The sequence below is a fragment of the Pinus tabuliformis genome, chromosome 1_2, assembly GCF_031772625.1.
Source record: "Pinus tabuliformis cultivar Carrire ecotype Pingquan chromosome 1_2, CPIR1, whole genome shotgun sequence".
In the NCBI taxonomy this organism is placed as follows: domain Eukaryota; kingdom Viridiplantae; phylum Streptophyta; class Pinopsida; order Pinales; family Pinaceae; genus Pinus; species Pinus tabuliformis.
Window position 1 is genome coordinate 510026253 of NC_142298.1, and position 144179 is coordinate 510170431.

Genomic DNA, 144179 nt, shown 5'->3' on the forward strand with positions numbered 1-144179 from the left:
AGCCTGTAAGTTCTGTCATCATGATGTTTCGAAAATGGCGCCCATGGTCAGTGATTATCGCTTGTAGGACACCAAACCTAGCAATAATGTGATTGAATACGAAAATCGCAATTGTCTTGTCGTCTGCCTCGAATGTAGGCATCGCCTCGGCCCACTTAGTAAAATAGTCAACTGCAAGGATGATATAGGCATGCCCACCGGCCAAGTGAGGGTTACATGTAATAAAATCGATACCCCATTTAGCAAAAGGACCAACGACAATTATAGGGTGGAGAGGAGCAGGTGGTGCGTGCATCTTGCAATCAAACACTTGACAGTTGTGGCATTTTCGGACCGCAATGATACAATCTTTAAACATGGACGGCCAGAAGTAGCCAGCACACAACACCTTCTGGGTTGTGGCATACCCAGACATATGACCGCCACACGCTCCAGAATGACAGTCATTCATAACCCTTTCTGCCTCTTCGTGAGTTAGGCAACGATGAAAAACCAAGTCCGCCCCACGACGATAAAGAGTATCTCCAATAATTTTGTACTGTTGGGACTGGAATCGAATTTTTCGACGTTCCGACTTTGAAAGTTCGGGCCGAAAGGATTGGGTTTGGAGATAGACAACTATATCCCCATACCACGGATCTAAAGTGCTGATGAGAAACAGAGATTCGTCTGCAATTGGTTCCTCTGCCACAGTTTCTGTGTCAGCACGCGGGAAATCACACATTAATTCTGCAAAAACTAAAGATTTCTTAGACTTAGACTTTTCAAATTCCAAGTCGAACTCCTGCAGGATAACTATCCATTTAGAGTACTTGCCCACTAGCAATTGTTTAGTCAAAATGTAAATCATAGGGTTGCAATCCAAAATGACTGTAGTTTTACTGAGAAGAATGTAGTGACGAAAACGCTGGACAGCTTGAACGGCTGCCAAGGCCAATTTCTCCACATGTGAATATTTGAGCTCAGTGGGATTTAACGTCCGACTAAGGTAATAGATCACATGTTCCGTTCCGAATTCGTCTTCCTGGACTAAGACCATTCCAATGGTGGAATGAGCGGCGGCGAGGTATAAAAAGTAATCCTGGTTGTAGTTGGGAGGATGCAGCAACGGTGCATGGGTCAACACGTGCTTCAGCGCATCAAAAGATTTCTGAGCTATCTCATCCCAAGAGAATTGAGCATTTTGTTTCAACAACTGGGTAAAACCCTTGGTAATCTTGGCGTAGTTAGGAATGAATCGGCGTAAAAAGTTTTCTTTCCCTTGCAAACTTTGGAGTTGGCGCAAACTCGAAGGAGGAGGCAATTTGATGATAGCTTCTACCTTCGAGGGATCAATGCGAATGCTGGCTTTTGAAACTACAAATCCCAACAAACGTCCCACTTCTATGCAGAAGACACATTTGTGTGGGTTCAACCGTATACGATAATGCCTACACCTCATAAAAATTTCTCGTAAATGGACAAGGTGATTAGCTCGATGTAAGGAGTGAGCGGGCAAATCATCGAGATACGGTTGCACAATGTGCTTGATGTCATGAAATGCATAAGACATCGCCCTTTGAAAAGTGGGTCCGGCATTCTTAAGCCCAAAAGGTAATTTGCAATAAGCAAATGTCCCCCATGGACAAATGAAAGCCGTTTTTCGTTGATCGGCAGGTAGAATATTGATTTGGTTGTAACCGGAAAAACCGTCCATAAAGGAAAATATTTCACTGCCGGCACAATCATCAATTATTTGATCGATATAGGGTGTTGGATAGTTGTCCTTGGGACAAGCACGATTGATATCCCTATAGTCGATACATATTCTTGTTGTTCCCTATTTTTTGTTAACCGGAACAATATTCGATACCCAATCCGTTAACGGGATCGGATAAATGAAACCTGCTTTCAACAGCTTCTCAACTTCTTCTTTTATCGCAACCGCTTTTCGTGGGTGAATCTGACGCAAACGTTTCCGGACAGGTTTAGCATCCGGGTAAGTCTTGATTTCATGGACAACAATGGTGGGATCAATTCCTGGCATTTCCTCGTAAGACCAGGCAAACACGTCGCAGAATTCTTGAAATAGGGCCTTGTATGTTTGAATTTCGTCATCTGAACACGAGGCACCTATATGAATGTGTTCAACAATTCCAGGCTTTACTGAAATGTCAATTGGAATAGTACGAGAAATGTTTCCCAAATTCAGCTCTGAATCAGGATGTTTCATTGGACTCTAAGCGTATTTGACATATTCAGCTGTAAAGATTGATGAGAAATCGTTTTCAAAACAATCATCCTCAGGTAAAAACGAAGATCTATGATGGAGATCTTCCCATGGTAAATCGTCTACGCACAGGACTTCACAAAGTTGTTCGTCAGATGACACAACTTCGGGAAACGTTATTAATTCCAAGGTTGACGCGAAAAGGAATTCCTCACGGACCACATTCATTTGGTCGATTTTGGTTGAACTTGGGTCGGTAAAAGACTGCACGGCTTCATAAGCAATTTCATATGGACTCAAAGGCATTGCATCACCAAATGAGTCTATCTCAGATTCAGAAGGAACGATCCAAGGATCGTCATAAATAACAGTGTCTGAAGTAATCATATGAATAGATGCAAATGAAGACACGGCGTTGATTGGAGGAAAAGGAAAAGTTCCCAGTAAACCGACATCTTTAACTAATCCTACGCCAACATCCTTATAAGGGATAGTCGTTTTACCGACATGCTGGATACTCTCTGAAGAGGCTAGGTCGGACGAAAAGTAAGCCAGCTAGTCTATGGTTACGATCTTGCCATTGTGTGGAAACTTTATTACTCTGAAGACCGATGAAACGACCGCTGTCATAGCGTAAGACCAACTTCGACCCAAAAGAAGGTTGTATTCTAGAGGGGCATCAACAACCTCCACATCTAGACTAACGGTTTTTCCTTCAACCCCTATAGGCAAATCCTATAGAATGCCAAACGGATGGAACCCACGGCCATCAAAGGCCTTAAGAATTGTCGGGGATTGATTTAGTGAAGGAGAACCAAGCGATCTCCAACACTGTATCGACATAATACACGTGGAAGCTCCCTCATCAATTACAGTCCGATGAATAGGCCTGTTTTTTACTATCACTGGGATATGGAAAGCCATCTGATGAGGAAAACGTGGTGTACTATTTTCTAGATCAAAGATTATTAGGTTCAGGTCCTGAACATCAACAGCTCCTATAGCCGACAAAAGTAATTTTCGTTGTGCTGGGCATGATTGCAGCACTTCTAAAGCCGACATTGCTGAGGGTGAAACAACTAAATCTTCAACAATATTGTAATTATGGGCCGCTCTCGCATGTGGATTGAAAGCAGACCTTCGAAGTACACCCTTAGCGGGCGGTTTTATTACTAAGTCAGGGTTAGGTTTCTCGATCTGTAGTGGATCGGAACCGGGAGCTGAGGTTGATGGATTTGAATGAGAAGATTCTGCTTCTTTCGATCCATCAACAGGACTTTTACTACCATAATCTTGCGATCGAGTCGCAATCCTTACATGAGACATCATCAATATGGGTTCTTCAGTGGCACCCGAGGAAGAACCTATCATCTTACTCTCCTGCTTTGGAAATGGATCTTTCAAAACAGCAGGAGTTGAGGAACCTTTGACGATTTTCACAACCTCGGCCTGATGGGGGCAATCTCTTGTAAAATGATCTTCTTCACAAATAAGACAAGGATATCAAGGTTTGCACTTTTCGTCATTGGTTTCCGACTTTTCTGTTTTCTCCTTTGGAGTCTTGTCTGCTTTACCCTTCTTCTTACCTTTCTTCTTCCCACCGTTTTTTGATTTAGCCGTAGATGACTCTACAGCGTGAATATCAGCGGAAATTTTAGGAGAAGACTCTCCTGTCGGGGAATCTGGTAAGGTTATAATGGGCAAAGAATTCTTTGAAGACGTCTTCTTGCTTTTAGTATTTACCGTACCAATCATGCCATCAGCAGCATGAGATCCCGAAGGAGCAGCAGCGATTTGATTTGACTTTGGAAGATCTGGGATCTTTTCGTGTAACGTACCTGACTGAGTGTAAACTAAGTCAAGGTACTGCGCTTGAGAAATTACTTGCTCCTCAGTAACTACTCCGGCCTTAGCTACGTCTTCAGTAATCTTCGGTAATAATGATTTAACAAACCATTCAGCTAAGATTTGGTCCGGGATAAAAACTTTCACTAACCGTCGTCGACGTCTCCATTCATGTATATGATCGAAAATATAAGTGGACGTCGACTGTTTTAATGAAGTTAGTAGCTCTGTGCCATTATCATATCTGACCGGTAACTGAAAATGAGTTAGGAACGAGGTAGATAACTGACTAAAATTGTAAAAAGAGGCCCGTGGTAACTCAATGTACCACTTGGCCGCGAGACCAATGAGCGTACGCTGGAAAAGACGTAAGCGGATCGAATCATCCGAGATGGAATTTGAAGCACACCAGAGGTGGTAAGTCATCACATGATTGGACGGATCCTCTCCAGACTTACCTTCGATCTTGGGTATATCACTAGGCAACTTATTTGGCATTGGCGGCCAGAACGGAAGATAATTTATTGGATCGTTCGTTAGGCGCGACAAGTCTGGTAAATCCAAAGTTGCGATAAATGGTAATTGCTGATTAGGATCCCTAAAACTCTGGGTCACAAGACCAGTCCCAGGAGAAGGATATCTAGGATAACTTGGAATAGGTATCGCATTCGGGATATTGTATCCTCCTGGAAAACCAGGATTAACCGGACCATACTGGGGTTGCTGAGGTTGTTGATAAGTATACCCAGGATACGGTTGATACTGGTAAACCGGCTGTTGGACAGTAGGCCCGTATTGGTACTGTCCCTGGTACGATTGATAAGCGAATTGTGGTTGACTAGTGACAACCGTACTTAAACCAGGTTGTCCTACAGGCATCTGAACCATAGTTTGAATCGTAGATCCAGACAATGGTAAAGATGTCTGAGGAGTAGTTGCAGAGATAGTAGAAACCGGAGCTGTCAATACTCCAGAAGCAAGTGTGGTGGAAGGAGCAGATGTTGCGGTAGTTGCAGCAGTCGTTTGAGATGGAGTACTAGGTGCAATTGGCGACTGAGTAACTATCGAGGGTACAGAAGTTTGAACATTAGACTGGACTGGTTGCTGGGATGGACCAGCAACCAAGGGTTGTCCAGCTTGAGATGACAACTGTACACTTGGCTGCAATACCTGTTGAACTTGCGATGGATCCCACACTATGTTCATTCCGGGGTATTGACCCATGACACGTTGAGGATATTGAGATCCATAACCGGATTGAGGGTAGGATTGATAACTGAAAGGCACAGTTCCCGTACCTTGAACATAAGATTGACCTTGAGGTGGTTGATAACCTTGACTCGAGTATTGACCTTGAGGTTGATAACCTTGAGGTAAATACTGATACTGGGGTTGACCTTAAGCTATGAATTGATACTGAGGTTAACCCTGGGGTACATATTGAGGCTGGGGTTGACCTTGAGGAACGTATTGTACTATGGGTACATACTGTCCTTGAGGTTGCCCCCCAGACGCAACTTGTGTACCTTGAGGTTGCCTCCCAGGCGGTAATTGGCCACCTTGAGGTTGAGAACCGGGAACTGAACCTGACATCATGTAAATGTCCCCTACACCCAACGGTTTGTTACCATTGTTTCCAGCTAATAACCCATGTTCAATGGGTTGAGGAGATGCTCCCGCAAAAGTACCAGAAAGTGACTGATACCCAGAGGGAACAGAAGGACCGCCGTACAAGAAAGATTCAGGAGATTGAGTGAACACGGACGACTGACCAGACATATTTACAGGAGTATAAATACCTCCAGGTGGAAAAGGAGTACGAGGTGGAGAAAAACTTATCCCTGAGTTGTCTAAATAATTGGTTAACGAAAGGTACCAAGTAGTACTTCTAGGAGGACTGTAAAAGATGGATTCACGCTCCCTTAGATCAATAGTAGGTTGATCTTCAAGGATAGATACGCCAAATTCTTCCTCTGGAGCAAGTTCTTCAATAGCTATCAAACCAGCAGGAAGATTTTCGGTGATGACTCTTTCTACCCTAGGTGAATCAGGTGCACTAGAAGTTGGAGTAACAGGTTCAGATATTTCAGGTTCTTCACCTATATCACTAGTAGATGAAAAACTACCAGCAAGCTCGGAAACTGCAACAGCTTCGGGATTATAACCTGTTTCTAGACCTTGGTAATCTGGATGGACTACCAACGACGATTCTCCTTCTTCAGGTGAACCTACTTTACTGCCACTAGGAGTTACAAGGACTTTCAAACCTTCGTAATGACCCGGAACCTCTTCAGGAGGTTCGCCCCGAAGTCTACGGGACTTCCTCAAAAAATCGGCCACGGTAACAATCTCAGGAGACTTGCCCCGAAGTCTACGGGACTGTCTCGGTAATTTAGCCACAGTTAAAAAATTTTAACTACTGCACACGCAAACAAAGTAAAATCTCAAAGCAAACCACCTAAAGTCTCTAAAGAACCAAACAAATTTGAATCACATGCCTAAAGAATCTAGGGCGTCAAACCATACACAAACAGTAGCCTTCCAGACTGAAAACACTAGTTGGAGATGAAACCCAACATCGCCGAATTCAGTACAGAAGTGGTGGGCGGAACAGTTACCCCGGCAACCTGCTTAATGAATAGACCGGCACAAGTTCCTCCACTTTAACCGTCTCGAGTGAAGTGAACCCCCCGGAAAATCCAAGTGAGTCTAGCCGACGTCTGCTCCAGGTATAGTGGGATCTTCCCTCCACCGTCACCTCGGTAGAATCCTAAAGATAATGGTCACTAAGGTTACCAACAACAACAAATATACCTGGGGGAACAGTCTACGACCCGATAGCACGCAAGGGCAGAGTAACAAGCTCAATCCCCTTGTCGGCTCCTTGACAATAATCCAAGGTTTACCGACAAGTGACCCCAGGCTCCTCGACAATAATCCGAGGTTTACCGTTTGTAGTACGTGCGTATCTGGCGTCTTTCCCAATGAAGGAGGATTGATCCCCTCACTGGTTCGGACACAGTCTCGTGCTTCTCCTTTAAGAGGAGCTTTCCCAGAGTACAAATGAAACAGTTGGATTTATCCTACCACAAGATGAGCTACTTGTTTGGTTTTGCTGTCTTGGAGAGTTAATTACTCTCCTACTCCAAGACACTATCCTGATCTATATTGGTGTTTCAGAGCCCTAGTAAATAAAAGTTACTAAGTTGATTTTACTTTAAGCGTTAATTTTATGGCTTTTCTTTAAGACAAAAGGTAGTGGAGATGAAACTGATGGTGTGTAGACTCGACCGAAATCCACTAAAAAGATGCACTTAGGATGATTTATACTAATTTTTTCCTTTTCAATGAATTCCCTAGCTAAGAGAGTTGGAGAATGCAAAATCGATATAAAGACAACTTTCTTAGCAATGAAAATCAAAGAAACAAACTCTTTATCTTTTCAAAACATACAACACATGACCACTAATCACTTCACGAAAATTCCTTTTTCTTTCAAAGACTCAAATGCTACCAAAGCAAACTTTCCTTCAAAAGATATTTTTTGTATTTTTCCCTAATTAATAAAGCATGTAAAACTTACTTTAACAAAAATCAAAGTTAAAAAAGCTATGGCAATCAAATCAACTCAAAAGCAAATCTAAGAGAAATGCACCTAAAACTAAATCTAACGAGGCAAAAGCCTACTAAAGATGATTCCTGGATGTTTTACTCAGTCAAAATGTAACTAAGGACTAGTTAATGCAGAACCAAAAACCAGTCAAAAACAAAAATCAAAATCTTTTGTTCTTTTTCTCAAGAATAAAATTCAAAGTTCAATCAACAAACTTTTTCGAGATTCGCAAAGAGAAGACACAAAGGTAGGTTTCTCACAAGGGTGGATTCTATGACAGGTCCGACTCCTAAGAGGACTGAACAAAACCAGGGAGATCCAAAGTTTGACAACCTCTAACGCCAAAGTCACTACAGGACCAGTTAAAAATCAAACCCTAAGGCAAAATCTCTATGAATTTCACTAAAACTCTCGACACTGACGAAACAAGCTTAAGTGAAGATTTATGGCAGAAAACCAGTGGATCTGGGCAGAAAAAAACAATTAAAAACAAAATCTAAAAGGCAAAAAGAAGAAAATTGAAATTTTCTTAATTTTGACAGGGTACGCAGGCGACCTGTTTGCACAGGTGCGGGTACGCTCTGTGCACAAAGCGACAGTGCGTATAGGTACGCATTGTGCTCAACGCAGAGGCTGCGTACTTCTAGCAAAACAAAGAAAAACTAAAATCTAATTTAACCCTAAGCTAGCCCACCCAAAAACACAGTCAGACAGCCAAAAACCAGAAAACAAAGGACTTTTCTCAGATCAAAATTTCATACAAAGGAAAAAACATTCACATCAATGAAATCCCCAGTGGAGTCGCCATTTTGTCATGTGGAAAGAGTCGATAGTGCGGACACAACCGACCTCCCTAGAAGCAAAGGCTTTCTAGTGACAAACAAGACAAATAAACACTACCTTTCTCTAAACATGCATCGAAAATACAAGTAATCAGGTGACTATAACATACCTTTAGTCCAACGCTTTGTAGTAGTCCAGCCTCGCCGATCCGGATGAGCTCCTCCTTCTCTTCGAAACCTGCATTCACTAACAAGCCAAAAGATTAAATATCACCTGATAAACTCATAAAACAATACATATCCATCATACAGACCAAGGAGTATATGAAACAAATCATGAATAACAATCTGTTGAGAAAAATGAGTTCATTTGTATTAAGAGGAAACAAAAGAAACCATTACAACCTGAGCCTTGGTGTTGTGCAGGTCCCTCCTAGGGTCCAACAAGAGTTTTCCTTTACTTTGATCAGCTCACCCACTCTCCAATAAGGCTAGGAAAGGATGGGAATATCTCCTCTCAAGCTTTACAAGGGAGTCCTAATTCCAGCAGCATCTACCCTTAGGAATGTTCAGCTTTCAACCTCCCCTCCCTCTGGCCCAATGCCTATATTTATAGTGCTCTAGAGGAAGTTATTCAGGTCCACCATCAATGGGATAAGTCCCTCTTTGGATGGGATAACTCCCCTCTTGATGGGATAAGTCCTCTTTGATAGGGATACATGAACCATCTGGAGGCGCTCCATACACGTCAAACAAGCTTCTAGAATGCTCTAGAAATGACCACAAGTAACTTTTTTGGAGTGAAACTTGCGCCTTTTGACCTTTACAGGAGTACGCACCCTCCCATTTACATACAGAGCGTACAAGTACGCAGGTATTGTGAACTTGGGGTGCGTACATGCAGGTAAGACAAAGAGAAACTGCGTACCCAGAGATATATAGATTTTTAATGACTTTCTCTCTTTCTTGGAGTTTGACATGGAGAGGAGAGGTATGAGGCTTGCCAAGGAGGATAGTATGACAGTTGATGGAGCCATACTAACTGCAAATAGTCATGGTGACAAATGTTAGTGTAACAAGTAGATCTTGATATGCTTAAAAATCAAAGTTCTCAGATGCAATAGAACCCAGGCCCATTACATAGATCTCATTATTATGAATTTAACACAATTCAAAAGGGTGAAAAAGGACACCATATGGAAAAGTTATGAGAAGTCAAAGTATTGGGAAAAACTCCAAAAAAAGTCAAAAATCAAAGTTTCCAGTCAACGGTTAACTCATGGTTCCGTTGGTCAATAACCAAGTTCAAGGTTCTGGCTGACACATGGCACATTCGGGTTTTTCCAAGTGTCTCATTCTGGTTGGTCAAATTTTTTAAGGTCTATTATTGGTTGGTTGAATTTTAATTTGACAAATAATGGAGTGCCATGTGAGCCAATGAATAGCTGCCACATGGCCTCCTCATGGCATATCAAAATTTGTTATGCGTCTACAGGGCCTCAAGGAGATTCAAACTGCAGACCTATTTATCAACACCAAGGTGATCCACCACCGTGCCAGTAAGTTACTTTTTATATAACTTGGAAAAGGTTGGATATAAAATTTGGTAATCACATATATGGAGGAGAGGGGATGTGTGCTAGCCTTAGCCCCTAGTCATAATACACCATGAAACCTTGGTGGAGGAGAAATAGCAGAGCGGGGTGGGTACCATCCCTAGCCCCTGGTCATAGTAATTATCACCAGACCACAATGGAAGGCATTACAGGGTGGCGCTAATGTAAAGGCCCTAAGTTTGCTCTTGTGGGATGTGATATGACCATAAGTGCAGAGGTTTTGGGACTACCCAATGGAGGTGCCAAGGAAGGGGGCCAACTCGAGGCCACATGGTCAATGATGTGACCACAACCCAATAGTTAACCGCTCAGCAGACGACGGGTGGAGTTTTAGCCCTAGTGCTTGGTGCTATGAGTGCCACATGACCACATGTAGAGCTTGATGGAGAGGGCTAGAAAATAGCTCCGGCCCCAGGTCATATGTGCATCCATATGCTCATGGAATAGGGCGGAATATAATGGGGGTTGAGACTTGGACCTAGCACTAAGTTCCTCGGCACACCATATGACCAAGAGATGGAGCTAGGTAGAGGGTGTAGGCAGTTAGCCCTGGCCCTTGGTTCTCGGCACACCATATGACAGTGCAATGGAAGAAAAGGTGCTTTTGGAAAAATATTTAAAGTTTCTGAGGTAATCGAACTAACGGCCTCTCGATGCATAATCCCAACTGCTACAATTGCACTATGTTTAACTATTGTGGTAAGGTTTATAAAAATAACGAGGTCCATCATGGTTGGTGGCTCCACCATAGTTATCTGTGATCACAACCTCCTGCCAATGATAAAATATGGATTGCGTTATGTGCTAGAGTTCAACGTTTATAACATTGGATAATATTTATGTGAGATTTGTCTCCGCCATAGTTATCATATTTTCCAACGAGATCCAATGAACTCCACCAGCACCTTAGATAACGATAAGGTTGATGGACAAGTTTTTAATGAAATTCGATAAAGTTTGTGGGTATCGTTATGATATGCGTCGAGGTATAGAGAGAGGCCTATAGGTCATGAAATTTAAACCATATAGATTGTATTTTGTTGATTGGAGGGTGGTGGGTTCATTGACCCTGCCACCAAATCTTGTTTTATCATAACAGCCCACAACAAAATAAGCTTTAACGTGGATCGAACCCTAACCGGGGTCTTTATAAGTAGAGCACTCAACCAATGAGTGAAAAAAAAGTTGAAAAACAAGTTGTGTTGTGTTGTAAGGTTTTGAAGCAAAATCTGTTTTTTTTACTTTCTGAAGTCATACAGAAGCCTTTTCGAGTATTCGAGAAGCCTAGATAGGAGTTTTAAAGCATTCGAGATGCAACGAAAGAGTCATTTTCTTCATTGGAGTATATTTTTGGGTAGTATTATCTGGAGGAATACAACCACAACACTTATGTTTTGAAGAAGTTATATTATTGATTTTTGATCTCGAATTTGAGTACAAGGACCTTTGCTACATAGTCCTCCTTGTTTTTGGCGCAATCACCTCTTTGTAAAATTGAGTCAATTTAAGCGTGAGAGTTCTTTATAGGAGAACCTTTCTTGCAGGGAAACAATGCAACTCCATCATCAGCTTGACTCTAAAATATGAAGCATTTTTATGTACTCACTATGCATGCGAGATCAATAAATTTTCTTAGACTTTGGAACAGGGCCCGAAGACATAGTCCAAGAGGGGTGAACTCCGTTAACAATTGGTTGTGTCTATTCTTTTATGTTATTTTTTAGTTTTGATTATTTTTTTTCATCTTTAAGTTCATTCAAATTTAATTATTCATATTTGAAATAGTTATGAACTAAAGACGTAAAGTTTTAAATCTTGCAAAGTGTCAGAGGATGATCAAAGCCCATTTTTAGATCAAAGGGATGATATAAACCATGTTTCCTGTCACTAGGATTTTTAGTACAAAAAATCATGCATCCTCTTTTGAACCTAGATACCTTCTCCTTATCTTGGGCCAATACACATACCTCTGCAATTTAGTCACGGTCTTCCCTACACTAACGTGCCCTGCAACCTTGGAGATAAGAACCTCTCCAACTAGTTGCAATCACTCATCTTTAGGAGCACATAGATTATCTAGCTTCTAGAGTAAGCAATCCTAGAGATGATAGTCAATGGTGTTGTCGCCATTGTGCACATGACTTTGACTCTGCAATTGCTTATACACCTCCTTGAAGTCCTTATCCTCTAAATATGCTTCCCTGTATGCATCATGGGTGAATGGTTCCATGTGCATAAGAGTCCCCAACATTGTAATCTTTGATGTGGGTGGCCTTGAAAGCATGTTGGCCAAATTTTTTGTGTTTTCCCTCTTATAATTTATCACAAAATGAATTTTTTGTAAAAACCCCATCCGCTTGTAATTCCTAGTCTGTTGTAGCTTACTCTCGGCCTGAAAGTACTATAACAATTGGTGATCTTTGTGGATTAGTGTTTCCTTTCCCATGAGATAGTGCTTCCACTTCTTCACTGCTTGCACCATGGCATAGAGCTCCTTCTCATAGGAAGGGTATTTTAGAACTACTCCATGAAACACATCAGAATGGTAGCATATAGGCCTTCCTCCCTGCATCAAGATAGATTCCCTAGCATACCCACTCACATATGTCTCCACTTCAAAGGGCCAGTGCAAGTTTAGTTATTCCAGAACTGGTGCTTTATTGATATTCTTCTTTAACTCATTGAAAGCTCTATGTTGACCTTCTCCCCACTAGAAACTCTTGCCACTTGTTGTTATGGTGTTGAGTGGTGCTGCTACTACAAAAAGTGAGGCTATAAATTTCCTCAATTAATGTGTTGCCCCAATGAAACTCCTGACCTCAGAAACATTAGTATGCACCAGAAATTTCATGATGGCCTCTATCTTCGAAGGATCTATCTTCAAATCTCCTCCAAAAATCACATACCCAAGAGACACCAAGGACTGTTGTGTAAACTCGCACTTCTTGAGATATCTAGCAGTTGGTGCATCTTCAATGTTTCCAGCACTTGCATAAAATTTGAAATATGCTCCTACCAATTAGAACTATATACCAATATATCATCCGAAAATAAAATAACAAATGAATCTATAAAAGGGAGCAATACATCATTCATTAATATCATAAATGTAGCTGGTGTATTACAAAGGCCAAATCGCATGACTAACCACTCATACAAACATTGCTTGGTTTTGAAGGTGGTATTCCAAGTCTCTTCTTATTTGACTCGAACCTGGTGATATCTAGACTTCAAGTCAAGCGTTGTGAAGTATTTTTCTTACTGCAACTAATCCAACAAATCATATATCTTGGGTAGGGGGTATTTGTTCTTGAGCATGATTTTATTCAATGCCCTATAATCTATACACATGCTTGTATTCCTGTAACAACTCCTCCAATTGTTGTTTTGTTTCTTAGTACACCCCTTCAGGGATGCCTTGCCTCTTATTGAATCCTCTTCAGACTAAATTTCTCTTAAAAGAAATCAAACATACTTCTTTTTGGAACTGATCAATTTCTTAGGTTGGTTGGCACTTACTAGTGAAATTTTTACTTTCCTTTGTGTGGTTTTATGATGAACGATTTTCCATCCTTGATTAGCCGATATTGGTTGGCTCTGGTCATTAATATTGTATCATGCATGTACATGTATGGACTCCCAAACATGACTCCACATACATCAAGGGGAAATGCATCTAAATCTACTTCATTAATAAAATTAGCACTGATAGCAAATCTAATTTTTCACTGTTTAGTTACCTTCAACTCTGTATCCTTATTTACCCATCCCAGTGGTTATAGGTTTGGATGATCATGAAATTCCATCCCCAATTTATTGACTAGATCTATTACAATGAGATTCACCAACAATCCTGAGTCAAACAAAGCATCAATATTTTTCTTCATGACTTGTATGTTTATACGGAAGATTTTGGTCATTTATTTTTCTTCCTATTCTTGAAGGCTACTCAGATTCACCTCCTTCTGCACTAATGTATAGATGATCTTCTCATCCATGTCTGAGTTTCTTTCAGCTTGGTTTCTCGAATCCATGGCCATGAGATTCTTCTCCTTATTATCTTTCTTCTTTTTGTTCGGGTTTAGCTCTGGATGCAACTTCCAACACTTCTCCTTTCTATGGCCATCAATGTTGCAGTGGTTGCTAGGATCAATGCATTGGTTTGTTTTGGTTGTCATATTTTTATATTTTCTCCCTTTTTTATTTTTATTTCCCTCCTTAGAAGCATCATGTTGCTCCTTTTTCTCTGATCCACTTGATTGATCATGTTGGCCTGAAGAGAGTGCAATCGCATGACTAACCACTTGATAGGTGTCAAAACCCTGAGGTTGGAGGGAGAACCACAATATTTTTATTTTTGAAGTCTAGTGTAGCTAAGACTGGAGTTTGGCACATTTCCTCTTTAAGATGTTCATTGGCCTTATTTTCTTCTAGAGTCCAAAAAAATGCATCCTTCTTCAGTAATGTTGTTAGAGGTGCTACTATTTTCCCATAATTCTTAACAAATTTGTGATAATACCCAACCAACCTAAGAAATACTCAAATATACCTTAACATTGTAGGTATTTTCCATTCCTTTCTGGCTTTAATTTTGTTAGGGTCTACCTTCGCACCCTCGTGGGAAGGTACCCCTTAACTTTTTTAGGATCTACCTTCCACTTCTTGTACCCCAAAGAAACTTTTGGAGGGTTTTTTATACAATTGTTTCTCCTCCAATAATTTGAGCACCCTATCAACTTGTTGAACATGATATTTCCAATACTTGTTGTAGATTAGTATATCATCAAAAAGTACTAACCATAATTTTGTAAAGGAGGGTTTGAAAGTGGAATTCATCAAACCTTGAAATGTGGAAGGTGGATTAGTAAGGCCAAAAGTCATGACCAAAAATTCATAATGGCCTTCATGAGTTTTGAACGTTGTTATTGGAATGTCTTCTATCTTCATTATAAGTTGATGATATCTTGAACAAAGATCTAATTTGGTGAAGTAAATTTCTCTATGTAGTTTATCCACAATTCATCAATAATGGGAATGAGAAATTTATCTTTTATAGTGAGCTTTTTGATCTCTCTATAATACGTACACATGTGTCATGATCCATCCTTCTTATGCACCAATACTACTAGAGAAGAAAAAGAACTTTGGCTAGGTTGAATTATACCTCCCTCTAAAATTTCTACAAGCATATGTTCAATTTCACTCTTCTAGGCATAGGGATATATGTAAGGTTTGATGTTTGGTGGAACACTTCCTGGAATCAAGTGAATAGAATGTTCATGATCATGAATAGGTGGGAGACCTTTGGGAGTCTCAAATACATTATAATTATTGTCGAGGACTATTTAGAGATCTTGAGAATTGGATGGATTAGATGTTTGAACATCTAGTGAGCATAATTTTGCAACTACCACTTGTTGTTCCTTAGTCAAAATATTTGTCATGCTATTATGCTTGATTATCTTCCTTAGTTTCCTTTTGATACCCCTTAATTAAATTTCATTTCCTTCCCATAAAAATTTCAAGAAAAGTTCTTTAAAATTAAAAGTTTCTGTACCCAAAGATTGTAACCATTGGACTCCTAATACAACATCAACATTGTCCATTGGAAGGGAAAGCATTATATTGTTCAATACATATTCCCCCATGGTTAAATTGATATTATGGCACTTCCCTAACCAATTTATAGCTCCATCTGTAACCATCACTTGACACTCTAGTGTTGGATATAAAAATAAATCCAAATCCTTGGCTATCTTACAATGAACAAAATTATGGGTCCTACCCAAATGAATTATCACTATTACCTTTTCCTTCTTGATATATCCTTCTATCTTGAGAGTTTGAGGACAACATCAACATTGTCCATTGGAAGGGAAAGCATTATATTGTTCAATACATATTCCCCCATGGTTAAATTGATATTATGGCACTTCCCTAACCAATTTATAGCTCCATCTGTAACCATCACTTGACACTCTAGTGTTGGATATAAAAATAAATCCAAATCCTTGGCTATCTTACAATGAACAAAATTATGGGTCCTACCCAAATGAATTATCACTATTACCTTTTCCTTCTTGATATATCCTTCTATCACTATAAATTCCTATCAATCCTTACGAGATATAGTCAAATTTATTTCTTCTTTTTTAACCCCTTGGGTTGGTTCCTGATGTATATCTTGTTCTTTCAATGTTTCTTCTTCCTTTTTTCCTCCTCTCCACAATGTATGTAAAATAATTTCTTCTCAACATACGTATGACCTTTAGTGTATTTTCTATCAAAACTGTAACAAATCCTTTTTTCTCTTTTTCCCTCTAGTTTTTTGGTGTCAACATTGTAGGTTGTGGGAGGTTTGAAGTGGAAGCACTCCCATCTTTATAGTTGTGAGTGGCAGACCTCCTCACAACCTACACTGTTGACTTAGGTTCCCAAAGGAAAACCTCATGTTAGATTTTATCCTTTAAAATCCCTATGAAGACATCAATCATATGCTCATTTGGAATATTAGTTACCTTGATATTCAATCTTTGGAAGTCGTAAATCTGCTCTGCAACTGAACCCTTTTTTTATAGATTCATCAATTGGCTAAATAAGATATTTCTCTTTGTGTAATCATAATGACCTATCAATTCATCCATATAAAGTTTCCAAGTGGCGCCTTATTTACAAGAACAAATCCATCAATACCATACAAATTGATTGGGTTATAAATATAAATATGCAATGCGTACCTTTTGTGTGTGTTGCACATCGTGTAGATCAAAGAACTACTCCATATATAGTATCCATGTTACCAGATTCTTAGAATCAAACTTCCTCATATTGATATTTGGAATATGGTGGCTCTTAAACCCAAAGTTGGAGTCTTTAAAATCATGATTCAAATTCCTTTTGTTCTCATCATGAGTTTCATGGAATACCTTATCACCACTAGCAAGCATATCTCGTAGCACTTTGTCAAACCTTCCTTTAAACTTTACATTTTTTCTTTTAAATCATCCTTTAAGCCTTCCATTTTTCTTTCAAACTATACTTCAAACCTTCCATGTCCCCTTTTAGTTTTGCTTCTAAACCATCCATATTAACATACATCACCACTTCCAATTCATTTTTGGTTACTCTTTGTGAGAGTGAAAATTGTTGCAATTGTTCCTGTAATTTTGATATATCATGTTGCATTTCTTCCTCTTCTTCATGCGTCATAGTAGAGTTTTTTATGGGATTAATGGGTGTATCATTTTTTTTGTGAATTATTTTGGAATTAAATAATGATATCTATGATTTTAGATTCCCTTTGAATCACTTCAAACTTATTTTTAAAACAAAATTTATGGAAATTTAAAATTAAACAACTGTTAAGAGTTTGATTTTGAGCTTGTCAATCTAGGTGACATTGAAATTGTTATATCTCTATGATTTCATCCTCCAGGGGTCTAAAATCATGGCCTAAGGTATTTCTTTGTATCTTGTTTCCAACTCCACAAGTCAGATCGACATTATATTCTTCAAGATAAAGTTAGGCCAACTATGCCACGATGACTTGATTATGGACTGGTTCAGTAGAGCAAACTTGTACGGGATGCCACATGTCATTGTTTTAACCTTCAACCCTAAAATTTGTACCATAAAATCTAAAGTCTATGCCATTTTATTTTATTTTTACAGAATTCAAAACCAATGCTCGAAGAGAAATTTATGGCGATCTTCCCTGTGACACTTGTTTAAGATTGAATTTTGGAGCATACAAAAGCCCTAACTTCCTTGGACCATATCTATGAAAATATAGCAAACCAAGTCCTAAGCATTTAACCAGATGTTCATTAAGATTTGGTCTCCATGTGGTAACAATTTCATAGTCTTAAGCTTCATAAATAAAAATTATAGTGAAAATTCCACGATGACCCATTTAAGGTAGCAAAACCCTAGGATCAAGAGCTCTAATACCAAATGTTAGAGATGAACATAATGCAGAAACATACAAAAAGATAGACTAATGACTTTATAATAAGCCACTTCAAGGGGGGAACCTCCTTTTATTTCACATAAATGACCATATCTTGGATGATTAAAATAAAATGACCTCCTTGATATATATAGGAGTCTAAAGGGTAAAAATATAATTAGGGCCTACATAAAAATAATAATGTAAGGGAACAAAAATACCAATGGTGGGCTTCTGTGGGGCACAACAATAAAAAAAAATGGGGCTAAACTAGTACTATAGGGAACTAACAATGAGATACATATTGGCTAGTTATTTGAACCAACTGATGGGAGAATCTCATTTGTTAGTTTATGCCCCATGGTGAGGAGATTTTTGAAACACGGAAACAATCCAGTTTGAATGATATATGTTTCTTTCCTCTCTATCTATTGTTCCAAGTATAGAGCCCATTGATGGTTTTCATATCCAACATATAATTATCCTCAATGAAGTCTCAAAATTCCTTCAACTCAGTTTGAAAGTGTTGTTGTCCCCCTTTTTTTCACCTTCGGATGTGATCATGTTGAAATCCCCTCCAATTATCTATCTTTGCTTGTCAATTATCAGAGGAAAAGCATGGAGGTGCCTGAGCATTTCTTTCTTCCTGGTTGGAAGTTGAGGGCCACAGATGTTAAAGAGAAAACTATGCAAATCAATACCCAAGATATGAAAGGAGACAAAGGGAACAATGGTCTCTAGAGAGAGACCTGCAATATTGATATTAGCTAGATCCTGGGCTATGGCAAGACCTACTGATGCTCCTTCAATGTTAACTTCTATGACTTTGGTTTTTTTCGAGAGATGAGACATTATCAATTCAAAATTTGAACTACTGCATTTGGATTCTTGAATTATCATGGTGATTGGAAGCTCTTCTTGATTCTTCCAAGGAATAATACATTGTTTAGAGGGGATATTTAGACCACTTATGTTACATTAAATTAACTTCATGAGAAAATTGATTTTATAGAGGCATAGATCTTCAATATTTTCTTACATTGTCCTGAGTCGACCAATTTCCTTCCTAACATGTTTATTCTTTGGAGAGCTTATTTATTACCCCTCTTATTGAAATTTTTGTGTGCTTTTTGCCCTCTTTAGTGGTTATGCTTTGGATTCGTAGCTACTGAGAGGATTTGTCCTTTTAGAGCAATGTTTCTAGAAGATTGATTTGCTTTTGAGGTATTGCTTATAGATCATTGTGAACATGCATCTTCCATGGCCATTAGATAGAGCCTTTCTATCTCCATGAAGTCATCCTCCTCTATTAATAACACATCCTCTATCTACTTTATCTCATATATCTCAAAGCTCTTACCTAGGAGTGATTCAACATTTTCTTTACTGGGTTCTTCAATGGATTGCTTTCCTTTGCTTTCTAAAGGTACTTTTGAAGTGATGCATTGCTATAGAGCCCTTGAACCTTATGGAAAGTTTGCTAAGACATCAATGTTGTTGCTCATAGCCTATCTCTTAGGTGATGTGTCGGTCATTTTGGTATGGTCCCTCTTTGTAGGATTTTTTGTGAAACCATCTCCATCCTTGTCCATCACCTCTCTTGTTTCCTTTTTGGGATCAATGAGATGATAGTCATGAAATAGGTTCCCATGAACATGGCATCTCCTACATTTGAAGGGCACGTGTTCATAGTCAATGGTTTTTATCTAATCTCTATCTTCTTATTTTAGGGCAATTTCTTCTAGGATGCTTCTAGGAGGGTGTCAAAAATGTTCATATATACACATATACATGCATAAGAGGTATACATACCATGGTTTGTTTGATCCGATAGGCAAACAAACTCTCCTAGCTTATTCCTAACCTCCTCAGTGTCTTGGGAGCCTAATATTCATGAGGAAACAAACCAGATCCCAAAAGAAATCTTCTTTGTCAAGGTTGAATTGTTCCACTTAGTGACATGTGTACAACGGAGTCGAGTTGAAGAAGTAAGGCCCCTCACCAGCACAATGTTTAAATCTTCTATTCAAGAGAAGATGACAATGAAGAACCCTTTTGATCCTAGTTTTACCTCATAATGAGCCTTTGGCTTCCATCTTGCAACAATCGAGTGGAGGAGGGATTTTTCGATTGGCCATATCCCTATAAACATGCAAATCAATGTGCGATCCTGCATGTGTTGGATTCATGCCTTCAACCTAGTTGGGGGGGATGTAAATCCATGAGAGTTTTGCGGGCTTAGCAATGTAGGTGCTTGTGCTCTTCTGAGATAGTATTGTATATGATGTATGTATGAGATCCTTTGTGGAGCTTAACTTGATGGTCTTTGCAGAAGTTGTCTCCCCACCTCCCTCAAAGCGGCCATAAGGCAATAAAGAAGAATAAGGTGGGATGGAAAAGAAAAAGACTAGGTTACTCATGCAATGAGCATAAAACCTAAGGATATCAATGTTTAGACATATTTTTATAGTTTAATTAATTTATATAATTTTTTCCTTATTATAATTTACTTAATTTACTTAATTTGTATGATTTTTTCAAATTTTGATAATGTGAAATATATAATGAACCATGGCATTTACTAATAGTAAACAAATAACTATGCCAACAGCTAAGTAATAAACATATTTATGAAATTATGTCATATGTTAAGAATATCTTTATTTATGGTATTTATAGACTTGAAAAGATTTTCAAACTTTTATATATATGACTTTAACTGTTTTGAAGGCTCCTTATCCATAATATTTCCAAAACATTTTGGAATTTGCACTTGAGTCAAGCTGACAGCTGCATGCAAAAAACTCTAAACGTGGAAAAGAAACGAAGACAAAGAGTATTCCTCAGCAGTCTCATAATGCATCATCTAAAATGGACAAAAAGAACGACAGATAAAGGGTATGCCTCATTACAGCAGCCTCATAATCCACCATGTAAAGGATTCACCGTTTTCGGAATTTATACCATGTAAAGGATTCACCGTTTTCGGAATTTATACCATGTAAAGGATTCACCGTTTTCGGAATTTATCAATGCTAATATGACAATTGCGTTTTACATTCAATATGAAGATTTCGAAGGAGAAAAGCTGAATTGATATCAGTCAGGCTATTCTCTGGTTCTCAATATGATCGAGCGCAGGGGATTTGAACTCTTGCCATTGCAGAGACGAGGCCTGCACTTGCAGGTTCCCCGGCTTGAACCAAATGAAAAATGTCAACGTTTTATTTTGTCAATCCTACTGTCTCTCCTTTACAAGCATATTTACATGATTACTGTAGCCATGCTTGTCATATGATGTACGATTGCACCATTAAAAATTAGATCTCGCGAACAGAGAGAATGTTTCAAGAATAATCAATGTCTTGGCAGTAGTTAAATGAAGAAGGTTTGTTATTACACCAAAATTTGTAGTCCGTGAATTTTCTAAATCAGTAATTAAATTTTTAGGGTGGAAATTATGGATTCTTCAGAGGCTTTAGAAATTATGGATTTCATATATGTGCAGTGATTCCTCTGGCACCCCTCAAACATAGTTCTGGGGAATTAGGGGTAATTACTATCCCAGGGTGGAAATTATGAATCCTCTGACACCACTCTCAAACATAGCTCAGGGAATTGAACCTGGGTCCAGGTGTAACCCACAATTATTAGTAAACTTTCCAAACCAGTAATTAGGATCCACACAATGTAAATTATGGATTTCATAGAAGTGGGGTGATTCCTCTAACACCCTGAAAAATAGCTTGGGGAATCAAACCTAGGTCTATGCACTGATACCATAAAGAGATTTGTGGTTAAACCAAAAACGCCAAGTAAACTTTCCAAACTAATAACTTGGAAATTATGCCAAGGTGGAGATTATCCATTCCATACAATTGCGGTGATTCATCTCACACTAAATAAACCCATCAATCCAGTTTCGAATTAATTATTCTTGTCTTCAGGGATACTCTCCAGCGATGGCCGCCATCCACCGTCACTGCTGATCCGCGCTGCAGTACAACAATTCTTAGCCAACAAAGCTTCCATGGCCTCCCGCTTAGACAAACCACTAGTCAGCAATTCCGCCAGATCTTGCTTTCTGATGACCACTTTAACCCTCACAACAACTTTTCCTGTATCGTCACAAGAAAGAGCTGGCTTTGATGAGCTCACATCTTTTTCTTCGCTGCTGCTTGCTGTGCTAATTCTATCTGTGCGCATTTGTTCATCACGGCCATTTTTGCTATGGTCCGAGTTAGGCGCAATACAGTTCCCCATTTTACTTAACCGGATATTGCTAATATGGACGACTCAGACTCCAGCGTAGCATCTGTTTGTCAATCAATTGTATTTCAGTTATTAGACAATGTATGTTACACCATACCATAGATATTATATAACAATTATGTGCAGCTTTGAGTTGAGGTGCATTTGAATGTTCAAATCGAGATTAGAGACCACTGGAATTGGTGACCGTAAGTAGCACGTCCAAGAAAAAGAAGGCAGTCCACTCGGGGAACCCCGACTGGTCATATGATGAATTATGTCAAACGGCAATACAATTGACATCTAAGAACTCTATTGGAGGTGATAAGCGTAAATAGTACGTTGAAAGAAATCCAGTCAGTCAAGATCGAACCGCGTAGATTGGAGTTAAAGAAAATGTCTAGATAGTCAGTTTAACTAAAACGCTTCCTCTTCGTTTGAATTTGGATGCGACCGATTTTTTTATTTTTACAATATGTCGTTGATTTTGTAATTTTGACGATGTGAGTGACTTTTGCAACTCGTAAATCCTTTTATTGGATGTGATACACTTTTAAGTTCAATTTTTGTTCCTAAAAAACCTTGCTAATGAGGTAAAATATCAAAGTCAACTGGATTGCAATTTCATACATTCACCTCGAAAGAATAAATTGGAAAATATAATTAAATAAATAAGGTTGAGATCAAATTAAATTATATATACCTGTAATTATAATCATAATTAAATAATATTGGAAAAACAAAGAAATTTAAGTGATATAAGATTTGATTTTTTTTTTATTTAAATGTTTTTTAATTTATCATATTATATTTTCAAATATATAAATGAACTTAATATCCATAAATATTTATATGAAATTAATATTTTATAACCTAAACAATTAAATATTTAAGATTTCCCACACTTTAAATTTCTAACAAATATTTGATTTTACACCTTTAAGTTTTTTAACAAATATTTTGGAAGAAAATACCCCTAAGTTTTGACTCTAGGTTCTACATGCCACCAAGAACTTCACTGGATGATCATCATTTTGTTGTCCTTATTTTCAATGATATTAACGTTATGTTTTTATTTTTTTTAAAGTGAATATATATATATATATATATATATTATTTTTTTCTTGTTGTTATTGAAATATAGATATGGAAAATAATGATGTTCTATATTAAGTGTTGACACCTAATCTTCATGATTGGGGAATTTGTAAATAAATAAATCAGGAATGTGAACAGTCATTGGGAGATGAACTGAACAATCACTCCTAATGTATATAACAATAACCTACCTATGGAATAATCAGACGAATCAGTTTTTCTGCCTTTGGAGAGTTACTGCCTGGCCTGACATGGTATCAGAGCCAGTTCTAAAAATAGTTGTAACTCCCTTCATCTCTGCCACTGCCTCTGTCCTGAGCGCTGCCACTGCCTCTGTCCTGAGCGCTGCCACTGCCTCTGTCCAGAGCGCTGCTCTGCCTCTGCCTCTGTCGCTCTCTGAACAGTCAGAGCCATGTCATAAACGTTTCAAAAAAAAAGGGCGCTATTCCTCCTTTGATTATTCTGTGTACATTCCGTTGGAGAAACGGTTTGCTGCGCTACGTGAATGAATCGATTGGGTTAATTTTCCAGACATTGGCTCTCTGGAAACTGCAGCTGTAGACCTGAGCATTTCCTTGGAATGCAAAGATCGATATTCTATCCTTCTTCGTTCTGCATGTTGATGGCGTCTCTCTGCCTCACCGGTGGTGAATCGTGATCTATGGAACGAGTTGTAGCTGCGTGAAGACTTGAAGCGGATGAGGGCGATGGTATCTTAATGTGCATAAACCGTGGAAACGACAGTCTTTCCATATATTGTGCATAAACCGTGGACTGTATATTGTGCATAAACCGTGGATTGTATTATTGTGCATAAACCTTGGACTATATATTGTGCATAAACCGTGGACTGTATTAATGTGCATAAACCGTGGAAACGACAGTCTTTCATATATTGTGGTTTGCTCACACTAATTATATTGTGGTTTGCTCACACTAATTATATTGTGGCTCTCAGCCTTACCCATTGGGAAGGCGCTTCTTCAACGTGGGTCTTCATCCACATCCAGGTAAGATCATACTCCGGTTGGGTGTTCTTTGGCTGAAAGTGGAAGACTTAGAGCGTAGGTTCTTTCGGAGGCTTTGCAGAATTGGAGAGAGAAGACGAGCGGCTGTCTTCAACCAAGCGACTTGTAGTTTTCACACGACAATCGTAGCCATGTCTGGGAGAAAGAAGGTTGTAGGGTGCACTTTGGGTGCTCCATTTTGAAAGTGCTAGTTTTGTTTTATGGTATCACGATTCAAAGTCAAAGATTAGTGTCTATGTTTTGTCCCAGAAATTTATAAGGTGAAACCGAGTTTGCATCATTGTAATAAGTATTCAGATAATCTTGTAAGTATTGAAGTTATTATATGAGTGAATGTATGGATGAACAGCTGGTATTATTCTGGATTCTTTTGAAGAAATAGTGCATAAAGTTGTAGCGTAAGGAAGAGATTTGAAATCCTTTGAGAATGCCTTTTTGAGTGCAATTTCACTTTTTTATCAGCAGAAGTAATTTTTTACAGAATGCATTCAATCATCTCTATGGTAAGAATAGTTCTCACTGGCAAGGAGAACTATCCTGAATGGTCCCGGATGATAAAACACACCCTCATCTTCGATGAGTTGTGGAAAGGAGTGTGTGTCAGAGAAGGAGACAATGACCCAGTGCAGCTTACATGAGACAAAGAGCTCGCCATTTGGGAAAACAAGAACAACAAAGCCTATGCATTAATCGTAGCATCTGTAAATGAAGAGGTGAGTCGCCATATTTCATCATATTCAACTGCCTTTGAAGCTTTACAAAAGCTGAAAGAACTCTATGACTCACATTCTGCACTTGAAGTTGTTCAGCTCATGATTAAACTCTTCACTCTTGAACTGAAAAATAATGATCCTCTTGCTTTTACATCTGAAGTAAACTCTATAATGCATGATATCAAATCCACTAAGGTTGAGCTGGATATCCCTCTTATTGCTTTTCTCAAGGCACTCTATCCTACCTACTCCAATTATCTTGAGTCTTTACAAGTAAATGGAAATCTTAAAGATATAACCTTTGACTCTCTTGTGAAAAAGTTTGCTGAAAGAGAGAAAGCCTTTGGAAAGAAGACAGTCCCTGAATCTTCTGAAGAGACTGTGTGCCTTGCTCATAAAGAAAAGAATCTTGCTCAAGACTCTACAAGAGGAAGAGGTGGACAAAGAGGAAGAGGAAGATACTTCATAGGCAGGGGGGGTAGACATTCTCAAGGAGAAAAGGCAGATTTGCATTTTATTCGCTGCAAACGAAATGGATCACATGATGCTTCTACATGCAAGCTACCATGGGACAAAATTGAGCAGAAAAGAAACCAGCAGAAAGGTAAAACTGATGATACAGACAAAGGTAAAGCACCTGAATCCGCTCACTATATTGAGGCACAATGTAACATTGGAGTAAATGAATATTTGTTTAATGCTTCACTTGCTTCTTCAAAAAATGATTGGTTGCTTGATTCAGGAGCAACATGTCATATGACTCATAGAAACGATTTTTTTGAAGATTCCACTGACAATGTTGATGGAGCAGTATACTTTGTAGATCAGTCAAAAATCAAGCCATCAGGGCTTGGCACAATGAGGCTTAAACTGTCTGGTCTTCCAGACTTTCTTCTGGATCATGTTCTATATCTCCCACAGCTCAAGAGAAACTTGCTGTCCTTGGTCCACATCCGCCAGCAAGGTCACTCCATTCATATGTTTGATGGCAAGCTTGAGGGAAGAAAAGCATCTGATCACTCACTTGTCATGAGGGGAAAACAGTCTTTTCATGATTCACATTCAAGAGCACATAGGAAGCTTGAACTCATTCATTCAGATTTATGTGGTCCTATGCCTGTTCCTTCTGCAAATGGAAATAAATATATCATGACATTTATTGATGATTACACTAGAATGTGTTGGGTTTATTTATTGAAGAACAAATCTGATGCCTTTCAAACATTCAAGAATTTTCATAAATGGATTGAAAATGATGCACAATCTCATATTGGGTCTATTCGCACTGATAATGGAAAAGAATATACATCAAATGAATTTGAAAACTATCTTCTCCAACATGGGATCAAACATCAAACAATTGTGCCTTATAATCCCCAACAGAATGGTGTAGCTGAAAGAATGAATAGAACAATCTTGAATATGGTACAATCCATGCTTTTCTTCAAAAATGTAAAGATAATGTTTTGGGCTAATGCTTTTCTATGTGATGCATATATAAAGAATAGATGTCCATCTAATGTTATAAGAAACAAGACTCCTTATGAATTGTGGTATGGACATGTTCCTTCGGTAAAACATCTCAGGATCTTTAGTTCCACCTGTTATGCTTTGATACCAAAGGTACATAGAAACAAACTTGGTGCTAGAAGTCATAAGTGTATCTTCCTGGGGTATTCAAACACCTCCAAAGCATACCGTCTCTATGATGAAGTAAATAAAAAGTTTGTTGTATCTAGAGATGTAATTTTTCTTGAATCATCCAAATCTGATAATGTTGTTGAGCGGCAACTTGATCGCTTGGATAGATTCGCAAAAACGAAATCATTTCAAGAGTTTGATAATCAGATTCCACATCTTGAAGGGGGGATTCCTATACTAGAACAACATGTGGAATCTTCTTCTGAAGAACAATCTCCTCTGCATGAAACTCCAACAACGGATGATGCTTTAAGTGATGTAATTGATAGAATTGGGAGAATCAATCTTGATTCAGTCCCAACTCAATCAACAGAGTAGCCTGGACCATCTCAGAAAGGTCCCCCAAAGTGGCTGACAAAGACACTTGAAAGTGTTCATCCTGATGATATTGGAAAAACAGGAACCAGAAATTCAAACCGACAAAATGGAGGTGATGTAGATGACTCTAAGTCACCTGTTGATATGGATGTTACTTATGATTGTGAATTGAATTTGTCTACAGATTTTGAACCAACTTCCTTCAAAGAAGCTGCTTCTCATGATGAATGGAAAGAAGAGATGAAAAAGGAGTATGATGCCCTCATAAAGAATGGCACTTGGAAGCTGGTTGATCCTCCATTTGGAACCAAACCAATTGGCTGCAAGTGGGTCTACAAGAACAAGTACAAAGCTGATGGCTCACTTGACAAGCACAAAGCTAGGCCTGTGGAAAAATGTTTTGCATAGAAGGAAGGGGTCGATTATGAGGAAAATTTTGCCCCCACAGCAAAATGGGCCACCATCTGGACACTCTTTTCACTAGCAGCTCAGAACGGTTGGAAAGTCCATCAAATGGATGTAAAAACTGCATTCTTGAATGGAGATCTAAAAGAGAACGTTTTTATGTCCCAGCCTGAAGGATTTGCTATGAAAGGACATGAACATAAAGTATGCAAACTTGTGAAGTCCTTGTATGGCCTCAAACAAGCACCGCGAGCCTGGTATGAAAAACTAACTGAGCATCTTCTGAAACTCAACTTCAATCATTTTGATCTTGATGATGCAACTTTATTTGTCAAGAAAGTTGAAAAAACAGTTGTGTATCTTGTGGTATATGTAGATGATCTTTTAATGACAGGGAATAATGAAAGCTACATTGCATCCATAAAGAAGGAATTGGGGAAAAATTTTGAAATGACTGATTTGGGCTATGTTCATTACTATCTTGGCATTGAAGTAACCCAACATCCAAAATCCATATTTCTTTCTCAAAAGAAATACATTGGAGATTTGTTAAACAGATTTGGCATGATAGAGTGCAATCCTCTTTCTAATCCAATGGAACAAAACTTAAAGCTCACATCTATTGAAGGAAAGGAATTTGAGGATGCAACAAAGTATAGACAGCTTGTAGGAAGTCTCATCTACCTCACTACTACCAAACTAGACATTTCATTTACTGTTGGAATCCTCTCCAGGTTCATGCAAAAGCCTTGTGAGGGACATTGGTCTGCTACAAAAAGAGTTCTAAGGTACTTGAAGGGAACTCAAGACCTTGGAATCAAGTATACACAGGTGGACGACTTCAGCTTGATTGGATACTCTGATTCAGACTTCGATGGAGACAAAGAAACTAGGGTATCTACTTCAGGATATGCTATGAGTCTTGGATCAGGAGCTGTCTCCTGGAGATCACGCAAACAATCAGTTCCAGCAGATTCCAAAACAGAAGCAGAATACGTGGCAGCAGCTGAAGCAACAAAAGAAATTGTGTGGCTCAGGAAAATTCTTGAAGATTTGCAGGTAAAACAAGTACAATCAACTCCACTCATGATTGATAACACCTCTGTAATAAAGTTGGCCAAGAATCCAAAGTTCCATGATCGAACAAAGCATATCAATACTAAATATCATCTGATTCGACATCATGTTGAGGCCAAAACAATCCATCTCTGTCATTGTTCCACAAATGAGCAAATTGCAGACATCTTCACCAAAGCACTTGGAAAGGAAAAGCTTGAACGATTCAGAATGATGCTTGGACTCACCAACATCCCTTCAGATTAAGGGGGGGAATGTTGACACCTAATCTTCATGATTGGGGAATTTGTAAATAAATAAATCAGGAATGTGAACATTCATCGGGAGATGAACTGAACAATCACTCCTAATGTATATAACAATAACCTACCTATGGAATAATCAGACGAATCAGTTTTTCTGCCTTTGGAGAGTTACTGCCTGGCCTGACATTAAGCCTCTGTGGTTCTTGTTATTGTTGAAGAAAAAAAAATCCTTACATATATTCGAAAAGGCTTGATCGAAAACTTGGGGTTTCATCCTCGTTTTGTTGATGAACACGTGCGCGTCTTAGATGAAATGAAATCAGATGTGAAATACTTGTTGCATGTGCACCAAAGAAAATATGGAAGAAAAACAAGAAGGGACTGGTTGGAAAGGGTGAAGGGTCGTGATCATTACGTTGTTAATTTGAATTGGTGTTGCTTTTGTCATCGATCTGGCTATGTTTTGGAAGAGGCTATTTAATAAATGCCTTGTGATGAAGTATTTAAAGTTCATATTCCTAGTAGAATTTTTTGATGTAAAGACAAAAAAAAAAAAAAAAAAAAATCTTAATTTAAATTCTCTTTTTTCATTTTCATTGTCACCAAAATTGAACCTTTGTCATTAGTGTTATTATATAAAAAGTTGTATATGAATGGTCTTCAAATTTTGTATGGTTTTGTTTTTCTTAGATTCCATTGTTTACAATTGAGATGTTTTTTTTTTTCTTTCATCTTGCGACGTTTTGTTCTCTAACAATACAAATTGTTCAATTATTCCATTTGTGTTCCTATGCTTTAATAACAATGCTTCAATTTAATTTTATTCTCTTTGGTTTGTAATTGGTTGGGTTTTTAATCTCAACCTCTTTAGTTTACTGATGCCTTGGGTTTATAAAAATATTCTTGAGGTTTATAGTATTAATGTTAGAGCTTAATGTTTATTTAGCAGTTTACAATATTTATCTTTCACTTTATATGCTTTGGGTTTAAAATGTTGATGTCATGGGTTTGTGACTATTGTTGAAAAACAACCATGGTGAGCCATTCTTGATCATGGTCATACATGTTGATAGTCAACCTTGGTTAACCATGCTGAATCAAGGTGGAAAATGGTTGAATGTGACTTTCTCATGAAGATTGTTCCAATATGGAAAATATTTGTGGACAAGCATCATTGATCACAATGGTTATTCATGGCCAGCTTGCTTTATAGTTGTGGTGTTGGATGGTCAACCATGGTCAATAACTATAGTCCAATGTCACTTTGTGACAAGGATTGTCTCAATCTGAAAATCAACCATGGTTAAAACAATAGTCAACCATGTTTGTATAAGGGTTTGTAATATTTATCTTTAGGTTTATATACCTTGGGTTTATAAGATTAATCACTTAGTTTTAATATTGTTCTCTTGGGTTTTTAATTCCTTGGGGTTTTATTATTGATCCCCTTGTTTTTTTTATTCCCTTCGGTTTATGGTATCAATCTCTTTGATTTTTTAATGTAAGAGTTCAACCATAGTTAAGCATGGTCCAACATCGCATTGTGACAAAAGTTGTATCAAAATGAAAATATGTTAGGTCCCTATAATACTATTGTTCCCCCTTATTCTTATTGTTGTGCCCTTACATTATTATTGTTATGTTGGCTATGATTATATTGTGGCCCCTTAGACTCCTATATATACTAAGGAGGTCTTGTTATTTGTATCATCTAAGAATTGTTTATTTATGTGATGTAAAGGAGGTTGCCCCTTGAAGAGGTTATTTCTCAAGTCATTGATCTATCTTTTCTTCTATTTTGTGAGCTAGTTGCATAACAAAATCATCCATGGACATACATGGATAGGCATGTTTATTAGACAGATTGTAATATTTATCTTGGGGTTTATATACATTGGATATATATTATTTGATTGGGTTTAATATTGTTCCCTTGGGTGAAATATTTTTCCCTTGGGTTAATAATCACTTAGGTTTTTGGTATTAATTTCTTGGGTTTATTATTTTCTCATATCTATAATACAATCACCATCGACCATGGTCAATAACGATCAACCAAGGTCAACGATCAATCGTGCTCAACCATGGTTAATTATGATCAACCATGGTCTAACGTCACATTGTGACAAAGGTTGTCTCAATATGAAAATCAAATACCATGGTCAACCATAGTCAACCATGTTTATTTCGGGGTTTTTAATATTTATATTAGGGTTTATATTATTCCCCTAGGTTTATAATTCCTTGAGTTTTTAGTATCGATCCCTTGGGTTTATAGTAACAACCATCGTCAACTATTATCAATCATGGTCAACCATGGTCAAATATGGTCAATCATGGTCATCCATGGTAAAGCATGGTAAACCATGCTTTATAAAATCAATGGTGAGCAACCATGGTAATTCATGATGAGTCATGGTCTAATGTTGCATTTTGACAAATATTGTCTCAATGTGAAAATCACCCATGGTCTACCATGGTCCAATGTCGCATTGTGACAAAGATTGTCATGATATGAAAACCAATCATGGTCAAGAATGCTAACCAATGCCCTATGTCACATTGTGAAAATGATTGTCTCAATGTGAAAATCAACCATGGTAAACCATGGTCAACCATGTTTATTTTAGGGTTTATAATATTTATATTAGGTTTTATATACAATGGGTTTATAATATTCATCCCTCGGGTTTAATATTATTCCCATGGGTTCATAATCCCTTGGGTTTTAGTATTATTCCGTTGAGTTTATAACATCAATCCCTTTGGTTGATTAACCTAAGGACCTTCAATTTATTAATCTAAGGATTGAACTATGGTCGAGCATGGTCTAACGTTGGATTGTGACAAATATTGTCTTAATATGAAAATTAACCATGCTCAACCATTGTCAACCATGCTTATTTAAGGGTTTATAATATTTATATTAGGGTTTATATACCTTCGGTTTATATTATTCCCTTGGGTTTTTATTATTTATACCTTGGTTTTATTATTCCCTTGGGTTTGTAATCTCAATCACGGTCAACCATGATCAATCATGGTAAACCATGGTCAACTATGGTCAAATATTTTGGACCATCGTCAACCATAGTTAGCCATATTTTATAAATTCAATCGTGTTCAACCATGGTCCAATGTCGCATTCTCACAAAGATTGTCTCAATAGGAAAATCAATCACAGTCAACCATGGTCGACCATGGTTCTCTGTCGCATTCTAACAAACATTGTCTTAATATGAAAATCTACAAAGGTCAACGATGGTCAACCATGTTTATTTTAGGGTTTATAATATGTATGTTAGGGTTTATATACCTTGGCTTTATAATATTAATCCCTTGGGTTTAGTATTATTCCCTTGGGTTCATAATTCATTGGGGTTTTAGTATTGATCCCTTGAGTTTATTATTCCCTTGGGTTTAGAATATCAATCCCTTGGGTTTATCAAACCAAGGGTTCATATTCCCAGGGTTTAATATTATTCACTTAGGTTTATAATATCAATTCCTTGGGTTTATTAATCTAAGGGTTCATATTCCTAGGGTTAAATATTGTTCCCTTGCGTTTATTATTATTGAATTTACCCTTTTTCCCATGGACGTTACTATCATTGTTGAAGGTTTGTCATCAACATTATCTATAGAAGTTAAGGACAAAGGCTGATGTGAGCCTGTAGACCACACTTCCAACACCTTGGGAATATTAGGACAATCTCTAAGAAGGTGATCACCCTTACGTAATATGCAAGGGAATTTAACTTTGAGGGGATGACTCAAAGGTTTCTCAACATCAGTTGCATGTGTAGCAATGGTTTCTCAGTTGGACCCTACTTATTTTTCTTTTTCTTCTTTGTACTCTTCTTCCCTTTCTTCTTCTTCTTAGCTTCCCAGTTACTAGAATCAATACTTTCACCAGACGAAGAGGAAGAAAGGGATGAAGAAACAAAAAGTGAAGAAGACAAAGGGTCAACTTTACGATCAACTTGAGTTTGATATCGTTCAGGTGGAGGAGAATTTGGTTGAGAAGCAGTTTGGACATTCAAAACCATAGTGGTTGAAAACAACCAGACTGGAAAACCAATGGTAAATCTTAGAAGGGACAACATTCCATATAAGGAGTACCAATATTTCCAAAAGAAGGAAAAGGACCAGGATTCCCGCCAGGGGTTTCCTTGATTGGTAGACTCTGGAACGGTTGCCATTAGTCTCAACCTAAGATCCACTGAGGAGTTATTCCACTGGGAGGATGATATTCTGTGGTCAGTCAATTGATTTTAGAAATTAAAGAAACAAAAAAAAAATAAAGAAGGGTAACTATGCAAAAGGGTTTACCAAGCAACTGTGAACTATAATATACACCTTGGTGAACCAAGGATTTAACATATGTGCAAGAAATATCCCTAAATGTTGTGTTTTAGGTATCACGATATATAAGGCAGCTGACTTGGTTACCTATGGTGAAAATAGAAACCTATAGGGGAATTCCAAAATATACTCGACAGTACATGGAAGTGCAGTCTAGAGTAGTGTCATCCAATATGTAACTGTTCGATGAAATCATTCCCATATACTTTTCATGCGTGGAGTGCCATCCAATATACCCAAAGGTATCCGGAGTATGATCTAATACACTTATGTACGTGGAACAAGATTTCACCCTCGGGATATACTGCTGAAAAACATCGACAACTCCTACGCTTAACGATATTGGTGCAACTCTCTAGCCTAGACCTCTAAGTGTGTCATTACATTTCAAATGCTCGTTAGGTTAATTGAGATGAAGTTTATAGTTTATCTTGAATTATGTTTTAGTTTCAAGGCTCAAAACGCCATGTCACCTGAACACACCTATAATGTAAATAATATGACAGAAATAACCTTTTCATTTTCCTTTTAATAATGAAAGGCCTAACTAAGTAGAGGAAAAATAAATCAACAATGCAACAAACAAGTGATGCAATAATCGATCTCCTCACTATTCCAATCAAAATCAAAGCCCTATATGTGATGCAAAGAGACTTTTCTTTTCTTTTATTTTAATGTTTCAAATGCAAAGAAACATATGGATGCAACTTGATGCTTGACGAAAAGAAACCACACAAATTTTAACTATAATGTAAGAATGTCTTTTCAAATTCAACAATCAATCTATGCAAAAAACCTGAATTTGACAAGAATAAAGAAAGAACAAAACAAAATATTATCCAAAAGGTGATGTCACTCAGAGGTTATTAACACTCATACACAATTTTGCAAAAATGAAAGAAAAAACATGTAATTTCATACTAGGGAACTCCAATTTCACATTTTTCTGTTCAACTCACTTAATTTTCGAAAATGAATAAAAATAAGATGCAAAGTTTAATAACTAATTGAAACAAGCTTTTCAAAATGATGACTAGAACACCAATTCATCTAAGCACTCAATGATCAAACAAAATCAATTTGCAAATGACCTAATGATAAGAACAAAGAAAAATCTAAACAAATCCTTACCAAAGGCACTAAAAAAATAAAGAAAACCAAATGGAAGCTTCAAAGAAACCACAAGACACTCAAAGACTCAAGGAAGAGCAGTTGGAATAATGCTAATCAGATAGAAAATCAAGACAAAAGAAAAATTGTGCATGAACAAGGGCCAACGCAAGTGAAAAGGAGGCACCAGTGCTATGCAACATAGGCACAAAGAAGGCTCGGCTGGGGTGCAATGCTCTGTCACAATACCATAGGGTGCATTGGTCTAGGGATGTAAAGTTCTAACACAAGGACTACAATTGAGACTGCATGATAGATCTTCCTAGTTCTATTCTTGACAGAGTAAGACAACAAAGGTCTGAAGAAGAGGTAATACAAACACATTGGAAGAAGAGACCACCCAGGGAATATACTACTCCCCATTATGGTTTCCAATTTGTTATGTGGAATCTATGACTAGGGACAAAAGGATCTTGCCTAGGTCTGGTGGACTGACCTAGAACAACATAAAGACAAAGGGACTAATGTTTTCATTAAAGTAAATAGACAACGGGATGAATCCTACCTGGAATATGATGTATGCTTCAACCCTCCTTTGGCTTGAATTCACCAATCGCTATAATTAGAACCTACAAAGTCAGATAACACAAGCCAATGATCCATGAAATCTATGCAACATCATCTAATCACTTTATTCAAAGATCAACATGGTATTGAAATATATGAAACCATAACTTCATATATAGGAAAACAAAGAAATACTTGCATTAATATAAATGGAGTGAGTTATGACCAAAAATGGGTGTTCATCGTGTAAAAAAGATACTCCAAGTTTACTTGTCCCTTCCTTGTCACAAAGTTCACCTCTAATCACCCTAATGGATGGAAAGATATCACTCATGTCAGCATCATAAGGGAAGAATCACTCTCCGAAATCCAAGCCCTTGCCTATAGATGGCAATAAATATATAGGTGAAGGAGGTAGTTCATGAATTCTTATCCTTTTACCAATTTGGGCTTGATATCCACTCTTGATGGGAGGATGACCCCAAGGGATAAGGGGTGAAAACTCCAAGGTAGGATAGGATAGGATTCAAGAATTTTATCTAAGGTAAATGGTTACAACATATCATAGAAGACTCTCAAAGAGGAAGATTCGGGATTCTTTCTCTTTTTCTCGAATTTCTAGAATCATCGCACCCCCAACACTGAGAAACCTGTTGGTGATCAGTGCAGGTACAGAGTAAGAAAACCTCATAGTCAATGCTATCTAGTAAGATGCTAGGGTGTGTTGGTCCTTAAAAAAACTAAAACAAGGTGTTTTTAGGTAGAAACGTGGGGATTAGAATGATTCATGCATAGGGCTTTGTGCAAGGATGATGAAAAGGAGGTCAAAGGATTTTGGTCGATTCAGTTGAAGCTTTATTGACCAGATGTGACAAAATGTCCTATAAAAAAGAAAATCAATGTGAAAACATGTATACCACAAAAATACAAAGAGGAATTAACTGCAACAAGTAATTCCTTAGTGGTGACTCCTCCTACTCCTATTCAAGATCAAAAAAGCAGACAACATGTGACACTTTCAACGAATAATAGGAAATTCTCGTGCAATCAAGCAAATACTACTCCAAGCACACTGCGAAGACCCATGACATCATCTACTTCAAGCATAACATCAAGTGACATGTCAAGTCAATCTTCTGCAATCATAAGAACACAAAATTTCAAAAACTTAAGTGAAATTTATGAGCAAAATGAAGTTGATAGTAGTGAAAGTTTGAATTATTCATTTGCATTATTTTGTCATGTAGATGTCCCGATCCATTTTTGTGGATGCATTCAAATAAGAAAAATGGGTAGTGCAAATGGATGAAGAAATAGAAGCAATAATGAATGATACATGGGAGTTAGTGGACCTTTCGCAAAGAAAAGAAGCCATTGGAGTGAAATGGATCTATATGACCAAGATCAATGCCAAAGGCAAGATTGAAAGGCATAAAGAAAGTCTAGTTTTCAAAAGATACAAGCAACATCATGGAAGATATTATGCAGAGACATTTGGGCAATTTGCAAGGATGGAGATAGTGCATACAATGTTCTCAATTGCCACACAACATAAATTGAAATTGCATCAAACGGACGTGAAATCAACGTTCTTGAATGGAGTGTTGAAAGAGGAAGTATATGTTACGCAACCAACTAGTTATGAGGTAAAATGCCAAGAAGAAAATGTGTAAGGTTGAACAAATCTCATTATGGGTTGAAGCAAGCACCGCATGCATGGTATAGCAGAACATACACTTACTTAATGGATAATGGCTTTGAAAAATGTGATGGTGAGCCTACTTTCTACATCAAAGAAATCGGTGGTAAGATTCTTATTTTTGTTTTATATGTAGATGATTTTATTTTTACATAGAGTGATGATCTCCTTGTTGTTGATTTCAAAGAAGTCATGAAAATTGAGTTTGAAATGACAAACTTGGGGTTGTAAAGGTATTTTTTGGGCATAGAAGTGAAGCAAACAAAAGATGGTATTTTTATTTCTAAAACAAAGTATGTAACAAACATTTTGGAGAGGTTTAATATGCAGAACAACAAGCCTGAACCAACTCCAATGGTCATGGAGTTAAATTGAGTAAAGAAGATTATGGTAACAATGTGAATCTAACACTATACAAAAGTATGGTTGGCAACTTGATGTGTTTGACAACAACGAGGCCTAATATAATCTATGTAGTAAGCTTGGTTTCAAGGTTCATGGAGACACTGAAGGAGACACATTAGCAGGAAGACAAAATGATTTTGAGGTATGTCAAAGGGACAAAGGAGTATGGTATTTTGTACACCACAACAAATGATTTTAGGTTGGTTGGTTGCACTAATAGTGACTGAGAAGGAAGTGTTGATGATAGAAAGAGCACGTCAGGATATATATTTTTATTTGTGCTTGGGAGCCATTTCTTGGAATTTTAAGAAGTAGTTAATAATGTCATTGTCAATAGTAGAAGTTGAATATGTCGCAACAATAGAAGTAGCATGTCAAGCAGTTTGGATGAGAAGAATGTTGGGGATTTATGGCATGAACAAGAGGGAAAAACAACTATTTACTATGACAACAATTATGCAATTGCACTATCAAAGAATTATGTTTTTCACAGGAGGAGCAAGCACGTTGACACTAAATGTAATTTTATTAGAGAATTGATTAACAATGGTGAAATTGTGTTGTAGCACCGCAAGTCACAAGAACAATTTGCAGACATCTTCACAAAGCCATTGGCACGTGAAAATTTTGTTTATCTGAGAGATTGTTTGGAAATTATCAATGGTGGTAGTTGTGATTAAGGGGGAGTGTTGTGAAAAATTAATCCCAACTACCGCAATTATGATACTGAAAGAAACCATCCTTTGGAGTACAACAACAAATCGAAAACCACTTTTTCTTGCACAGAGAAGATTTTTGTTTGTAGGCTTAAGGACATGGATTAAATGAAAATATAAGTCGGAGTACAAGCTTCGTATTCAACTACACATAAGATAATTAAGAACAAATATGCATTTAATGCAGGGTTGGTAAAATGTATGGTCCAGACTTTTATTTCACAACTGCTATATGTACTCCGCAACATGGAAAAATATTTTTTGTATAATCACCCATTTTATGTCCAAATACTTTGACTTTTTCATGTATTAATATATTAAAAAATGTATTTTTGAATATACAAGATGTAGAAGTATTTTGCTAAGTGGCAGATGAAAGTTTGAGAAGAAAAGAGAGAAAATTGTGGAACAATTTGTGGTGGGCACATAAAAAAATATTGGTTATAGGGCTTTATAGTAAGTTACTCTGCAACACGTGGTGAAGTGTAAATTTGAGTAATAATTCATAGTTTTACTTGCTGAAGGAGCGACAACCTTCATATTTTATGCAAACATATTTTTCTTTTATTTTTGAAGTCGTAACCTAAAGTATATCTTGTTGCCATATGTTTCTGGAAATTTCACGTCTGTTTTTTACTACACAACCACTCTATATTGGCTATGTGCTAACTATGGGTAAATTTTCTTGAGTTTTTAGCTTTGTTTGGTTGCAGAAGTCAATTGTATGAATTAATATCCATGATTTTTTTCCTAAATATACCCCTTGTCCTCATCTTTCACATGGTATAAGAGCGGGTGTAAAAGTTTATTAGTGTAAGTGCAAGCTTTTAGCAGGAGTTAAAAGGTTGTTTTGGAGGCAAATTTTTTGGGCATATTTACCAACAAGGTGAAAGCCTTTTTTACAGTTAGAAATGGAAACATAAATCACAAGCTTGACTAATCCTAAAATACTCAATTTAATGGAAAAAATTGTGATTATTAGCCTATTACAATGAAGGCTATGTTTTCTCCTCAAGACAATTTGGATTTGGTGGAGAATGGTGTCTAACAACTGGAAGACGCAACAATATACAATCCGTTGTCACAAGAAGAAAAGGATTTGTTGAGGAACAACATGAAGAAGGATTCAAAATCCCTCTTCTACGTTTTTCAAGAATGTCATGAAAGTATTTTCCCAAGGATTGTAGCAGCAACAAAATCTAAGAATGCATGAGATATCCTCTAGACAGCCTACCAAGGCAATGCAAAAGTGAAGAGAGCAAAACTACAAATGCTAAGAAGATATTTTGAGATATTTTGTATTAAAGAGTCTAAGAATGTAGGCTCATTTTTTACACAAGAAATTGGATTGGTTACTCAAATTAGGTTTCCTGGTGAGACACTTGAGGAAAGGTAAATAGTTGAGAAAATTTTGAGAAGTCTACTATCTAGATTTAATGCCATTGTTGTGGCCATAGAAGAGACAAAGGATCTCTCACAATTTTTAGTGGATGGCCCTCATGCATCACTGATTTGTCATGAAGATAGACCGAATAGAGCAACAAACTCCTCATTGGCACATGCATTCAAGACACAAGTCTCAATTGGTCAAGGTAGAGGGAGAGGAAGATCAAATGCTAGAATAAGAGGAAGAAGCCCACATAGAGGTGGAAGAGGCAACCCTTCAAGCTCAAGTGGAAGTGGAAAAAATCAAAATTCAATTCAAGGCCCAAGTCAAAATCAAGTACAAGGTCAGAGGTATGGTAACTCTCAAGTTCAATGTCATTATTGTAAGAAGTATGGACATTATGCTCATGAATGTAGAAAGAAGTAACATGATATAAGTAACAAACCAAATGCAAATTTTATAGAGGAAAATTAGATTCAAGATAACACACTTTTAGATTGTAATGTAGCACAAGAAAAACAAAATGATGTATGGTTTCTAGATTTAGGTTGCAACAATCACATGACAGGGAACATTGAAATGTTGTCCAATTTAGATGAAAGTGTGAAATCTGAAGTGACATTAGGGACTGATAACAAAGTCATTGCCATGGGTATAGGAAGAGTCAAAATTCTAAAAAAGAAGGGGGAGAAGTAGTACATTTTGGATTTTTATTTTGTCCCTCATTTGAAGCATAACCTCATAATGATTGGACAACTCATGCAAAAGGGCTACAATGTCTTTTTCAAAAATGGAGAGTGCACAATTTTAGATAAGTCTCTAAGGAAAAAGTTTATTGCAAAAGTTCATATGACTAGAAATATAATGATTCCCCTAAAGATAAAACCATATTTGAAGGAAGAAGGTGTGCAAACACAACTATCAATGAATTCACAAGACGATGAAAGAAAAGTTGTAATTGTCACATAAATAAACTTTCAAGCAGAGGTTAAAGATGAAAACTGGCTATAGAATTTGAGATTTGGTCGTATTAATTTTGGAGGTTTGAATTTGTTGCATAAGAAAGGCATGGAGAAGCGATTTCCACTCATAGAAAAACTAGACAAATTATATGAAGTGTGTATCTTGGGCAAACAAAATAAAGAAACATTTCTATCAGGAAAGTCAATAAGGACAAAAGGACCATTAGAGATTGTCCATTCAAATTTATGTGGACCAATGCAGACACCATCAATTGGTGGCAGCTATTATTTTTTGACTTTCATAGATGTCTACACAAGGACGACATGGGTCTACTTCCCAAAACAAAAAAGTGAAGTTCTTGAGCACTTCTTCCAATACAAAGCTCTTGTTGAGAAGCAAAGTGGACACTACATCAATGATTTTAGGACTCACAGAGGTGGAAAATACATCTCAAACGACTTCCTTCATTTTTGCAGGGAACATGGAATTCACAAGAAATTTACAACAAGGTATACACCTCTACAAAATTGTGTCATGGAAAGGAAAAATATGACCATTATGGATATGGCATGGAGTATGTTGAAGGAAAACATTTATCAAATGACTATTGGGCTAAAGTTTTTTCTTGTGCATCATATATCATATTAAATAGATGTCCAACCAAAAGTGTCAAGAATATGGCTCTTGAAGAGGCATGGAATGGAAGAAAACAGTGTCACTCATATGAGAGTGTTTGGATGTGTTTCTTATACCCATGTCTTGGATGAATTAAGGAATAGGAAGGGGGACAAATGCATATTTGTTGGATATAGTGATGAATTCAATGCATAAAATCTCTATAATCCACTCACGTAGAAGGTCATAATCAACATATATGTGCAGTTCATAGAAGAGGAAGCATGGGATGGTAGTTTGGAGAAGACAACTAATGTGAAAAGGTGTATACCACAGGAAGCCAAAGAGGAATTGACTGTAGCAAGTAATTCCTCAATGGTGACTCCTCCTACTCCTATTCAAGCTCAACAGAGCAATCAACATGTGACATCATCAACAAATAATAGGACAATGTCACAAAGTCAAGAACATACTACACTAAGCATACTACAAAGACCCACAGTGTCGTCTACTTCAAGCGTAACATCAAGTGACATGTCAAGTCCATCTTCTGCAAGCATAAGAAGAGAAAAAAGCATAAACTTAAGTGAATTTTATGACCAAAATGAATTTGATAGTAGTGCAGGTCTGAATTTTTTATTTTCATTATTTTTTCATGTAGATTACAAAATCCGTTTTGAGGATGCAATCAAAGAAGAAAAATGGGTAGTGGTAATGGATGAAGAAATAAAAGAAATAGAAAATAATGATACATGGGAGTTAGTGGACCTTCCGTAAGGAAAAGAAGCCATTGGAGTGAAATGGGTCTTTAAGACCAAGAGAAACACTGAGGGAAAGATTGAGAGGCATAAAGAAAGGCTAGTTGTCAAAGGATACAAGTAGCAGCATGGAAGAGATTATGCAAAGACATTTGCGCCAGTTGCAAGGATGGAGACAATGCATATAGTGTTGTCAATTACGACACAACATAAATGGAAAGTGTATCAAATGGAGGTCAAATCAATGTTCTTGAATGGAGAGTTGAAAGAGGAAGTATATGTTGCACAACCACCTAGTTATGAGGTAAAAGGCAAAAAAGACAAGGTGTACAGGTTGAAGAAAGCTCTTTATGGCCTGAAGCAAGCACTATGTGCATGGTATAGTAGAATAGATGCTTACTTGATGGAGAATGACTTTGACAAATGTGATGGTGAGCCTACTCTCTACATCAAATAAAATGGCGGTAAGCTTCTTATTGATGTTTTATATGTAGATGATTTTATTTTTACAGGGAGTGATGATCTCCTCATTGCTAATTTCAAGGAAGTCATGAAAAGTGAGTTTGAAATGATAGACTTGGGGTTTTTAAGGTATTTTTTGGGCATAGAAGCGAAGCAAACAGAAAATGGTATTTTATTTCTCAAGAAAAGTATGTAGCTGATATTTTGGAGAGGTTTAATATGTAGAACAACAAGCCTGCAACAACTCCAACTGTAATGGGGTTAAAATTGAGTAAAGAATATTGCGGCAGCAATGTGAATCCAACACTTTACAACAGTATGGTTGGAAACTTGATGTATTTGACAACAACTAGGCTTGATATAATGTATGCATTGAGCTTGGTGTCAAGGTTCATGGAAACACCCAAAGAGACACACTGGTAGGTAGCTAAAAGGATTTTAAGGTAGGTTAATGGGACAATGTATGGTATTTTCTACACCACAACAAATAATTTTAGGTTGGTTGGTTACACTAATAGTGACTGGGCAGAAAGTGTTGATGATAGAAGGAGCACCTCAGGATATGTTTTTCATTTTGGTTCAGGAGCCATTTCATGGGCTTCCAAGAAGCAGTCGATAGTGTCATTGTCGACAACATAATCTCAATATGTCGTAGCAACAATAATAACGTGTCAAGAAGTTTGGATGAGAAGAATATTGAGGGAATTGTGGCATGAACAAGAGGGAACAACAACTATTTACTGCAACAACAATTTTGCAATTGCACTATTAAAGAATTCTATTTTTCACAAGAGGGGTAAGAACATTGACACTAAATATCATTTTATGAGAGAATTGATTAACCATGGTGAAATTATGTTGCAGCATTGCAGGTCATATGAACAATTTGCAGACATCTTCACAAAGCCATTGGCACATGAAAAAATTGTTTATCTAAGAGATTGTTTGGGAATTGTAAATGGCAGTAGTTTAGATTAAGGGGGAGTGTTGGGAAAAATTAATCCCAAACACCGTAGTTATGATACTAACAACAACCATCCTTTGGAATAACACAACAAAATTAATTTACCATTTTTCCTTGCATGGAGAAGATTTTTTGTTTGCAGGCGAAAGGACATGGTTTAAATGAAATTTTGAGTGGGAGTACAAACTTCCCATTCCACAACACATCATATAATCAAGAACGAATGTGAATTTAATGCAAGGTTGGTAAAACTTATGTTTCAAACTTTTATTTCGCAACTATTATATGTACTCCGTAACATAGAAAATTATTTTCTGTACAACTGCCCTTCGTGTGTCTTAATACTTTGACTTTGTCATGTATTAATATATTAAAAAATGTATGTTTGAATATAGAAGATGTATAAGTCTTTTTATAAGTGGTGGATGTAAGTTTGAGAAGAAAAGAGAGAAAATCGTGGAGCAATTTTTGGTGAGTGTGTAAAACAATTAATTTATAGAGTTTACTGTGAGTTACTCCACAACACCTCGTGAAGTGTAAATCTCGTTAAGAACTCATAGTTTTACTTGGTGAAGGAGTTTTAGCCTCCATATTTTATGCCAATGTATTTTTCTTGTATTTTTTAAATCATAACCTAAAGTATATTTTTTTTCGATATGTTTGTGGAAATTTCACGTCTAGTTTTTACCATGTAACGACTTTATTTTTTCTCTTTTCTCATTGTGTGTAGATTTTCTTGAGTTTTTAGCTTTTTTTGTTGCGGAATTAAATTGTATGAATTAATCTCCGTGATTGTTGTCCTAAATAGACCCCTCTGCCTCATCTTTCATGACTTATTTTCTTCAAATGCCTCCTATTAACCCTTCTCCCATTGGGAACTCTTGTCACTCACAACTATGGCATGCAGTGTTGCACTTCCTATTGAAAATGAGGTTATAAATTTGCTCAGGTATTGTGCTTCCACAATAAATCTATTAAAATCAAAAGCATTTGTAGGAATATTCCACTTCATGATGCCCCCCATCCTTGTGAGATCTATATTGAGCTCCCCTCCACCAATCACATAGCCTAAATACACCAAAGATTGTTGTGAAAATTCACATTTCTTAAGGTTTGCCAACATTTTGTGCTTCTTAATAGTCTCTAGCACTTGCATCAGGTGTGAGATGTTATCCTCCCAAGGGGTATTGTAAACCAATATATCATCCAAATAAACAATAAAAAAGAATATAAATAAGGTAATAGTACATCATTCATTAATTTCATGAATGTAGTTGGTGCATTACATAGATGAAATGACATGACTAACGAGTAATACAAAACTTGTATGGTTTTGAAGGAAACCTTCGAGGGATCTTCTTTTCCAACTCCAACTTGGTGAGACCTTTATTTTAAATCCAATTTCTGGAAGTACTTTTCTCACTACAACTGACACCAATAGATCATCCATCCTTGGCATGGGCTTCTTGTTCTTCAGTGCAATTTTGTTTAATTCCCTATAATAAATGGGTATTCCCTAAGTCCCATCCTAGTTTGGCATAATTATGATGGGTGACCCAGATGGTGAGGTACTTAGAAAATAAAATCATGCTCCAATAGCTATTGTAACTGCTTCTTACCTCATTTGATTCTAGAATGGATCGTTTGCACAACCTGATGTTTGGCAATGGAGAGTTTGGCAATAGATGGATCTCATGCTCCACTTCCCACTTGAGTGGTATCCCTTTAGGCTCGTGGAACACTCCCTTGTATGCATATAGAAACTCTTCTATTTGTTGTCTTTGATGCCTAGTGAACCCCTCTACGAAAACCTTTGCTCTCATTTACTATTTTATAAGCTGATTTTATGATTCGAATTTAAATAGGAATGCAACAAATTACATAAATAACCATAAATACAAAGATGCAGCAGAAATAATACTTCATTTCGTTGATGTTAAATACTGAAATATGCTTACAAACATAAATGGAAATAAACCAGCTAGGGCGATGGTAGGTTATCTCTGAGAAGAGATGTGGCGGCTACATGCCTCTAAACTGTGTTATAATGAGGCTCGAAAGCCTATTTATTGTTGAGAAAGAATGGATAACCCTAGACATCCAAAAACCTAACCCTAGGAGATGAAGCGCCAAACTATGGGCCTTGCTTGGGTAAATTGGTACATCAACTTCCTAGGGTCGTAACTTTGGCATATGTCTCTGTTTGATGCGCACAATACCTTGTTAGAAAGATCTATCCGAGGACTACAATTTTTGAGTGAGAAACATCAATTTATGACCCATGATGCTCCTGATTTTCCCAAAAACATCGTTTAGGGCCTCAAAACGGCTCTAGAAGTTCAGGACCCGAAAAAACTGCCAAAAATAGTAAATTGTGCTACAATTAAGGAAACTAAAAACTGAAAGAGATAGTTGTGGGGGTCCAAGTGGGATAGGTGGGTGGCCACCAACATCCACCTGGATCATTCCTCCCCCCTTAGGAAGCAATGGTCTCCATTACGTTGAGTTCTTCCATGAGATGAGGAAACTTATACTGGACTTGGTCCCTAGTGAGTTGTTCTACAATCTCTTATGTGTCCAGTAATGGTGGGAAGCATGGTCGATGGCGGTCCGCATTGAACACTCCAAGCCAAGGAATGGGGGAATGCTGTGCTCCAAATCATTGTTTCCCACAGCCTTGGTAATGGTGTAAAGACCATATTAGAGTGATCTGAGTTTCCGATGGGCTCTTGTAATGTGTTCTTTCTACAGATGCAACTAGAATTTGTCGCCCACATGAAACTTGTGTGGCACCCAATGTTGATCATGTCGCAGCTTTTACTTGGAATTTTCCAGAATGGAGTGGTGATATATCGAGCCGTTGGGTAGAGGTGCTCCTGGAGTCAGATCGAATGAATGCTTGACTTGACTCTACAACAGCACCCCTATGGGTGAGGAGAAGATGTTCCTATATTCTTTCATGACCGTATCCATCTGTTGTTGTTGCTGCGTGGAGGAACACTTCGCAGGGGTCATGGATGTGGCGACAATCTTCCCCTTACTTTGGGAGCGAACCAGGCAGAAAATGAATTTCCTAGTTTGGGAGATGATCTTGCTGCATTTCTTAGCAAATATCAAAGAGGTGGCAGTAGGTGGGGCTATCTCTGGTATCCTCTATAATGAATTACCCAAAGAAATAATAATAGTGCGAGGCCTTCACTCATACACAGCATGTCACTTCCACAAGTATGGTTGGCCTAATAAGACATCACAAACATCAAGAGGTGCAACATCACACAATACCTCATCTGTGAAGGGCTTCATGCCGTAGGAAAGGCGACACTACTGGCAAACTCGAAGATCTCGCCCTTGGTGAAGCCACCCGATGGTGTACGGTTGTGGACGTCCTGTGGTCAGTAAGCCCAGCCGCTTCACGACCTATGTCGAAATGAGGTTCTTTTGGCTCCGATTATCGACAATGAACTATAGCAGGGAGCCCTTTACTCAAATCTGGGAGTGGAAGAGGTGCCCCTCCTCCACTGGATCTTTGGGTTCATCCTTCTGGATCTTCGTGGTGGCAATGGTGGCATTGGGCTCCACATCGATAATCTGCTTCCCTTTGTCATTCCCCTTATCAAGTTCTGATTCAAAGTCAAAACATGCATCTGATTCCGAAGACTTTAGCTCGGCCACTAATGACTGCTTGGCCTGACACTCACTTGTGTTTTGAGTGGAGCTCTTATGGAACTCACACCACTTTCCCGTGTCCTTCTTCGGCTTCGTAGTGTTGTTCTTTGCTTACATCTTTGGCGAGTTGTCCTAGGCCACCCTACCTTGGCTTTGTCCTTTGTTCAGCAATTTAGGGGTGCCTTTCCCTTGCTTCGGATTTGTATATCCAAAGTCTCGCTTCTTCTATTTAAACTTCTGCTCGATTTTGACAGTGTATCGATACGTTGTACTGAGTGAGGAGATGTCTAGGAACTCCATCTTGTCCTAGATGTACCTGTGTAAGCAGTCGCGGTATTTGAGTATCAAATGCAGCTCAGAATCCTTGATACCCAACTTTGTGCAAAGGGTATGAAAAATATTGGTAAACTCCGACATGTCTTGGTCCCTTCCCTGCCGTAGCGTGGTCCACTTTATGTATTTATCTTCATAGCTCTTGACAAAATAGTAATGCTCCTTGATGGCATTCTGAAATGAATTCCAGGTGGGTGCAACTGAAAATAGTGAGGACGTACTTTCATCCTTCTGCTCGCAGTAGGTTTCCCACCAGTCCTTGATGTGTGGGGCCGCTTTAAGAAGAGCGAAAGTAATCTTTTCCTGACCAGAAAAATCATGAATAGAAAAATACCATTCTAGCAGATTTAACCACTTATCTATAATGTCTGCATCTATCAGACCCTCAAATATGAGAATGTCAAAGTTAACTTGTACCTTAAAGGGTGTGGCACTTCCAGAGTAGCTACTGGAAGTAGATGTGTCGCCCCTGGGTAGCTATTGAAGGATCTGGTCAAAGTTATCTATCATCGCGCTCCTTTGTCGCTCGAGGGCCTCTTCAAGCAAGATTTTGATAGGATCTCTTGCCCCCTCGTCTTTCTTTTCATTCGCCATGGGAGGCTATCAGGATTTGCGAGGCTGGTCTTGCAAAGGTTCGACTAGTTCAAGCCCTAACTCCTTATATCTCGATCTCGTTGGGGACATGCAAAGAAAAACAAAGGAAGAGCAGGCCGCTCTAATACCACTGATCCGGATTTAAACAGGAATGCAACAAATTATAGAAATAACCATAAATACAGAGATGCAACAAAAATAATACTTCATTTCATTGATGTAAAATACTGAAATATGCTTACAAACATAAATGGAAATAAACCAGCTAGGGTGATGGTAGCTTATCTCTGAGAAGAGATGTGGCAGCTACATGCCTCTGAACTGTGTTACAATGAGGCTCGAAGGCCTATTTATTGTTGATAAAGAATGGAAAACCCTAAACATCCAAAAACCTAACCCTAAGAGATGAAGCGCCAAACTATGGGCCTCGTTTGGGTAAATTGGTACATCAACTTCCCGAAGTCATAACTTTGGCATATGATCTCCCTTTGACACGCACAATACATCATTAGAAAGATCTGTCCGAGGACTAAAACTTTTGAGTGAGAAAGATCGGCCAATGACCCATGTTGCTCCCGGTTTTCCCAAAAGAACGTTATTTAGCGCCTCAAAACGGCTCCGGAAGTTCAGGACTCGAAAAAACTGCCAAAAATAGTAAATTGTGCTACAATTAAGGAAACTAAAAAATTGAAATAGACAATTGTGGGGGTCCAAGTGGGATAGGTGGGTAGCCACCAACATCCACCTGGATCATTTTCTCTTCAGAATAATAAAACATACTTCTTTCTAAAACTGATCAATTTCTTAACTTTGTTTTCACTTATGAGTGAAATCTTTGACTTATCCTTGTGTGAATATATGATGAAGGATATTTTTCCTTGATAAGGAAGTGTTGGTTGGCTCTCTAAATAAATATTGCATCCTGCATGTACATATAGTGAATCCCAAACAAGAACTCCACATACATCAAGTTGAACTACATTTAATTCTACTTCATCAACAAAATCTTCATTCATAGAAATCATCATTGGCAATGAATTTAATTTTACAGTTTTGGGTTACCTTTATCTTTGCCTCCTTATTGAACCAACCCAATAGATATGGGTTACGATAGCCATGAACCTCTAGTCAAAATTTTTTGACCAGATCCACTGTTATCAAATTTTCCTATGATCTTTAGTAAGATAGAGCATTTATTTTTTTCTTCTTGAATTGTATCTTTTTATGTAAGAATTTGGCCATTTCCTTCTCTTCATTTTCATGAAGGATACCAAGATTCACCTCCTTTTACACTAATGTGAAAACAATATTCTCATCCACATCAAATCAACTCTCCACCAATGTCTTGAATATGAGGCTATGAGATTTTTCTTCTTTGTATCCTTTTTATTGCTCTTTGGGTTGAGCTTTGGATGCAATTTCTAACACTTTTCCTATGTGATCATCAATTTTGTAGTGTTTTCTAGGCAATTTTCACTAGTGTTCTATGGTTGTTGTCTTCTTATCCTCCCACCCTTTCCACTTCTTCTTCCCCTCCATGGAAGCTTCCTAGTGTTCCTTCTACTTTGAACCACTTCACTTCTGTTTCTTTTAGCCTATGTTTTCTAGGTATTTTGCTTGTACAAAGGCCTCATTCATCGTTCTAGATCACTTGCTTCCATAGATGGTTTTATAGACCCCCTAGATACTTTAGGAGAACATTTAGGTTTTTGGAAGAAATACCAAATATTATTTCCATATTTTTGAATTATGTGATATACTCCTATACACTCTACTCCTATCTCATATTGAAGTAATGTCACTCAATCCACAAGTCCTCTACATGTCCAATAAGTTAGAACTAGCCTATAAATTTTGTAGATGTTGGAAGAACACTCAGCGAGTATGCTATTTAAGATTTCAAACCATGTTACAAAAGCTTAAGGCTTTGAAAATCCCTCTTAAATTGGAGCATGTTGCACACATCTCAATAAAGACTCGATGTGGCTCGGGTAATAATAGAGGTAAGATATGTAGATAGTGTGAAGCGTACATTCAATAAATATATGGATGATGGAGGGCCTGTTTATGCCACGGGCTCTAAAATTATTGCTGAAGAGGCTATATAATTGAAATGCCAGATAGGAGTAATTATCTTGGCTCATCCATGGGGATTAAAGAACCATCTTTCAGTCGTCAGAACAGAAAGCCGAAAGCAGGTGGCCTTTATGGAATCAAATCATATAGAAGTGATAGAAAAGGAACTGGATTTCATGAATTAGCTGATGCCTACCAGTTAAGAAATTAGCTAAGGAGAAAGTGATGTTCAAGAAGAAGCAAGAAAGATCATTGAGCTACATCACGAGGTAGGAAGGGTCATCACGATATATTGGAGATTAGAGAAGCTAAGTGAGACTCAATCCCAGGATGGAGAAGCTAAGTGCGACTCAATAGCATGGCGGGCAAGCTAAGTGCAACTTAGTCGCACAAAAGGGTTGTTCTTAGTCCTTAATCGCACACAAAGGTTGTTCATAGCTCTATTAACGCAAATAATAAAGGAAAATAACGATCAATTACAGACTAGGGAAGCAAATAGAGACTCAATCGCTAAGAAGCATAGAGAATATCGACTAACCGCAAACAAGGAATCTATGATGTGACTGAATCCCAAATAGAGAAGTAGAGATGCGACCTAGCTCCCCTAATAGCGATTTCCATCCATTGCAATCACAACTTGCTTAGTCTCATCGTGATTGGCAATTTGGCCTTTACCTAATCACCATCTGCCTCAACGCATCACGATCCAGTCCACCAACGATTCGATTTCATTATAATGATTAAAGGGAAGCTGAACGTCCCTTTCTGCTCTACGCAATGAATGACCACGACGAGGACCATACTCTGCAGATCCTAGTCTGTATTTTATAAGAGCTATAAATGGGATTAAGTGAAACAAAACAAAAAAGGAAAATCCTTGCTTGCTTCTGCATTGCTTCTTTTTTTTTTTTTTTTTTTCTCTCTTAACTAAGCTTATACGTTATGTTGAGAGTACACGCAAAGGCTTACCAAGTATATCAACATCAAAAGCTAAGGAATATGCTGAGAAAATTGATGCTCTTGCAACAAGGATAGGTTCCTATTTTCTGATTAAAAGCATGAGAGCAAGTGTCAGATAACAATCAAATTGAAGATGTTCCTAAATGGGAAGGGAAACAAATTTCCGATGAAATAAAATAAGCTTTGCTTCCAGATCGTCAACTCCAATAATAAGAAAGAAACCCATACAGAATAATGAGGATCAAAGTAAATGTGAAGTGGGTGTGACTGCCAAGACTGAGTCACCAATAAAACTAGATGCACAATCTCAAAGGAACATTGAAAAGAATAGGAAACTGCAGGATTTAACAAATGAAATGTTTGCTTTGTGTCATCAACTTAAGGAGACTAGTGTCATGATGAATCAATCTTTTCATGACTCTAAAAGATTCTCGTTCTACAAAATGAGCAGTGGATCATAGTTTATCTAGTATAAATAATGTAAATGACCGAGCGCGGCAAATCTATTTACAAAGCTTGAAAACTAGTTGCCTCTCTTGGATTTTCATATTTTCCATGAGTTACATGTTTCTACTAGTTGTTTTGTTCATCCGCATCACCTGACAGGTTCAAGAAATGCATGTTTGTTTTTTTGTTCACAGCTTGTAGAGGGTGATATTTATATTATGACCCTAGTAACTCGTTTGAGTAGCCTCTTATAAATGTTCTAACATTCTGAAAAATATTTAGGTTATACATTAACATATGAAATTTTTTTAAAGGGTCACATCAAGAGGGCTTGCGATAGAACAGGGAGAGATATTGTTATGAAAGAATGTGAAGTTGGATTGTGAAGCTTGTGATTCCTTTGGGACAATGTACAAAGATGTGAGACCCTTGACAAAAAATACAACAGAGCGTTAGTTGCTGCTCCATTGAGAGTTATGGGGTTTACTTGTCAGATGGGTCAGAAAACAGTACGACTATGGGTCAGACGTAGCATTGGATAAGATAAAGGATTTCCATAGGCACCGGTTACAAGTCCTTGTTGAAGCAGGACCAGATTTGCTGGATTTTGAGACAATCACCAATGAACTTGAAGGAAAAGCTTGTGTTGAATTGTTGGAAGAAGAAATTGTCCAGGTTCTGTCTTGGTTATGATTTAGTGTCATTGATGGTATACATATATTCTCTGGCTGGACATTTAGAGAGTGGTTTGGTGCAGGGCCATCCTTAAGTCAATTGCAGATTCCCAGAATATTCGGGAATGCGACAGACATGGGAGCCGTCAAAAAATTGACCACGCCCATGTCAGTAGGATTCCCGAACGGGAATTTGCAATCGACTTAACCTCACCGTTGATACAGTGGAAAAAATTAAAAAAGTAGTTAGAATTGGCATAAATTGCTCTACTCCAAATTTTATTGAAGACCTTATATGATTGCTGAAAAGGAAACCGATAAAGCTATTGCAGTTTATCCCAATAGTGATGAAATTTGGGATGGCAAGGAAAAGCAATGGCTTCATTTGCGAAGAAAAATCTATAATTTTAATGAAGAGGAGTTGAGATGGCTGAAACCCATAGAAGGAACTGAACAAAGTGATATGGTTAGACACTTAATTCATTTCGCACAGGTGTCATTACCATTACATTTAAGAGTCGAAAGCTCGAGTTTATAAAAAGCCATATGCAGGTTGACTACCATCCTGATGATTTTCGCCAACCAGAAGATGGTGGAAGTAATGCGCTGCAAATGCCAAGATCAGAAAATCACATAAAAATCATGGAAATTGTGTTCTCATGTAAGTTGCCTTGTGTGAATCTCTCAATATGCCGTTTGAAGAAATTGTGTTTATAAATAAACTACAGTTTTCTTTAGCTACTGAAAAGGTTGACTCAAGCTTCCCAGTAGGAAATAGTCTTTCGAGGGAGGTCAAATATCGAAAAGTTTACCATTGTTAAAAGCTCTCACCAGGCATTGAATGCTTCTGTGAACATCAAAAAACTTGGTTTGATTCAGACCATTAACTTGTCAAGCTTGGATCCAACATGTGTTTGGTTGATTTATTTGGATGTGTCATACGTGAAGGAGGATGTGAGAGAATCCTAGGAGGAGCTTGTTTCGATCCGAATTGGTTTGAACAATGTGCGTCTTCGAGGATGTCAGAGAATCCCAGGAGGAGCTTGTTTCGATACGAATTGGTTTGAAGAATGTGTGTCTTCTTATTGATCCGATATAGGGTATAAAGCCTAGAGACCATGAACTACTTATATTTTGATGCAGATGATCTCTTCCAAAACATAATACCCCCCTTCCAGGCTACAGCATCAAATCTCATCACAATGGTTATATTATTTTACAAGCTATTTCTTTCCTCGTGTTTTTATAATTGTATTGTAAATATTAGTTTTTGATAATATGCAAATGGTAAAAGTCATTTGTAAATAAAAATCTATGAGAGAGTTGAAAGGTCATGGGGAAGGTGAAGAGTCATTTGGCTTATTTGTATAGATACATTCTCATGCCTTTAAAGAAAGGGGATTTTTGCACTTGAGTTTTTCTAGCACTTAAATAGTTGTTAGCATTTCGGTATATTTGACCACTCTTGTTCTTGGTAGATTTTAGGATGAGTTGTGGTGTCGCTAGGGGCCTTTCTTGGAGATGATATGAGCAGTTTACATTTCAGTATTGGATTTTGATGGACCTACATTACATGTACTTGAATTTGTAGCATTATGAATGAGAAGCTCTTCACTTGCGAAATACATTCCAGTGCAATTTCATGGTGGTTGTAATAGCTAGTAGATACTTCTATTGTATGTGCATGTGCATGTGTGTGTTCATTTGGGTTATATGTTGATGAATGAACTCACAACTTATTGGTCATGTGTTTTCTTGAATATTTACCCTCTCATTCTGTGCTACACTAGTAATCTAGTGTGAACTAATTTGCAATTAACTTCTAGTACTTTCTCATTCTTGTATGTCTTAGATGATTTTAGATAACTAATTCTTATTTTGATATACTCATTATTTTGTTGTTATATTCTTGTACCTTGTACTTCAAGCTACCAATTGTGGGATGATTTTGTCCTCATTCTATGGGTATTTCATGCATTTCTTCACATTCACATCTCTTCACTTGAAACCCAAGAGGAAATAATACATGCTTGTAGTTGGGCCCACATACCAGATGGGACTCCTATACCAAATGGTGTGAGATCTAATTTTTATTTTGCAGCAAGGAGATCCCCTACCTTTTGGCAGTGCATTTTTCTTAGTCAACACACGGGGTTATCAATTGGTTCAAATCTAGGAGGTTCAAGCTAGCAATGAATGGAAGGAATGGTTGTATCACAATTGTTCTAGGATTATTTCCCATATTGGCACCAACATTGGTACCCACATTAGTGTCACCATTAGTACAAAGTTTCCATTGTATTAGCACCACATTAATATGGCATATACATAGATAGTTTTTAAGAGTATTTGGAAGAAACATGTTGTATTGCCTCAACTCTCATTATTATAGTCATCACTCTTGCTTTTATTGTGATGATATTATTCTTTCAGTGACATGTCCTTAAAATATTGGAAATAAACTAAGGATTCTATAAGATCTTGTGGTCCAAGATGGATATTGCTATTAAAATTGACAAAACACAGTCATGATAATCAAATCCAAGAAGATCATTTATGATAATTCCGTTTATGAAAATATAACCTAAAGGAAGTGTCTTCATACAAATAACTCATAATTGATATCCATCAAAAGCTCAATTAGAATTATAGCATTCAGAAATGAAGAAATAAAGGGTCGAAAGATTATTATGGACATTTTTCCGTGATAAGAAGAGTTAACAACAAGGCTAGGATCATACTCGCATGGCATGATGTTCATTCTAACCACTACCACTATAACCTTTAGGTGAAACCACATGCATGCGAGCATATCACTCTTGAATAAATCTATGGTATTTCATCATTGGATCACATACTTTACATAATACTCATAACACAACCATCACTAATTTACCTGCCCCTATTATGGACTTGAAAACAATTTTAAATAAATATATCTTTGGAAATAGGATTAAAAATGAAATCCTCTTCGAGACTCTCATTATCCCTATTATATTATAATAATATGAAGTTTGGGTATGTACTATGTAAAGAGAGTCATGGAGAAAGATAGAACATAACCAGAAGAAATTTATAACCTATAATCTCAAAATTAAAGGAAATGCACCCTATCCTATCCTCCTTAATGTAACAAGTCTTTCTTTCTTTGAGAGTGTGCCTATGATCATATATTTGATGTATAAGAAGAGGTCAAACAACATTGAAGATAAGAATATTTCTTAAATTGTTTCAAAATCTAGCCAAAACCACCTTTGGATCAAGCAACGATGACAAAAGCTTAAGTTTTAAAAATTTTATGGTAAGAAATGCATACAAGGATTCAATATTAACAAAAAGATAAACAATGACAATCAAACATAATATTTAAATATTTACGTTACAAACCCTTAACTAGTAAAACAATCAAAATGTTTACAACCACATACTTTATTTTTATCATAAATCAATTCCATTGTTTACAATACAATATAAAGAATCCCACATCATTCAAAACCCTTAATGTATTAGCCCAAATTAAATTGCAACATTAATTTCTTAACCAAAATTAGAAACCACACTCTAAAAATCCATGCACAGTTGCCTAAAGTTAAACCGTGTGTCATAAAATATCAAAAAGATACATAGAAACCACAAAAAGAAATTGGTTCTCTAGAACTCCCATGTGAACCCACTATGCCCACCATATAAGAATCACACATGAGGCTAATTGTACAAATACAGTAACGCATACCCAAAAATAAAAATAAGATACTTGTAGTTATAATGAAGCCCTTTATTCATAAAAGTGATATCATATTCTATCCATAATGTAGCAATTTTTCGAGATGTATCTATATCATAAACAATGCACTCCCATTCTGGACCTACAAGGGGCAGAGGCCGAAAGTCAACATTGGTTGTGTTATCACTGACAAAATTTCAATGCCAAATGTCTTACATTTGTTTGATGGTAAAACACATAAATCATTTTTAGCAGTTTCGCAGCGCAACATCTTTTAGGTGATTTCGCAGCGCGCTGCGAAACCCCTGTAGCAGCCTGTTTCAGCTGAAGAAACTCTGTTTCTGCTTTTACTAGTCAATTTCTAAAAGCTTTCCTGAGCAGCTGAGAACTTAATTTTGCAAACTGAAAGAGGCTTTTATTCCTAACATGCTGCACTACAAAAACCTCTTTCAGTTTCTTCAAATTCGTTCTGAGGTGGGAGGAATTTATGGTTAAACTTGCGCTACGAAACTGCAGAAAGTCAAGCTTTGTCTACTGGTTTTAGTAGTGTTTTTCAAAATCAGTTTCTGGTCACATGAAAGGCTATCTTGGAATTATGAAGGAGGTTTCTCTTTATAACATGTCAAGCTACAATAACCTATCTCACTTTATTCGTATGTGTTTTCAGTTGGGAGATAAGAAGCTTTTATTGAGACCCTAATTTCAGAAAACATATTTTTCCCTGTTTGCCACGTGTTTTTCAAGGACAGTTTCTGGACCGCTGGAGAAATATTTTCAAAAACCAGGAGAGGTTTTTGTTCTGGACAACATGGGCTACAAAAACCTCCTTCAGTTTCATAAAATGTGTCATGGATGAAGAGATAAAGGCTCTGCAATTTTCAAGGATCTAACCCTAAAAACAGGGAAACATGTTCCCTAATTTCTAGGGTTTCTCATCAACAGTTGGGTGACCACGTGGGAGGCTTCATCAAATTCGACCTCATGGAGTGTTAGGTGTCAAAGAATGCTTTAAATGTTTAGATAAGTTTGTTGTAATCATAATAAGGAGTTACACTCCTAGTTGTATTAGGTCTCTAGGACTCCTAGTTAGTTGTCCTTTGCATTTAATAGTTAGTTTTGAGTGTCATTAGGTGTCAGGTCAGGTAGAATTCGAATTTTCCTCATCCTAGAAGAGGAATCTAAGTTGTGTAAAGAGCTCTATATATAGCAAAAGAGCTGATGTACAAAGGGTTGGAAAAGGTTAGAGAAAAAGACTACTTTTGTAAATGCTATGCAGGGATTGATATATACAGAAGCAGTTGGACTTTTCTGAAGCTGAGATTCTTAGTGTACTTCAGTGAGCTTCATCTTTTATCTTTGATATGCTTTACTTCCATAGTCTTAATGCTTATTACTCAGAATTCATGGAGGAACATGCTCTGACTTCCTTTAAGTGTTAAACTATGGTGAATTGAGTTTTTGAGTCCTATCTTTGGATGTTTTTCTTCAATGTTTTAATACTTATTACTCAGAATTCATGGTTACTCATGCTCTGACTTCCTTTAGGTATTAAACTCTGATATATCACTTTAAATTCTTTCCTTTTAAATACCTTGATGTATCATTACTCAGAATTCATGCCCACATGCTCTGACTCCTATGAACTTCAAGTTATTGAGACTTTCTTGAATGTGTCACTCTTTCATTGAAGTATATACAAGCCTCAGTTTTATAAGAAGAGCTATTTGTTATCCTTATCTCTGTCACTGACTCCATAGCCCAATGGTAGCAAGTCTCCATCTTCCAATCTACCAACATATAAAATCACAAACCATAGAGTTAGCCATCTATCCATATCTTTAATCAATATCATTAACCCTTTGAGAGAGCCCTCTCAGGCTAAGGAGGCTAAGCCTTAGCTAAAAGATTGGTTTGAAATAGTTACATGAAGTCTTCCTGGGTTGCAGCCTTCCAGAGCTTGATTTTGTGATAACATTTTGGTGCGTCTGCCGGGAGCCTGAAGTCTATTCATTCCCGAAATCAATGGTTGAACTTCTGAAGGTAGCAGGAGCTCAGACATCTTTGAGGCTGCAAAACTACCTTGGCGACTCCACACATCAAATAAGAAATTAGAAGGTGACTCCACTGCTAGAAGATCAGTAGCTTGATGAAGTTACAAGATGAGTTCCACTGCAAGAATGAATGCCAGGTATGCTCCTATGAATCGGTCTCATATCCCTGGTTTTCCAAATCCTATGCCAAAGGTTGATTGGTTAGAGGTTATTCCGATATTCAAAGATGAAAAGAAGGACAATGTTGCTCTTCATTTGGTTAGGTTTCATATGCATGTACGCAGTCTTAAGGTTCACTTTCCTGAGGATTGTCTCATGAGGATGTTTATGGCCACTTTAGAAGGAAAAGCATGGTCTTGGTATAAAAGTTTGGAAAATGGTTCATTATCTTCTCTTGCTGATTTCCATAATGTGTTCTATGACATGTATAAAGAGTGTCATCCTTCCTTATTGTTGCTCAAAGATTGTTGTAGACATTCTTTAAATCTCATTCAGTACTTGGAGGATTGTTATGATGATGATGAGTTTATAGATGAAGAAATTTTAGAGGCTCTTCATAACAATGCATTTCAGCACCAAGAAGAAAGTACAACATCTCATGAAATGCAGCATGAAGATCAGCAGGGGTTTACTTATGAAAACCATGTTCAATCCTCTGATATTGATGTAGAGATGCAGCAGACTTGTCAGTCTTCGGATCATTATCAAAATGAACATGATTACAAACACCAAGAAGAAATGTTGGAAGAAATTTTTTATGACCCTCAGGCAGAGGAAAAGATTGTTCATTTTTGTAATTTCTTACAGCAGCTTACACTAAAGAATGATGATAATAATGAGGAAAATTCCATTGTTTGTTGGAATGATTCAGAAAAGCAGTTGGATAGCTTGTCAAATAGCAAATTGGATAGCACATCAAAGGGGTTTTGTGTGGCTAAGGATCAGTTGTCTAAAGAGATAGAATGTTATGATGATTATCAAACTAACCATGTGTTTTTTGACCCTATAGCTGACTACATGGAAAAGATTTACTGTTCAGGCTTCCAATTATATGTTCATCTTGAAGAACAGTTGCACCTCATGCTTCCTTGGTTATTTCAGTATCCGGTTTATTTATGCTTCAAGCACAGTAAGGAGATCCAAGTTTCAGATCAGATTGATGATTGGCTTCATTGGAAGTTTCATGTTCCTTGAGCTACAATTGGAGAATGCAGCTGATAGGGTAGGTAGGTAAGAAAGTGCAAATAAGCTCAAGGTTGACTGAGCATTTTTTCAGTAGTGGTAGATTTCTTTTTCCCACAGTCATCATCAAGCTTAAGCCTGAGGTGAAGGCTCAAGAAGCTGAAAGAAGATGTTTGTCAAATAAATTTTACAAGGCACTGGAACTGCAGGTTCTTAGTGTACCACAAGGGCACACTATCCCAAGTGGAGCCACTGTTATCACTGACAAAATTTCAATGCCAAATGTCTTACATTTGTTTGATGGTAAAACACATAAATCATTTTTAGCAGTTTCGCAGCGCAACATCTTTTAGGTGATTTCGCAGCGCGCTGCGAAACCCCTGTAGCAGCCTGTTTCAGCTGAAGAAACTTTGTTTCTGCTTTTACTAGTCAATTTCTAAAAGCTTTCCTGAGCAGCTGAGAACTTAATTTTGCAAACTGAAAGAGACTTTTATTCCTAACATGCTGCACTACAAAAACCTCTTTCAGTTTCTTCAAATTCTTTCTGAGGTGGGAGGAATTTATGGTTAAACTTGCGCTACGAAACTGCAGAAAGTCAAGCTTTGTCTACTGGTTTTAGTAGTGTTTTTCAAAATCAGTTTCTGGTCACATGAAAGGCTATCTTGGAATTATGAAGGAGGTTTCTCTTCATAACATTTCAAGCTACAATAACCTATCTCACTTTATTCGTATGTGTTTTCAGTTGGGAGATAAGAAGCTTTTATTGAGACCCTAATTTCAGAAAACGGATTTTTCCCTGTTTGCCACGTGTTTTTCAAGGACAGTTTCTGGACAGCTGGAGAAATATTTTCAAAAACCAGGAGAGGTTTTTGTTTTGGACAACATGGGCTACAAAAACCTCCTTCAGTTTCGTAAAATGTGTCATGGATGAAGAGATAAAGGCTCTGCAATTTTCAAGGATCTAACCCTAAAAACAGGGAAACATGTTCCCTAATTTCTAGGGTTTCTCATCAACAGTTGGGTGACCACGTGGGAGGCTTCATCAAATTCGACCTCATGGAGTGTTAGGTGTCAAATAATGCTTTAAATTTTTAGATAAGTTTGTTGTAATCATAATAAGGAGTTACACTCCTAGTTGTATTAGGTCTCTAGGACTCCTAGTTAGTTGTCCTTTGCATTTAATAGTTAGTTTTGAGTGTCATTAGGTGTCAGGTCAAGTAGAATTCGAATTTTCCTCATCCTAGAAGAGGAATCTAAGTTGTGTAAAGAGCTCTATATATAGCAAAAGAGCTGATGTACAAAGGGTTGGAAAAGGTTAGAGAAAAAGACTACTTTTGTAAATGCTATGCAGGGATTGATATATACAGAAGCAGTTGGACTTTTCTGAAGCTGAGATTCTTAGTGTACTTCAGTGAGCTTCATCTTTTATCTTTGATATGCTTTACTTCCATAGTCTTAATGCTTATTACTCAGAATTCATGGAGGAACATGCTCTGACTTCCTTTAAGTGTTAAACTATGGTGAATTGAGTTTCTGAGTCCTATCTTTGGATGTTTTTCTTCAATGTTTTAATACTTATTACTCAGAATTCATGGTTACTCATGCTCTGACTTCCTTTAGGTATTAAACTCTGATATATCACTTTAAATTCTTTCCTTTTAAATACCTTGATGTATCATTACTCAGAATTCATGCCCACATGCTCTGACTCCTATGAACTTCAAGTTATTGAGACTTTCTTGAATGTGTCACTCTTTCATTGAAGTATATACAAGCCTCAGTTTTATAAGAAGAGCTATTTGTTATCCTTATCTCTGTCACTGACTCCATAGCCCAATGGTAGCAAGTCTCCATCTTCCAATCTACCAACATATAAAATCACAAACCATAGAGTTAGCCATCTATCCATATCTTTAATCAATATCATTAACCCTTTGAGAGAGCCCTCTCAGGCTAAGGAGGCTAAGCCTTAGCTAAAAGATTGGTTTGAAATAGTTACATGAAGTCTTCCTGGGTTGCAGCCTTCCAGAGCTTGATTTTGTGATAACAGGTTGAACTAAGCATGGAACCATACACCAAAGAGATTGTGGGATATTCCCCTATAAATGGAGCTTAGGAGGGGGGAAATAATAGTGTCGGGCTAAATCCAATGAAGTTGGAGGCCGTTGCACATTACCCACGTTACCTAAGTCTGAGTGGGTAAATAAAAGTTCACATTACCGAACCCTTTCCACCAAGGGATATGTGTGCCATAGGCGCGGAATTTTCATGTGGGTTTGCGTGAGGGAACATCTCAATCTTGGATAGATCACTGGGGATAAAGGAATATCATTTTTCAAAATAAGGATTAAATTAAAATTATTATTATGTTAAAATTTAAGGGGAATATGTGGGGTGATAAAGAATTATAAGGTGAAAGCAATTAAGATATTATAAGGAGGTAATCAACCCAAACATGAAAAATCAAAAGTATCTTTCTATCATAATGAGATTAAAGAAGAAAATAACATTACTAAAATAAGAATAAATTCTCACTCCATCCATAATGAATGTAGATGTTACTTAGTTTCCAAACTCCATGGAACATTGACATTAAGAGAATTGAACACAAAAAGAAATTTTTTAATTTCAAAATATTTATCAAACAATCAACCTCAACCTTTTAACTAAGAAATATTATGGTGATGTTGCAATGCTTAACCTAATGCTTTTTTGGTATAGAAATAAATTTCTAAAATATTCCAAATAATCTCTTACCTTCTTAATATTAAAACACAATGATGTGAACCTTAATCATGATAATTACACTTCTAATTGAAGATTTTTCTTTTCAAATATGAACATTAAAAAAATGAAATACTTTCAAAGAATCTAGCCTCTCTTTATAGAATAAAAAATAAATTTATACCATACATTTTTTTCTTTTATTATGATGATAAGGATGTTTATTTTGGAACAAGTCTTCCTTAATTTTATTTAATTATCCATAATTAATAGGTGTATGGCCGTGATTTAATTCTAGACAATGTCCACGAAATATTTTTAACAATAAGTACACATACAATATTCGGATTTATTTAAAAGGTAGTTATGCCCTATGTGCTTTTCAATTCAATTAAAAAAATCTTATTAAATTAAATTAAATATAAATTATATTGACTTTGAAATCATTTAGGTTTTTTTTTCAACATGGGTTATTGATAAGCTAGAGTATTGGCCCATGGTATTGTAACAAACTCTATTTATAATCTAAGAATGTCCACGGAAAAATGGGTGTAAATTTAGATGGTTAACAATTTTGTTACATATTTTTTAAATGTATATATATTTAGCTCATTTCATTTAATAATAATGAAAAAATTAATAAAGTTACAAATTTTTTTTATTTTTTATTTTGTAAGCTAGAATGGATTAGGTTACTAGTAATTTACAGAGTGCATAAGCATGTATGTTCTTCTATGGACATTGTCCAGATTGGTCATGTTCGAAAACATAAAAACCTCTCTAAACTAAAACTAGTAGAATGTCAATCCTAGGGAAGAATATGTACCCAATATTGGTAAACTAGATGGTCTCCTTGAGTGCCTTGAAGCAAAATTTCAACATTGAAAATAGAGTTAATGTGCAAAAGGGTCGGAGGAAACTAAGGAACTATTTATTGGTTCCTAAGGGCACTCCCATGCATGTTGGAAGTTAGCTAAAGGGGTCACCCTGAACTTCGGACATCCATCTTGGTATTTCCCATTTGATTCTCGTTCCTCCAAAGTACATGTCTACAGCCTGTCGTGATGTATTTTCCCTTGAAATGTTGGAAATTGTTGCCTTGATGCAAGTGGACCGCCCCTTCCCATCATTGTTCAATACCCTAATTTTTTTGTTGTTCTCTCCTCCTTTGTTCAAGCTCTAAGTTCTCAAGACTCAGAGGTTGAGCACCATGAACAAATGTGTTTGGGGGACTTGGAGAGGGAGAGCCCAAGTTGTCTAAATAATTAGAAGTTGTAGGAGGTAGGGGAGGAGGGGGGAATTGGATTCCCAATGCTCTATGTGAGACACACAAAGAAAACCTTTCCTAGACAAGGTGGAAGTCTGAATCAATGATATGATCCTCCACCACCCTTAAAGTGTCTTCCTAGTCTCTAAGATACCATTAAAGAATATTTTGTAGTGCCTGGTGACCATCACATGTATTTTCAATTTCTTCTACTTCCATCTCAGCAATCATCCATATGATATCAAGCAAAAGGTCCTCATCAAATAGATTAGTTCTTAGTCCATGCCATGGAGCTTGAGGCTGACAACCCCTTCCTCTATCTCCTCCCATGGATCAACCCCGCTCATGGACCATGGAAAGTAGATGCAAATTTCATTCATTGTCACTACTTAACTTCATGTATTTCTCAACACTAAAAATGGTTGATTGAAGGACGCCCAGTGGAATTAACCCCTGTATATATTTCCAATGTTGCATTGGTTGCAAATTATCTATCATCCAGACAACCCACCTTGAGCAAGGAATGTGGCAGGTGATCATGGTAGGTGGGATATGTCGCCATATTCCAACCATTATTACTCTGGAGTGACCTATCATGGATTCCTTAATTACCTCTGATCTTGGCCTCCACACTTAGATTTAAGGTCTTGAGATCTCTTTTTGTAATGTCTAGGAATCAAGAGGTCTGGGTCATAATTAGAGGGAATCAAGGTTCATGTTTTTGCATGGGGTCTGCTCCTCAACCCCTTTTCTAGCTAGTATGTTTGCCAGTTAATTTTCGTTGTGCCTCACATGGGAGAAAATTATAGCCTCTTGATAGGAAAGAAGTTGAGCTAGTTGGTTCATGGTTTGATCCAAATTCTAGCTAGAGGATCACTTTAAGGGAGGATCTCTAGAATAGATTTTCTTCATTGCATGACTATTAGCTAAGGGTTACCCTCAGTGATGAGGGGATGGTAGCCTCTATTCCTCTCTATAAGAATTCCTTGGATAATGGATTCTAGGTTACCTACGTTGTTACTCTTGTGCCTTATATAGCCTCTGTACACACTATTGATCTCACAGCTACAATTTCTAATGGATCCTCTTATTCTAGCCTCCCCTAAGTTACCCTTTGAAGGTTTATCAAAATTTAATTTATAGTGATCCTCAAGAGGAGGTACCCAAACATTAGTTCTTGCATCTTTTGGTCTAAGGAATATAATTATTGATGAGGGGGAAGGTTGGTTGAATTTTCACCAAGCTAGGATTTCTTTTTACTTAGCGATGGGGGCGAGGTGTGTTGGATGTCATTTTTTTCCCAACAAGATAGAAATAATGTCTCCTCTTTTTTATTGTTGAAGAGCAACTAAATACTCTTAAGGGATTTATATTTGTCATTAAATATGTATTGGTGGCTTTCCTTCAATATTTCCCAAACTAGTAGGTTTGGTATCAAACCCTAAATTCCATTCAGAACCTGGATTTGGAAGGTTATTTTTCCCATGTCTTGAGGGTTTGAACAACATCTCCTTAAACTCTATATGTTATTTTTAATCATATAGCAATTTTATCCCAAACCATGTTCACTGCCTCACTGGAGTCAAGCAAGTGGTTTATGGATTCTTGATTATTTTTGCACATCTTACACCATAAGTGACCTTCAAAGCTTATTTTTTTTAAGTTCTCCCATGTGACAATTCTATGCTTTGTTAGGAGCCAAATGAAAGTGGATAATTTTTACCACGAGCCAGGGGACCATCAATCCATCCAAAAGGAATTGGGCTTCTCTTATGATGATTGTTGTGTTAACTAGTAGGCCGCTTTGATTGTATTGTTACCACATTTTTGTATCCCCAAAAAAAAAATTCTAACAATTCTTTCTTCCTCATAATTCTTCTGTTGATTTCATTCCACAAATTTTGAGAGTTTTCATTGCTCCCACCCCTTGCCATAATATTGGGTTCTTCCATTGTCAAATGTGTGTGTTATCATCCTCTAGCCAGTAATGATACATTTGAATTCTTGCTAATCTCTAGGCATTGTCTTGGCTCAGTGGGAGCTAGTAACTATTAGATAGGCTATGCATTTTCTACCATGAATCCTCCCAGAATCTTGTAGACTTACCATCACATATTTCCCAAAAGTTGTGCACTTGATCTATGGATTTATTTTGGCTAGAAATGTTGCAAACGAGGGAGCCTTGAGGAGTTAAATATATACATATTGTAGGTTTAACTACTGGGGTTATTCGTGGAAAGAATATAACACAACCCAGCATTCTCCAGCTTGTTGTTTTCTTTCCACAGGGGGACAAAGGAGAGCTTAGTCATTAATCCAACCCTGCAATGCCCATTGTTTCTCTACACCAAGAGAACTTCTCAGCTCTCACAAACTTTGTCAATGTATCTCCAGTCTTCTTCAAAGTGTCCACCTTTACGAGCAACACCTTTTTGTCTTCTACCATATCGCTCACAAAGTGATATTGAACATAATTGTGATTTGTCTTTGAATGATAAGCAAGTTTCTTTGCCAAGAAAATTGCACTTTGGCTATCACAGTCTATCCTTATAGCTCATCGTACTAACCCCATACTTAAACACAATCTCTGCAACCAAACTACTTCCTTGCTTGCATGAGTGGCTGCCATGTATTCTGCCTTTATAGTTGATAATGCCACTACAAATTGTCTCTTACTCATCCAACTGACTGCACATCCAAATAGGTTAAACACATACCCAGTTGTAGATCTTCTCTGATCCAGATGTCCAGCCCAGTTTGCATCAAGAAAACCATGGATGTCCAAAACTCTGTCTAATCCTGGTCTTCTTGGTAGCACAAACCATAATCACTAGTGCCACTCAAATACCTGAAAACCCACTTCAATGTTGTCTAATTCTCCTTCCCTAGTTTTGACATAAACCTTCTCAATACTCCCACTGCATGTGCAATGTCTGGTCTAAAACAGACCATTTCATACATCAGACATTCGACTGTACTTGCATATCGAACATGGGACATGTCCTCTTCCTCTTCTTGTGTCTTGGGACACTATTTAGTAGATAACTTTACACCTATAGGAATAGGAACCTTCACTGGTTTACTATCCTACATATTAAACCTTTGCAATATTGTCTCGACATACTTCCTCTGGTTTAACCATGGCTTCCTCTTTGCCCAATCCTGCTTAATTTCTGTGCCCAAAATATAGTTTTCAGCACCAATATCTTTCATTTCGAATTTGGAGGACAATTGTGCCTTCAAATCTTGGATAATTTCTTTGTCATTTCCAACGAGCAACATATCATCCACATACAAGACCAAATAAATAACACGATCACCAATTAATTAAAAGTACACATAGTGATCTGCTTGCCTTCCGTTGAAGCCAAATCCCCATATAAATGTATCAAATTTCGGATACCACATCCTTGGTGACTATTTTAACCCATATAAAGACTTAATTTACCTTGCATACAAGTTCTTTCTTACACTTCACCACAAAGCCTTCAGGTTGCCTCATGTATATCTCTTCTTCCAAATCCCTGTGAGGAAATTTTTTCTTCACATCCATATATTCTACCTCAAAATCAAAAGAAGCAGCAACATATAAAAGTAATCTAATAGAAGCTACCTTGGCAACAGTAGAAAAAATATCACCAAAATCAATTCGAGGCACCTGGGAATAAACTTTTTCTACCAATCCAGCTTTGTATTTCTCCACCTTTCCTTTTGCATTCATCTTCTTCTTGAACACCCATTTGCTACCAATGGGTTTCCTTCTAGCCAGCAACTCCACTAGATCCCAAGCCTCATTTTTGTGAAAATATGCCATTTCATCAACCATGGCATCTTTCCAAAGTTTGACATCCTATGAATCTACTACTTCCTTCATAGTTCTGGGATCATCATCAGTAATAGATAAAGAAAAATTTGAACAAAAAGAAGATGGATTATACCTTTCTAGTTGCCTTCTTTCTTGATTTGACCTTCTCACAACCGAATTTTGTGGCTCTTCATCTTCTAATTCCTCTTACGTTGTAGAGTCTGATTCTTCCTCCTTTAGCTCAAACTCTATCTTCTCAGGTTCCTTTGGTAGGACTTCATTCTTTAATAACATCTTTCACCTATCTAAAAACCACATCTCGACTGTACACAATCTTCCTTTTTACTGGTTTTAAAATATTATAACCTTTTAAACCATCCTTATACCCAATAAAGATTCACTTTTCAGATTTACTATCCAACTTTGTTCTTTTTTCCTTTAGAACATGTACATATGCATCACATCCAAATACACTTAGATGTGAAAGAGAAGGTTTCTTATCAGTCCATACCTCTTGTGGAGTCTTATCCTCTAACCTTGATGAAGGTTATCTGTTGACCAGGTAACATGCAGTCTCCACTGCCTTTGCCCAGAATTCCTGTCCTAACCCAGCACCACTGAGCATGCTTCTTGCCCTTTCCATCAATGTCTTGTTCATTCTTTCTGCAACTCCATTTTTCTTAGGTGTGTATGGAGTAGTCTTTTATTGTGCTATACCACACTTCTTACAGAACTCTTCAAATTAATTCTTGCAAAACTCTCCACCGTTATCTATCTTCGACACCTTTATGTTCTTCTCTGTCTAGTTTTCCACCGGAGCCTTAAATTCTTTAAACCTGTCAAACACTATATTTCTTCTTGAGGAAATATATCTATGTATTCCTTGAGAAGTCATCTATAAATGATACACACTTCACAGACTTACCCAATGATGGAACTAACACTGGTCCAAACACATCACTGTGCATAAGCTCTAATATATGTTTCGCCCTATTACCACCAGAGGGGAAAATCACCTAATTCTACTACGCATATACACAATGTTCATAGAAATCAAAATCTAGACAGCTATTAGACATACCTTCTACCATACCTTTACCATGAAGTATTCGAAGGCCCTTCTCTCCAATATGTCCAAGCCTTTCATGCCATAGCGTGGTCTTTTCTCCAGAGACCACTGGATTTTCTTCTCCACATTCAAGAACCAAAGAATTGTTGCACCCATCAATAACAGTGTGACCTTGTAGCTTGTACAGAGTTCCAATCTGAACTCCCTGCATCAACACCAGGGCTCCCCGAACCATTTTGTAGATATATTTCTCGAACATTGTTTTTACACCTGCATCATCCAGCTTGCTTATAGAAATCAGATTTCAGGCTAATGCAGGAATATGTAGAACACCCAAAAGTGTTCTAATCCTTCCACCTTGCAACTTCAACTTGACTTTTCCGTGACCACTGATTCTAGCCTTACTGTCATACCTTAAGAACACATCACCACCATCATATTTCTCATACTCTCGGAACCACTCTCTATGGGGAGTGAAGTGAAAGGATCCACCTAAGTCAATCAACCATGCCTCATGATCTACATGTGTACTTCAGGAAGAAGCCAAGTATAGATCCCCACCTTCATCTGAGGTGGTTTTCGCCTCTACATAAGGAGCATCATCAGATCCCTTTCCTTTCTCAGTGGATTTATATTTACAGTCACTTTTGTAGTTCCCTTCCTTTCTGCATTTCCGGCAAACCTTTACAGGTTTTCCTGGAGATTTAGATCTTCCTATAGATTTAGATATCCCACTCGAGGACTTATTTTTGTTTCTGTTCTGGGATCATCCTCGTACAGACAAGGCATCACAATTCTGGCTCTCTATATTTTTCCATCCCATCTCCTCCGTCAATAAGGATGAGACTATATCATAAAACTACAAGGCAGTTGCATTGCTACCTATTGCAACAACTAGACTATCCCACGAATCTGGTAGAGAACACAACAAATTGATGCACTTATCTTCATCTGAAATTTTATATCAATAGATAATAACTGGCTTACCATATTATTAAATACGTTTAGATACTCTGTCACCGGGTCTCCATCTTTCATCCTCAGGTTATACAACTTTTCTTAGGAACAATTTATTCACTAGAGACTTAGATTGGTACAAAGTCCCTAAATTGTTCCACAAAGCCTTTGTCGTAGCTTCCCCTGATACATTCAGCAACACTGAATCTATGACACACAATTGTATTGTGCTTTTAGCCTTCCGATCCAACTTCTTCCAGTCTTCATCAGACATTTTCGTTGGTTTAGTACCCAGATCTACTTCGATTAATTGATCTTTATCCACCAACAGATCCTCCATCTTGAGTTTCCACAACTCAAAACTCTGACTATTAAATTTCTCGATCTTTATCTTTCCACTGCTCACCATCTTATTTCACAACAAGAATTGATCCCACAGATCTCCCACTGAACATGGTCTACCACAGGCCCGAGTAAAACCCCTCAGCAACAAAGGAATCCCCTTGAATCCAAAACAACTCTGATACCAAATGTAGGTTTACCTATTGGGGCTAGTCGTGGAAAGAATATAACACAACCCAACACATATGGGGTCCCACTTTTTCCACTATTTTACATATTTCATGCCCCATAAATTCATTCAGGGCTTCGATCTGTATTCAACCCATCGCTACCAGATTTTAGCACCCATCACTTTGTTGAAAGTTTCTAGATCTTGTAGACCAAGCCCTCCTACTTTTGACATGCAAAGGGTGTCCAATTTGACTGGCTACCATTTTTTATTAAGATTCTCGCCTCCCCATAATAAGGTTCTTTAGATATTTCTAATTCCTTTTAACACCCACTTGGGCATAACCAAAACCAGAAAGAGATATGTTGGCATAGACTAGATCATTTATTTGAGGAGAACAAGATGACTAACCATGTTTAGCAGGGGGGAGACATAACTTTCCAGTTTTTTATTCAATTTATTTATAAGTTCCCTCTTGGAGGAGTTTTTGATGGTAGCATCAATGAAAGGAGCAGTAGCACCTAAGCATTTAGGAGGAAGCGAGGCTATCATAAAGAAAAAAATTCCAATGATGTTTCTTTGGGTGATTTAGGGGATGTTAAAAAGGAATATTTTTTACTTTTCTAGATTGATAGTAGTGTGAGTGTCTTCCAAAAAGAGCCATAGGATTTCTTTGATAGTTATGGATTCCTTAACAGAGGGTTGGCTCAGAAGGAGACTATCATCAACAAATTATTGATGATTCAAAGGGGTGTCATCGTGAAGCACTAAGACTTTCAAGATTCCAAGTTGTGATGTTTCTTAAATGGTTCTTCCTAGCCCTTCCACCATACAGCTGAAGAGGAAGGGTGAGAGAGGGTGTCCTTGCCTAATGCATTGAGAGGTTTTGAAGGTATCAAAGAGCGAGCAATTGACTAAAATTAAGAAAAAGGCTACAGAGGCAAGAGATATTACCCATTTGGTCCATCCAATGTAAAGCCAAAGGCATAGAGAATGATATTTATGTAGGACCAATTGAATTCATTGAAATGTTTGGGAAGGTTTACTTTGAGCAACATGTCAGGCTTCTTCAATATTTTGAGAGAGTGTACGGTTTTGTGGGGCAAAATGATCCCATCAAGGAATTTCCATCCTTCCAAATAACTAGTTTTCTCAGGGGAGATGAGAATAGGCAGAATGGGATTGAGGTAATTGGAAATCACTTCGGTGATTAATTTATAAATGACAATATGGAGTGCAATGGATATATGCTTACCTGGTGAAGCAACATTTTCCTCCTTTGATTCCACCATTAGGAAGATAGCATTAAATGCAAGCTAAAGTCGTCGATTAACTCTTATGCATTAGAGAAATTTTGAGGTCTAAAATGGGCCTACTAAGGAATATTATAAAATAATAATAGAAAGAATAAAATAATATTAGATTATCTTATCAATTTTTGAAGGGAAAAAGGAAAAATCTACTTTATCAACTCGTATTTTCAACTTATCACCCTATGAATTTACTCAATTTTCGAGCAAGAGCACTCATTGGATGTGGAATTTAATTTTGCATCCAAGGGGTACCCATGTTTCATACTTTTCATGGACCCTAATACATGAAAACTATGAAATACATAAACAAATGTGATTACAGTCACATTTTTCATGTATTTCACATTTTTGTGTAGTAGGTGTAACAACCCAAAATTAAAAGTTAATGTAATAAATATAATAAAGGAAAAATAAGACCAAGGTCATGGGACATGTATTCCAAGCTGAATGTTGGGCAAAACATCCTAGTGGGTGTTAATTTCATTTATTATGGATAAGGAAATTGGTAAAGGTAATGGCAAAGGCATTGAAAGGGAAAAGAGGCATTAATTGGCATTTTATTTATGAAAATAGGAGAAAAGGAAGGTGAAAGGTCATCGGTTGCATGTGAGGGGGAAATTGAAGGAAAATAGAGGAAAATGAAGAAAACAAAGGCCTCATTAATAAAGAGGCTTCTGAGGATTAGTTCACAGGTTTGGTGAGTTCAACCTTTTGTCAGTTTAGTTTTGGACCTCTCCCTATTCTCTCTCTCATGCTCTTTCACACTTAGAGCATTCTTGGAGCACTCTAGAATTGGATAAAGGAAGGAAAAGGAAGGACAAGGAAGAAAAATGGAAGCAAAGATAAAGCAAGGGGGAGTTGTATCAAGCGACTACATCAGGATTACTTGCAGGTATCAAGTTGCATGTATGGTTTCCTTGCTAGTTTTCGCATGCATGGTACATGCATGTGCGTATTTGGTTCTTTTGATGTCACTGGAATGGGTTTTTCTGGGTGTGACAATGGTTTCAGTTTTTCCTTTCCATTTTCGTATAGCCATGATGTGATGGGGTTCTTTCATTTGGTTGAGCTTTGGATTTCCAGATGGTTTTGGAATCGGGTTAGGTGGTCTTCGAGAAAATTCCCAAGGGCCCAGTAATGGAGGGATACACGGTAGATCCTGAGGGTGGAGACAAGAAAATTCCTCAAGGTATTGGTGAAGAAATCTAGAGGCATCCAAGCTTTTTTAGGTCCTAGTGATCCCTTGACCAGTTTTGGTAGGATTGTAGTAAACCCTGGTAGTGTATGATTATTGTTTGCCCTAGGAATCCTTTGACCGCTAATGGCGGGATTGTGATAAAGCCTGATTGTATAGATGAGGGTTTTGGGCCTAGAAACCCCTTGAGCAGTAATGTCGGGATATGTGGTAAAGCACGAGGAAACCTTGGTTGTTTCATTGTGAGTCCCACATTCATGCTTGGAATATGGTACGGGGGTGATTGGCTAAAAGAAAGATTTGGTTCAGCCCAATATATGGTCAGGTGGTACGTAGAATTCCTTGACTTGGTTGGCTTTTGCATATTTTAATAAGAGCTCATTTTCCCTTTGTATTTCATGAGTATTTATAGTTGTTATTATGTAGCTTTAACATTTGTTCTATCATTGTTATTATTATAGTTATAAGCATGGTTTTATGACATAATTTAGTTATGGCTCTCATCATTTTTTAATTAGTAAATGAACGTTTAATGAATGCATGACCTAATAGATGATAATGAAACTATTGAGAGAAAGAATCATACCTTCCTAATGATTCTCATATAAGTATGAGACCCCTATGTTCATATTTGCATTTATAACTTGTAGATTAAATGTTTTCAATGTGTTTGACTGTCATGGTTGGGCTTGGTTAGGTCAACTGCTCGGCTAAGTTTTTTGTATCTATATTTATCTTAATGTATTTTATCATTCTTGAAAGTTCTATCAAGTTCTGGGTAGATGTCTAGATCCTAGCCTTGAAAAAGTGGCTTAGATCTCGGGGTCACGTGCACAGAAATGAGTGAATTAGATTACAATCGCTGGGAGGAAGGGTCATCCATGCAAGTAGAGGGTTCCAGTGGAATTTAGGAAGTGTTATTCCTACGTCTAGGATTCCAGTTCAATGAAAAAGTAGTCTAGCTCAGGGTTTGGGCACCTAGAGTGATTTTTTAGCCTCTAAGAGTCATGTAGTTCCTAAGGAAGGTCAATGAAGTTTTGGTTGGATTATTCCAATTCCTTAGCTATACCTAGGAGGTTGTGTCATAGCATAGTAACTCTTCGTCACATATTTACCCCGGTGGACTGGTGACCTTAGGTAAGTGTGGGAGAAGGGCGTTATAGAGTGGTATCAGAGCCAGGTTTCTGTTCTCTTTGGGTGATATATTATAGTAATTACATATTGGTATCAGAGCATGGTTGAAAACTTGGACTCGATGGGGAAAATGTGTTTTTCATGCATGCATGAAGGTTGTATATGTACTTATTGTGTATACATGGTGGTGGTCACTGTTACAGTTATTTTTTCATGAAAAAGTTGATGATGTTGTTGTTTGGATGTGTTTTTCATGAATGCATGTCAGTTGCATATGTATTTTTTATGCATGTCAAAGTCTATATCTTGTTATGCATGCATTTTTATGGGCATGGTTGTCATGCATGAGGTCATGGTATGCAATTGGTTATTTAATGCATCATTTCAATATATTGTTATGATTATGATTATACATGTATCATTCTAATCTGGTTGATATTGCATATGAGATATCATCCCCTAAACTATACAGAGGTATGTTAATTATGTTTATATTCAGTTATCTGACATGGTATACTTGCAAGAAGAAGAGGATCAAGGACGACTATCAAATTGGGGGATTATAGTTCATGAGTCTCTCCCTATAGATCAAATGAGTAATATGGTGATGAGTACTCCACTCACATCGTAGATACTTTGAGAATTTTGAAGGAAGAAATAAGAAGTTGCAAGAAGGATAATGACAAAATAATTTTTCACAAGAGAGACTTTCCAAGGCACAAGGGAAACAAGCAAAGGTAAATGCAGTTATCCTTCAGAGTTTGTTAGACTTGTAGAGACATGGACCACTTAGGATCAGTCATGGATAGGAGGAAAGGACTAATGGAGCATATTGTAGCAGATATCATGGTGGGCACAGGTCGAATAGAGATAACATGGTTAGATATGATAGTTTCTTGGATACACCTAATAGGAGAGGTGGTGGGCATGGGATTTATTCTAGTTCTAGTTCATACAGACATCATGGTCATCATTGCTATCATCCTTACAGGAGGAATAACATGGGATATTTTCCAGATGAATTCAATAAATCCAAGCCACCTACATTTGATGGAGAGTTGAATAAACTGGAATATGTGGAGGCATGGTTGCTTGGGATGAATAAGTTATTTGAGTTGCATGATTACACCAAGAACATGAAGTCCAGGATAGTTATTTCTAGTCTCAAAGGAAAGCATACATTTGGTGGGAAGATGTGAAGTGGTTCAAAGGTATCAGGACAAAGGAGTTGACTTGGCATGAGTTCAAAAGGCTTTTTTGGAAGAAGCACTTATTGGAGACGTACTATGACAATAAGGACAAGGAATTCTATGACATGAAGATGGGATCAATGATAAGTGAGGAGGACACAACTAAATTCCTAGAGTTATTGAGCTATGTACCGTAACTTAGGGATGAGAAATTAAAAGTTCATAAATTTGTCAATGGATTACCATTAAAATTGAAGGATCAGATTGAGTATGATGAGCATTGATCACTGGAAGACGTTATTGGAAAATTGAATCATTGTTATGAGAAATCAAGGTAAAAGGTGGAGCCTCAGTGAGTTTGGAAAGGGAGAGATAAGACTAAAGGTAAATGGTCACTGAAGTGAACAAGACCTCAAGATGAAATTGACAAAGAGAATGTTGTTCCTTACAAGAAGTTTAATGTAGTTGTAAAGGGACATGGGTTGCAACAGAATAAAGTTGAGGGTAAGGGATAGTTGAAGTGTTTGATATGTGACAAGGAGCATCTCAAGAAGGATTTCCTATAATATCATGGTGGTATGTCTTAGATCTACAATGCACAGGAGGCACAGACAGTTCGGGATGTTGGGTAGAGCATTCCTTGGATCTATGAAGCATTGGATTATAGGAAAGTGGATCACTAGGCATCTATTATCAAGATGGATGGTAAACTTTGTGATTAAGTTGTTTCTATTTTATTAAACCTTTACCTAATTATAGTTATGTTAACCCTCCCCTGGTGGATAAGTGAGGTTTGAGGAAATAATTTCATGCAGATTCTTGGTTAGTGCAGTTTCCTACTACTACTAAGAAGAGAGTTCATCTTTGGGGAAGAGCTTATGCCTTTGAGTTGAATGGTATGCCTACATTAGTGCATCTGTATGTACTTCCATTGGGATCATACAGTAAGCTTCTGGGTATGGATTGGTTATACCTTCACAGGACCAAAGTATATTGTTATGACAATTCTATTGAGCGCTTAGATGAAAATGGAGAACAAATAATTTGCAGTGCATATTTCTAGTGATAAAGGTAAGGATGTTTAGGATGCAAAAGTCTTTAAGAAGTATTTATTATTATAGTGGTTTCAGGATGTGTTCCCAACAAATATTTCAAAGTTATCGCCTCACAAGGAAGTGGACTTTTCTATTGAGTTGGTACTAGGGGTAGCACTAGCATCAAAGGCACTGTACATGATGAGCACTCCATAGTTACTAGAATTGAAGTTGCAGTTGAAGGAAATGTTATACAATGGATACATAAGGCCAAGTTTATTGTCATGTGGTACAGTGGTATTGTTTGTGAAGAAGGATGGTACTCTTAGATTGTGCATTGATTATAGGCCTCTGAACAAGGTGGTAGTTAAGAATAGGTACCCTTCGCCATGTATTAATGACTCGTTTGACCAATTGAAGGGAGAAACAGTGTTCTCAAATATTGATTTGAGAACAGGATACCATCATACATGCATAAAAGAAGAGGAAATCCACAAGACTACTTTTCATACTAGGGATGGGAATTATGAGTTTGTCGTAGTTCCTTTTGGTTTTACTCATGCTCCAACTACTTTCATGTGTTTGATGAATATTGTGTTTTGTTCTTATCTGGACAAGTTTGTGATTGTATTCATTGATGATATACTGATATATTCTAAGAATGAGGAAGACCATGTCAAGCACTTAGCAGCAGCATTAACACTTCTAAGAGAGCATTAGTTGTATTCCAAGCTTAGTAAATGTAGTTTATTTCAGACAAACTTACATTACTTGGGACATGTTTTTTCCAAGGTAGGCATAGTAGTCGATATGGAAAATATAAGAGCTATCATGGAATTCACATCTCCTAGGAATGTGGATGAGGTTGGATAATTCATGGGATTAACCTGTTATTACAGGAGATACATTAGGAACTTCTCACATATTTCCTATCCTATTACATCCTCGCAGAGGAAAGGAAAGAAATTTGAATGGACAGAGAAATATGCAAGAAGTTTTGAACAATTGAAGCAATTGTTGACAAATACTCTAGTTCTAAAGATTGCTAATCTAGATAAAGAGTTCATGGTGTGCACATATTCTTGTAAGAAAGGACTTGGTTGAGTCATGATGTAGGAGGGACAAGTGGTATTCTACGAGTTAAGGAAACTGAATGAGCACAAGTAGAACTATGTGACACATGATCTTGAGTTGGAAAAAATCATTCATGCACTAAAGATGTGGAGGAATTATGTTCCTGACAGGAGGTTCATTCTGATGAGTGATAACAATGGTACGAGATATTTGTTTGATCAATCAAATCTGAATTCCAGGAAAGCTATATGGTTGGATATGATCAGTGAGTTTGACTTCAAGATTGGGTACATTAAGGAAAATATAATAGTGGTTCAAATGCTCTTAGTAGGAGAGTACAGGTAAATCACATAACAACTATGAGCTCATATGGGACATATTTACGAGATCACATCTTGCAGGCAAGACAACAAGATGACAAGTACTAGTAGCTTAAGCATAGGTTACAGCAACAAGGTCAGATTTAGGGATAAGATCTATGTGTCGGATAATAATGAACTCAAGAAGATTATCTTGAGGGAATTTCATGTTAAGCCATATTTAGGTCATCTGGGATATCATAAGACATTGAAAATGGTAAATAAGTTATAATATTGGTTGAATATGAAGAAGGAAGTGGCAGAGTTGTGGCCAGATGTTTGGATTGTCAACACGTAAAAGGAGAGTACATGAATCTAGGTGGAATACTACAGTCAACTCTGATTCTAGTGTTAAAATTGGAGGTCATTTCAATGGATTTTATTACAGGTTTGCCGATGATATCTAGATAGCATGATTCCATCATGGATGTGGTTGACAAGTTGACTAAAGTAGCTCATTTTATTCCAGTTAAATCTACTTATTCAGCTAGTGAGGTAGCATAGGTATTCATCAGGGAGATAATGATATTGCATGGTATTCTAAGACAATTTTGTTTGATAGAGATGTCAAGTTCACTTCCAAGTTTTGGATGGATTTATTTTCAGGTTTGGGTATAGAGTTGGCCTTCAATGCATCTTATCATTGACAAACAAATGGACAGATAGAGAGGGTCAACATGATTTTGGAGGACATGTTGATAATGTATGTTATGCATCAACAATGAAAGTGGGAAGATTATCTTCCACTGGTTGAGTCTTCTTACAATAATGGGTATCAGGAGTCACCGAGGATGAGTCTATTTGAGACACTTTATGGGTGGATTCGTAATACTCCCATAAGCTGGAGTGATCCAATGATCAAGGTGTTTATTGGACCGAACATGTTGGCAGATATGGAACAGGAAATGCAGGTTATCAAGAAGAATCCAAAGGCATCATAGGATAGACAAAGAAGTTATGCATACTAGCACAGGGCATTTAAGGAGTTTTAGTTTGGGGAGAAGGTATACTTGTGCATCAAGCCCAATAAGAGCTCCTTGAGGACTAGCTTATGTTTGAAGTTGGAAACTCGGTATTACGAGCCTTTTGAGATCCTTGAGAGGATTGGACTAGTGGCCTACATACTTTCACTACCTTCGATAGTGAAAGTCCTTGATGTTTTCCATGTTTCATTTCTTAAGAGATATGTGAAATATGTTGATCATGTTATTGATTGGTTTGCATTGCAAGTGGAGCCAAAATGAGAATTCTAGCCAGAACCTTAGTGAATTTTGCAATGGAAGCAACTCATGTTTCAGAGCCCAACAATTGAGCAAGTTAAAGTGTAGTGGAAGCACTTTGGGCCCGATGAAGCTACATTGGAGATGGTTGATCAGCTGTAGCCTATGTATCCTTCATTATTTGTCACTGAAGGAAATTGAGTTTTTGGTATATGTACATATTTATGCATGGTTATTATTGTAAATACCACCACGAATTTTGTTATAAAGTTCCAATAAGTGGTATGGTTGTCATGTTGTTATGTTTTTCATGTTGGTTTTCTTTTCAACAAGATTGATATTGTAAATACAACATCAATCTAAGTTATAAATTTCCATGGCCAGTATGTTTTCGTCTTCAATGGTCTTGTTGTCCATAGGTGTCATAGAACACCGAGGACGATATTCCCCTAAGTGGGAGGGGTCTGTAACAACCTCAGGTTAAAATTTCATGTAATAAAGATAATAAAAGAAAAATAAGACCAAAGATCATGAGACACATATTCCAAGTTGAATGTTGGGAAAAACATCCTAGTGGGTGTTCATTTGGTTTATTATGGCTAAGGAAATTAGCAAAGGCAATGGAAAAGGCAAAGATGCATTAATTGGCATTTTATTTATGAACATAATGGAAAATAGGAGAAAAGGAAGGTGAAAAGTAAGAGGTTGCACATGAGGAGGAAATTGAAGGAAAATAGAGGAAAATGAAGAAAACATAGGCCTCATTAATAAAAAGGCTTCTAAGGATTTGTTCACATCTTTTGTTAGTTCAACCTTTTGTCAATTTAGTTTTGGAGCTCTCTCTCTATTCTCTCTATCATACTCTTTCACACTTAGAGAATTCTTGGAGAACTCTTATCATTGCAAAACGCAAGGCAAAGGAATGACAAGGAAGAAAAAGGGAAGCAAAGATCAAGCAAGGGAGAGTTGGATCAAGTGGCTACATAGGGATTACTTGTAGGTATCGAGTTGCATGTATGATTTCCTTAGTAGTTATGGCATGCATGGTACATTAATGTATGTATTTGGTTCTTTTGTTGTCATTGACATGGGTTTTTCCATGTGTGACAGTGATTTCAACTTTTCCTTTCCATTTTGGGATAGCCATGGTGTGATGGGTTTCTTTCATTTGGTCGAGCTTTTGATTTCCGAATAGTTTTGGAACCAGGTGATGTGGTCTTAGAAAATTTTCCAAGGGCCTAGGAATCCCTTAACTGGTAATGGCAGAAAACACGGTAAAGCCCGAGGGTGGATATAGGAAAATTCCTCAAATGTATTGGCGAGAAATTGGTAGGCATCCAAGCTTGTTTAGGCCTTAGTGATCCCTTGACCAGTTTTGGTGGGATTGTGGTAAAGCCTGGTAGTGTATGTTTATTGTTTTTCCTGGGAATCTCTTGACCGATCATGGCGGCATTGTAGTAAATCTTGGTTGTATAGATGATGGTTTCAGTCCTTTAAATCCCTTTACTAGTAATGGCGGGATATGTTGTAAATCTTGAGGAAGCCCGGGTTGTTTTGTTGTGAGTCACACATTCATGCTTGGAATATCACAAGGGGGTGATTGTTTGAGAGAAATATTTGGTTCAGTCGAATCTATGGTCAGGTGGTACATGGAAGTCCCTAACTTGGTTCGCTTTTGCATATGTTAATAAGAACTCTTTTTCCCTTTGTATTTCATGAGTATTGATACTTGTTATTATGTGGTTTTAAGGGTTGTTCTATCATTGTTATTATTCTGGTTATAAGCATGGTTTTATGATAGACTTTAGTTATGGTTCTCATCATGTTTTGATTCGTAAATGAATGGTTAATGATTGCATGACCTAATAGATGATAATGCATCTATTGAGAGAAGGCACTAGACTTTCCTTATGATTCTAAGATAATTATGAGACCCCTATGTTCAAATTTTCATTTATAGCTTGTAGATTTAAACATGTTTTCAATTTATTTGACGAAATGACTATCATGGTTGGGCATAGTTAGGTCAAGTGCTTGGCTAAGATTTATGTATCTATCTCTGTCTTGATGCATTTTATCATTTTGGAAAGTTCTAACAAGTTTTGGCAAGAGATCTAGATCCTAGCCTTGAAAAAGTGGCTCAGATATTGTGGTCGCATGCATAGAACTAAGTGAATTATACTACAATGGCTGGGAGGAAGGGTCATCTATGTGACTAGAGAGTTACAATCGAGTTTAGGCAGTGTTATGCCTATGTCTGGGAGTCCAGGTCAGTGAAAAATCATTCTTTTTTAGGGTTTGGGCACGTGGAGTGATTGTTTAGCCTCTGGGAGTGTTGTAGTTCCTTAGGAAGGGCAGTAAAGTTTTGGTTGGACAATTCCACTTCCTTAACTGTACCTAGGAGGTTGATCCATAACATAGTAACTCTTCGTCACATATTTACCTCGGTGGAAAGGTGAACATGGGTAAGTGTAGGAGGAAGGTGTTATAGTAGGGTCCATCAGAAGGATGCAACATGGGTACTCCTTGTATGAAAAATTAAGTTATGCATCCAACGAGGGCTCCCACTCAAAATTTGTGTAAAATCGTAGGGATGTAAGTTAAAAATACAAGTTGGAAAACTAGTTATTTTATTTTTTAATTTTGTCTTTTTACCTTTTTACCCCAAAAATGGCGAATCATCCACCATGGTTGACATCATCATATTGAATGATATTGGTTCTTATAAAGTTTATTTTTTTTGTACATTTTTGTTTTCAGGCCCATTTTGTACCTCAAAATTTCTCTAATGGTCTCAAATGATCTCCAAGATCTTAGTATGGAGAAAGTGCCAACACTGTTTGAAAAATGTGACAGTGAATCTATTGAGCCTACGGGATTTCTCATTTAGAATTTGATGTAAGGATTAATTTAGTTATGTTACACTGATTGGTATCATGAGAGCCTTTTTGTGAGCTTCCATGATCAGCTTGGGGATTTTGTGAATGATTTTTTGAATTTGATCTCTACGTTGAGGAAAAGGATTCAAGATTAGGTCAGAGTAATAGGACATGAGTACCTCTTCAATGTCCTCCTATTTCTCTTCCCATTCACCATTCTCAGATCTTAGAGATGTTATTTTTTTGTGATATCTATGCTAGGTGGTAGAGGGATGGAATAACAAAGTATTTTGTTCCCCTTCCTTTAACCAATTTATCTTGGACTTTGTTTCCAATATATCTCTTCTTGCTTGTATCTTTCCTCCAAACTTTGCATAAGGGATATTTCTTTTTATGTTGCTTCCTCTATTCTTCCATTGTTGATTATGCTCTGTTGAAGTGTCTCCATTTCCTTTTCTAAGGATTTTTTCTCATGGAACATATTTCCAAATTATTCTTTGTTCCATTTTTTGAGTAAGAGTTTTATTTGCTTGAGCGTTTTCTAGAAGACAATTTTTTTTTCCCTTGATGGGGCTCATGCTTTAATCCCTAGATTTCGCTAATGATTTTGGTATTGGAGAGCCAAAATTTCTCAAATATGAACAATTATTTTGAAGGCTTACCCATATTTCTCCATGAGTGTTATGGATCCAAATCAAAATGAAGTAGAAACGTTAGAAAAGATAGATCAACAACTTGACAATAAGCCACTTCAATGGGGAAAAATCCTTTGACATCATGTAAATGAACAATTATTGGATGATTCAAATGACAAGACCTCCTTGGTATATATAGAATTCTAAAGGATGAAAATATAATTAGGGCCTACATAACTATAATAATGTAACAACACAAAAATAATAATAGTGGGCTTCTATGTGGCACAACAATAACAATAGTGGGCTACTATGTGGCACAACAATAACAATATGGGGACTAAACTAGTATTATAGGGACCTGACATGCCTTCTCATTGAAAAAAGTGTTGTCCTCAATGCTTGAGTAGATTTGGACGCTTCAGTATAAAATAATCATCCTCCCATGTGGAATATTCAACGAGTAAGATTTTCAACTTAATTAGATGTTCTGGAATTGATCGATTTTGTAGTTGTTGGATTGTTTTTTTGTGATTGCTTCGGGATCTAATATGATTTTTCTTTCCTCCTCAAGTTATTGAAATATAGTTTGAACTGGGAGCTTGTAATGAATAGCCTTTTTTAATCATGAAACATGGAAATTTGGGTGTACTTGCAAAGATGCAAAAAAATCTAATTTGTATGTCATAGTACTAATCTTTTGCAACACCTTGTAAGGGCCATAGTACTTGGGTGATAATCTATTATTCTTCTTATTTTTCTTGAGGGACATTTGTTTGTATGGTTGTAGTCATAATGTTACCCAATCGCCCACATTAGAAATTCTTTCACTATCATGATGATATGCATTTTATTTCATTCAATTTTGCGCCAGAGTCATGTTATCCTTTAAGAGTTGGAGAACTTGTTGTTTATTTTGGATGTGATCTTCCACTGCATGAACCTTAGAATTTTACCTAAAAGATGTTGTGATGGATGTTGAATGATATCCATAAATCACTGTAAATGGGTTCATTTTTTCTATGGTATGGAAGGAAGTGTTATATCACCATTCTATCATATGTAATCAATTAAACCATTGTGTTTGTTTATCATATACAAAGAAATGAATATATCCTTCCATACATTTGTTACGTATATCAGTTTTCCCATCAAATTGAGGATGATAAGATGAACTATGAGATAATTGAGTACAAATACAAGGAAATAATTATGTCCAAAAATTTCTATGAAAATGGGATTTGTATCACTTACAGTAATCTTTGGGTTTCCATGTAGCTTTTGAACTACTTCCACAAATTTAGTAGTTATTGTACTAGATTTGAAAGGATGGCATAGTGAATATAAGTATGCATACTTTGTAAGTATATCAACTACTTGTTACACAACATTTTGTCATTGTCTTTGTTGTTGGTCACTTTAATTGCTTATTAATTCAAACAACTAAGTGCTACATAAATTGTCAACCCAGGGAAAATTGTTTATTTCAAAGGCAACTATGCACTATATGTGCTCAATCTCAAAAGCAATAGGAGTTGTAATAACAAATAAATTAGTCACACCTTGCTCTAAGCAAACTGAAGCTCCACTCTGAGTTACAGCAAAAACAATCTATTGCAGACAATCACCAAATAATGCTTAATTTCATTAAAAGAGTAATCTAATGGAAAATGAATCAATCTACAAAGGAAAGCACTAGTTATGCTGTAACATAGAACATGACCTTATTCCCAAGCAGGAATCTTCAGCACCTGTTTCTTATTACCATGCTTGCCAACTCACTCTGTAAACTCAATTTCCAATGGAACACTCATGAATTAACTGTAGATGAGCTAAATAATGTAGCAATCAATTGGAAAAAGAGTTCAGCAACAATGCATAAGCACATTCAGTAAATAGAAATTTTAATAAGGTATGGATAGGAAACACACTTAACGCACTGCAAAAATATAATGGGTGAATCTTGTGATGAAGGTGGGCCCTGTCCTTCTCACAAGATTCCCCAGGAAACAAGAACTAGAAAGAAATGCTCATAATAGTATTTTATTCATCCATCAAAATGTCATCTTACAAGAAGATTCCAGTTCTTTGCCTTCAGCTAAAAAAAAACCCTTTCACAGTCTGTTCGTTCCCTCTAATGTAGATGTCTCCTCTTTTTAAAGAGGAGACATCTATTACAATTGATTACATGGTAAGTCCTATCTTTAACCCAATATACCAAAATATGGAAATCAGTTTTCCTCTTAACAAAATGTTGTTACAATGGTTATGGTAATGCTGACTTTGGAATGTGGTAGTTACAGCCAATGTAGAAGCTCCTTCGATGATCTTCTTCTATTGTTGTAGAATCTAGAATGAAAATCATGACTGCTTCAGCAACGAGATTTGCTCCTTGTTATAACTATTACAACAACATGACCTGTAATAATAGCCCTACAGTCTCCGTGTTGTTTCAGCAACGTAAACTGCAATGATAACTGTTTCAACAACTATCTGTTTCAATCAATCAATTATGAAAGTAATGTAATTGTATGTAAAATAAATTAAACGTATAGTAATGAGAAGAAATATTGTATACCTTTGGAAAATTGGGTTAAAGCAATAACAAGGACTTTAAATATGGGTTGAAAACAGATGACATAATAGCAAAATATATGGTCAAAAAGCAACAATGTGAGGTCCTAACACCTGTACTCTCCGTTCCATGATCCTAGAGGACCTCTACAGTGAACCCTACATTGTTCCCATCATGAAGAAACTCCCATTGTGTCCCTCTTCATGAGAAGAACAATTCCCTTTTGCATCATTTCCCAAAAATCTTTTGTTCTTCCCAGTTTACAAGACTGGTGCTAATGACTCGTGTCCTCCTCACGCCGATATGCAGGGATTAAAACTGTACCTAGTGCCGACCGGGGTGACTGAGCCTTTTCCCAGTCGCGTCGATCCTCTTTTGGAATTTTTTTAAATTTGGAGCTGAAGCTTCTAGCTCTAGAAGCTTCATAACAAAATTTTGGTAAATGGTTAGGCCAGATGGAGCCGAGGAGATTAGATTGGGCTCCATTCCCATATTAGGATGGAACTACCTCAAGATATAAGACCTTCTCCCATGAGAAGAGGAACCATCTCCCCTCCATCCAAGATATATAAACCTCTCATCTTCCCAAGCACAGGCTAGTCCTAATTATGCTTTGGTTGAGGTTTTGATTTTGGATTAATTAGCAAGTTATCCATACTTTGTAGCTCTCTAGTTTGTGTTTAGGGGAGAATTGTGAGTTGGTTTGGTGTGAAGCATAAAGGGAAGAGCCTTGAGACTATCACTGTTGGGGCCATCCATGGAATGCTAGCAGAAGTGTGTGGGAATCCAGATTTGTCAGAGGAGAACAACAACGTCAAGACACTGGTTGTAATCTCTTCTTGATTTAATAAAGATGCAACTATCGATTGATTTCCTACATAGAATTTCATCTCACATGTTTATGGCTTAATGTTTCCTGACTTATTAAGTAGGTGGAATACAATTTGCATATTATCACGATTGTTGTTTGCTATTGTTTACTTGTTTCAGGTGCTCAAAGAAGGAAACAAAATATAGCTGCAGCGAGGAAGCAAGGTCATCACCAAACGAGATAAGTGTAATAAGAGGTAGGCCCTCTTAATTAGTTCTAACCTAAGGAAATATTCCATAGAATGTTTGTTTGTGGCTAGACCCGCTCTCGGGCTAGAGGAATTGTTTGTGTCCGCACTTAGAATGTTACCTGCACCACAAATTGGTGACTCCGCTGGGGAACCAATCCTAATTTTTGCTTGTTTGTGATTTCATGGTTTTATGTGAACTTTTCTAGTATCACCATTTCCCTTTATTTCTATCTGCTTTGCCTTGTTCACTTCTCTGGGTCTGAAATTTACAGTAGCAACTCTGGTCTCAGCCTTTGAAATTTTTTTATTCTTTCCTTGCATCCTCAGTAAACGTGCTTATTTCGCTAACAGTCACACCAATCAACGTGATATACTTAGAAACAGCCGCGTCAACCCCCTTCTGGTGCTTGTTGTTAGTTAGGTAGTTATGTTGATGCCTGTATGTGAAGATTAGGGTTCACCCTAGATCTCGACCAATGTGTCTTTCTTTCTTGATTTCTACCTGTTAGCTTGTTCTAACTGTGTTCTCCCTGACTAGAAAGATTCATTTAGCTTGGTTTGTGTGCTTGCTTCGTTTAGCCCACCCTCTGATGTGTTAAGTTTGGCCCTGTGTGAAGTTATTTCTTATTTTTATTTGAATCCCTCGATCAACGCTAGTTGTCAATTAGGCAATCGTGCCGGTCATGCGTATGGACGCTAGTTGTGTCTTAGCCCTAATACTCTCTTCTTCCACCCATAAGTGATTAGGATGCTTTCGTTGCTTCATTTTCAATTGAATGAGTGAAAGAGTCTCGTTTGTTCTCTTATTTCGAGTGTCTCTTTTCTCATTCCGCACATAGATTACATTGCTTGGTTTGTTGATTGAAGCATTTGTGTGTGTGGTTTGTTCGATTCAGGGAAGCAATTGCTTTTAGTTTCATTTATCATGCTTTGGGTTTTATCGATGCTTATTTGTTCAGAATTGTGAAAATTTTCATTAAAGTGCTTTATGTTAAAGATTCATCTTGCATTTTATGAAAAGAAGAACATCATTCTAGTTTACTTAAGCGATATTGCATTAGTAGCCTCATTGAGAAGCTAGAATTGCATCATCATTAGCATTGGAAATGAAATGAAGCTTCTTTTGTTGTTAAAGGAAGATTAAGTGCATTAGGAGATTTATTAGAGAAAGATTTCATTCTTTGATTGTTGCATTGATTTTGTGTTCCCTATCTCTCAATTAGTGTTAACTTTCATCGAACAAATATCTCTTTTCTCATATAGTTTCATGTAGGAGTTTTGTCATATGAAAGTATCAAGGCCTTGAAATTAACACCTAATTCAAGATCAACCATTAAAATTTATTGAATTAACCCAAGGAAGAATTGAAATTTAACACTCACATTTAGTGGTCTAGGCTAGAGACATGTTCCGGCATCTTTAAACCTAGCAATTGTTGTTTACTTCAGCACTAGACAACGCAAGTATGAACTTTTGCTCCCCGTATCATTGACTATATAAAGGGAGACCCCACTAGGCTGTAATCCTTTATCCATAGGAAGCTGAGTATACTGCCTTGTAAATGTGATACACCGAACACAACATTTGGGGAGATTTCCTACCGACACTTCTTGGTTCACCGGGAGGTATTTTGCAGTTCATGGTTACCTGGTAATCCTTTTGCCTAGAATACCTTGAGTAATCATTTTTGATCTTTACTGACTCTTTAAATTTTAAAAGATCATTAATCACTTGTCCTTTTGAGCTCGTTAATTCCGAAAGCAACTAGAGTCACCTTTCATCCTTTTCTCGACTCTTAAAATATGAAAAGACAAATTAATGTTTCAGTGTCTTAAAATTAATTACCCACAAAATATTCCTAGTTAAGGTTATCTTCCTTACTTATTCTTTAGGGTCGATTCCAATGGCAACATTCCCAGAGACTACTAGTCAAGGGTTCCCCTCAGATGGGAATCCCGGTCATTTTCCTTCTTTGGAAATGTTGGTGCTCCTTATATGGCAATGTTGTCCCTCCCTGGGTTAACCATTGGTTTACCTGTCTAGTTATTTTCGACCTCGATGGTCCCGAGTGTCCCAACTCCTACCCCGCCATCTCCTCCATTTGAATCACGTCATGATGACTCTAAGGTTGACCCCTTGCCTTCTTCACCCATTTCTTCACCCTCATCTTCTACTTCGCTTGGTGAAAGCTTGAAATCCAGTAACCAGGAGGCTAAGAATAAAAAGAAGAAGACGAAGAAGAAGAAGTCAAATATGCGAGAGGCCAACCATGCAGTTATTACTCCAAATGCACCCCCTGTCAACAAACCTTCTGATCCTTCATGGAAGGTAGAATTCCCTTGCAGGCTGTGTAAGGGTGACCATCTCCTTCGAGACTGTCCTGGCATTCCCAGATTCCTAGAGGTATGGTCTCAAAACCTGAACCGACCATCCCCGTTGACCTTTGGAGATCATGTTAATGTTACGCCTTTAGCTAATGATGGTAAGAAGAAGGGAATGATTAGATTCCCCTGTATGTTATGTGAAGGAGAGAATATTTTTCACCTTTGTCTTCTTATGGATAAAGCATCCAAAGTTTTGGAAAAACTTGCAGCTCCTCAACCCCAACTTCTTGTTGGTTATCGGAGGATTTCTTCTGAACCTCTCTTGGTTGGTCAAAAGATTGACTTAGGTTCATCTCTTTCCCATCCTACTCTTCTTGAGAGAGACTCTCTTGTGTCTATTCCTGACCAACCATTAGTCGAAAAGAGTGTCGACTTGGTTCCGCCACCAGTTGCTCACTCTGTTCCAAGAGAGAGTGGTGATCATACTGCTCATGTTCTTCTCATCTCGTCAGATTCTCATGAATCAAAGCGTGACCCTCCCATCCCGGTTGTTCAAGAGAGTCCTTCTCATATTCCTATACAGCATGGGGGCAATCATATGATACCCCCACTAAGTAGTTTTTTTGTCTCTTTCGATTCGGGTCCATTGACTACTTTCCGTCTCCCATCTTATGTGCCTTTCCAGATCACAATACAAGCCTATAATATGGTAGTACATGGCACTATATTAGATGAAGGCGCGTCTGTTAGCATCATGTCTTCTACTACTTGGAAAGATTTGGGCTCCCCATAGCTTATTCCTGTCACTCAGAATCTGTTGGCTTTCAATAGAGGAACCAGTCAACCCTTGGGGGTCCTTCAGAAGTTCCCTATTACCTTGGAATGGAAGACTGTCTATAAAAAGGTAATGGTAGTCCAAGGTCCTTTAGATTTCAATATTCTCCTTGGACGCGACTATGTTTATGTCATGGGAGCTCTTGTTTCTTCACTTTTCCGTGTGGTTTGTTTTCCATATGAAGGGATAATAGTGACCATTGATCAATTGTCGTTCATTGGTCACCAGGTGCCTCTTATGCGACCATCATACCGAATCGGCTCTTGTTTGCAAGAAGTACCTTCCCTACCACAGGTAAATTATGTGGCTACCCATTCCATATCTAGATCTACTAATGATCACACAGATGGTATAATACATTATGTACTGGGGGCTTTGGAACCTGATTTGTCTTTGGTACCAAATGACATGTATTCTGCCTAGAGCATGGTTCTTCCATCTAGTGAAGACCTCTTGGGAGCCATGTTCTCATATGGTCTGTGATTGGATTGACGAGAATAATTCTTTTCCTTATGTCAACCTCATTAAAAAATGAAACAACGTGTGAGGATAGTTTTTTCCTGTATCAACCTCGTTAAAAACAAATGAAACAAGAGATATGAGCATAGTTCATTGTCTTATCTCAAGCTCGTTAAAAAATGAAACAAGGGTCATGAGGATAATTCCTAGTCTTGTGTCAACCTCGTTAAAAAATGAAACAAAGGGTGTGAGAATAATTCTTTTTCTTGTGTCAAGCTCATTAAAATGAAACAAGGGTCTCGAGGATAGTTCATTTACTGTGTCAACCTCATTAAAAAATGAAGCAATTCCCTTTTCCAAATCGAGTCTTTGATTAAGATCTCGTAAAATCCCAGTCGAGTATTTCTAGGATCTCAAAAGTGAACCTTCATTCCATCCACCTAGTTGACTAAAATGAAGCTTGGGGGGCATGTACCTCAATTGAGTCGTTATGTTGGGGGCATGCAAAATTATAGGCAAGCATAGTTTTTCATTTTAAGCTTATGTAAACACGAAACCAAATCCAGGAAGAGTTCTCCATGGTTCAAGCTTGTGTAAGAATGAACCCATGCCCAATTTACATCTCATGATTGGTGCTTTTATCAGCTAAATGAGCCTTGGTTGTTTCATTCCATTGCCACCATCTCTTTGGCCAATCATATGCTTTCACTTGGTTGTTTTTCCTTTCTTGAGGGACTGCAATAATGAGTGGTTTTATTAGCCATCCTCTTGACCATTACATGTTTTGATCAGTTCCATCATTGTTGGACCCAGTTGCTACCCTTTATACCACTCATTCCTCCAGGACAAGTCATATTTACGATCTTTTCTGACTCATACAAAATGAAAATCTCACCGATTATTTTTCCCTTTTTGGCTCGTTAAAAGAAAATAAAAACAGGGGGTCCGCTTTGAAGCTCTTTTTAGACTCATTAAACATGAAAATATTGTTGAGCTCTTATCATTTTGAACTCGTTAAAGGCTGTGAAATTTCATTTACCCAGTATATGTTTACCCCTTTCCATGCTTGGATGAACTATTTACAAAAACGGTACTCCTTGACTGAAATGGTCAAGAGGTTCTCTCAAGTATCGTTTTCTACCTTTTCAGGCTCAAGAGACACAAATGTATGAAAAATAACCATGTGGAGTTTTCTTTTCCATGTCTTTTTCAAACTCTCTAAACATGAACAAGATACCAAGTTACACCTTTGTCAGACTCATTGAAATATTAAATGACATTAGATTCGTCACGATGACAAACATGAGCTTCTCCTTCCTAGGGCTCCTTAAACTTACTAGGTCGGATTCATCCGAAGGATGGACTTATAGTGCAAGCACATGCTATCCCCTTCAAGCTTGCGATTAAAAAATAATTGGGGCACCTGCCAGAAATGGTGGGGCAAAAATGGGAAATCCTATCAGTTGTGTCAATAGCTCAGTCTTAAACATGACACTTTCTGCTACGTGTCAGGTTGGGATATCATCACTTCATCTTTGACCTTCCTGGGTTGGGCCAATTATTTTTGCCTTCCATTTGATCTCTATCACGTCATCATGACCATAGATCCTATGGATCCAAAAACTACCAAACTCCGAGTCATGTCGCAAATATGTTCAAGTGTTGTCCTTCTGCAGTTACACTTACCCCTGATTCTATGTATCATCCAAAATCATTTGCATCCCTATGTCTCATGTCAATGATGTGGGATGCATCATGGACCTCCTTCAACATGGTCATTTCCTATCGACTTCAGCTCATTATCCAGGAAGTTGACCGAGAGACTCCCTTCCAGTGCCTTAGAGCTCGCATGCCTTAATGGCAAGTTATTCACACTCGATGATAAGTTCACATCATTGGCTTTCGATCGGGTGATTTCATGGGTGTTTGACTTCAGTTCCTTCATTCATATTTTGTGAATTGTGCTGCTAGTAGCTTGAGAACCATTGTCATTATTGGTGGTTTATCTCGTGCTTGTTAACAATTTACATCATTGACTAGTAATCAAGTGATTTTCTAGCATGTTTGACGTCAACACATCTATTCACATGTTAGAATTTGCACTTTAATCGAGTCATGTTGGAGTGCAAGACCCTGGGCTCAGATTACAAAAGTCCACATTGCAAGGTGATGTGACATGGTTGTGCTGATATACATGTATCTTTTAGATGGATGGTTGTAACCAAACCATGAGTTGTCATATGTGATCATTCTCGTTCTTGGATGGCTGCGACCATACCTTGGTTTCGATATGATCCTCTTTATCGGATGGCTGCACCCTTTCTTGGATCCATTTACATGATCATTCTCTGGATGACTATGTCCATACCACGATTCATGTATCATTTGACAGAGTTTTTAGTAATGTATATGTATTTGTACTTGCTTGCACTTTTTCCTATGATAAACTCTGGTTCCCTACACTAAGTTATAAAGCATTTCACCCCTCACTCTAGTTTGGCCTTCACACTTTATGGTGCATCTGTTACACAAAATTTTGTCAGTGTCCCTGTAATCCCCGTTCCATGATCCTGGAGGACCTCTACAGTGAACCCTACATATTTCCCATCATGAAGAAACTCCCATTGTGTCCCTCTTCATGAGCAAAAAAGTTCCCTTTAGCATCATCTCCCAAAAATCTTATGTTTTTCTTAGTTTATAAGACTGGCGCTAATGACCTGTGTCCTCCTTGTGCCGATATGTAGGGATTACAACTATCCCTAGCACCGACCGAAGCGACTTAGCCTTTTCCCAGTCGCATCAATCCTCTTTTGGAAATTTTTTTAAATTTGGAGCCGAAGCTTCTAGCTATAGAAGCTTCATAACGAAAGTCTGGTAAATGTTTAGGCTGGATGGAGCCAAGGAGGTCAGATTGGGCTCCTTTCCCCTATTAGGATGGAACTACCTCAAGAGATAAGACCTTCTCCCATGAGAAGAGGAACCATCTCCCCTCCATCCAAGCTATATAAACCTCTCATTTTCCCAAGAATAGGCTAGTCCTAATTATGCTTTGGTTGAGGTTCTGATTTTGGAGTAATAAACAAGTTATCCATACTTTGTAGCTCTCTAGTTTGTGTTTAAGGGATATTTGTGAGTTGGTTTAGTGTGAAGCATAAAGGGAAGATCCTTGAGACTATCATCATTTGGGCCATCCATGGAATTCTAGAAGAAGTGTGTGGGAACCTGGATTTCTCAGAGGAGAACAACAACGTCAAGATACTAGTTGTAATATCTTCTTGATTTAATAAAGATGCAACTATCGATTGATTTCCTACATAGAATTTCATCTCACATATTTATGTCTTAGTGTTTCTTGACTTGTTAAGTAGGTTGAATACAATTTCTATATTATCACGGTTGTTATTTGCTTTTGTTTACTTGTTTCAGGTGCTCGAAGAAGGAAACGAAAGATAGTTGGAGTGAGGAAGCAAGGTCATCACCAAATGGGATAAGCATAGTAAGAGGTAGGCCCTCTTAATTGGTTCTAACCTAAGGAAATCTTCCATAGAATGTTTCTTTGTGGCTAGACCCACTCTCGAGATAGAGGAATTGTTTGTGTCCACACTTAGAATTTTACCTGCACCACACTACCACCATGATGACAATATTTCCTTCAGGCGTTGGTACACCTATGATAAAATCCATTAAGACCTCCTACCAACGCTAACTTGGAATGGATAATGGTTGTAAAATATTTTGGGCCTTAATTGTCTCAATTTTATTTTGTTTGCAAACTAAACATTATACCACAAAATTTTGAATATACGATTTAAGTTCATCCCAAAGAAACTCCTTCGTGACCATGTGGTAAGTTTTTAAAAATCCTAAGTGCCCTCTTATAGGAGAGGTGTGGAATTACAAAAGAACCTTTTGTTTGAGTTGGGATTTATTACATAGGTATAAGCAATCCTTTTATCATAGTGAGTCATTTTTCTAGACAAATGTATCAAATGCACAAATATCTTGTTGTAACTTCTAAGCAAGTGTCCAAACTTCTTCATCATTCTTCCATTCATCCCTTGCTTTAGTTATCTAATCAGGTTGGATAATATAAAATTCATAGAGAAATGCCTCCACATCCTCATCCTTTCTTGAGAGTGCATTTGTGACAAAATTTTACTTCCTCTTTTTGTAGATGACTTCAATTCATAACCCAACATATTTGTGACCCATTTTTTCTACTCTTCTAAAGATAATGTTTGTTCTAAAAAGTATTTAAGACTATCATGATATGTTTTTATCTTGAAGTGTCTTCCCATTAGGTAAGCGTGCCATTACTTCAGGGCATGTAGTATTGCCAACCTTTCCTTCTCATAAATAGGTTTGTGTAAATTCTTTCCCTTCATTGGACACCTTTCAAAGAAATAGGTCTTTCTTCTTGCATTAAAATAACACCATTGTCGTTTCCTGAGGAATCACATTTCACAATAAAGGTTTTTTCTTATGTCTAGTGTAGCTAAGACTAGAGCTCGAAAAATTTCTTCTTTAATATGTTCAAAGGCCTTAGTTGCTTCCGAGGTCTAAAAAAACCGCATCTTTCTTTAGTAATGTTGTTAGAGGTTCCACTATTTTCCCATAGTTCTTAAAAAATTTGTGATAATACCTTGTCAACCTAGGAAATCCTCAAAGATGTCTTAATATTGTGGGGATTTTCCATTCTTTTATGGCATTAATTGTTTTAGGATCTACCTTAACACCCCCATGAGATACATTATGAAACAAATATTCCACTTCCTCTACCCCAATGAAACATTTGGAGGATTTTGCATACAATTGTTTCTCCTCCAATAGTTTGAACACCCTGTCAACAGGTTGAACATGAACTTTCCAAGATTTGTGGTATATTAGTATATCATCAAAAAATACTAACACAATTTTTCTAGGGAAGGGTTTGAAAGTGGAATTCATCAAACCTTGAAATGTGGAAGGTGCGTTAGTCAAACCAAAAGGCATGACCAAAAATTCATAATGTCCTTCATGAGTTCTGAATTTTCTTTCTTCAAAATGCTTTTGTCTTCATCTTAATTTGACGATATCTTGAATGAATATCCAACTTGATGAAGTAAATTGATCCATGTAGTTCATCCAACAACTCATTAATGACAGGAATGGGAAATTTATATTTAATAGAGAAATTTTTGAGCTCTGTATATTCCAGACACATACATCATTATCCATCCTTCTTGTGCACCAATATTACTAGAGAAAGAAATAACTTTCGCTACGTTGAATTTTACCTTCCTCTAGCATTTCCACAACCATACGTTAAATTTCACTCTTATGTGCATAGGGATGTATGTTAGGGCTTACGTTTGGAGGAAAACTTCTTGGAATAAAGTTAATAGCATGATAATGATCGCGAATAGGTGGGAGACCTTTGGGAGTCTCAAATACCTTAGAATTATTGTTGAGGAATCTTTGGAGATCTTGAGAAATGGATGGATTAGATGTTTGAACATCTAGTGAGAATAATTTTGTAATTACCCTCATTGTTCCTTCTTCAAAATATTTGTTAGGCCATTGGACTTGATTATCCTCCCAAATTTCCTTGTGATACTCCTTAATTCAATTTATTTTCCTTCCCAGAAAAATTTCCTGCAAAATTATTAAAAAATAAAATATATTTTACCCAAAGATTGTAACCATTGGACTCCTAATACAACATCAAAACCACTCATTGGATTGGAAATCATTGGACTATTCAATACATATTCCCCTATGGTTAGATTGATATTATGACACTTCCATGAGAAATTTATAGTTGCTCCATCTGCAACCATCACTTGACAATGGTGTTGGATATAAAAATCAATTCAAATCATTAATTTTCTTACAATGAACAAAATTATGGGTACTAACCAAATCAATTAGCATTATTACCTTTTTCTTCTTGATATATCACTCTATATCGAGAGTTTGTGGAGTAGTAATTCTTGCGAATGCTTACAAGATATAGGTGGATTTGTTTCTCCTTTTTCAACGCTTAGGGTTGGTTCCTCGTGTATATCTTCTTCTTTTGATGTATCTTGTTCCTTTTTTTCCTCCTCATCAAAATTTATGTAAACTTATTTATTCTCAATATACTTATGACCTTTATTCTATTTTCTATCACAATTGTAACAAAGCCTTTTTCTCTCTTTTCCTCTAGTTGTTGTGGTGTCAACCTTGTGAGAGGCTAGGAGTGGAAACTCTTCAATCATTATAGTTGTGAGTGGTAAACCTCCTTGTTGCCATAATTTTACTTTTAACTCTTCTTTCAACCCTAAATGCATTTTCTAATGACTTAAGTTCCCAATGTTGAACCTCATGTTGGATATTATCCTTTAAATTCCCTATGGAAACATCAATTAGATACACCTCTAAAATATAAATTACCTTGATATTAAATCTTTTGAATTCCTCAATGCACTCCACAACTAAACCATTTTGTTTTCGATTTATCAATTGGCTAAAGAAGGTATTTCTCTTCGTATCTTCATAATGTGCTATCAATTCCTCCATAAAATATTGTCCAAGTGACTAGTGCTTTATGAGAACAAAGCTATTGATACCAATAAAAATGATTGGGTTCTGAATAGAAAAATGCAATGTGTACATTTTGTGTCCATTGCACATCGTGTAGACCAAAGAACTGCTTTATATGTAGTATCCATGTTATCAAATCCTTTTCGTCAAACTTCATCATCTCGATCTTTGGAATGTGGTGGATCTTCAACCCAAAGTTGGAGTCTCTAAAATAATGATACACATTCCTTTTTTGCTTATCATGATTTTCATGGAATACCTTATCACCACTAAAAAAAAATTCTTGTACCAAGTTTGTCAAACCTTCCATTTCTGCTTTTAAACCTTCCATTTTTTCTTTTAAACCATCCTTCAAACCTTCCATGTCCCATTTTATTTTTTCTTTTAAACCATCCATATTTGAATTCATCATCACTTCCAATTCATTTTTGGTTTCTATTTGTGAGAGCGAAAATTGTTGCATTTGTTCCAATAATTTTGATATACCATGTTGCATTTTTCCTCTTCTTCATGCATCACAATAGATATCGTTTTGGGCTTAATGGGTGTATCACTTTTATTTGTGAGACACTTTGGAAGGAAATAATGATATTTATGCTTTTCTATGTCTTTTGAATCACTGCAAAGTGATTTTTCAAACAAAAGTTACACAAAATTAAAAATACACACCTTTTAAGAGCTTGATTTTGAACTTGATGATCTCACTAGCCTTGAAATTGTTTGATATTTGTGTTTTTTCCCTCCCAAGTTCTAAACGTTTTTCATGAGGAAACTATTTTTGTCTTATTTCCAATGCCATAAGTCATATTAAGATTGGATTCTTCAAGATAAAGTTATGCCAAATATCCCACGATGACTTTTTTATGGACTGGTTCAATAGAGGAAACTTGTACGGGATGTCACATGTCATTATTTGAATCTTCATCCATAACACTCATACCTAGAAAAATATAGATTTTTTAATTTCAATCACTTTTTACAGAATTCAAATCTAATGCTCGAAGAGAAATTTATGATGGTTTTCCCTAGGAAACCTATTTGAGATTGAATTTTGGAGCATACAAAATCCCTAACTTAGACCATATATCTAAAAATATAGTGAACCAAGGTCTAATATTTTAACCAGATGTTGATAAATATTTCTCATCCATGTGATAACAATTTCACAATCTGAAGCTTCAAAGGAAAAAAATGAAAGTGAAAATTACATGATCACCTGTTTGAAGTAGCAAAACCTAGGATCAAGAGATCCAATACCAAATGTTACAGATAAAAATAACACAAAACCTAAGAAAAGATAGATCAACAACTTGATAATATTCCACTTTGAGGGGAAAAACTTCACTTACATCACGTAAATGAAAAATTCTTGGATGATTAAAATGACAAGACATCCTTGGTATATATAGGAGTCTAAACGGTCAAAATATAATTAGGGCACATAAAAATAATAATGTAAGGGAACAACAATAACAATAGTGGGTTTCTATGGGGCACAACAATAACAATATGTGGAATAAAATAGTGTTATAGGGACTTAACAATGAGAAACATATTGGCTAGTGATCTGAACCAGGTTATGGGATAATCTCGGCTATTAGTTCATCCCTCTGGGTGAGGAGACTTTTTGAAAGAAGGAAATGGTCCATTCTGACTGATATATGTGTCTTTCCTCCCCATATATTGGTGGTTTTCATATCCACCATATCATTATCCTCAATGAAGTCCTGGAAGTCCTCTAACTCAATTTCCAATTGCTATTGTCCCCCTTTTTTCATCTAGGTATGTTATCATGTGGAAATCTCCACCAATTGTCCATTTTTTCTTTTAAATTCTCATAGGGAGAGGATGGAGGTGTTGGAGCATTTCTTGCCTCCAGGTTAGAAGTCAATGGTCATAGAGGTTAGACAAGAAACCACGTAGATCAGTACCCAATAGATGAAAGGAGATAGAGAGAACAATGGTCTCTAGAGAGATACCTACAATAGTGAACCTAGTTGGATCCCAGCTTATGTAAAGTCCTCTTTATTCTCCTTTGGTGTTAACATCTATGACTTTTGTTTTCTTTGAGAGATAAGACATTATCTGTTCAAACTCTGAACTAGTGCATTTAGTTTCCGGAATTACATGATGGTTGGAAGCTCTTGTTGATTCTTCTGATGAAGAATACATTGTTTAGAGGGGCTATTCAGACACCTTATGTTCCATCAGATTACCTTAATGAGAAAGATGATTTTTTAGAGGCATAGATCTTCGATGTTTTCTTGTATTGGCTTGAGTCGACTAGTTTCCTTCCTAACATATATATTTTTTGGAGAGTTTATTTCCTACCCCTCTACTTGAAATCTTTGTGTGAACTTTTTCCATATTTAGTGGTTATGCTTTGGATTCCTAGCCTCTAAGAGGATTTGGCCTTTTAGATTGCAACTACTAGAAGATTGATCTACTTATGAGGGATTGATTCTATATCAGTGTGACAACATGCATGTTCCAAGGCCATTAGATAGAACCTTTATATGTCCACGAAATCATTGTATCTCAGAGCTCTTACCTGGGAGTGACTCATCATTGTCTTTACTGGGTTCTCCCATGGGTTTCTTACCTTTTCTTTCTCAAGGTACTTCAAAAGTGATGTATTCCTCTAGAGCCCTTGAACCTTCCAACAAATTAGCTAAGACATCAAAGTTTTTGCTCGTAGCCTATCTCTTGGGTGCATCTTCAAAGTTTTTGCTCGTAGCCTATCTCTTGGATGTGTTGGTATTTTTGGTATGGCACCTCTTTGTAGGAATTTTTGTGAAACCATATCCATCCTTATTCATTCCCTCTCTTGTGTCCTTTTCTTCCTCTCTAGCGTCATTGAGAGGACATTAACAGAATAGGTGCCCATGAATAATGTATCTCCTACAATAATAGGGCACATGCTCATAGTTAATGGTTTGTGTCCAATATCTATCTTATGATTCTAGAGTGATTGCTTTTGGGAGCATGTCAGAAATTTCACATATACACATATACGTACATAAGAGGTATACATACCCTGCTTTATTTGATCCAATAGGTGAACAAATTATCCCAACTTATTGTCGATCTCCTCTAGTGTCTTCAAACCCAATTATTCGTGAGGAGGGGAATACATGTGGATCCAAATCACAGCCCAACAAACATCTTCTTTGTAAGGGTTGAAGTGTTCCACTTAGTGATGCATGTACAAGTGAGTCCAGTAGAAGTAAGCCCCCCCTGACCTCCCCCATGCTCCCCCCCCCCCCCCCCCCACATCACCACAACGTTTAAATCTTCTAATGAAGAACCTTTTTGATCTTGGTTTTACCTCAGTCAGCCTTTGGCTTCCATCTTGCAATGATCCACTAGAGGAGGGAGTTTTTCGTTGGCCATATCCCTACAAACTTGCATATCAATGCATGATCTTGCATGTCTTGGATTCTTGTGTTCAACCTAGTTCAAGAGATGTAAATCCAAGATAGTTTTGTTGACTTAGCACTGTAGGTGATCGTGCTCTTCTGAGCGAGTATTGTATGTGTGAGAATCCCTACAGAGCCTGACTTGATGGTCTCTGTAGAAGTTCACCTGCCACCCCCCCTATCAGGACCAAGAGTTGAGTCGAGTGTGCTAGTGTGCGACGGGTTCCTGAACTCGGTTATGTGCACCGAGTTATGTGGAGGCAAACTCGGTTGTGCGATGGTGGGTAAACTTCTCGATTTTATGCGACAAGTCGAGTCAGGCACACCCACGTGTGCGACGAGTGCCTGAGCTCAGTTATTTGCGACAAGTCGTACAAGGGCATTCTTGGTTATGTGCGACGAGTCGTGTGGTGGCGTTCTCGATTTTGTGCAACAGACAGGTGCGCCCATGTGCGATGGGCAGGTAGGCCCTAAGACGTGTGACGGTGTGGAGGTCGACTTAACTTAAGTGGACCCGAGAGACATGGAGATATGGCTCGGCCGATATGTAGAAATGGGTAGGCCGACCCATACCTGGGTGGACGGCCGTGTCACTTGAGTGTGGAGACATGGGTATATATACACCTTGATGGAGAGCATTCAAAGCATGAAAAAACAACAAAACATCAACGAAAAAACTTGGTCTAAAGTTTCGTAGAGTTTGGGAGACATAAGGAGAAAACTGAAGGTTGGGGGAGGCTGAATGAGCGCGAGCCGAGCTGAACGATCTAGACGAGTTTGAATGACCTGGGTGAGGCTGAATGGCTGCGGGCTAAGCTGAACAACCTGGGCGGGTCTAAACGACCTTGATGAGGCTGAACAGTCGCAAGCCAAGCTAAACGACCTGGGTGGGTCTGAATGACTTGGGCGAGGTTGAACGATTGTGGGCCGAGCTGAATGGCCTGGACAAGGCTCAACGACTGTAGGGCGAGTTAAATGGTCACAGGCTTAGCTGAACAGCCTGGGAAGGCTGAATGATTGTGGGTTGAGCTGAACGACTGCGCGTCAAGATGAATGACCTGGACAAGGCTAAACGATTGCAAGCAGGGTTGAATGGCCTGGGTAAGGTTGAACGATTGTGCGCTGAGCTGAACAACCTGAGTAAGGTTGAACAACTGTGGGCCAAGCTGAACGATCTGACTAGGGATAAACGACTGGGGCAGGGCTGAATTACCGGTGTGATAGCAAAGTTGCGGAGTTGTTCTAAGGCAAGGAAATTTGTGGTTTCCTCATATTTGTGTGGGCAACAAGAAGCTATCAAATGTGAGGTTGTGACACGACATTTGGTGGATTGTGCAAGCCAAGGTGGTTGGTAGTACAAGACTATTGTAAAACTTGTAATTGTATCTTAATGTACATTACTTTTTATATTACTGATACAAGCAAACTTTATGGGAGTTTCCCCTCCCAAGTATAATTGTGTATACTTGTATGGTTTATAATTTCCACTACATAATGAAGATGATGAATTTTAATTGAAGTAAATGTTATTCCGCTGCATTGTTAACACTTGAAGAATTGGAAAATTGGCTAAGTGTTGGAGTTAGGCGTAGTCCATACACTCTAGTATTGGTGAAAAGAAAAAGTGTAGTGGTGCCACACCTGCGTATGTGCGGTTGAAAGACTACCTCCGGGATAGGGGCATGACATGTGGTATCAGAGCTTTATTCAAGGTGAGTCGATTTAATTGAAATTTGAAGAAAAGTGAAGCAAGTGGTAAAGTAGTATGCCTAAGCCAAGCTGAACGACGAGACATGGTAAGTTGGGAAGAATGACATGGGAGGCGCTTACTGACCCTATACAGGTTGAGGCATATGAAAGAAGGGAACCCATGGATTTCAAATGAACTTGAGGTCTTGGAAAGGAATGTTGAAGAAGAGCTTCTTTGACCCGATTGGGAAATGGAGCAGGATGTAGCTGTAGATTGTGATGAAGAAGAAGAAGTCGTGATATATGAGGATGTTGTAGATGTGACAATGATGGAGGAATAACTTGAGGCACCATTGATTTCTCAAGTTGGACTAGGATCATACATATTGGAGTCATTGATGGATGAAGGCACTCACATGGAGGAGCCTCATGATGAAGTAAGTATTGTTGTTACTTGTGTTTCATTGGAGCTTTTGGAGGATGGGCCATGTGCAAGGAAGGGCAAAGAAAGTTTTCTGATGTGATGGACAACCTTACCATGGATGTCTACGATGATACCTTGTGTTAAGAAGCAAGGAACATTGATTGTTGCAGAGCTTGTTGGGGTAGTTTGCGATCTCATGGAAGGGGATGCAAATGCTTGTGACAAGGGAAGAACATCATGATCATTGTGGAGGATGGTTCGTGCTTTAGCCATATGGATAATTGTCTAAGTGCTTGGGATGACTCATGGACATAATGGAGAGAGGGCACACCAGAGTTATGATGATATAATACTTGGGTGAACTTCTTCATGCCTGAGACCAAGAGGCAGTGTTGGTGGACCTTTAGTGGGGGAGACAACGACAATGGAAAGAACTCGTGACATGATAAGATGTGATATGTGGTTTGACTGACCGAGGTCACTAAACCTAATTGGGGACTAGGATGAGATGACCGATGTTGTGATGAGTCTACTTAGTTAGACAACATGGGCAGCTTGAGTCATGGACATCGAGTTGGATAGATGGAGCATGGCAGACTTCTTGCAAGGACATTATGCAGGAGCACTTGTAGAGATGTAACTTATGGGCATCCAATGAAGAGTGCCAAGGAAGGGATGTTGTGGGGATGGACTTGTTGATGCAACATGGATATATTTTACAGATCAGCCGATGGGGATGTTGTGGACTTTTGTACAACAAGGCCATGGACTGGTTGGATTTGTGAGCATATTATGGGAATATTCATACCACATAAAGGGCAGAGGCATCTTGCAGTGGAATTTGAGACCGAGACATGTATGCTTTGCCGAGATGTTGGATGGAGATGATTCATGGGAGCTCATGATGACTTGAGATAGTTGTAGCCATTGGAGACTTCATGTTATGGTGGTCTTGGAGTATCTAATTCATTGAGCAGATGAGGTCAGTGGTATACCTAACTTTGATGCAGTATGGGATGCATAATTTTCAGCATATTTATGCGGTGTTTTCAGAGGGAGTGACTTGATGGAGGTGATCAAGACGAGACACTTTGGAGTTGATGAAGTTGCAGTGATGGTGATACCTTGGTGGTAGCACTTGGGCATGGGTTTAGTTGATGATACTTGACCACTTTGATAGACATGGTGGTTGATTGGTTTATGACCATGGGAAGCAAATGGATGATGAGGTAGGTATGGACTTTCCCTTTGGCAGGTTTGATGAATGACATATTAAGATGAGATGGAGGTTGCTTCATGAACCTAGATATGGCAAATTGAGCATTGGTTTGATGAGAGGAGCTCTTCATTTTGAGGAGATGAACCTCACATATATGGATGATGATGCTTGGATAGATGCAACTGATTTTTATTCAACACATTGACACTAGCATCATGGATAACATGTTGCAATGAGATGGAGACTACTTCATGGACCTAGGCATGACTTACTTTACATTTTGATGGAGGTGGGATGGATTCTTGCTCGAGTTGATGCTGTGATGGGATACTAAGAGAAATGACTGATGATGGCACGAGGAAGTGCATTTTCATGGTTTGAACATGACAGTTGGATTAGCTACCCAACTAGTTCGAGTCATGGCGTTGGCAGTGTATTGAGATATGTTTGAGTTGAGTTGGAGTATCATGACAACAGTTCACATAATGATGATACATGATGGAGTCGAAACGATATATGTTGCAGCGATAACATGTAGCTTGAGTTGGAGGGACCAACCTTCCATGGTGGGGTAGCATGTGGAGATTGCGACAAATGTGGTTAATGATCATGGATTGAGGAGACTTTCGCATTTATGGAGTCATGAGCCTTGCTGGTTCGTGCGATGATTGAGAAGAATTTGGTAGCATGGAAAATTTGGAGATGTTGGAGCTAGCGACACTTTGCGATGATGTATGATGGAGTTGTCGAGGATGACAACCTTATTTAGAGTGGGAGTGGATGTTAGGCCCAAGAGTTGAGTCGGGTGTGCTTGTGTGCGACGGGAACCCAAATTCAGTTATGTGCACCGAGTTGTGTGGAGGCAAACTCGGTTTTGTGCAATGCTGGGTAGACTTCTCGGTTTTATGCGACAAGTCGAGTCAGGCGTGCCCACATGCGCGACGGGTGCCCGAGCTCGATTATGTGCAACAAGTCATGCAGAGGCATTCTTGATTATGTGCGACAAGTCGTGTGGTGGCATCCTCGGTTTTGTACGATGGATGGGCGTGCCCAAGTGCGATGAGCGGGCGTGCCCCAAGACGTGACGGTGTGGAGGCTGACTTAACTTAAGTGGACCTGACGGACATGGAAATGTGGCTAGGCCAACGTGTAGAAATGGGCAAGTCGACCCATACCTGGGTGGACGACCGTGTCACTTCAGTGTGGAGACATGGATATATATACGCCTTGATGGAGAGCATTCAAGGAATGAAAAAACAACAAAACATCAAGGGTGAAACTTGGTCTCAAGTTTAGTAAAGTTTGGGAGACATAAGGAGAAAACTGAAGATTGGGCAAGGTTGAACAGGCGCGGGCCGACTTGAACGATCTGGGCTAGTCTGAACGAGCTGGGCGAGGGTGAATGGCCATGGGCCGAGTTGAATGACCTAGGTGGCTTTGGATAACCTGAGCGAGGCTAAACGGCCGTGGGCTGAGTTGAACAACTTAGGCGGGTCTCAACGACCTCAGTGAGGCTAAACGATTGCAGGCTGGAATGAATGGCCTGGGCAAGGCTGAATAAATACGGACCGATCTGAACGACCTAGGAAAGGCTGAAGGACTGCGGGCCAAAATGAACGACTGCAAGCTGAGCTGAGCGACCTGGGAAAGGTTGAACGACTATGGGCCGAGTTGAACGATCAGGGCAGGGATGAATGTCTTGAGCAGGGATGAACGAATGGTGTGACAACAAAGTTGCAGAATTGTTTTAAGGCAAGGAAACTTGGGGTTTCCTCATATTTGTGTGGGCAACAAGCAGTTGGCAGTTGTGAGGTTGTGGCACAACATTTGGTGGATTGTGTAGGCCAAGGTAGTTGGTAGCAAAAGGGTGTTGTAAAACCTGTAATTGTATATTATTGTACATTACTGTTTATATTACTGATACGAGCAGACTTTACGGGAATTGCCCCTCCCAAGTATAATTGTGTATACTTGTATGGTTTATGATTTCTGCTTCATATAACACAAGAGTGTTGTAAAACCTGTAATTATATATTATTATACATTTACGAGCAGACTTTATGGGAATTTCCCCTCCCAAGTATAATTGTGTATACTTGTATGGTTTATGATTTCCGTTTCATATAACACAAGACTGTTGTAAAACCTGTAATTGTATATTATTGTACATTACTGTTTATATTACTGATACGAGCAGACTTTACGGAAGTTGCCCCTCCCAAGTATAATTGTGTATGCTTGTATGGTTTATGATTTCCGCTTTATAATGAAGATGATGAATGTTAATTGAAGTAAATGTTATTCTGCTGCATTGTCAACACTTGAAGAATCGGAAAATTGGCTAAGTGTTGGAGTTAGGCGTAGTGCATACACTCTAGTATTGATGAAAAGAAAAAGTGTAGTGGTGTCGCCCCCTGTCTATGGGCAGTTGAAAAACTACCGTGAGGATAGGGGCGTGACACTCTCTTATGTAGCCATTCCTCAAAGAATGGAAAAGAAAAAAAAGAATAGAGAAGGCAGGAAAAGAAAGGTACTAGATTACAGGTACAGTGAGCATGAACCTTAAGGATATCTGCGTTTAAGACATCATTCTTTACAAAGTTTTGTTATAGTTTAATCGTGATTGTTTTCTTATATATCTTTTTAAAATTTTGATAATGCGAAATATATAATAAACCAGAATATTTACTCATAATCAACGGATAAAATATAATTATGCCAAGCGCTAATTAACCAGCAAATTTATGAAATTATGTCATATGCTCATAGCATATCTTTATTTATGTTAATTATAAACTTGAAAAGGTTTTGAAACTTTTATATATATATGAATGACTTTAATTGTTTTGAATTGTTCTTATCCTTCATATTGGGAAATATTAAGGAATTTGCACTTGAGTAAGAAGTTGTTTATAATGCGACTTTTTGAAGATTTCGGTGACGGAATCCGGCGAAGAAATTGAGGTCAAATCTTGATTTCTTGCAGTTAAAATGGTTTTTTAACTGCATATTTGGATTCAGCACCCTAAAAAACCCCTGGGACGCTTTCATTATGCAGAAACTAGCTATCAAACTTGCGATTCCAATAATTCTTGCCGGATTTCGACCGGAAAAATCCACCGGAAAGACTTTCAAAAAGTAGCCTTATAGACAACTCCCTTGAGTAAAGCTGACAGCTACATGCGAAAAACTCTAATAAAATGTAAACGTGGAAAAGAAACGAAGAAAAAGGGTATTCCTCAGCAGTCTCGTAATCATAATGCATCATTTAAAAAAGAAAAAGGGTATTCCTGAGCAGTCTCATAATCATAATGCTATCATTTAAAATGGACAAAAATAACGAGGGGAGTTAAATGGTACACCTCATTACAGCAGCCTCATAATAGAGCATGTAAAGGATTCACCGTTTTCGGAATTTATCAATGCTAATATGACAATTGCGTTTTACATTCAATATCAAGATCTGGCAGGAGAAAAAATGAATTGATAGCAGTCAGACAATTCTCTGGTTCTCAATATGATCGAGCGCAGGGGATTTGAACTCTTGCCATTGCAGAGATCAAGGCTGTAGTTGCAGGTTCCCCCGCTTGAACCAAATGAAAAATATCATCGTTTTATGTTGTCAATCTTGTCTTCTCTCCTTTACAAGCATATTTACATGATTACTGTAGCCATGCTTATCATATGATGTACACTTTCACCATTAAAAAAAATTAGATCTCTCAAACAGATAACTTTTCAAGAATAGATGTCTTGGTAGCAGCTAAATGAAGCGGCGGTTTGTCGTTAGTAAACTTTTTAAACTGGTAATTAGGATCCCCATGCTGAAAATGATGGATTCTATAGAGGTGCCATGATTCCTCTAACACTGAATAAACCTATCAATCCAGTTTCGAATTAATTATTCTTGTCTTCAGGGATACTCTCCAGCAATGGCCGCCATCTACCGTCACTGCTGATCCGCGCTGCAGTACAACAATTCTTGGCCAACAAAGCTTCCATGGCCTCCCGCTTAGACGAACCACTAGCCAGCAATTCCGCCAGATTTTGCTTTCTGATGACCACTTTAACCCTCACAACAACTTTTCCTGTATTGTCACAAGAAAGGGCTGGCTTTGATGAGCCCACATCTTTTTCTTCGCCGCTGGTTGCTGTGCTAATTCTATCTGTGCGCATTTGTTCATCACGGCCATTTTTGCTATGGTCCGAGTTAGGCGCAATACAGTTCCCCATTTTACTTAACAGGATATTGTTAATATGGACGACTCAGACTCCAGCCTAGCATCTGTTTGTCAATCAATTGTGTTTCAGTTATTAGACAACGTATGTTACGCCATAACATAGATATTATATAACAATTATGTGCAGCTTTGAGTTGAGGAGCAATTGAATGTTCAAATCGATGACCGTAAGTAGCACGTCCAAGAAAAAGAAGGCGGTCGACTCGGGGCGGCCCGACTGGTCATATGATGAATTATGTCAAACGGCAATACAATTGACATCCAAGAACTCCATTGGAGGTGGTAAGCGTAAATAGTACGTTGAAAGAAATCCAGTCAGTGAAGATCAAACCGCGTGGGCTGGAGTTCAAGAAAATGTGTACATAGTCAGATTAACTAAAACGCTTCTTCTTCGTTTGAATTTGGATGCGACCCATTTGTTTATTTTTACAATATGTTGTTGATTTGATGGGAGTTACTTTGGTAATTCATAAATATTTTTATGGGATGTAATATAATCGTGTGGGTTTAATGGTTAATTGTATGTGTTTTTTCTAAGAAGGTACAGTTTTAAAATTAAAAGGGTAAAGTATGTATGTGTTTTTAGATTTAGTAGTCAAATGGGAGGTGGGTCCCTTATTCCACAAACAAAAGGTTTTATACACCAATTTGGTGTTTGGCTTCACTATAACCTTAAAATTAGATAATAATAACAATAATTGTAAAAAAAAATTCGGCGTAAATCACATGTAGACAGACCTTTGTCGACACGTTTTCGAACCAACCACTGTGGTTCATTGTCAGGACAAGTTAAAGACAGATCCAACTTTGCATGTTAAATAGTCAGCCTCCCACGGCTAATTTTGAGTTAAGGACCAGAGTCAAAAAGTCAATTTTATAATTTAGTTATATTAGGTGACCATACCTTTAAAATATATATAAAAATATTTTATAAATAAAATAATTGGTGCTTACTTTAATATTTAGTTAAAAAGTATAAAAATTATAAGTTATTAGAAATATTTAGTTATATGGAAAACTTTTCTTTCAAAATGTTAGTTAGAATGAAAATATATTAAAAAATAATAATAATAAATAAATAAATAAAATAAAATAAAACTAAATAAATAAATAATAATAAAATAAAATAAATATATAAAAAATATAAATTCAATTCAATTGAAAACTTAGTTACTCAAGATAAAAGTTAGTTAAAAAAATAAAAAAATAAAAGATAAAAAATAAAAAAATTAATGAATAATTAAATAGATAAAAATAATAAATAAATATACCCAAAAAATAATAATAATAATAATAAATAAATAAATAAAAATAAAATAAAATAAATAATGATAGATATATATAAGTATACCCAAAAAAAAGGACGACACAAAATAAAAAGGAGAGGGACAGGAAAAAAGACCATTAAAAAACCATAGAGCAAGAAGGATAAACCCTAGGAGGAAGGAAGGCTCCAGGGGGAACAACGAAAGCTAGAAAAGGATAAAATAAGGGGGGGAGAGAAAGAAAGATTAAGACGAAAGGGCCAGGATCCAACAGCTACTGATCTTCTAGCCGTCATCTCTATTGAGATTGTTAGACCTTCTTTCAATCTCAATAGCTTCCTTGAATTTTCAATGATGGAACTGAGTAACTTTAGCAACAACTTTGGCCTCCTCTATACAAACATGATGATTGGTCTTTTCCACATGCTCTGCTAACGCTGAAGACTTGGTTCTCCCATCTCTTAAGTCAGCTGCATGTTCGTTGATCCTCTGATGGATGGAGCATCCTGTTTCCCCAATATAGGGGGTCCCACAAGAACAAGGGATCAAGTAGACACCCTTCATGTCCTTAGGGTCAACGGGATCTTTCACCGATCGGAGGAATTTACGAATGGTGTTGAGGGGCCTAAAGGTTGAGGGAATATCATACCTCTTAAGGATTCGAGCAATCTTGTCTGTGGTCCCTTGGACATAGGGAAGATGGACACCTAGTCGGTGCTTTTTCGGTTCTTTATTAATTAACGCATTTTTAGAGGCTTTAAGGAAAGCCTTTTGACCTAGGCACCTACTATAGCCATTCTCCACAAAGACATTAAGGAGATGGGATTTCTCCTTATCAAAGCTCTTATTATCATAAATCCTAAGGGCACGAGTAGCGAGGGTGTTAAGAACACCCATCTTTTGAGCAGGGAAATGATGGGAATCGGCATGAAGATACTGCTCAGTATGTGTTTTCTTCCGGAATACTGAGTGGGAGAGTGAGCCGTTCTTATTCTTAGATATAAGAATATCCAGGAAAGCGAGACAACCATTGACCTCTTTTTCCATGGTGAACTTAATAGCAGAGGACTGACAGTTGAGGTGATTGAAGAAGTGATCCAGGTCTTCTTGGCTATGGGACCAGATGACATTAGTGTCATCTACATACCTTTTCCATAGCTTGGGAAGGAGACGAGCCGAGGCTAAAGCTTTGTCCCACAAACAAGGGGTTCTAACCTACAAATAAGAAAAAATATCAAATTTAATTAGAATTGCAATTTCATACTTTCACTTAGAAAGAATAAATTAGAAAATAAAATTGAGATCAAATTAAATTGTATATAACTGTAATTATAGTTATAATTATAATTAACTAATATTAAAAAAATAATTATTATAAAATTTATTTTTTTCTTATTTAAATAATTTTTAATTAAATTATAGTTTTTAATCTATCAGATTATATTTTTAAATATATAAATGAACTTAATATCCATAAATATTTATATTACATTAATATTATATAACTTAAACAATTAATATTTAAGATTTTATACACTTCAAATTTGTAACAAATATTTGATTCTACACCCTTCAAATTTTTAACAAGTATTTTGGAAAAGAATTACCACTATGTTATGACCTTAGTTCTTATATGTTGTCGAGAACTTTATTTGATGACTATCGTTTTGTTGTCCTTATTAGTCCTTGCGTTCGGCATAGCAGGGACTATAACGTTCGATCGAGCATTGACCAGGTATTAGTTGCCATTGACCACGCTGTTCACCAACATTTAAGCTAAGGTTTGGGCATTTCAATTTCGCGCAATGAAATTTTAACCAAACTTTTCTCTTAGACCTCTTATTGGAAACCTCACTTGTTTCGAGACACATTACGATGGACATGGTTATTTTATCCAAAGTTTATTTGTTTTGCTACTCAAAGTTTTCTTTTCATGCATGTTCAGGGTGCCTGTTTTCCTTTCATGCATGTTCTTCGTGCCCTGCATGCAGCCACTGCTAGATGTCTAATGGTTGTGCATAGGCATCCACGTTTGTCCACAAATCCTTCCTCTGGAGCAGAGCAGAGAGTGAGTTTCAGTTTCAAGTTAGTTTCAGGAGCAGAGCAGAGAGTGTCAGGAGTAAAGCAGGGAGTGAGTTTCGAGTGTGCGTACCCTTTGTCTTTAATTTCGGTGATCCCAAGGTAGAGTCAGGTGTCAAGGGATTCTAATGCAAAGTAGAGTTTCAGTTTCAGGGTTGGAGCAGTTTCAGTTTCGGGGTTTCAGGATATCATGGTCCTATGTCCTCTTTTGTAGGTAGCATGACTACTAGATCGAGACCGAGTAAGAGCAGTGGTTTAAGTGCCAAGCACAGGCAAAGACAAAGGTTGCAGAGCAAAACTCGAAGATCCTGAGGCCGAAGGGTTTTGTAGGCAGCATGACTACCAGATCGAGACCGAGTAAGAGCAGTGGTTTAAGTGCCAAGCACGGGCAAAGACAAAGGTTGCAGAGCAAAACTCGAAGATCTTGAGGCCAAAGGAGGTTTTCAAAACTAGAAGATCCTAAAGCCGAAGGGGTTTTTCAATATAGATATGTTTCCGAAGGGGGTTTTCGAAGGGGGTTTTCGATATAGATCTGTTGGCTTGGTAAAGCAAGCAGAAGAAGAGAATGTAGTTAAGGCAAAAAAGGAAGGCGCTTAATAGAGGGAGGTCAGACGAAAGACTCGCAGGCAGCATGCATATAGGTAGGAAGGAGTAGGGGCATGCCTACCTTAACGCAGCTCAGTGGTGGTGGAAAAGCTAGAACTAGGGACTCCTGTTCCCATAGGGAGATTTTAGGATGAATGAGGATGAAAGTCAGAAACCGAGAAAACTCGGCGGTCTCCTCGTTGAGGCCGAAATGAGCCGAAAGTACTCGCAGGAAGCATGCATATAGGTAGGAAGGAGTAGGGGCATGCCTACCTTAACGCAGCTCAGTGGTGGTGAAAAAGCTGGAACCAGGGACTCTGCTACGGCATCTAATGGACCTAAACCGCAAGCACGACAAAGGAATAGAGTTGTGGTCGGGGCGCGGTTAGTGAAAATAAAAGCAAGAGAGGCAGTTCTGCACAACTTTACCAGAGGCTCAGGGTTAGGGTCTAACTATCATGCAGGATTAAAAGCTCTATGATGGAAAATAGTTGAGCGGCTTTCTGCAATGTCTCTATCTTTCTTTGCGGGCTTCGACATCCAAAACGTTCAAGGTATTTTGGCATAATTTTATTTTAGAAAACCTGCTTTTGTGGCCGTCATTGTATATTCTGACCCGATTCTGTGAAGCTTCACCAAAAGCTTCGGATGGAAGTACTAGAGCTTGCTGGTTCGCTAGATGGCTTGTTAGATGGTGGGAAGCTTGTGAACTGGAGAGCTGGGAAGTTGGATGGTGAAAGGTAAATGAAATTTGTAATGGAGCTTGTGAACTGGGGAGTTGGGAAGCTAGAGCAGAAGCTGGATGGTGAAAGGTAAATGAAATCTGTAATGGAGGGAATGGGAAGCTAGAGTAGAAGCTGGATGGTGAAAGGTAAATGAAATCTGTAATGGAGGGAAAGCAGTGATGATGCTTCAATCAAAGGTAAGCAAGAAAGTAGGTGTCTGGACTTTTTTATTTGCATTTATTTATTTACAGTGTCTAAGGTTTAAGGTCTGGAGCTGAGCAATCCATTCCACCTAGCTAGGAAGTAGACACGTAGAGGAAGTAGACATGTGTTGGGCATGCAAGAGAGACAAGTAGTAAGGTCGTAGGCCCTAGGCCCACATAGGCAGGGAAGTGGTAAAATTGTGGGCCCACAGGGTTTTACGTGTTGAATTATTTTTTTGTATGAAACATTTTTTTGCATGTGTTACAGGCATCTTTTAGTTTCTTTTTTTAATGCATTACAGGTGTCTTCTAGTTTTTTTGTGGGTCTTATAGGTCTTATTTTGTAAAAGCTCTGTCTTTACCTTGATACATTACAGTTTGTACAGTTTGTCTTTACGTGTATACATTACATTACAATTTGAGAGCAGTGAACTGTGACAACTTTTGAAGTCCAACTTAAGTCCAGCTTTATTTGACAGGTATGGTCGTGAGCCCTACGGAATTACAATCGATCAAAAAATTTATTTAGCAGGATTGAATTGTACCAATTCTACTTTTTCTGCAGCTACATTCTCTGTGAAATACATTTTCATTATGTTAATTCAAGACCTTTATTTAAAGAAATATATAGAAATTGCAATAAGTTGCTCGGATGCCCAAATTTTCTCTTGAAATCTTCTTTGAATATTTCTAACAAAATCTGGTCTCTGTCGAATTTCAATTTTTCCTTTGATGGTTTAAAGTTATTTTCAAATCCAGAATTTATTTACCATTTAGTTCCAGCTAAGGTAGTAGTCTGGGTTTCACCACAAACTGTTGAAGCACCTGTAGAAGAATCCTAATAAAAAGCAAAGGTAGCAACAAAGCTAGTTCCATAGCGCGTGGCTTCAAATGGGCAAGGTAGTAGTCTGATTTTGAGCCATCCTCCTTTTCCTTTGAGCATTATACAGTAAACTTTGACAAATAAAATCTCATAAGGTTGGAAAAAATCTTGCTAGTCTCAAAAACAGAGAAAAACACCATGAATTAGCTATATATGGCAATTTCCTTTTTCACTTAGGTAGCTTCCCTCACGGACTTAATGACATTGGGTGGCTATGTGTAGGAGATTTATGGTGATATATATGATCGATGCCTCGACTTATGCTGTTGGCTTATGTGAATGCATTGATGAAATTATTCTAGAGTGCTCGTTATTAGGCATTTGCAGTAGATTTATGTGAATGTATTGATGAAATTATTCTGTGTCTAGGGATTCAATTCTATATAAAGAATTATTGCCTCTACCTTCTACGGCTTACTCCAGTGCTTCCTCTGGGGCCAATGCCTCTGCTGCTTACTCTGGTGCCTCCTCTAGGGCCAATTCTCAACTGTAGCTCCGGCTGCCTATGCCTATCCAGCTCTATCTGCGTTCATGTATTCCACCGACCATAACTGACTGCTGGCAATGATCATGATAGCAGACGGCATAGTGAAATGCTTTTAATATTGAATTTATAGGTTAAGGAGAATGAGATATGATGAACGTTGAGCAGAAAAGTGAATGAGAGATGATGAAATTAATGCTTCAATTAGAGGGATTGTGTTCTTAATTTAGAGAATATATATGTGAGAGAACTAATATTTGGTGGTATAATGTACAAAAAGAATCACCAAAAGTTTGTGAATATCTTCCTAGAAAATTCGGTTGCTCTATTTCAACTACATACAAAGATATCAGACCTTGTAGACTGAGCTTTCTCCAGCTATAAGCATCCATTTAAGTTGAGGAATTTAAGGTTTATGAGACTTGAAAGTGTCCAATTCCTGGCAATTTCATTCTTGCTAATGTTTATGGCAAGGCAATATTTTGTGAAATGTCAATAGTTTGGAACCAAGGGTAAACACATTCAACCATCCCTATCTCTGATATGGATGCTTTCTTCAATGTGAGATCTCTTAAAACAGCCACTGATTCTTTGTATATGAAAATTCCAAACAACTCTGTTATTAATATGTATATGTAATTAATGATTTAAAATATCATATTTATATAGCTTTATCTTTTGAGCTCAGATATAACACCATCTAAATCATATTCAACAGGTAGATTATATTCATTCTTAGCCATGGGTGTAATGGTCTGAAATTTATTATTATGTTTTTGTTTATACTTGGCTATTAATTTTTATAATCCTGTTTTGTATATTATTTTGGCGCATTGTTTTCCGAGGGATTGTTTGCTTCAGCACTGTATTTTTGCTTAAAATTGTTCAATGAATAATCGCGTGCCTGATATTAGCTATATCTGACTAAGTGGAGGGGTTGTGTCGCCCTACTAAAGAGTTTACAATTTTTTTGGTTAGTATTACAAAGTTTAACCTTTAATAGCCATTTACTTTGGTGTGAATTCACTGGACCAAAGTGTTCATTGTGTTGTTATGCCCTGCCTCTAAAATAAATCGGTTTGTTTTTCCAGTTCATGTAATTAACTTGGTAGACAAAGAAAAACAGCAATTTCTTTTTTCACTTAGGTGGCTTCCCTCGCGAACTTAATGACATTGGGTGGCTATGTGTAGGAGATTTATGGTGATATATTTGGTGAAATTATTCTACAGAATATGTTATGGCTAGGCTACTAGTGATGGGTGGATTGGTTATCTAATATCAGTGCCTGCATTGTTTCTAGGTACATTAGCACTAAGGTTGTGCTTGGACTGCATGCATCATATGACACCTCCAAAGCTGTTGACACACATAAAATGGGGGAGCTTGATGATTTAGAGCAAGTGTCTGTAGTGGAAGGAGCAAATGGAGTTCCACATAATAGGCCCCAAGATATCCTGTACATAGATGGCTTCCAGTTTTCTGTTATTATTAGAAATTTATGAAGGTTTTAAATTAAATATGATTAACTCAAAGTTTACATGTAATAACACCGTGGGGAAAATGCATGAAGATGCAACTTCCATAATGATCATTACAACATCAGTTATAGCATTTTTCACAAGCCTAGATGTCCTCTCCAACCTACTATCCATCAACAAAGGACTCGGTAGCAACTTTTCCATCCCAGTGATTTTCATTATGTCTTTCTACTGCTTTTTTATCAAGTTATATTGCTTTCCAAAGAGATTTTTTCATTTCCAATTCCTTTGTCATTTCTAAATATGACTTGTTGCTAGAAATTTGATATTTGATTGGCAACATAATGCAAGACCCTATTGTTTCAATATATCTATTTTGTTGGAAACAATCATCTTCAATTTTTGCTGATCTCATCAATATTTTTTGCAAATCTGTAGATAACAGCAATAGTAAAACTTGCTAAAGTAATTGAGTTTCTGTGAAGACAATTGCACAAGGCAAATTCGGTAAGAAATTGGAAATGATGGAAGAAATAATAGATGTTGACAGTTACAAATTCATATTACAATGCATTGTGCCTGACTGAAAGTGTAAAATTGGAACATGTTAAAATTACTGCAAAAGTCATTATGGCAACTCAAAGAAATGGAGTTTCTCAACCCCGACAGGGACTACCAATATGACATTGGCTCTCTTGTTTTCATTAATATTAAATTTATGTTTCTTTTTTTTTTTTTTACGTGAATTCCTGCGTGATAATATATATATACTAGTTATATTTTTTATTTATTTTCATTGAAATGTAGATATGGAAAATAACAATGTCTTGGATTATGCCTTAGTGGTTCGTGTTAGTGCTGAAACAATAAATTTTCGATTTGTGTTATTATTATTGAAGCAATAAATTTTCTTATGTGTATTTAGAAAAAGCTTGTTGCATGTGCATTAAATAAAATTTGGAAGAAAAACAAGAAGGGACTAGGTGGAAAGGGTGAAGGGTCGCAATCATTATGCTATGCTATTGATTTGAATTGGTGTTGTTTTTGTCATGGATTTGATTGTGTTTTGGAAGAGGATATAAATGCCTTGTGATAAACTATTTATAGTTCATATTCCTAGTAGAATTCTTTGATGTAAAGAAAACAAATATATTTCTTAATTTAAATTCTCTCTTTTTTTGTTTCAATATCACCAAAATCGATTATTTGTTATTAGTGATATTATATAAAAAATTGTATATGAATGGTCTTCAAACTTTGTATGGTTTTGTTTTCTTAGATTCCACTGTCTACAATTTAGACATGTTTTTTTCTTTGATCTTGCGATGTTGTGTTGTCTAACAATACAAATTGTTCAATGATGCCAATATTTGTGTTCCTATACTTTAATAACAACGCTTCAATTTAATGTTATTCTCTTTGTTTTGTAGTTGATTGGGTTTTTAGTATCAACCCCTTTAGTTTATTGATACCTTTGGTTTATAAAAATATTCTTGAGGTTTATAGTATTAATGTTAGAGCTAAATGTTGTTTTAGCGGTTTATAATATTTATTTCTCACTTTATATGCCTTGGGTTTAAAATGTTGATGTCATGGGTTTGTGAATATTGTTGAAAAACAACCATGGTGAGTCATTCTTAATCATGGTCATACATGTTGATAGTCAACCTTGGTTAACTGTGGTGAATCGTGGTGGCGAATGGTTGTGTATGGATTTTTTATTAAGATTCTTCCAATATGGAAAATATTTGTGGACAAACATCATTCATGACGATGGTTATTCATGTCCAACTTGGTTTATAGTTGTGGTATTGGATGGTTAACCATGGTCAATAACTATGGTCCAATGTCCTTTTGTGACAAGGATTGTCTGAATTTGAAAGTCAACCATGGTCAAAACCATAGTCAACCATGTTTGTATAAGGGGTTGTAATATTTAACCTTAGGTTTATATACCTTGGGTTTATAAGATTAATCCCTTGGTTTTAATATTGTTTGTTTGGGTTTATAATTCCTTGGGATTTTAGTATTGATCCCTTTATTTTTTTATTCCCTTCATTTTATGGTATCAATCTCTTCGGTTTGTTAATGTTAGGGTTTAACCATGGTTAAGCATGGTCCAACGTCGCATTGTGACAAAGATTGTATCAAAATGAAAATCTCTTAGGTCTCTATAATACTAGTGTATCCCCCTTATTGTTATTGTTGTGCCCTTATATTATTATTGTTTTGTAGGCTCTAATTATATTGTGACCCCTTAGACTCCTATATATACCAAGGAGCTCTTATCATTTGTATCATCCAAGAATTGTTCATTTACATGATGTAAAGGAGGTTTCCACCTCAAAGACGCTATTTCTCAAGTTGTTGATCTATTTTTTCTTCTATTTTGCCAGTTGGTTGCATAACAAAATCAATCATGGTCATACATAGATAGACATGTTTATTATATGGACTATAATATTTATTTTGAGGTTTATATACGTTGGATTTATAGTATTTGATTAGGTTTAATATTGTTCCCTTGGGTGAAATATTTTTCCCTTGGCTTAATAATAACTTGGATTTTTAGTATTAATTTCTTGGTTTTATACTATCAATCATCGTCGACCATGGTTAACCAAGGTCGACGATAAATCGTGCTCAACCATGGTTAATTATGGTCAAGCATGGTCCAACATCACATTGTGACAACGATTGTCTCAATATGAAAATCAAATACCATAGTCAACCATGTTTATTTGACGGTTTTTAAGATATATCTTAGTGTTTATATACCTTGGGTTTATATTATTCCCTTCGGTTTAATATTATTCCCTTAGGTTTATAATTCCTTGTCATTTTAGTATTAATCCCTTGGGTTTATAATAACATCCATCATCAACCATGATTAATCATGGTCAACCATTGTAAAATATGTTCAATCATGGGCGGCCATTGTTATCACCAAAAAATTGATCATCTAGCCTAATTTACTAGTTGGATCGAACTACACCATGTAAAGCAAATTATTAAGTAATTTCTCACAGTGAAAGCAATTTTACTATGGTAAAATTAGATTTACATGGTGTACTTTGATCCATCTAGTAAATTAGGCTAGATGATCAATTTTTTGGTGATAACAACCATAGTCAATGTAACACCCTCCTCCCACATCTACCCAAGCAATCGACTAGCCAGGGTAAACACGTGACGAGAGGCTGCTATGATATGACTCGACCACCTAAGTCACCTTAGGGAAGTGGAACAGATGGAAACACACCATACAAACATCCATCATCATCAACAAAACCCTCAAAGGATAATTCAACCACTCAAACAGCCTGTCACTGAGTCCCACTGTCATTTTAGATCTCTTGGGCCATAGTCACTCTCATGATATGGGCAAGGGAGCGACCAACAACCTAAATTCGCTCTCACAAGCCTACTTGCCAGTGACTATGGACCAAAATTGTCAGTTTTGTGCCAGGGACCCCGCGATTTAAGCCACTTTTTCAGGATCAAAGCCTAGGACACTACCCAAAATTGATCCATCTCTTCAAAACAGTAAAGTAACAGGGAAAAGAAAGTACTAAAGAAAATACTTGTTCAAGGTCTTCACTGGATCCCTACTAGCCATGACAGGCATTTCGTCAAAGATATCATCGACATGTAACCTATAGGTGTAAACAACAAAATTAGGTGTAGGTATCTCGTGCTTATCTGAGAATCACTATGAACCATTGTTCCCTTATGCCATTTGCTACATTATCATCTATTAGGTCATAGACACATTATCCATTCATGTAAAAGTAAAAACATGTTGAGAGGCATACATAGCTTCTGTCACAAAATGTACATATAACTAGCATAATAGGAACATAAACACTATAAACATATCATCCATATAAGCCACATATAATCCATTATTATGCTCATAGAGATACAAGGAGAAATAACCCTTCATTATTGATGCAAAATCAAAACTCGGGATGGGATTTCCATGTTCCACTCGACCGTAGAATGGATGAGCCAATTCTTTCTTCAATCATTCACCCCCATGCCATATTCCAAGCATGAATGTGGGATCTCATAGAACATATCAATCAAAACTCATCCAGGGTTTCTAGAGGCCATCCACCTCAACCCATCAAATTTGTGATTCCACCTCACAATCAGACATCACAAAACCATCATCAGATCGATCTCTATCCCATCCTTTCAAGGCTCCAGATTGTTTGTTCCAACCCGACTCCGAGGACTAGTAACTCAACCCACGACTGCCACTAGGCTCCAGAGCGTTTGTCCAACCAAGGCTTTGAGGACTAGTAACTCAACCCACAACTGTTGTTGGACTTCTAGAGCATTTTTCCAACCAAGGCTTCCAGGACTGGTAACTCAACCCAAGTTGTTACAAGGCTTCCAGAGTGTTTTTCCAACCAAGGCTTCTAGGACTAGTAACTCAACCCAGGTCATTGCAGGGATTAGAGAGATTTTGTCCAACCAAGGCTTCTAGGAACTAATAACTCAACCCAAGCTAAGGAAACATGAGTACCAACCAAAACAAAAAAGGGAAATAAACCCATAATCTCCATGGCTATCCAGGAAATGGCAAGGCTAGGCAAATCCATTGTAAATCTAGGAAATCCTCCATGCCAGTGATAGATCATAACCAAGAAACCACATGCATGTGCCATGCATGACAAAACTAGTGAGGAAAACATACGTGAAACTCGATATCTACAAGAAAAACCCGCTATAGTTGCTGATGTCGATGCCCTCTTACACTTTCATGCTCTTCCTTTACATTATTTCTCCAAAACAACAAGTATGCCACACCCTCCAAGAGTGCTCCAAGAAAACTCTAAGTATCCAAGAGTATGAGAGAGAGACAATGATGAGAGAGATCTCCAACACTAAATTGACCAAGTCTTGCCCATTGATCCCCAAAAGCCTTTTTATTAATGAAGCCTCTATTTTCTTCATTTTCCTCCTCACATGAAACCTATGACATTTAACCTTCCTTTTCTCCTAATTTCCATTATTTTCGTAAATAAAATGCCAATAAATTCCTCATGCCTTTCCGAAACCTTAGCCATTGTCTTTGCCAATTTCCTTAGCCATAATAAACCAAATCAACACTCATTAGGATGTTTCCCCAACCATTTAGCTTGGAATACGTGTCCCATCACTGTGGCCTTATATTTTTTTACATGAGCTTTTAACAAGCGTTGCTACATAACCCTCTCCCTTGGGGAACACCATCCTCAGTGTTCAATGACACCTATAACCAACAAGACCATTGAAAACGAAACATACTTCCCATGGAGCTTTATAACAAAGCTCGCTGCACTATTTACAATAACCATCAAATAAAAAAAACATCACGACAACATGAGAACATACCACATAGTGGAGCTTTATAACACAACTCATTACGGTATTTACATAATCATATATACACATATACACTTGCTTCAACTAGCAAATAACCATATTGTTTATGGATCTTTATAAATCCAGCTCCATATAGTATTTACATTAATATACGCATATACACATTTGATTAACCAACAAATAAAAGACATGATGTCTGTGTCTACAATAAGGGAATTTAGAGACTCGCACCTCCACTCTCAAAGTAATACTAGGATTTACCTCCTTCCCAGGAAGTTTAGAATCCACTACAACATAAAATATGCATCCAATGTCTAGTGCCATAATCTTGCACCACTTGTCCTCTAAGTGAACAGTTATCGGCTCATTGTTCCAGGGTGCACTCCCAATGTGCATTTGATTCCATCTGGAAATTCTCATGACCAAAACAAATCCATCCCTACCCTTCCCTTCTCTACTACATGGTCCTTTGGCAATCCGTTCAACCCTTCGTGCAATCACTCACATTCCAAGTTCCACTGGCACCCCCATCTCGGGAAATCCATCCCTTGGCAAGGCTTCCTTGCATCGGAAGATACAAAAACCAAGGCATATCCCTGCCTTGAAACCATCATATCGGTAATATCATGCTCATGGAAATTATTGGACACTATTGGGTACCAATGTCCCATAATGGCCTTCCTCCTGAAGTGCTTTACCAACATATTGCTTCTTGTTTCAATTCCTTTTGTTGATGCTACTAATTCTTGCAGTCGATTTAAACCACCCAACTAGGCATGTTCATGCATTCTTGTTCCAACCACATAACTTCCATTATATTTAAAATAAATGGAAATAAATTCACATCATACCTCATTGGTAGCTCGTTAAAAAGGTACATTTGTAATCATGTTCGCTTTCTGCCACAACAAGTCAAACTAGCATATTTAACCAAAACAACATGTATAAAAACATCACATCAAGTTAGCTCAAAACATAGCCATCAAAATTGCAAATCACATGCGAATATCATAAACCAGAATCATAATTCACATGTAATCATCATAAACAATAATCATAAACCACATCTATAATAAATTTGAAATAAAATATCGATACTTATCCTTCATCAATCCTTAATTTTTCCTTTGTTCTTCTTTTGTACACACATCGGATCGGTTACCACACCTAACAAACCCCTAGTGCCTTCTCCTCAACCAGGTGCACATATACATAGTGTATATCGCACACATACAGCCACACACGACATACCCCACCATGCAATACATGCATTCACACCTGACATACAACACATACACCTACACCCACTACACAACACAACACAATACATGTGCCTACACTCAGTGTACGACACAACAAAACACGTATACACACACAATGTACATCACAAGATATACATCCACACACAACATGTGACACCATAAACTGTATACACATACAACCGATATGCAACACAACTTGTACATCTATACTCGATGTACAATGCCACACAATACACGTACCCACGTGGAGTACAACACAATGAATACACATGTCATGATACCACGACTACACAATGCACATACATAGTACCGCATGCCCACAACACAGCATGTACGACATGCATTCAATCCCACATGTACACCAGCACTGATCTGATTAAGAAAATTAGTTTTGCTGTGCTAAAATTCCTTTCCAGATTATATTAAATATGGTTGAGGATTCATGATATTGATAGCAACTTTAAACATGGGTTTTTGAACACCTTTATGTAATTTTCTATGTGCAAGTTAACATAAGCAAAATATCAGACATTAAAATCACCATAAAAAGTATCACAACATCACATGATGAAGGATTTCACCCCTCATGGGTTACATCTCCTTAATCCATCTTCTAACGGATTGTCCCTCCATATTATGCTAAAAAATGTGAATACATCAATTCAAAATGCTCTGAAACATTTTCCAATGGCTCCAGAATGCCCAAAAATTCCTGTGTAGCCTCTTTATGCTCCTGATTTTGTAAAAAGATAAATAAGTTATTGCCTTTCCCAATCTTATGCTAATTGCATCTCAAATTCCTCAAAATCTAACATCATCCTTCGATTTCACCCCAAAAATGCGTTAATGAAGCGACAATTTCATCTAAAACCGGGTGAAATTGTCAAACAGATTAAAAGTCCCCTAACACCTATGTACCAAAAATTGTAGTCACATGGGGGGCCATGTGCACAGGGTTAAGGCCAATGGCCCACCACCGCCGGTCGGGCCCCCACTCCTCCTCTACGGTGGTTGCATGCGGTGGTGTGCCCACAGACTGGTCCTACCCCCAAACAACGCGGGACGAAACTTCAAATAGAAAGTGCAAGCAATAAGGTTAAGAAAAACGTCTATGGTGCAATGGAAGAGACTTTGGAACTGTGTTGGGAGGTCACAGGTTTGACCCCTGCTGCCTCCGCCTGGACTATGACCAAAATTTTTGTGGCCTCCCGGGTTGCCACATGGCGGCCTCCGTCTGTGCCACGTGTGAGACCGTGGTTGGCCACCACTCCAACCAATGAAATTGCGCCAATTTCACCTAGTAATAAAATGACACTTGTCACCTTGTGATTTGCTAAGGAGCCCATTGACCAAGTTAATGACCACATACCCTGCCCAGTTAGTGCCATGTCAGTAGTACGAACGGCTGACTGGGCTGTCAATTTTTTTTGAAAAATTACCTATTTGGGTAAGTGAACAGAACTTATTTCTAGAGTCATATGGAGTCTCTTTCGCATGAAATGAGTTTCTCTACATTCAGTATGACGAGAACTACACGGTCATCCAGGTTCCACACCAATCTGACAACTTTTAATTCTGAGCTATTTTTTGAGCACCTGATCACTCCTCCCACAGGAAGCCTTTTGGACCCCAAAAAATCACTTTTAGTTGTCCAACAGGTGAGGTACATTTCCCTCACCTTTCTAATCTCAATCCATTTGGCCTTTGAAGGATTTGTTCCCTTGATCCCCACTCGAAGGTAGTCCACATTCCCTTGTTTTGAAGACCTTGTTCTTCTATCAAGAATGGTGTCTAGTTGTAGTTGATCAAGGTATTCAGGAGAAAAATCCTCTATGGAGGGAATTTGGACATTTTCTCCTTGATCTTATATCAAAGGAGGCTCATACAACCTTAAATTCTCAACATTAACAATAACATAAATTTTCATATATGACGGAAAATCCAACTTGAAGGCATTGCTACCAATCTTTTCCAAAATTCTAAATGTACCATATCTAATTGGTTTCAGTTTTTTACCTTCTCCTTGGAGCCTCTCTTTGCTAATGTGAAGCCAAACTTCATCACCTACTTGGAACTTGTGATCTACACGATGCTTTTCATGCCTTGCTTTGTACTTTCCTTGGCTCTTTTCAACTTGTTCTTGAACTCTTTGGTGTACCAATTGGATTTGTTTAATGAACCTTCTTGCTTTGTCTATGTCACTATGACCATAAATAGAAACATCTTTCCCAAAAAATAAATCCAAAGGAGACTTAGGCAAGTATCCCAAACATGCCTCAAATGGCGATGTTTGAGTTGAAGAATGCCTGTCCTAGTTGCAAGCATGTTGAATATAGTGCAAATTTTCATCCCACAACTTAGGACATTTGCTGCAATACCCATGAACAAGATGTATCACTGTCCTATTCACCACCTCTATTTGACCATCTGTTTGCGAATGAAATGTTGTACTATTTTTCAATTTGGTGTCCATTAATCCCCACAAGCTTGACAAAAAATTCCCAACAAAGAGAGAATCTCGATCACTAATAATGGATATGGTAAATCCAAAATGCACCCATACATTCTGAAAGAATAACTGAGAAGTTTGTTCAGCTATAATTTTCTTTTTACATGGCATCAAAATACACATTTTGTTGAACTTATCCACAACGACAAATAAATAATCATGACCTATTTTTGACAATGGAAGACCTCCTACGAAATCCATAGAAACACTCTCCCATGGTCGTGAAGGAACCGGAAGTGGTGTGTACAATCCTAACTTCCTATTTCTAGGCTTACTGATTGCACATAATGAACATCCTTTAATAAAACGTGACACACTTTCAAGTATATGAGGCCAATAAAAATACCTCTATAGATGTGTCATTGTCTTACTTACACTAAAATCAATAGAAATAAGAGAAGTATGTGCCTCTCTTATGATGTTGACTCTTTCTCCCTATGGAATACAAAGCTTTCCAAGATGGTACAACAAGTTATCATGCAAATGATAATCCAACTCCTCCACTTGGTTACGTTGACTCAAGCTTGCATAAACATCTTGAAAATCATAGTCTAATGCATATTGCTCAATATAACTTTCATGCAAAACATAGGCATGCTTGAGTAAAGTAGATGCATTAATAATAGGCCTAGAAATCATATCAACAACTTTATTGTAGATACCTTTCTTATACCTTAATACCAAGTGGAATTGTTGAAGAAAACCTATCCATTGGAAGTGCATTGATTGTTGCAACTTTGATTGAGATTGCAAGTATTACAATGGCTAATGATCAATGTGAATAATTGTTTCCTTACCCATCAAGTAGTGTTTCCACTTTTTCACACTTTGGACCAATGCATACAATTCCTTGTCATATATAGGATAATTAATCACTGCACCATTGAAAGTTTTTGAATGAAAACAAATAGGCTTACCATGTTGCATGAGGATTTCACCCATGGCGTAGTCACTAGAATCAGTCTGAATCTCAAATGACTGTCTCAAATATGGAAGTGCAAGTACTGGATTTGAACTTATCTTTTCCTTCAATGCATCAAAGGCTTTTTTTTTTCCTCCCCACTAAAATACATTTTTCATGCTTGTTAATTTATGAAAAGGAGCTGCTATAGAAGGAAAATTAACAATGAATTTCCTCCAATATTGGGCTACTCCCAAAAAAAATCTTACCTTAGTAACTGTTTTGGGCCTTTGCCAATTCAAAATGACATCAACCTTGGAGGGATCTATTTTCAACTCACTTCCTCCAACAATATGACCCAAGTAAACTAAAGAAGTTTTTCCAAACTCACACTTTGACATCTTTAGATACAACTGTTCTTTCTTTAAGGCATCAAGTACTTTTGTCACATGCATGACATGTTCATCACGTTATTTATTGAAAAATAAGATGTCATCTAAGTAGACTATAACAAACTCATCAATAAATGGCCACAACACATCATTCATCACACGCATGAAGGTAGCAGGAGCATTACATAAACCAAAAGGCATAACTAGCCATTTAAAGAAACCTTGTTTTATTTTGAATGTTGTCTTCCAAATGTCTCCTTTAGCAAATATAATTTGATGGTAGCCACTCCTTAAGTACAACTTAGTAAAATACTTTGCATATTTAAATTGATCAAGTAAATCATCTATTGTAGGCAGTGGGTATCGATTCTTTACCGTAATCTTGTTAAATGCATGGAAGTCCACACACATGCTCCATGTTACATCCTTCTTTGGCACCAAAACAATAGGTGAACCACATGGCAAAGAAGATGGCCTAATGATCCCTTTATCCAACAAATCTCGATTTTTCTTTTTAATTTTTTCACTTTCCATCACTGATATCCTGTACATGTTAATGTTAGGAAGACGACTACCTTGTTGCAACTGTATATCATGTTGGATTCCTCTCTTGGGAAGCAATCCTTTTGGTTCTTGAAACATCTCATCATATTGGTTAACAACATCAACCAATTCAGATTTCAATCTTGAATCACAACCTTTAAAATATTCATTATCAACATCATTCTTGGTTTTTATCATTAAAAGCAAAAAAAAAATCTTGAATTCACTGGTATTTTCATCTACCCCACATTAACAACTGAAAGATTTAGTTTCTTGCAATGAGCTCTCAAAATATATTCTACTCCATCTTTGAACAAATGGTATTTGTTTTCATGTCTATGGAATATAGCTTTTTTGTCATAGAGATACGGGCTGCCCAAAACTATACCACATATGTCTAATGGCACAACATCAAGCTCCACTTCATCTATGAAATTTGTAGTAATGGCGAATTTCAGTTTACAATTGCTAGTTACCTACAATTATGCATTGCCACACACCCATACAAGTGGATATGGTTTATGATGTGGAATGGTTTCCAAGTTTAAAATTTTGACAATTTTGTCAGAGATAAGATTGGCTTGAGAGCCACTGTTGAAAAGAGTATCAATTTTTCTATGTTTTGAGATCACCATTATGTGAAAAAATTATATCCTTCTCTTTTCATTTGGAGTTTCATTGTGTGAATTTAAAGTACTAGTGCTAGCAATGGATTATTTTTCCTTCACACCCATGGCTGTAATTTTAGTTTCATCACCCCAATTGGATCCCAAATCTTGGTGAGTGGTTGTAGTTATCTTTTGTGTTCCCTTGTTGTTGAGTTTCTTTAGTTTCATTTCAAGATGAAGCTTCCAACAGTGAGCTTCATTGTGGCCCTCTTTGGAACAATTCTTGCATGTTAATTTCTCTCCTTCTCTCTTGATAGACGCATTTTTCTTTCCCTTCCCTTTGAAACCCTTTTATTTTCCTTTACCCTTAAATGGATTTTTATTATGAGTGTTTTTCCCTCTTTCCTCAAGATGAGTGGCTTGCACACACACCTCATCTAGATTATTGGGATTAAACATAAGGATAGTATGCCTAAGGTAACTATGTAAACCCCCTATTTACTTCAGCAACGTGTCTTGTGATTGCAAATCTACACCTAACATTAGAGACTTTTTTTCCAAATTCTTGGGTGTAATCTTGCACATTTTGACCTTTAAGTTGTCTAAAGTTCTGCCAATTCATGATGTATTTAAGCATATATGCTAGAGGGTAGAATTGTCTTTTAGTTGTAGCAATGAAATAAAACTAAGAAATTGAGATCTTACCATGTCTTTTTATCTCCTCTTGTGTCTTTGATTCCCACCATACTAATGTTGCACCCTCCATCCTTAAGGAAGCTAATTGAATATTTATGTCATCCTCTTGAAGGTTTTGAATTCTATTATAGACCTCCAACTGACGAACCCAATTATCAAGCTTCTATGCATTCACTCCACCATTATACATGGGAAGTTCAAATTTAACATAAAGTTTTAATAAGGGTCATTTACCAGTTCCTTTTGAGGTATGTTGATGAGTATGAGTAAGGGTTGTGTTAATGGAAGAGGGTGAAGATGCTTGTGAAGAAGATGATGAAGAAGATGGTGGAGAGGGTGGAGGCTTACCTCCATTTCCATTACCTCCTCCTCCTATAGAACCTTCTCCTTTGGGAGGTTTGGAGCTTTCACCCTACAGTTTGGTATTCCTCTCTTCATAGAGGACCTTCGCCATCTCTTTCATATCAAAGAAAGCCTTCCTGAATACCTTCTCATCCTCTGTCATTGTAGTCTCTCCTTCATGAGACATACTCACTAGTGTCTCAACTATAACTTTAGGAAGAACCAGGGGTAAATATTGTGGCAACCTTGCCCTCCTTCCCCTTGACCCAATTTCAGTGCTTTCAACCAACTTCCCTTCTGCTCTCTTGAGTTTTAACCTTGTAAGTAGGAAATAAACTTGCAAAACAGTTAAATCCTTCTTGCACGAATAAAACCAGGAGCTATGATACCAAACTTGATCTAATTAAGAAAATTAGTTTTGCTATGCTAAAATTCCTTTCATATTATATTAAATATTCTTTAGGATTCATGATATTGCTTGCAAGTTTAAACATGGGTTTTTGAATGTTTTTATGTAATTTTTTATGCGCAAATTAACATAAACAATGACTGAACAACAGTAAATAATACACATGAAAATCACCATAAATAGTATCACAGAAGCACATGATGAATTATTTCACCCCTCCTAGGCTACATCTCCATGGTCCAGCTTCCAATGGCTTGGCCCTCTCTATTATGATAAAAAATGTGAATACATCAGTTTACAATGCTCAGAATTCTCTGAAACCTATTCCAATGGCTCTAAAATGCCCAAAAATGCATGTGTAGCCTCTTTCCTCTCCTGATTTGGTCAAAAACTAAATAATTTATGGCATTTCCCAATCCTCTACTAATCACACCACAAATTCCCCACAATCTGGCGTCATCCTATAATTTCGCCCCAAAAACGCACTAAAGAAGCGACAATTTCACTGAAAATCGGGTGAAATTGTTGGATAGTTTAAATGGTCGCTAACGCCTATGTATCAAAAATTGTGACCACGTGGGGGTCCACATGCCCAGGGCTATGGTCAACAGCCTACCCCCGCAGGTTGGGCCCCCACACCTCCTTTGCGGTGGTGTGCCCACGGGATGGCCCTACCCCCAAACAGCATGACATGAAACTTCAAATGGAACACACAAGAAATAAGGTTAAGAAACATGTATATCGTGCAATGGAGGAGACTTTGGAACTATGTTGGGAGGTTGTGGGTTTGACCCCCACTGCCTCCACCAGGACTATGACCAAAATTTTGGTGGCCTCCCAGGCTGCCACATGGCAGCCTCCTGCTAGGCCACATGTCAGCCTATGGTTGGCCACCACTCTAAACAATGAAATTGTGCCAATTTCACATAGTAATAAAATGACACTTATCACCTTGTGATTCGTCGAGGAGTCCATTGACCAAATCAATGACCACATACCCTGCCCAGTCAGCGCCACGTTAGCAGTACGGACTACTATGTTGGGTCCCTATAATACTAGTGATTACCCCATTACTATTGTAGTTATACCCTTATTTATATTGTTGTGCCCCTATTACCCCCATATTGTTATTTCTGTGCCCCATAGAATCCCTCTATTGTTATTTTTGTGGCTTTATATTATTATTGTTAGGTCGGCTAGATTATATTGTGACTCCTTAGACTCCTATATATAGAAAGGAGGTTTTATCATTTGTATCATCCAAGAATTGTTCATTTATGTAATGTAAAGGAGGTTGCCCCCTCGAAGAGGCTGAATTCTAAGGCGTTGATCTATCTTTTCTATCTTTTCTTGAGCTGGTTTCATAACATTTGGTATCAGAGCTTTGGATTCTAGGGTTTCGCTGCTCCAAACAGGTCATCGTTGCATTTTCGCTATAACTTTTTTTCTGTGACGTTTCAGAAGTCGCAAAAAAAAACCCATTTGAGAAGAATTGGCGCTGAACCTTGGGTCCAAATTTCAGAGCTTTTCACGCGATATTTTCGGAGATATGATCTGAGGAAGTTGGCCTTTTTGCAGACTCCTGAATTACATTCAAAACAGGTGACCTGGGGAAAATCGTCATAACTCTCTCTCTGAGGATCGGATTGAAATTTCGTAAAAAGGTACAGAAAGAGGACGGACTGTAGTTTCTTGTATGTGTGTTTCAGATTCAAAGGTTGAAACAGTGACTCGTGGCACGTCGTACAAGTTCGCTCTACTGAACCAGTCTAAAAGCAAGTCACTGTGGGAGATTTCACATAACTCTTCCTTGGAGAATCCAATTTGGCTCAGACTTGTGGCATTGGAAAGAGGACGCAGAAGGCTACTACAGGTAGCAATTTCAGAATTGGATGATCCGAAATTACAGAGATACATCAGATTCAATATCAAGCTTCTATAAAGTGAAAAAAGGTGTGTAGTTTTTTTTAAATTTTTGTGTAAGCTTGGTTTAACGGAATTCAAAGGGCATAGTAAAGCATTATTATTGGTAACTGATGCCCCGAGGAAAGAAAATGCAAACACCTAGTAAGGAACCTGAAAGCTCTAGCATGACTCATGAAGAAGAAGAAGAAATGCTACATGATATATCAAAATTACAAGAACAAGTGCAACAAATGTCACGCTCACAAAAGCTAACAGAAGCTAAGATAAGTGGCGTGGAATCTAAGATAAAGGGAATGGAAGCTAAGATGGATGATTCGAAGACAGATTTGAAGAGAGACATGGCAGATTTGAAGACAGATATGGAAGAATTGAAGAAGTTGCTACAAGAAAGGGTCACTAATGGTGAAAAGGTAGTAAAGGAAACTCATGATGAGAACAAAAGAAATGTTAATCATGATACCATAGACGCTAATGTTGGATCGAAGACTCACCATGTTCCAAAAATCGATATGAGGAAGTTTGATGGCAAGGATCCCGCCACATGGATATTACAGATGGAGCAATTCTTCGATCTCAATAATGTGCAAAACACACAAAAGGTACGTATGGCAACTTTATATTTGGAACCAAATCAGTTTGTATGGTATCAATGGCTTTGTTCTCGTAAACAATTTATCACTTGGGCAATTTTTACGGAAGAATTGATAGCACATTATGAGGATACAAAAAGCAACACTTTTTTTAGCCAATTGATAAGTCTCAAACAAAAGGGTTCAATAATGGAGCACATTGAGGAGTTCCAAAAATTGAACATAAGGGTAAAAGATATTCCAGAGGAGCATAGGATTGATGTGTTCATAGGGTCTTTAAAGGATAATATCCAACATGATGTGCGCCTTTGGGAACCTGATTCATTAGAGAAGGCATTCAGGTTAGCAAGAAAAATGGAAAGCAAAATTATGGCAACTAGGAAGCATACCATTCACAACTATAAAGACGGAAGTGTTGTTGCCCATAGTCTTCCACAACCTACAAGGTTGACACCACAACAATTGGAAGAAAAAAGAGCAAAAGGGCTTTGTTACAATTGTGATAGCAAATACACAAAAGGTCATAAGTGTGCTGAGAAGAAATTATTCTACATAGATTGTGAAGAGGAAGAAGAAAAGGAGCAAGAAAGGTCAAAAGAAGAGGATATATTCCAGGAACAAAGCCTAGATGAAGAACAAATAAATCCGACCATATCTTGTAATGCATTGGCGGGAATTACCACTCCTCAAACCATCAAGATAGAAGGACAAATCAAGAAGAAAAAGGTAATAGTGTTGATTGATTCAGGAAGCACCCACAATTTTATTCATTGTAGGGTAGCAAAAGAATTGAATTGCTTCCTATATCCAGCACCAGAGTGTCAAGTGATGATTGCAAATGGAGGAACAATAAATTGTTCTGGAAAGTGCCATAATATCAAGCTATCCATGGGAGAATATGTATTGACTAGCCCAATGCTTTCCATTCCAATGGGAGGTGCTGATGTTGTACTAGGAGTCCAATGGCTACAATCCTTGGGTACAATAGCTTTTAATTTTCAAGAACTTTTCATGAAATTTTCTGTGGAAGGAAAGGAAGTTGAATTAAGGGGTATTGCAGGGAAACCAGGAAAGATAATCAGCTCTAATGGCATGACAAAGCTTCTAAAAAAGGAGCAAAGAGGTGTAATTGCACAATTATGTTCGCTAGATGTTTCCACATTGGAATCATCTATTTCTCCAGATCTCCAAAAAGTCTTGGACAATCATTCCAAGGTATTTGAGACTCCCAAAGGTCTCCCACCTATGCGTGATCATGATCATGCTATTCATCTGATTCCAGGAAGTGTTCCTCCAAACATCAGGCCGTACAGATATCCCTATGTCCAAAAAAGTGAAATTGAACGTATGGTTGCAGAAATGCTAGAGGCTGGTATAATTCAACCGAGTCAAAGTTCTTTCTCAGCTCCAGTAGTATTGGTGCACAAGAAGGATGGATCATGGCGCATGTGTCCAGATTATAGGGAGCTCAACAAGCTCACTATTAAAGATAAGTTCCCCATTCCTGTCATTGATGAATTACTGGATGAATTGCATGGATCAATTTACTTCACCAAGTTGGATCTTCGTTCGGGATATCATCAAATCAGAATGAAGATTGAAGACATTCCGAAAACGGCATTTAGAACTCATGAGGGTCATTATGAATTTTTGGTCATGCCTTTTGGCCTTACCAATGCACCTTCAACATTTCAAGGTTTGATGAATTCAATTTTCAAACCATTCCTTAGAAAATTTGTGTTAGTATTTTTTGATGATATACTAATCTACAGCAAGTCTTGGAAGGATCATGTTGAACATGTTGACAGGGTGCTACAACTATTGGAGGAGAAACAATTATATGCAAAAAGATCCAAATGTTTCTTTGGAGTCCAGGAGGTGGAATATTTGGGTCATATTGTATCTCATGAAGGAGTTAAGGTAGACCCTAGCAAAATTAAAGCCATTAAGGAATGGAAAATCCCCACATCCATAAAGCATCTGCGAGGATTTCTTGGGTTGACAGGGTATTATCGCAAGTTTGTTAAGAATTATGGGAGAATAGCAGCACCTCTAACAACATTATTGAAGAAAGATTCATTTTCATGGACTCCGGAAGCAACAAAGGCCTTTGAACATCTTAAAGAGGCAATGTGCCAAGCACCGGTCTTAGCTACACCGGACTTCACAAAAACCTTTATTGTGGAATGTGATGCTTCAGGAAATGGAATTGGTGTTGTTCTAATGCAAGATGAAAGACCCATTGCTTTTGAAAGTCGTCCAATCAAGGGAAAGTTTTTAAGCAAAGCTATTTATGAGAAGGAAATGTTGGCAATACTCCATGCACTTAAGAAATGGCGACCCTACCTAATGGGAAGACACTTCAAGGTAAAAACGGATCATGATAGCCTTAAATACTTTTTAGAACAAAGATTATCCTCTGAAGAGCAACAAAAGTGGGTCACAAAGATGTTGGGTTATGACTTTGAAATCATCTACAAAAAAGGGAAGCAAAATGTGGTGGCAGATGCACTCTCAAGAAAGGATGAGGATGTGGAAGCATTGTTGTGTGCCATTTCTATTATCCAACCAGATTGGATAAACGAAGCAAGGGAGGAATGGAAGAATGACGAAGAAGTGTGGGCACTTATTCGAAAGCTACAACAAGATTCCAGTACTTCTGATACATTTAGCTGGCAAAATGATTCGTTATGGTACAAAGATCGCTTATACCTCTGTAAGAATTCCCAGCTAAAACAAAAGATTCTTATGGAATTGCACACTTCTCCCTTAGGAGGGCACTCAGGATTTTTAAAAACTTACCACAGGGTTAAGAAGGAATTTTTTTGGGATGGCCTTAAATCAGATATTCAAAAGTTTGTGGCGGAATGTTTGGTTTGCCAACAAAATAAAGTTGAAACAATTAAGACACCGGGTCTATTACAACCTTTATCCATTCCAAGCCAACGTTGGGAGGAGGTTTCAATGGATTTTATCACAGGTTTACCCAAGTCTGAGGGAAAGAGTGTCATCATGGTGGTAGTTGACAGACTTACCAAGTATGCACACTTTTGTGCATTATCACATCCATTTAAAGCCAGTACAGTTTCTACTGCATTTATGGAAACAGTTCAAAAGCTACATGGAAACCCAAAGATTATTGTAAGTGACAGAGATCCCATTTTCACTGGAAATTTTTGGACAGAATTATTTTCTTGTCTTGGTACTCAGTTAGCTCATAGCTCATCTTATCATCCTCAATCTGATGGGCAAACTGAGATAGTAAACAAATGTTTGGAAGGATATCTTCGTTGCTTTGTATCTGATAAACAGACACAATGGGTCAAATGGTTGCCTCTGGCTGAATGGTGGTATAACACTTCCTTCCATACAGCAACAAAAATGACCCCATTTATGGCACTTTATGGGTATCAACCACCATCCATCACATCATATTTAAGAGAAAATTCTAAGGTTCAGGCAGTGGAACATCACATCGAACATCAACAACAAGTCCTCCAACTCTTAAAGGATAACCTCGTGTTGGCACAAAATAGAATGAAACAACAGGCAGATCAACATCGCAGTGAAAGAAGTTTTGATGTAGGTGATTGGGTATTCCTACGGCTACAACCATATAAGCAAATGTCCCTAAAGCAAGCTAAGAAGGATAATAAATTATCACCAAAGTATTATGGTCCGTACAAGGTGTTGCAAAAGATTGGTACTATGGCATACAAATTGGAGCTTCCTGCAGCTTCTCGATTGCACCCAGTTTTCCATGTTTCATGTTTAAAGAAGGTTATAGGCGACAAGCTCCCAGTTCAAACAATATTGCCAGAACTTGACGAGGAAGGAAAAATTATATTGGAACCGGAAGCAGTGACAGAAACAAGAACTCGACAGCTACGAAATCGATCAATTTCAGAGTATCTTATCAAGTGGAAGAACTTATCCGCTGAAGATTCCACATGGGAGGATGAGAATTTTATGCAGAAGTATCCAGAAAAGTCTCAAGCGTTGAGGACAACACTTTTTTGAAGGAGAGGGGCATGTTGGGTCCCTATAATACTAGTGATTACCCCATTACTATTGTAGTTATACCCTTATTTATATTGTTGTGCCCCTATTACCCCCATATTGTTATTTCTGTGCCCCATAGAATCCCTCTATTGTTATTTTTGTGGCTTTATATTATTATTGTTAGGTCGGCTGGATTATATTGTGACTCCTTAGACTCCTATATATAGAAAGGAGGTTTTATCATTTGTATCATCCAAGAATTGTTCATCCATGTAATGTAAAGGAGGTTGCCCCCTCGAAGAGGCTGAATTCTAAGGCGTTGATCTATCTTTTCTATCTTTTCTTGAGCTGGTTTCATAACATACTGACTGGGCTATCAATTTTTTTTTTAATTTTCCTGTTTGGGAAAGTTAACAGAACTCATTTCTGGAGTCATACAGAGATTGTTTCACGCAAAACAAGCTACTCTGAATTTAGGATGATGAGCACTATGTGGTTGTCCAGGTTCCACACCAATCCGACAACTTTGAATTTTGACCTAGTTTTTGAGCACCTGATCAAGTACCACATGTACAAAGTACCACCTACACAACATGTGCACAACATCCCATGTACACGGCACCACCTTCACAATGTGTACACAATGCGATATGTACACTACACCACTGTTCATTGTGTACACAATACCACATGTACATAGTACCACATGCACGACATGTATGTGACACCACATGTACACAGCACAACATGCAAAATATGTACACAATTCCACCTACACACAACACCACTTGTACAATCATTCACACCACACCATATGTACATAGCACCACATGTACAACATGCACGCAACACCACATGTACATAGCACTGCATATCCAACATGTACACAACATTACATATCCAACTTACGCACAGAACCATATGCATACAACACCACATATCCATCATGAACACAACACAATATGTACACAACACTGTATTTCCAACATGTACATAACACCATATATACGTAGCACTAAATATGCAACATTCATACAACATTATCTGTACTAACACCCTGTACATAATATTGCACAAACAACATGTACACACACGACATATGAACAATACTGCATGCACACAATCATCACAGATGCAACATGTACAACATATAAATCAAATGCACAATAGTAATACCGCACATCCAAAACCACACTATCCTTACCAAGAAACCTTGCTTCCAGTGCATTATTCATGCTTATCCTAGAATGTTGTAGACCACACTACTTTCATTTCATTGATGTATCCCTTCATATGACCTATCCATAACATAGTAATAATATAATCACATAATATCAACTCATAACCACATGATACTAACCTCGTAGATGTGTTAGGCTACTCTTCCCACTTGATTCCTCATGAACTAGGAATCTCTCCATGCCATTCCCCTACATAAGCAATCATTCCTCCACAAGAATGATCCCTGACAACCTGTCAGATGGTAACATAGATACATGGATACATACATATATAATAATCAACATAAAACAATCATCATCATGTCATAAAACGACATACATACATGTATACATATAAATGATAGCATTAATAATCATGATCCATAACAACCCTGTCAAACATGACATACATACACACCTACATGTATAAACATCAACATAATCATGATCATAACATAATCACTAGATATCAAGGTCAAGGTTAAGAGAACTTCCTTTATTCATACACAACATTGAGAACAATCATTCCCAACATAGTCGAGGACACTGACACCTCACATCCATTTACTTTACCTTTTCTGGTTACCTTTCTCATGACTATACTGACGCTGTCCATTTACTGCAATGGACCCAACTATTCCAACCATCTATCACAGTCTTACCTTTTGTTGCGCCTACTCATGCACAAAGTTTAATATGAATCTTACATTACCTTCCAGGTACCACATAGCTCTCTTGAGCTCCATTAAGTTTCCTCTTTCCCAAACAATTCCCAAGACTGAAAACATAAATGGCAAGACAAGAGCCAACTAAGAAGAAAACCATGAAAGTCAATAGCAATATGACACCACAACAAAGTGGCAAGGCCTAGCACCAAACATAAACAAAACTATAACCAAGCACAACAAAGCTCCCAAGGAAAGCTCAACTCGAGCCTTATCCATGATTTCATAGAAATCTCTCTTGCAATGTAACTCCCATCATCATACTACCATAAGCACATAACTTTCAGTGCATAAATAAATATAACAATACATTAGCTACCTTATCTTGTTGTGCCAAGCACATAACTTGCAACTGAACACATCCACACCACATCTCAAGGGACTCCAATTCCCTTGATAGATCCACATACAACTAATGACTGTCTAATATACATGTCAAGTACATTTTCATGAATCAAGTACATTTCCACATATTTTAAAACAAAGTTAAGGTTAAGAAGATGCCTTGTATGCAAAGCACTTGTTCGTTTGGAATTAGGGTTTCCAAACATATCCAAAGGAATTCTTACCTCATTCCTTTCTTTTACCTTTACCCTGTTGAAACTGAGTCTTACTATATACTGTCACGTCACCCAACTGTTAGTTATATAAACACGTCAATTATTACCTCATCATGCTAATACAAGGCATGATTCCTACAACTCTCACACATGTCAACCACATGTTCTAAATATCAAGACAATCATATTTATCAATTTGAAATCAACTTTTAGAGACAATCATGTCATAATTCATTGTCAACTCATCTTCATTAGACATAATTCTAAAACTATCACCTACTTCACTAAAGTACATATCAATTGTATCAACACATATGTGTTAGTAAAACCATCTTAAAGCAATATCACTGGAACGCATACTCATATTATGAAATTCATCAAACATTCAACCAACTTGTAAACTTACCATGTTAAATAAATCAACTAGGCACAAAACACGCAAACACCAAATAGACAACAAAATCAAGAATGAGGCACCAGGTATACCACATAAGCAAACTCATACCTTAGTGTACTTCAGGGGAGGCTATCTTGTCTACACAATAAAGCTAGGTTAGCATGATACAACTTCACACATATCAACTCAAACCTAAATCATGATATTCATAGCACTAAATAACTAACATGTTCATATCATAAGCTCATAAGAATTTGTTTTTCATGCATACCAATCACATATATACGATCAATCTAGATTAGTATGACACCATATCGCAAATATGTCAGGTCATACCTGAATATCGCAACCATAACCATCTGCATAGGTCAAACCAGGTTAACACAATACATATAAAATCAAGATCTCCAATGCAATGAACATAACCATCACGCATATGACCAATCCAAATTACAACATCAAGATCTCAAGGAGATAGCCCTAATCATCAAGTAAATAACACATAACAACAATAAGTTATATATCATGCTCATCAACAACATAAAACCTAATCGTGAAGCTAACTATCATATAGAAACAACAAGCTAATCTGTAACATACTCATCAACAACATATCATATAACATAATCATCAAGTTATCTAACCTAACCAACAATAGCAATGCTTATAACCACATATTACTATCATTCTTGACTATCTGACTCGTGTGCATATAACTATACTAATCAACTATCATCTATCATGAATGTAACCATCACATCAGAAGACATGTACGTAAACCTAATGTATATAAGCCTAATGCATTAACAATCCTTAACCTACATACCTGCATCCCAAACATACAATACATGTATGGCGATCTTCTCTTACCCCAAGGTCCAATCTTGCAACCTCATTATGATAATTTGCATCTCCTGCTCTATCTCAGTCAACACATTAGCATCATAACAACCAATAGCCACATGATGGCCTAAATTGCATACCATGACTTCACAAGGCATGTTTGACCTACTATTCATCCATAAAAATAACCAAGGTGATACATGCATAACGACTGCATATAGACATATAACACATGAGTGCAAAACCATATACACACCATTCTAGCTAGAGTCTAGTCATTAATGCATGATCATATCAACTACACAAACCATGACCTCATGCATGACAACAAAAACCACCTCACGTGCACCTAATAATATGTGATCACCAACGTGATTAACAATGCGTTATCAACCATACACACATGAACACATACTCCATGACAACACCTTCAACCTTCACATGGTGACATCACTATAACCATGATCAACACCATGTAAATGAAACAAGCACATGAAATACATACATAAGGAACACATATGAAACCAACATGAAAGCATGATCAACACATAGCCCAAGGATAGCGCAACCATGCTCTAATACCAATCTGTAACACCGTCCTCCAACATCTACCCAAGCAACCAGCTAGCCCGAGTAAACATGTGATGAGAGGCCACTATGATATGATTCAAACTCCTAGGTCACCTTAAAGAAGTGTAACTGACAGAAACACACCATACAGACTTCCAACATTGTAAAAAAAACCCTCAGAGGAAATGTCAACCACTCAGACAATCTGTCCCTCAGTCCCATTATTGTTTTAGGTCAATTGGGCCATAGTTGCTCTCATGATATGGGCAACAGAGCGAGTAGTAGGCTAAAGTCTCTCTTGTAGATGTACCTGCCAGCAATTATGGGCAAAAATTGCCAATGTTGTGCTAGCGACCCCGTGATTTAAGCCACTTTTTTAGGCATAGAACCCAAGACACTACCTAGAACTGATCCATCTCTTCAAATCAATAAAGTAACAAGGAAAAAAAATTACTAAAGAAAATACTTGTTCAAGGCCTTGACTGGATCCCTACTAGCCATGATAGGCATTTTGTTAAGGATATCATCAACATGTAACCTATAGGTGTAAAAAATAGAATTAAGTGTAGGTATCTTGTACTTATCTAAGAATCGCTATGAACCATTGTCCCCTTATGCCATTTGATGCATTATCATCTATTATGTCATAGACACATTATCCATTCATGTACAATTAAAAACATGCAGAGAGATATACATAACTGTTGTCACAAACTGTACATATATCCATCATAATAGGAACAGAAATACTATAAACATATCAGCCATGTAAACCACATATAATCCATCATAATGGTCATAGAGATACAAGGAGAAGCAACCTTTCATTTCTAATGCAAAATCTAAACCCGGGTTGGCACTTCCATGTTCCACATGACCATAGAATGGCTAAGCCAACTCTTTCTTCAGCCATTCGCCCTAATACCATATTCCAAGAATAATGTGGTATCTCATATAACACATAAATCAAAACTCATCCAGGGCTTCCAGAGGCCATCCACTGCAACCCATCAAATAGTGATTCCACCTCATGGTCAGACATCACAAAACCATCATCATATCGATCTCTATCGTAACCTTCTAGGGCTCCAAAGCGTTTGTTCCAACCGGGATCCCAACACTAGTAACTAAACCCACAACTTCCACTAGGCTCCAAAGTGTTTTTCCAACCAAAGCTTCCATGACTATTAACTCAACCCATAACTATTGTCAAGCTTCAAAATCGTTTCTACAAGCAAAGCTTCCAGAACTAGTAACTCAACCCATCAAGGGATTCCAGAGCTTTTGTCCAACCAAGGCTTCCAGGACCAGTAACTCAACCCAAGTTATTACAGGGCTTCCAGAGCGTTTATCTAACCAAGGCTTCCAGGACTAGTAACTCAACCCAAGCCATTACAGGGCTTCTAGAGTGTTTGTCCAACCAAGGCTTTGAGGAACTAATAACTAAACCCAAGCTACAGAAACATGAGAACCAACCAAAAAAAATGAAATAAACCCACAATATCCATGGCTATCCAGGAAATGGGAAGTCTAGGCAAATCCATTGTCAATTAAGAGAATCCTCCATGCCAATAACATATCATAACCAAGAAACCACATGCATGTGTCATGCATGCCAAAACTAGTGAGGAAAACATACGTGCAACTCGATATTTGCAAGCAAAACTCATTGTAGTTGTTGATACCAATGCTCTCTTGCACTTTCCTACTCTTCCTTTTCCGTCTTGCTCCAAAACTCCAAGTATGACACACCCTCCAAGATTTCTCCAAGAAAATTCTAGGTATCCAAGACTATGAGAGAGAAAGAGAATGATGAGAGAGAGCACCAACACTGAACTGACCAAGTCTTGCCCACTGATCCTTAGAAAGCTTTTTATTAATAAGACATCTATTTTCTTCATTTTCAATCATTTTCCTCCTCACATGCAACCTGTGACCTTTCACCTTCCTTTTCTCCTAATTTCCATTATTTTTGTAAATAAAATGCTAATAAATGCCTCATGCCTTTCCAAAACCTTAGTCATTGCCTTTGCCAATTGCCTTAGCCATAATAAACTGAATCAACACCCATTAGTATGTTTACCCCACCATTCAGCTTGGAATATGTGTCCCATCACTGTGGCCTTATATATTTTTACATGAGTTTTTAACCAGGGTTGTTATAGTCAAGCATGGTAAATCCTGTTTTATAAAATCAATGGTGATCAAACATAGTCATTCATTGTCAACCATGGTCTAACGTCACATTTTGACAATGATTGTCTTAATGCGAAAATCACCCATGGTCTACCATGGTCCAACGTTGCATTGTGACAAAGATTGTCATGATATGAAAACTAATCATCGTCAATCATGCTAACCAATTTCCTACGTCACACTGTGACAAGGATTGGCTCAATCTGAAAATCAACCATGGCAAACCATGGTCAACAATGTTTATTTCAGGGTTTATAATATTTATCTTAGCTTTTATATACATTGGGTTTATAATATTTATCCCTTAGGTTTAATATTATTCCCTTGGGGTCATAATCCCTTGGGTTTTAGTATTATTCCATTGGGTTTATTATTCCCTTGAGTTTATAATATCAATCTCTTTGGTTTATTGATCTAAGGGACTTCAGTTTATTAATCTAAGGGTTCAACTATGGTCGAGCATGGTCCAACTTCAGATTGTGACAAAGATTCTTCCAATATGAAAATCAACCATGGTAAACCATTGTCAGCCATGTTTATTTAAGGGTTTATCATATTCAGCTTAGGGTTTATATACCCTCGGTTTATATTATTCCCTTGGTTTTAATATTATGCCCTTGGGTTTATAATCCCTTGGGTTTTTAGTATTGATATCTTGGATTTATTATTGCCTTTGGTTTATAATATCATTAATCATGGTCAACCATGATCTATCATGGTAAACCATGGTCAATTATGGTCAATTATGTTTGACCATGGTCACCCATGGTTAGCCATGTTTTATAAATTCAATCGTGGCCAACCATGGTCCAACGTTGCGTTCTCACAAAGATTGTCTTGATATGAAAATCAATCATAGTTAACCATGGTCCTATGTCGCATTCTGACAAACATTGTCTCAATATGAAAATTTACCAAGTCAACGATGTTCAACCATGTTTATTTTAGGGTTTATAGTATTTATGTTAGGGTTTATGTACCTCAAGTTTATAATATTAATCCCATGGTTTTAGTATTATTCCCATGGGTTCATAATCCCTTTAGGTTTTAGTATTAATCCCTTGATTTTATTATTCCCTTGGGTTCATAATCCCTTTGGGTTTTAGTATTAATTCCTTGGGTTTATACTATCAATCCCTTTGGTTTATTAATCCAAGGGTTCATATTCCTAGGGTTTAATATTATTCCCTTAGGTTTATTATTTCCTTGGGTTTATAATATCAATTCCTTGGGTTTATTAATCTAAGGGCTCATATTCCTAGGGTTAATATTGTTCCCTTAGTTTTAATATTATTCCCTTGGGTTTATAGTCCCTTGGTTACTTAGTATTGTTCCCTTGGGCTTATAATATCAAATATGGTCAATCATGGCCAATCGTGCTCAGTCATGGTTAACCATGGTCAACCATGTTGTATAAAATCAATCATGGTTCAACATCGCATTCTCACAAATATTGTTACAATATGACAATCAATTTTGGTCAACCCTGGTCAATCATGACATTATGAAATAGATTGTGTCAATACGAAAATTAATCATGGTCAACCATGGTCGAACGTCACATTGTGACAAGGGTTGTGTCAATATGAAAATAAACCATGGTCAACCATGTTTATTTAAGGGTTTATAATATTTATCTTAGGGTTTATATACCTTTGGTTTACAATATTAATCCCTTGGGTTTAATATTGTTATTGTGTTTTCTTCTCAAATGTGTACGAAAAGAAACCACTTTAGGCTGTGGATGACAAAGAACCCTAACAATAAAGTCTGTAGAAAATGATAGAAACAAAACCTGCCAAAGTCCTGATCTATGTCACAATTATAGTTAAATAACAAAATGGAATAGTAAAATAATCGAAAGTAACTCCAATATTCTAATGGAAACCAGATATATAAAGAAAATATTTTATTAAAAAACACCTATGAAGCGAACAAATAATGTTACTAGTCCCCCTCTATGGGATGGGTTCTAGGTTATCTTCAAATGTCTTCAGCTTTTATAGAGTCCCTCTCCTCTATAATGTGTAAACCCAACAAATAAAATGTTTTAGCTTAATGAGAACTCAAATTGAAAAGAAAATGGTGAGCGACAATGATAATAATAAGAGCTGCAACATTGAGTGCAATACTGAAAAATCGAAAGTGAAGAATGAATGGAAAAACCTTCTATTTATAACAAAATATTATATTATTCTCGAATAATGAGAAATAAAAAAATATTATTAACCCCATTCTAGAATTAACCATTTGGAATATTTTATTATATTTGGTTAGAGGGAAAAAATATTTAAACTTTTATTTAGAAATAATAAATAAATAAATGATTTAGTTATCATCTCAAGAAATATGGTTAAGGAATAATAAAAAAATAATGATTTATTTAGTTATTCTTAAGGGATTTGGTCAAACTTGACAAGGAATAATAACTAATTATTGATTAATTAATTATTTCTAAAGCAAAATAAGATAATTAATGATTTATTTCTCATAATTGGGTCAAATAGAACAAGGAATATTAATTCAACAATGGTTTAATTATTTATTCTTAGAAGATAATTAAACAAATAGTGATTTATTTAATTATTCTTCATGGGTTTAATTATAAATGACTCAATAAATGTGGGTTATTAAGTAATTTCTCACAATGAAAGCAATTTTACAATGGTAAAATTGGCCTTACATGGTGTTCTTCGATCCATCTAGTAAATTATGGCTAGATGGTCAATTTTTTGTGATAACATATTTCCCCGAACGCAGGAATGTTAGGAGAAAAATGTATAACCGAAGTACATTGTAAGGACACAATCACTAGACAACAAAGTGGAGTTGGAGAGGGAGAGAGAGAAACCAATAGAGTTGAAGTAAAAGAGGATAGTGACATAGGGGGCGAGACTAATGCAAGTCTCCTTTTTTGTTGTGGCACTGAATCTTAGTGAGGTGCGAGAGGCATACCTATACCCGCAGAGATAATTTAGTACAAAATAATGATGCACTCAGAAACCTGAAACTGAGCAATAAAATACATGTTGAATGGTAGATGACATGCTTGCATAACTGAGACAGAAAATAATACAATGTGTCACAGATACATACTGTTCGAGGAAAAACATGAGCTAGGACTAAATATAATAATATCTGAGTACATGAGATATAATGTTCCTTCCCTAAAAAATGGGTGGGAGGGAGGGTAGATAAACTAAAGAAGCTCTGCTGAACAAGAAAGGGCTCTGCAAAATTGAATGGATCATCTAAAGGAGACATGCATGATATGGATGTTGCAAGCGGCAAGAACCAAACCCATCAAATCTACGGAACTGCATTTGAAGCTGTAGTATAATAGGAAGGCATTCGGGCATGTGGGGGCTACCTGAAGGGCCACCTGCTCATGAAGTCTAAAACATCTCACACACACCCGGGAATCACTGGTACAATATGTTGCATCACTGGACCATCAAGTGTATGAATCACGAGCAGGAAACAACCAAGTCAAAGGGTAATGATGATTCCCTTTTCTTGATTTGAGGCACCAAACGAGAGTGGAAGATGGAACCAAGATACACCACCCTCTAGGCCGTTCTTCTGGAATAGATGTGCTGATGTCGACAGAATAGGGCCCACCATAGGTGAGGTAATGAGGATCCTCAACTAAGGCACATGGGGAAATAGTAATGTGACTGATGGACTGACATCAGGGACAATGGAAAAAATGGGACTGAGGGACAAACAGACGACTTCCCTTGTCAAAGCATAAAGTGCATCGTTGACCTGGTAGCAACTGACTCAACTTCGAAGGGGATGGTGGATAGTATGACTAAGGGCGAAAATGGGAAACACGGAATGAATGGTATGCAAAGACGAATGAAGTACTATGACATGATATAATGGCACGTGAAATAGACTCCATGGATGCAAAGGTGACTCATCATGGATTCTCTGAACAAGGGTGAATCAATGACGCTGCCACACAGAATAGGCCTGATGGGGACCATGAAGGCATGAGCACATGATGGTTACTCATGATGAAAATCGACACGTGATATGACAAGTATTAAGAGGGGGTGGACCTCAAAGTACAAGTGTCGATTTACGAAGAAATTTGATTTTGAGAGGCGATGAAGTGACCCTTCTTGGAAAAATGGATTTGTGGTGAAGTGTCAAACCATCAGATGAAATGATACACCTACCTAAATGAATTTCAAAAATAAATACATGCAAATAAATGTGATATGCTATGGGTAAAATTTATTAAGGTAGAGTGCATTACGAGGATTAGGAAGGAGTTGGCCCTCAAAATCTTCTAGGAGATATTCCCCCTTGCCTAAGTCCTTACGAATGATGTAAGGTCCTAGCCATAATGATTTTAACTACCCATGTCCAAGGGTATCATGGGCCTGGTCATACACTAGAGCAAGATCACCTTCGTGGAAGGCATGAGGGTTGACTTTTCAGTCATACTAGGCTTTGGTGCGCTTTTTGGCCACTTCGATGGTTTGGAAAGGAACATAATGGTCTTTAGATGTGCGTTCAAAAATGACAAGTATTTGTTCTAATGGTTGGGTGTCAAGGAGAATTTTGATAGCTAGGTGAAGGCAAGGGATCTCGTACTTGATTGGTAAGACTGCCTCCTCGCCAAAAATAAGGTGGAAAGGAGTGAACCCGGTGG

General features: G+C 37.4%; 1 pseudogene; it reads left to right on the forward strand.

Moving 5' to 3' along the window:
• Positions 1-22300: 22300 nt before the first annotated feature.
• LOC149206567 (homocysteine S-methyltransferase 1-like) lies at positions 22301-103488 on the forward strand (annotated as a pseudogene).
• Positions 103489-144179: the final 40691 nt, after the last annotated feature.